Raw genomic sequence first — 144,179 nt, forward strand, 5'->3', positions numbered from 1 at the left:
CATTTCATGTTTAATGTGTACCTTTCTTATCCCTGTGATTATTCATTTTCGTTAATGTGGCACCTATATTTTTGTGTTGGTTTGACTCATGGGGATTTGAACCATGAATCTCATGATTTGTATAATACTTCATAACAGAGCAATCGCCAATTGAACTGCCACCTGTGAGCCATCTGACTATACTGGATCACAAAGCGGCCCAAATAGAGCCCAAACTAGACCAGATGATGGTTCTATCCTGAACCAACTGATGCAGATTTGGACCAGCCCTTAGCAATTCCAAATCCACATATGCACTCCCAAGAGCCACAAAGAAAGAAAGAAAGAAAAAATAGTGCACATGTGTCTATATATATATATATATATATATATATATACACTTTTTGTGCCCAAATAGAGCCCAAACTAGACCAGATGATGGCTCTATCCTGAACCAACTGATGCAGATTTGGACCAGCCCTTAGCAATTCCAAATCCACCTATACACTCCCAAGAGCCACAAAGAAAGAGAAAAAATAGTGCACGTGTCTATATATATATATATATATAGACATACATACATACTTACTTTGTGGTACAGCAGTTCTTCAACCCGGTTTTCCAGTTAGCTCCAGTCCAATATCACCTTGACCCAAACTTGGTTCATGTTCCTGTTTTAATAACTTCAACTTATTTGCTACACATCTAATTTACTAATACGCACACAACTCACATATATAGAAAAGTTTGATCATTACATCTTCCAACCCTATTCAACGAACGAATGAGTGAATACTCAAAATTGCACCTTGCACTGTACCATTATTCAAAGCCATTCAAGAAACCAGAATTGCAAATCTAAAGGTTAAATCAAAATGTCGATTTTCTAGCATGTTATTAGTAATAAAAAATACTATGCAGTGAACATGATGTAAAATGAAGCTGGATAAAGCAAAATCATCTATAAAAACAAGCAACGTGCTACATCATGAAAGAAAGTAGATTAATTAAGATTATAGTTTACCAATTCTTTCATGCCACACAAACGTCGTAAACAAGGCAGAAATGTCAAAGCATAACTTTATAAAGCTTGGATTAAATTGCCCATCCCTATTCAATGTCTAAATTTCAGAAAAATAGCATCCTAAAGCCAGCCAAGATGCCGAGAAGCAGAAGCATTGTCCCACATGTAAGAAACAGACAAAGAACACGCCTTTTCTTCCTTGGATGCAAGCGGATTAAAAGCGAGACGATGGTCTCCAGGATAAATTCACCATCGAGATAGTACACCTGCAAAAAACCAATAATATTACAAAATGTAAAAACAGAACTTTATTGACGAAACAAAAACTAGAAAAAACTGCAGAATCATTTCAAAATAGAAAAATGAAAACATGCACTAGCATATTATTGAGTATTTAAAGAAAGGAATGCATGGTCTTAAAACGTATCAGATACATTAAAATGTGTATGAACGCTATAGCTGCACACATTCTCGTGTGTGCATGAAATATGGGGGAGAGTATACCGGAGCGCTGTTCAGAAGAGCAAGTGCTGCGGACACATGGAAAGTGTATATAAGTAGCTTTTCTAACATGTGCGGGAGCCAAACTGGAGAGGAAACATTGAATAAGTTCAATATACGTGGTCTGTAACCAGTCAACTGTACAGAATAAGCAAGAGAAGTGGCAGGTCCCACAAAAAGCAAAGTCAATTGGCAAGGAGAAGTCAAATTGTTTTTTTGGATTTCTGAACGAGTCGAAAAGTTTCCGTAATTCCCTTGCGTGTGTCTTAATATGCACTCTGGATCATCTGCCCTGGAATATGTCATTTCAATCAACATTGACCCCGGGGGCAGACCTGGGTCCATACACAATTCGCTCTGCAAACGAAAACACAAGCAAATCAGTACAGTCATAGCCTAATAGATGGTCAGATGAAAAAAAATATATTAGAACAAGCTAGAAAATATATGCAAGACACAGTTCAAATAAATTTCATAGACAACAACCATCAAGCAACAGAGTAACGCATTGAAGACTCCAAGTTTTGCTTTGGTAGGATGCATATTGCCAACCTCTGAGCATGGACAGACTCCGGTCATCTGCGATTTAGACCATCCATCACCACATTTGGGAATCTGAACAACATCCTTCGCTCTCAAGCAAAAACTTTTGTGGCCTGGTATTTTAGTGAAACTTGTGTTTCCTTGTGCATCAAATTTAGTATGACTCGAGCAGGGAATCTCTCCAAAAGGTATATGGTCGTCCAAACAACTAAGAGAGTGATTAATTTCTTCAATTCGCTGGCTTTCTAGCAGCCAATGATTTGGAACGCAAAATCCCCTTCCAGAATGACTCGTGTCTATCCTCATGATGTTGGCATCACTATTGGTGGCATGAGAATCATCCACTAGATGTTGTTTTTGTAACGACTGAAGATGCAACATATTCAGTTTCTGCACCCAATTTTCAGTGTTCTGAACACGAATACCATCTACTTCCAATATAATATCCCCTGGAGACAAATATCCGGCCAAAGATGACATTGGAGGAACATTCAACACCTGAGGAAAAAAAAAATCCAGTGTCCCTAAAAATATGCTCTTCCAGCATAACTACACATAAAACAACCTAAAATTATGCAGTGCAGCAGAAGTATACACAATTTGTCTTCTGTAACCTCAGCTAAATACACAGCAACATATCATAATTTGAAATCAAATGCGCCTGAAGTAGAATGGGGAGCAATACCACTGGATTTTCACCATGATTGTACATGCAGTATAGAAGTGTAGGAAGTGATGCCAGTGTTAACCAACATACTGCACAGCACTGACAGTGATAAAGGAACAAATACCAGTATGATCAGTTTGCATGCAATTGTGTTAAACATCGATACAAAGTGATTATAAACCCTATAATTATATGACCAGAAAAGGGTGCCAAAAGCATGAATGCCAGCACGGGATCAAGATTACAATGTACCCTGGCATAATTTAGTGTTAAAAAAACCAACTGAAAACAAATTTCTGAACAAAGAATTCAACACGACATGACTTGCATATATCAATCAGGCTTCATAATGGATGCAAATATTTTTCATAAAAACGTATAAGATGTAGGAAACCCAACATTAACTTATCACAGCATTATGCCAAATGCCAGCACAGTATATGCGAAGCACCCGAATAGAAGACAAAAGTTGCAGTGTGTCATAGTCGAAAGCAACGAAAGCTCCAGGAAACAAGAGTGCTAGGAATACAGCAATATACTCAATATGCACACCTTCACTGCTTGCTTTACAATAATGCACCTACAACACCTCCGCTAAGAACCAAATATAGACATGACTAAAAACAGATGCTGCTAGAATACAAATACATTTCCCATCCCAGATCAAACAAATAAACTTGTTTTCATCATTCTAACTTTTACTAGGGGCATTCAACTACAATTAACATCCCTCACTAAACACTAGTAATGTATTGTGCACAATAAAATATAAACCAAATTGGCAACATAACCAAATATAGACATGACTGAAAACAGATGCTGCTAGAACACAAATACATGTCCCATCCCAGATCAAGCAAATAAACCTGTTTTCATCATTTTAACTTTTCCTAGACTTGGGTAATTCAGTAACAATTAACATCCCTCACTAAACACTACTATGTAAGAGTGCACAATAAAATATAAACCAAATTGGCAGCATATGTGACTCATGGATTATGTCATAGAGCAGTCAATTTTTAATTTAATTTATATATTAATGTCCACAAATGACCAACATTGACCAATACGACTGCAATATTTAAAAAGGAATAAATGAGCATAGGTAGTGCGATAGCAATTTCCATACCAAAAAGCTAAAGAGCATAAGGTGTGCAAAAGCATCTCCAGATAGAAGAGAAGAAATATCGAAATGAAAAGAAAGAAAAGATAGAAGGGAAGCAGCAAGACTAGTAGAGAAACACCAAAGACAAGCAAAGAAATATGCAAGGAACCAAAGAAACGCAGAGTTGAGCCATTGTTAAGTGGTCTCTTTTTGCGGGAATTGTCTGTAGATTGGAAAAAAGTTGGTAAATAAGGTTGAGCTCCCAGCCAGATTGGGGACCCTGAACCTGCACCATTTCACTGAACTTGTAGTGGTGTCAAAGTGGTCTCTTTCTTCTGGAATTGTCTGCAGACTGGAAATAGTAGGTAATCAGCCTAGAGCTGCTAGTTTGAAATATGAGTACACCAAAAAGCAATTTATTTTTTTTAAACTTGAAAATATTGGTCATTTGAAATCTTAGCAACTTGACTCATTTTCAACCGGGCATTAAAATTGAAATATTTTTTACACAATCACAAAAAACTTTTGGAAAAAAGAGCAATGTGACATGACGTATTTAATTCTTTTAAATAAAAATAAATAAATAAATAAATATATATATATATATTGTAAGTTTGGTAGGACCTTCCGTTCATTCATTTTGCAAAACACAGGGTACATCCATGAAAGACGTTCCGTGGCTTCAACCTGCCCAGTGGGAAACCAGGTTTGTTGGCCATCGGACCGCATTATAAGCCATCCAAAATCTGGGAATCTTAAGTCTTTCAAACAAAGCCTTTTAGGATTGTATGTCTATAAATTAGTTCACCCTTAAAATGCTAACATAAGTACTACTAACGGACATATACATCATCAAAATAAACAAAAAAAAAGTTGCTTGCTACTACTCCATCAGAGCTAGGTCCTTAGCGCTAGAACTTGGCGATTCTGATTGAGAAAGGCAAGGAATGTGCTTCTCAATACGACCAAGGAGAACATTGGGATGCTGAATTTGAAATTGAACAAGTTGAAATTCTTTCTAAATTTCCTGGAAACCAGGGTCAGATTTAATGGAACCTGTAGAATTCATAATAGCTCGGGCCACAATACTCTTCATCATCCAGTAAAGATGCATTGTCTGTTTATACTGAGTGAGCCTACCTCGAGTATGGCCAAGATCAAGAACCAGTAAACGCCAATCCTCCAGTTGCACTTCATTCTCAGCCCACTAGTTGAGGTCTGCCTCCCATGCCGCAATCAGTTGCTTTACCTGAGCAGGAGTACCTGTATTATAAGCGTGGGCCGCTGCATTGATATGTTGGGCATCATATTTTCTACCACTCCGTCTCGGTGGTTGCGATGAGGAGGATCCTCGTCCACCTCGGTTCCCAACCTTTCGACTACGACCCCAATCCCCAATTCCCGACGGACCAACACTCGGAGATGGCCGAGCCATATCTATCAACCACCACTTCACCACAGTATACTCGTCCACCCGAACCGACCAAACCACCAACCGGGAGAAGTCCAGCAGCGTGCAGGCTGAGCAGAACCCCAAACTAATTAGACCTAACACATATACAGATGAAAAGAACAGGAAGCAAATAACATTAGGCATGGGTCGTGCAAGAATATAATGTTGATTTTTTGGGTAGCATCGGATGTGCTCTAGCTCCGAAATTTTGTGGAGGGGCTAGAATACCTAAGATCTCCAAAACCCAAAATCGTTTGGAAAAATTCCACCCGAATTTTGAGTTATTAAAATAATTAATATTTTTAATGGGGTTCCTAAGTCTAAACTTAGGAAAATACAAATATTAATGGGTATTAATAGAAATATGGGTGAGAAGCTTCTAGGAGACTAGGATCAAATCTGTTTTAATCTTCGCCGTTGATTAGGGACTTAATCTCGGTCATTGATTCATCAACAGGAAAAGTATAAGAGGAAGCTTGAGGGTCAGTTGGAGATACACCAAGTTGATCAGTCAGTGCGATTTTTCTGGGGTGTGGTTTGTTGGGAAAATCGAACAAGTAATCTGAGTTGTAGTGAGAGGGGCAGAAGCAAAGATTTGGATCGGAGAGGAAGTTTTGAGACAAAGGGTACATAGTAGAGAGGCAGCTTGAGCATCAAGGAGGCAGCGCAAAGGCCTACGTAGCATAGGAGGGGCTCACGTAGAGTTGACGCAGACCAAGAGGGTCTCTTGTAGTGGCAGTGCAGAGTATTCGTCAGTAGTCCGAGATTTCGCTGAGGAGGTAAGGTTTTGAGCCGGGAGGGCTGAACGACATACTTCATTCAGCGAATTGATCCAGCAGAAGGGGTGACGCAGTTCTCTAGAGGCAAGACGTTGGACCACGCAGTAATTGCATAGGGACTTCGCAATGGTTGCCAGGAGGAGCTAGATCACTCATTGGATCAGCTGTGACTTGATAAATGAGGTAAAACCCTTGTATCTATTTCTTGTTGCCGTGATTTCTCTGTAAGGTTAGCCGGTGTGAGAGGCAACCTGTTGTACTCAGATTCTACTTGCTTAATAATACAAACCCTCTATCTGTTGCACTGGTTTTCCCGCATTGGGTTTTTCCGGAGATGTGTTGTCCAAAAATAACGGTGTCACTTGTGTGATTGTCTCATCTATTGTTTCAGTTTATGACTTGTATGTCAGTGTACTCTGCAGTTTCATTTACAATTTTGTTTACATCACTGTTTATCTAATTAAATAACTTGTTGAATGAAATAACAAGTAGGAGATGTTAAACCAATAATTGCAGTAGGACTTCTACTTGTAAAGATTCAAAAAATTTCACATGGTATCAGAGCATTGCAAATCATAGGACACTGAAGCCATCAACCGGGAGATGCAGCAAATCTGCTATAGAGACGCAGTTGTCCCAAGTGACAGCATTGTTTTAGAGCTAGAGGAGCAGCTGAAGGAGTGACGTAGTGCCAGAGGAGTGACACAGAAGCTCACACAATGCCTATGTCAGCTTTCTGAGCCAGGAGGAGGAGACGCAGTAGCTGAGAGGAGCTCATGCAGTGACTTCGTCAGCTCTCTGGGCCAGCGCAAAGTCTGAGGGGCTCAGAGCAATCAGTGGTCGGGGAAGTAGGAGCAGTGAAGATTCGATCTGTGGTGCTGGTGGGACGTTGTCGCTGTTGTTGCAGAACAATGTCTATGGAGAAGAAACCGAGGTAGAGGGAGTCACTGCCTTAACAGATTTCTTGCCAGGGAAATCTAGATCCGGGTTGCTAATCAGCAGCAAAGGAGGATCGGAGAGGGGTGATTCAACATTATTTGGCAAAAGGATTTCCGTGAAGGAAATCAGGACTTAAAAGGAGTCTAAAGGGAACTTGTTCCTTTGAGGATTTCTAGCGCCAGAAATCCCGATCCAAGTTTTGCTGAGGCAGTAGCAAAAGAGGGAGAAGAGAACCTGTTTGACACTCATTTGAGCAGAGATGGCAGTTAATGGACTAAGGGATCATGATAGATTGGATGGAGCATCCAACTTTGTCATCTGGAAGGCCAGGATCCTGGCAGTCTTGGACAAGAATCACATCAAGGATTATGCCTTGAAGGTGGTTGTTGTTTCGGTCAATGTTGATCCTCTCAAGAAATACAAGGAGGCTCAAGCAAAGGCAAAGTGCATGATCTTGGACAAGGTCAAGGATCATGTGGTCCCACATATTGTTGAAAATGACACAGCAAAGGAGATGTGGGAGGCCTTGACCACTTTGTATGAGGGAACTTTCGTTCAACAGAAAATGTTGCTTGAGAACCACCTGAGACAGTATCTAATGCAGAAGGGAGAAGAAATTGATCTCTTCCTTCTCAGGTTGCAAGGGATTCGAGACCAGCTGACTTTCGTGGGGCCTACACCAGATCTTGAGTTCATGGTCAGGACTGCCCTGAATGCAATCACTGAAGACTGTGAGACCTTTGTTCAGAGAATCTTAGGCAGGGCTTCTCTCCCCACTTGGGAGGAGATGTGGGCAGCTCCTCGACAGGAAGAGATCAGACGGTTAACCAAGGCAGGAAGTAGCGGCAAAGGAATCAGAGTCAAGGAGGAAGAGGAGGATGCATCTCTCGCATCAATGCACAACAAGGGCAGCAAAAGAGGAAAAAGAAAGACAACCAAAGTCAAATGCTTCAGATGTGGGGAACTCGAACATTTCGCCACTCAATGTCCTCGAAAGAACGGCAAGGAAGAGAAGTTTAACTCTAAGGCTGCTCCAGCGAAAGCTGACAAGGAGGACGATGACGAGGATTGCGCCATGAGTGCTCATGCACCTCTGGAGAAGAGGTGGGGCGATATTGAGTTGTAGTCGAGAGGACTACACAGGGGCAGGATCCTTGAGGTGCCCAAACTCTTAGATCACATATCGCTACAGGAGCCCTTAATGACAGTAGCAGAATGACAGGAGTCAGTGCAAGGGATGATGAAGCGACAGTGGCAAAGCTAGAGTGCCAAAGTATGAAGCAGTGCAGTAGAGTGTTGAGCAGTGCGGGAGGCACAGAGCAGATACAACAAGAGCGAGTAGCATCAGAGGATTAGCACAGATTAGTAGCAGACGTAGCTTCAGCATCACGAGGTATGCAGGATTCCAGACTGACCAGCATGTTAGCTTTTGGGTGGATTTTCAGTTGCTTACTTCTCAGCAACTGAGATGCAATGCAGCAGTTAGCAATAGCAGTGCTATTGGCAGCGTGGTGCAACATATTGAGAGGGAGTTGCAGTGCAAATTTAGCAGTGATAGTGGTAGTGTCATGGGCAACAATACAGGATGCAACAGTGCAATGGATGAAGGGCAGCAGACCAAGCATTAGCAGCACAGAGGACCGATGTCATGAATTAGCGTGATGCTTCTATTGGGAAGTATTGCTAAGCACATTCCTCGCTAAGAGGGAGTGTTGATTTTTTGGGTAGCATCGAATGTGCTCTAACTCCGAAATTTTGAGGAGGGGCTAGAATACATAAGATCTCCAAAACCCATAAATCGTTTGGAGAAATTCCACCCAGATTGTGAGTTATTAAAATAATTAATATTTTTAATGGGGTTCCTAAGTCTAAACTTAGGAAAATAAAAATATTAATGGATATTAATAAAAATATGGGTGAGAAGCTTCTAAAAGACGAGGATCAAATATGTTTTAATCTTAGCCATTGATTAGGGACTTAATCTCGGTCATTAATTCATCAACAGGGAAAGTATAAGAGGAGGCATGAGGGTCAGTTGGAGAAAAGATGATTATTTTCTGTAAGGCCTGACAAAGATGGCCTCCTAAATGTGCTAAGTTTTTGTACTTAGGATGCGTGTTTTTTTACTGTTGCCATTCACTATAGTCTTGCTTATTTTATATGAAGAAATTGATGATATTGTAAGCACTTGTTTTGGAAAAACTTGTAACAAAGTTTCATCCCAGGGTTTCGGGGGTGAGGACTTCATCATCTGTCGTTTCAAAATTGGCAAATGTAAGGCGCTTCTTATGTGCTTTCAGCTTTGCAGTTTATGAGATTATGTACATGTTTGTAAGCCACCTTTTATGTGAAAAATTGGGGACTGTTTATATTCTTTAAAGTTGCAACAATTTGGCATTATTTAGGAGTTCAGTGGAAATTGTTTCAAGCCAAGACTATCCTTTGTAGATCGAATTGGTGTATTTTCTTAAAGGTTGTTCATATCAGAGATTGTTATTGAACTAGATTGAAGTTGTTGCCAGGACAAGTTCTCTTGGATTCAAGGCTGGTACAGGAACATATCTTTTTGAGGCCTGAATTGCTTGTTGCCTTGTTGGAAGCTAAATTCTCAGGTGAATTGGAGAAAATTCATTTTTGAATGAGGAGTCTGTTTTCCGGATATCACCATTCTTTGTGTGTTGAATCTATTGCAAGCTGCCAAGATTGATTTGAAGTTGTTGCCATAAGTTTATATAAAAGAGCAATTGGTGTCCATCTTTTCCTCATTGTTTTACTATTTTTTGAGGTTAAAAATGGCTCCAATTGGTGCAATATTAGAGTTACTAGACAATCTAATACTCTCTACTATGGATAATACAGTCAAAATCGGCAAGGATTTTCTCACAGATATTCATAGTTGTTTACAAGATGTACATGAAAAGATTGACTTTTTACAGCTTGAATCTCAGCTTCAGCAAGAAGAATTAAAATAGAGGAATCATCATTCTCAACCTGTTTATGTTCAGAACATTGAGACAGCAACCCATCAGCAGCAAGTCAATAATGTTACAATTCATTCAGATTTAGTACCCAATAAAGCAACAAGATTACATGCAAATGCAGAAGTTCAGCTTGCACTTCCCAAGCCCATCGTCAAACCTGTTAGTGTCAATCTTTCCAGCCTTCCTCCAATGATCAAATATGCTCTTACAAAATGGTCTCAGAGTGTCAAGGTCAAATTTTGTCATTTCAAAGTCTTCAAGCAAAATTTGGTCATTAGGCATTAGGTCTAGGGTTTGCTTTCACTCCTTCTAAAGTTGTCCAAATGTCGGTCCATGTCATCATTCAGCTGAGTCTATCATCATTCATAGGGTTGTCATTATCATGTCAGTGTCTAATGAGTCATTTTACACCTTGTTCATGCTTCAGTTGCACCTAGGCAAGGTCATTTCCTTCTCCTAGGGTTTTGAAAGCTAATTTCTCTTGGATGGTCAAATCATTAGCAAAACTTGTATCCAGATGTTCATACACCTTCCCTATCTTTCATGTACCTTTATCAAACACTTCCCATCACTGAGATCCCCCAAATTCCTCATTTTTGCACAAATCCTAGTTTCTTGCCACAACTTGGCAATTTTCTAGGCTAAGCCTGTGTTTTGCTCTTTTGGACCCCTTCCCCTCACTCCATCTCTAAGATTCCACTTTCCCTTGCTTCCTAACATCCCTCCCTACTTCCAAAAATTTCCCCAAGAATTTAGAAGCCCCTTATCCCCTTCATTTCGCTTCATTTCGACAAAATCCCTTGTTCCACACATCGGGATAAGTTTCACTCAAATGATGTTTCAGAGCAATAAAAGATGAATTTTGGAAAACTGAGAGAGGTTTTTGTTCAAAACATGCCAAGAAAGAAAAACCTCCTTCACTTTTTACACAGGTATAATGGTTTTGGAGAAATGTCACAAATACAATCACCTCGGGAGAATTGATGCACCTCTGAAGTGACCTTGGGAAAATCAGGTTTTCTCCTAGCTTGGTTGGCCAAATAACTTTCTTGATGAGTCAAATGATAACTAGACACAAAGAGCTTTCCAATGAGCTATCATGAGCTCAATTTGGAGTTGAGGAAGGCATTCAAAAGTTGACTGCAACAGCACTCTGCCTTGAGGCAGCCTCATTTGGCACATTTTGACCAGTCTTGGGAGATTTGATTTTTGACAGGGCAAATGAACTCCAAATTGAAAAATTCCAGTTGTGTTGGAAAGTAGACTCAAAGACCTTTCCAACGAGCTATCCTGCGCCCAATTTCGACACCGGGAAGGCCTCCAAAAGCCTCCTGCAAAATGCACTATGTAGCTGGGTGCGCGCTACGCATCAGGTTGGGCGCGCTACGCACCCAGGGCCCGCTACGCATCAGCGCGATTTTCTCAGTGTAATTTTGTTCAGGCGCGCACCAGATGGGCGCTACGCGTTGGGCAAGGTGCGCTACGCGTTGGGTTTTTCGCCCAGTGACTTGCCAGCAAGCTCTCAAATTCTCTCTTAACTCAAGAAAAATACAAGTAAGCTTCTTTTCCATGGCTAGTTTCAGTTTTCCAAGATGAATGTGAAAGAAATATGATAAAGATGCCATGAAAATTAGAAGTAAAAACCCTAAATTGCTGTGTGAAATTTAAAGACCTAGTTTGTGCTAGGGTTTCAAGGTGTTATGCTGTCCAAGGTTTTCCCATTTTGATCCTTCTTTTTCCCCACATTCACCAGCATTCTCCTTAAAATTGCCCATAAAATTCTATAATATCCCTCCACAAAATCCCAAACCCTACATTATCATAATTTCCTATGCCCTTGCCCTTCCCTAAATTCCTTGTTTATTTTTATTGTCCCTAATTCCCTCATGTTTCCCTTTCCCTAACAATTCCCTTGTATTTATGTCCCCTTGGTAACAGCATTTGAAAAAGTCAAACAGCAATCAATTGTGTGCACAGTCAGCATATACATTTCAGCCATCCTGTCTTCAAAACTATGTCAGAAACCGAATCAGATTATGAGCAGAGTTATGACAGTGATTCAACACCAGAGATAGAAGTGCCAAGGAGGCATCACAAAGGCGGTAAAGGTGGTCGGCATGTCAGCGAGGAGCCCACTTCTTTGGCTCATTTGCAAGCATGTCCACTTGCAATGAACTGTTTTCAGTACCAATCATGTTTTGGATATTGTGAGCGGATCTCACAAATTCAACATCACAGAGAACTAGCTCGCTTGTTTGTCCTACATTTGCAGAATGGTCATGTGAACCTTGCAGGAGTGGACTTCACCCTATCACCCGAGATTGTTGCTCAAGCCACCGGGATACCAAATGTAGGGGAGGAATGGAATAAGCGCCAGCAGTTAGATAGATTTCACTATGAGCCATATATCAAACCCGGGTGTATGAGACACTTAACTGTTGTTTTTCCTTTCAGATTCCTAAGGGATGAGTATGCACCGTTGATGAGACTCATTATTCGCTATTTCACTTGTGAGGGCAGATTTTCACGTCTCTATTCGTACCATATTCGTTTGTTGATGCATTTCACAAGGGTACGAATGATGAACATTCATTTTTTCATGTGTTGCAATATAGAAAGGATGGTGCCCTTGGTACAAAGGAAGAGCCCAGCACAGCAGCACAAGAGTATTTATCATTATGCACTGATTAAAATCATAGTGATGCATCAGTTGGCACAGCAGGGTATTGCTTGGGAGGATTTCATTTCTCGCGACTTTTTCACGGTGCCACAGCCACCTCCCGAGATTGTCCATGATGAGGGAGGGCCTTCACATCAGTTTGACATTCCTGAGCCCGAGCATGTCAGCGCTCCTTCATATGTTACATATCAGAGAGGCCACAGGGCCTTATTTGCATCTGCACGGGGAGTATTATCTCCACCTAGAGTGGAAGGGGTCTCGCCTTCTTCATCAGCACAGCGAGTATTATCTCCACATCAGGTGGAAAGGGTCTCGCCTTCTGCAGGCACAGGTACAGGATAGAGGCAAGCAATCCATGTTGGATGAGGGACCTTCAGGAGATCCGGACACAGATATTATTGATCTTGATATCAGTTCTCCTAGCTCGGAGCTAAAGGAGGTCATTCAACAACAAAAAGCTGAGAATCACTTGTTGCAACAGAAATTGGAAATGGCCAATTGGACAATCAACTACTTGGAGCAGCGTAACAAGCAGCTAGAAGATGAACACACTCTTGATGAGTTGCGGCGAATCCGAGAAGACCGAAACTTGGCCCGAAAGGGACCCGGTGATTTGACACCTATTGAGCAAGGGTCTATGCTCATCCGGGTGAACACTCATTTAGAGAAATTGTTAGCCAAGGCAAACAGAGACAAAGATATGCTCCGCCATATGAAGAATCATTACTGGGCCTGCATGCACGTTTGCAAAGCGAAAATGAAGATCCTTAAGAGGCGATTTAGCAAGGCATTAAAACGGCGAAAAAGGCTCGATCCACTCCAAATTTTGGCCGAAGCCTCCTTGAAGGAGCATGGTACTTGATGATACACCCCCAACTCAAATCTCAAAAAATTTGGAGAAGTTTTGGTCAATTTTGAAATTTTTGTATTGAAAACAGGTTTTTGCCCTCAACGCGTAGCGCGCCACGCGCTACCCTGAAGATGGGGAGGCCCAATTCAAGAAAGGTTTGCATTTTTGGATTTGTCATGATAAAATACTCCTGTTCAGCCACTGCCAAGACATTTCATCAAGTTTTGGACCCCCAAAAGGTCAAAAAACATGCAAAAAATGACCTTCTGCCCCTTTTTGGACACACAGGAAGCAGTCTTGGGAGAATTCATTTTTGGAGGGGCAAATGGGCACCAAATTGAGAAATTCCACTTGGGTTGGAAAGTAGACATCCAGACCTTTCCAACAAGCCCACCTGAGCCTCATTTGGATGCCGGGAAGTGCCCCAAAAGTGGGCTGAAAGGCGCGCTACGCGTAGAGATTTGGCGCGCTACGCATCAGGGAAATTTTCCAGTTTTTCATCTACAGTACAGGACAACGCAGCTATTTGACCAGTTTTGACTTTTCATGGGATTTTTCACCCTCTTTGATGTAATTAATGTATTTTCATGTTGACATGACACTTTTTTACCTATTCTAGAAGATTCATTCATAAAATGGCAAAAAATTAATGAATGAATTGGTTTCCTAGCTTATAGAGGCAAGTTGTTTTGATTGCCTAGATTGTAGTGCTCAGTTTAGAATTGGTTGAAACAGCTCCTAGGATGATGAGCTCGACCCCTAGAGGCAAGGAAATGTGTTAGCTTGCCTATATTATGTATCTTCTTAGTCATTTTCAGGGTTGGACTCTGGAGGGATAAGCTTAGACTGTATTACACTTTGTATCTCTGCAATTTTGGCAAAGGAAAGACCAAGGTTTTGCAGCACTATTTGGGATTCATGTGGTTATTTGTGTTGATGGTGTGTTACTCTCATGTACTTGTAAGTTTGTTATGTGTATCATTTTCCTACTATTCTCTTTTGCAAATTAAGCAAATGAAGTGTTAAGGTAGAATTCATGGTTTTCTATGCTCTGCCTTTAAGTTTGCTTAATATCTATGTTTTCATCTGTTTAAGGAGAACTCCTGAAAGTTTCTTGCTCTCCTTAGCTCCTCACCAGTCATACCTTTCCATTCAATTCCTTTAAAGGCATCAAAACAATCACCTACCTTGCCCCAAAAAGACCTCTGCAAAAACTGTGTCTCATCCCCGCACCCAAAATTGCCTTGCCCTGTTGTCCAACAAAACCCTAAAAATTTGAAATCAAACTTTCCCTATCAATTTACTAGCCTAAAATCAGTATTCTTTATTGGTCATCTCAGCCCCTTTGAAGACCTTTTGCCGAGATAGACCCGGAGAGAGCCCTCTCCTGTCCTCGTAGGGCTAGCTACGAGGCTGAGCTTGGTTTGATGTTGCCTTGAGTTTTTGCCTTCCTCAGCCTGAGGCAGATTTCGAGCGCTAACAAAACCTTGGGAAGAGCTTGTCCACAACAAGCACAGAACTGGTCTTGGATATGACAAGGACATGTCCTTCCATATTCCAGACTACTCCAAACCAATCCAATTTCAAAGTGTTGGATTTCTTCAGGACGGTTCATCTTCACCTACTCCTCATGACAATTCACCTCCAGTTGTTCCAGATTCTGACCCTCTTCCACAACAACAGATTATGAAATGCCAACACTGTGACCGAGTTGGCCATCTGAAAGATCATTGTTTTGATCTTCGTCCATGTAAGCACTGTCATAAAACCACCCATTCTTCAAACAGATGCTTCAAAAACAGACCTCCTGCAAGAACAAAGATTCATCTTGGATGGATCGCTTCTTGGAAATGGGCATCAACAGCCAAGAAGATATTTCAGTCACATGTCAGAACTTGTTCTAGAGTATTGAACAGTCTTGCAGTTGAGTTTTCTCCATCATCTCACCTTGTATCTTATAGGGGGGGAAATGATGGTCATCTACAAGCGTCAAAGTCACATCAAGCGAGCCTGAGCCACAACCTGCCACACCAGTTCCATAGTTGTAGCCAGAGACAAAGATGCCCCTGAGCATGCCTTCAATTGGTAATCTGGGACACTTCCTCTAGTAGAAAACTTCAGCTTCTTGCCAGTTTCAGAAGAATTCCAAGAATAGAATTGGGGACACTTACTCTAGCAAAAGAGTTCAGCTTCTTGCCAGTTTTGGAAGAGTTCCAGGAATTGCATTAAGCATTCCAGAGTTGTTGGTCATCCTTAAACCATCACAGGTTGAGACCTCCCTTTTCAGGTTAAGGTTCTCCCTTTTATGCGGGGTGAGACCTCTTTTTCACGGTTGAAGGTTTCCCTCTTCAAAACATCAGGAACACTTTCTCTAGCAGAAAACTTGAGCTTCATGCCAGAATTGGAAGAGTTCCGGGAACTGCACTAAGCGTTCCAATGTTGGTGGTCATCCTTAAACCACCGCCCTTTATACCAACATTTCAGAGAGCACATTCAACCTAGTGCTACCATGCATTTTTTGCACATTTTGTATTACAGCGCTCTTCTTGGACTCATACATAACCCTTCGGAATTGGGGGGGAATGTTGGACACCTAATCCTCTAAGGGTTAGTGTGGAAGCGGAATAGATTAAGGAAGTCCAAGAGACCTTGGGATGTGGAACCCAACAGTCAAACCATGTACTATAAATGTACATGTTTGTTAATAAAAAATGTACTCTCATGTTTTATCTTTCATACTCTTTCTGCCATGTGTGTGTTTAACAGAATTAAACTAAAAATGGATTTACGCTTGCACATTTAATATTTTAATGTGGCCTATGGCCCATTAAAATTTTAATTTATTAATCCTTTGATTCATTTTACTTTCGTCACATTGAAAGAACAATTTTGATTTCTTCAGTTACCATTAAAGCAATTGCCTAACGAATAATTAAAGTGCTAATTTCAAAGTTTCTTGGTGTTATTTGGTGATTAAATGCATTTTCATGATTTCTCTATGGTCAAAGTGCGACAAATGTTTTAAATCATATTGGCTATAGGAGAAAGTTGAATGTTCTAGATCTGAATTCCTAACGAAAATCATTTTAAATTTGGAATCTCTTGCATGTTAAAGTTTTGAGAGTTTACATTGATCATACCTGATTGTCACTATTCGTCACATATTGGAAAATTGTTCTGGATAACTTGTTTTTTTACTTAATCTATGGTTAATTGAGCATAAAGGCACTAGTCTATAATTATTTCTATCTTGTGGTCGTGTCTTGGTTACATTAGCGTTTAATCTATTCATCTGAGTTAATCAAAACCCATTTACATTTGTCAAGTTGTCCATCTTTAAGTCTCCTAGAGCCTGTGTTCCACAGGCTTTTTCATTCATTCACCTTAGGGACTACCCCCCTTGACTTCTAAGAGAGAGTCTAAACGGAGTGAGTAAGGATTAGAGTGATAGCCCTTGCTCTGAGCGTTGTCGCGGTGCCTAGACACTTTGTGCGACAACATACTATCAATGTGATTATTGGTTAATGTGATCGCTATTGGAAATTGGCATTGGGCTGCTAAAAGAACATTGAAGTAATTGTGCTAAGCATAGAACATACCATTATTATCTAAATTTAACAGAATTTATTGTTTATCAATGGAGTCATTGCATACGTCACCATAAACTTGTTTTATCCATCAAGTCATAAGTTATTTAGCTACATCCTCAACTAATCCATATTCAATGTGAGTCATCGTCATCCACATTTATGGTCACCCACTAATATTAAGACTCCTAACAACACTTTATTGAATTTGACCACTCTAACAGTCATTTTATATCATTAAAGATGTCCATGCTATGATACTCTCCTAAATCAATCAAGTGTCTTCCATGAGTAGTAAACATGGGTAAACATGGGATCTATTGAAGCTTGATGAAGCTCCATGTATTGTTGATTGACTTCCAAAATGAGAAACCTAACGGATCAAAATATATATTATGGTTGGAGAATTCTATCTAGCCAATTCACCCATACCATTAAGTAATTGCTCGAGTGACTTTCATGAGCAATTACTATGGAATTTGTCAAAGCTCAATAAAACCCCATGTCTTGTTGGTTCACTTCAAAAACCATTAAGAATTCAAAATAAATATCGTGGTTGGAGCATTTAGCCAATTTTTGTATTGAAGTGAAACATAAGGATCACCTAAGGTGAAAAATCATGTGATCTTGAGCTACAAATCACAAAAGGGGGAGTTAACATTCGACAACATACTTTGACAAAATTGTTGAATTTTAAAGCTATGGTCAGTCTTCATAATTATTATTTTAGCCATTGTTGTATTTGTAAAGCATGTTCTTTATGTTATTGTCAAAAGAGAAAAATATTTGACATGTTCTTCATGTCGGTTCTTAAAAGAGAAAATTGTGAAATTTTGGCTCCAAGAAGCCAGGTCGGCCCTCCTCCTAGTCAAGTCGGCCCCAGTCTAAGAGGCACCCTTTAGGCAAGGAAGAAGATTATATAAAGCACACGTTCTCCATCATTTGGAAACCAATTCGCATCTCCTTCTATTCAAGACAATTCGGATGCTCTGAGGCTAAATCACTGTGATGAAAGAAGGCTGAAAATGACAAAATATCTGTGATGAAAGAAGGCCAAAAATCTCTATGATCTCTGTGATGAAGGAAGGATGAAATCTCTGTAAGGCTAAGTAACCAGATTCGTTAGATAGGGTCCACGAACCGGAATCCGACGTGTCAGACACGATTCGCCCGAAAATCGTGTCCAAAAAACATGACACGTCGAATCCCAAGCGTGTCACGAAATTCACCAGCGTGTCACGATTTTTCACATCGTGTCAGGCAGAATTGGGCGGCGGTTGTGTCACCGAACCTACCGTCATTGCAACAATGAAGGAAAGTCGTGCAAATTAGAAATCAAGTTTTGCGCAGACCGAAGCCGGTTGTGGAAAAAGCAGTTGCAAGAGGCCACAGGGCCGAATTTGTTGACGGTGAGTATATCGTTGAGTTTCATTTTGGTCAGCGCCCATTGTCATGAGACAAAATGTAATATTCCTAATTAGCCATGGCTAATTGGAATATTCGATTTTGTTCAATTTTTGCCTTCTATAGTCATTCGTAAATAAAAAGTGAGAAAGGGGGAAATAACTCACTTTTAGAATAAAAAGTCACTTCCTAGTAGCACAACATTGTGACTTAAAGGGGAGCAAAGGGGGCCAAAGGGGGACGCAGAAATGGAGCCCACGCAGACACATGGAGGAACTGCGCAGGAGGGAAGACACACGTGGCAAGAGGGGAATCACACAAGAGGAGGTGAGCCTTGGGATTGAGAGAGGCAAAGGCTATAAAAGAGAGAGGAGCCCCCTCATTTGGATCATCTCGGTTATGAGCATTTGTAATAGTCGTTTCGACTTAGAGCACACTGGCTGTTTAGCTAGTCTGCAGCACTGTTTAGTGCATTGAGTGTCTTCGTTCGGAGATCTCACCCTTAGCCCCGGGGGACTTCGAGTGCCTGCTCGGGCAAGGTATTTCCATTGGCATTCCAGCAGTAGTTTCATTATCATTTCCGCAACAGTTTCATCAGCGTTTTGGAGGACTGCGCAGCACTGAGAGGAGGATGCAGTTCTTTCTGGCGGGAGCCTAGGTTGAGGGTTTGCAGGAGGATTTGTGCTGAGAGGTAGAGCAAGGGATCAGCTCTTGCATGTTGGAGAGTTTTGGAAGGAGTTTCAAGCAGTTTTCTGGAGGGTTTCATTTAGTGGCACAGCGCAGAGCATTGAGGGACTGCGCAGAACCCCAAGGGGGTGATTTTCGGAGGTCAGCCATTTCAGAAAAGCTTTCTGGGTTTTTCTGGGGTTCTTGAGTAGAGTCTGATTCCAGAGTTTCATCCTTTTCCGAGGAGGGGAGCAACCCCAAATCCTCATTCGATTTCCAGCAGCAGCAGCAGCACGATAGTTTTCCAGCAGTTGGGACGCAGATCAGTGTGAGGCCAATCCTTTGTTATTCTGAGTGTATTTCTTCACTTGCCTTGTGCAAGTCAAGGTGTTGTCCTTCTTATCGCCTTTATACTCATCCTTTACTCAGTATAATAAAATGGCTTAGCATTTCTCGCTGCATTTCTTATGTATCTGTTTATATTTCATATGTACATTATTGTTGCTGCACTACTATTATATCTCTATGATTTTCTCGGCTATTATACCACTTGAGCGTTTTTCTAGTTGAGATTTTGCTAGGGTTTGAGGAATATTCCAAGTTAGGGATATTACAGTGGTATCAGAGCATAGATCTAGCTCAGCCTGTGGAGCTAGCAGTCTATGACACCAAGGGAGAAACCCTACATCTGTTACAAAGGTAGGAAATACAGAGACGGTGAGCGTAGGTTGGAGAACACCTACGGAGAGGGAGACTGTGTTCGGGTAGAGGACACAGAACAGGAGGAGCCTGTGGTGGATGCAGAGCAGAAGGATCAGATGGCAGACTAGGACGGGAAGAGATTTGCGGATATGCTCCTCAAATCAGTGCAGGATCTGTCAAGGCAGATTGAGGTGATGGGCCAGAGATTCACAGCAGTAGAGGCTAGACAGCGTGAGAGCCCACGGGTTTTCCAGGTTGGTGAGGGATCGGGTACATCCCACCATTTGCCAGAGCAGTGGGATACTACGCAACAGGTGGCCTCACATGTCCCTACACGCTCTACCATGCCCACTTTCTTAGGAGCAGACACGGGGGCCGTAGCCCAACAGGAGACAAAGCCTGGTCATATGGGCGATTATTTAGCAGAGTACCAGGCCTATGGGCAGGAGTTCAGGGAAGCCCTCTCATTCAGAGACTTTGTTCAGCTCCAGCGGGACAGTAAACGCCACGACCATCACCGAGGATACCAGCATTATCATGATGGTGACACCCACCGTGCAGCGAGTAGATTTCACTCGCCTATGTTTGATGGTTCATCAAACAGTTCGGAAAAGTCTTGGGTGGAGAAGCTGGACATTTATTTCCAGCTTAACCAGATGTCAGAGATAGAGGCCATCTAGGTGGCAACATTGCATTTGGATGGTGAGGCCCAGGATTGGTGGTTTCATAGGATGGTTACACTAGGGCACTCCACAGTGACGACATATGCCGAGTTTACCGGGAGACTGATGGAGCGATTTGATCGGAGGGATGCAGAGCAGCATTTTGTTGAGATGACGAGGCTCAAACAGACAGGGAGCCCAGAGACCTACATTGCAGATTTCTTGAGGGTCTCTGTGATGGTGCCAGACCTATCCATGGCACGGAGGGTCTATATGTATGTTGAGGGGTTAGCAGAGCCACTTCGAGGTTTAGTCCAATCCACTAGACCAGCCACACTCCAGGACGCTATCAGCAGGACCCGGGACTTACAGGATGTCTTACCCAGGACCCGGACACCTTACCCCCAGAGACAGACTTTTCAGTCTAAGGGGAAGGATGTGAGGATTCCACCTCCAAAGGGGAATGCAGGACGAGTATAGCTTGATGATGATGCCAGGAGGGAGCTGAAGAAGAAGCAGTGATGCTTCACTTGTCAGAAGCCATGGGCACCAGGGCATAGATGTGTTGCTGGCAAGGCACACTTTATTGAGGTCTTCTCTGACAGTAGTGGAGAAGAGGATGACGAGGATGATGTGGAGGCAGGAGATAGCCATGTCGTACAGGGACCTTTGCCACCTCCATCGACAGCAGCAGGTGGTGCATCTTTTGCACCCAACAGAGGGGCCCTTGCAGCATTGCGAGGAGTTCCCAAGTATCTGACGCTATGCGTACGAGGGACAATACGTGGCCAGCGAGTATCAATTTTGGTTGACAGTGGGGCGACCCACAACTTCATCGTTGCATAGATGGTTGAGCGGAGAGGTATACAGGCAGAGAGCTTCAATGGGTTATCAGTCTTGGTCCCAGGAGATCAGACCATGACATGTGCTCGTTATGTTCCAAAGCTTTCAGTGACGATGGCCACCTACACATTGACTAACCACTTTTTCGTGGTCAATATTCCAGACACCAACATGATACTAGGTGTTCAGTGGCTTATCACTCTAGGGAAGATCACGACAGATTGGAAGACCCTAGAGATGGAGTGGGATGACGAGAAGACAGGGGGGCATGAGAAGATACGGGGACAGCACACATATCTGCCTTAGACTGTTTCGGCTCATCGGATGGAGGAAGTCTTCCGAAAGGGAGACATAGAGTGGGCAGTAGAGCTGCGTGCATCAAAGGCAGGGACTACGGGGCAGCCGGTACATCCAAAGATACAGTCTATCCTTGATCGGTATGCCATAGTGTTTGGGGAGATTCCACCAGGACAGCCACTGGATCGGGGGTTTGAGCACACCATCGAGCTTGAGCAGGGCATACAGGTCGTGATTACAACCCCTATAGGCACCCCAAGGCCTATCGGGATGAGATTGAGCGGGCTATCCAGGAGTTGCTGGCTCTTGGGCATATCCGACCAAGCACGAGTCCTTTTGCTTCTTCTGTGGTGTTGGTGTAGAAGAAGGACGGTACATTAAGGATGTGCATTGACTACAGGGCCCTGAACAAGAAGACCCTGAAGAACAGGTACCCCATACCCAGGATCGATGAGTTGATGGACGAGTTGAGAGGGGCACGTTTCTTCTGCAAGATTGATTTGAGATCAGGGTACCATCAAATTCGCGTGAGTGAGCAGGACATTCCCAAGACCGCCTTCAGGTGTCACTATGGGCATTTTGAGTTCTTGGTGATGCCTTTTGGGCTAACCAACGCCCCAGCTACATTTCAGTCCTGCATGAATCACATCTTCCATAGTCACTTGAGGAAGTTTGTGTTGGTATTCTTCGATGATATTCTCAGCAGGACTTGGGAGGAGCATCTCCAGCACAATGAGACAGTATTGCATATCTTACAGGGGCAGCAGTTCTATGCCAAACTCTCCAAGTGTGAGTTTGGGTTGACGGAGATGTTGTATCTGGGACACATCATAGGAGTGGACGGAGTGAGAGTCCACAAGGAGAAGATCAGGGCCATCAGAGAATGGCCGAAGCCGAGAAACGTGACGAAACTTCGAGGATTCACCGGCATTTGTACTTACTACCAGAAGTTCGTCAAAGGTTTCTCACAGCTTGTTGTACCCCTGACAGATTTGACAAGGAAGGGGGCATTCAGTTGGTCGGATACAGCGCAGCGAGCCTTTGACAGGCTCAAGGAGGTTATGAGCAGCTGCCCCATGCTTGCGTTGCAAGATTTTACACAGCCATTTGTTTTGGAGTGTGATGCGTCAGGAGAGGGGATCGGTGCAGTATTGATGCAGGGAGGTCACCCTATAGCCTTTAAGAACCGGAAGCTCCTTCTGCACGAGAGGTTGTATTCCATATACGACAAGGAGATGCTAACCATCATGCATGCATTGGCTAAGTACCGGCAGTATTTGGTGGGTAACAGGTTCAGGGTGAGGACTGATCACAACAGCCTCAAGTTTTTTTTGGAGCAGAAGCAGCTACAGGAGAGGCAGCAAAAGTGGATCAATAAGATCCAAGCGTATGACTTTGACATTGAGTATGTCAAGGGTAAGAACAACGTGGTAGCAGATGCCCTTTCACGTTGTCTCTTATGAGCTTGGATACAGACTAGAGGGCTCGACTCTTAGTAGAGTACTCCAAGGATAGGTTTGCATGTGAGGTTCTGGATAGGCAGGTGGCAGATGACAGGTACAGACCGGATCTTCTTGACTGAGGGGTCTCAGCTCAAGAAGAAGATACTCCAGGCATCACATGATTCACCTTTGGCAAGACATCAGGGGTTTACCAAAACCTACAGGGCCATTAGAGAGAGGTTCTCATGGAAGGGCCTCAAGGAGGACGTACTCCAGAACATCCAGGAGTGCGATGTTTGCCAGAGGAACAAGGGGGAGATGAGCCATCCCACAGGTTTATTACAGCCTCTTCCCATTCCGGAGGGGAAATGGGAGAGTATTTCAATGGACTTCATCACAGGGTTGCCCATGGTACAGGGCAAGGATTGTATCTTTGTCATCGTTGATCGACTGACGAAGTACGCACATTTTTTTGCCATATTCACACACTATACAGCAGCACAGATGGTCGAGCTGTTCTTCAGGGAGATCTTCAAGCTACATGGTCTTCCTAAGACCATCGTCAGTGATAGGGACAGCCGTTTCATGGGCGGGTTTTAGTAGGAGCTTTTCCGGTTGGTGGGGGCGGAGTTGACACCGAGTACCAGTTATCACCCACAGACGGATGGGCAGACAGAGATAGTTAACAAGTGGCTGGAGGGCTACTTGCATAACTATGTCAATAGGCAGCAGCGAGCATCGCTGAAATGGCTGCATCTAGGGGAGTACTGCTACAATACTTCACATCACATGTCCACTGGTATGTCACCATTCTATGCCTTATATGGGTATCATCTTTTATCTTTTGTTGATGTGGTGTTTGGTGATAGCAGGGCTCCTAGAGCCAAGATTTGGATCCAAGAGAGTCAGGATATCCTCCGAGCTCTCAAGGATAACATAGCTACAGTGCAGAACCAGCAGAAGCTGTATGCCGACAGGGGTCGGGTGGAGAGGCAGTTCGAGGTATGGGACATGGTCTACCTACAATTACAGCCATACTGACAATCGTCACTGAAGCAAAAGGGGGCTGAGAAGCTCAAGCCCCGCTTTTATGGGCCATACAGGGTGATACGCAGGATTGGACAGGTTGCATATGAGTTGGAGCTGCCCCAAGGCAGCAAGATTCATAACATTTTTCATGTATCATGCCTGAAGAAAGCATTGGGGTAGCAGATGACCGGGACAGATGAGCTACCACCCATGGATGATGAGGGGCAATAGCAACCGGAGGCTATGATTGATACCAGGGAGAGGCAGCTGCGGAGTAGGACGATCCGGGAATTCTTGGTGAGGTGGAAGAATTTGCCGAATAAGGATGCCACTTGGGAGAGCGAGGAGATCTTACAGCATCCATCACTTCAGTTGCTTGAGGACAAACAACATTTTGCCGGGGGAGACTGTAATATTCCTAATTAGCCATGGCTAATTGGAATATTCGATTTTGTTCAATTTTTTCCTTCTATAGTCATTTGTAAATAAAAAGTGAGAAAGGGGGAAATAACTCACTTTTAGAATAAAAAGTCATTTCCTAGTAGCACAACATTGTGACTTAAAGGGGAGCCAAGGGGGCCAAAGGGGGGCGAAGAAATGGAGCCCACGCAGACACATGGAGGAACTACACAGGAGGGAATACACACGTGGCAAGAGGGGAATCACGCAGGAGGAGGTGAGCCTTGGGATTGAGAGAGGCAAAGGCTATAAAAGAGAGAGGAGCCCCCTCATTTGGATCATCCCGGCTATGAGCATTTGTGATAGTCGTTTCGACTTAGAGCACGCTGGCTGTTTAGCTAGTCTGCAACAATGTTTAGTACATTGAGTGTCTCCGTTCAGAGATCTCACCCTTAGCCCCAGGGGACTTCGAGTGCCTGCTCGGGCAAGGTATTTCCATTGGCATTCCAGCAGTAGTTTCATCAGCATTTCAGCAGCAGTTTCATCAGCGTTTTGGAGGACTGCGCAGCACTGAGAGGAGGACGCAGTTCTTTCTGGCAGGAGCCTGGGTTGAGGGTTTGTAGGAGGATTTGTGCTGAGAGGTAGAGCAGGGGATCAGCTCTTGCATATTGGAGAGTTTTGGCAGGAGTTTCAGGCAGTTTTCTAGAGGGTTTCATTCAGTGGCAGCGCAGAGCATTGAGGGACTGCGCAGAACCCCAAGGGGGTGATTTTCGGAGGTCTGCCATTTCAAAAAAGCTTTCTGGGTTTTTCTGGGTTTCTTGAGTAGAGTCCGATTCCAGAGTTTCAGCCTTTTCCGAGGAGGGGAGCAGCCCCAAATCCTCATTCGATTTCCAGCAGCACGGCAGTTTTCTAGCAATTGGGACGCAGATCAGTGTGAGGCCATTCATTTGTTATTCTGAATGTATTCCTTCACTTGCCTTGTGCAAGTCGAGGTGTCGTCCTTCTTATCACCTCTGTACTCATTCCTTTACTCAGTATAATAAAATGGCTTAGCATTTCTCGTTGCATTTCTTGTGTATCTGTTTATATTTCATATGTACATTATTGTTGTTGCACTACTATTATATCTCTGTGATTATATCTCTGTGATTTTCTCGGCTGCTATACCACTTGAGCGTTTTTCTGGTTGAGATTTTGTTGGGGTTTAAGGAATATTCCGGGTTAGGGATATTACACAAAATTTACACCAATCGACTTAACCACAAAGGGATTCGACTGGAAATGCATGTGGGGAAAGGCACAGGCCAATTTGAGCTTCTGTCAAAAGAAAAAATAAAAAAATAAACCCAAAATTTGTCTACAGCGACACTGAATTCTTTGTTCAAAAGCATTGATATGTGCGTTGGTGTGAGCAATAAGGTTAGCCGGGGCATTTGCCAAGTCTGCGGGATCATATTAGTGGTTGGACAAGATTAACACTGTCATGGACGTGAAGTATTTACTATCAACCATAAAAGAACGGTGAAGGGGTCGACTATTATTTGCAGAGGACCACATTAACAATTTGAAGTGCCCAAATTAAAGATTGCAAGGAACATGAAATCTGTCTCTTGTGACAGATTGCCATACGACTCTTTGCGGGCCAAATCTGAGACTGGTGCTAAGCGTATTCACTGTCAAGTCAAAGAAGAAACACATCACATACAAATCCAGCAAAGATTCAAGCTTGAGGTTATTATTCCTGGAAGGCATCATGATTTGAGTGTATTAATGTTGTAGCAAGACTCTTTTGATCAAAGTACACAGTGCGCTGAAGCGGGTCGATCCTTGCCACCTTTTGCTGAGTTCAGACTGCTGAAGAAGGACGGGTTTTCACATCATTAACGATAGAAACTGATATATATTTCATGCCACAAATCAGATTCCACTGTTCCTTCATTTATAAACCCAACTGAAATGTAATTCTCACAATTGTGAAAGTTCCAGAATTCTAGTTATTCCTGGTCTTGCTTAATCGTGCTTATATCATTCTACAAACTTTAACACACCCAGAATTGTTGAAATTTATGAAAACTGAAGGAAAGGGAATTTTACAGTCAGCAATATATATATAATTTTTAACAGTGTTGATAATATCGCCGAGATATCGGCGATATTCGGAAATATCGCGATATTTTCGGCGAGCCGAAATATCGCCGGCCAAATATCGCGATATTTTCGAGTTTTGAAAATCGCGTGAGATTTACGATATTTCGGCGATATCTCAGAAAATATCGCGCGACGACCGAAAATATCGCTGGTGACCCTAAAATCATTCTGCGCGGCCTATATAATTCGATTTTTGGTTTTTTTCAAGTCATTTTGTTTTTCTGAGCGCTGGAGAAGGAATGTGGTTGCTGCCAAGGAGGGTTTGAAGCCATTATTGCCAATTTGCCACCAACAACGAAGATTTCTCTAAGCTGCAAGTGCCAAGAACAGTAAGACAATCTCGATTCTCATTCTTCCGATTCCCTACAATCATTTTGCTTGGTTTTTGTTTTGATTTCAAATTGCAAGGGTTTGCATTGAGCAATACCAGACATATTTATAAAAAATAACTTCATATTGATCACTGTCAAGGTAAACCGTAATACAATATTACAAACAGAAAAGTGGTCACCTACAGCAGTGGTATCACGGTTCCAACAAAAGAGACATATTTGTTCATCTTATTGTATGCTATATGGTTTTTGTTGCCTGTCTAAACAATCTCTTCTCCACAAAGATGAACCACTTCCACCGGACAGGAGCAATCAACAGACAAATCACAAAAATATGCTGCCATTACCATATATGCACAGCATAGAGGATTTACAGATGGCAGCTGTGTAATATGCCAGGCTGCAGAAACAATCAAGCATCTAATGTGCGGCTACAAAATATTTTCACAATTACCCATTCTGCAAACAACATTCAATATACAGTTTCTCATGATCTTAACTTGATGTCCTCATGTCAGTCTTTGGAAAGAATGTAGAAGTATGAATGGGGTAAATGAGCATATATTCCTCCTCTTCTACAGCATTTATGCCCAAAATATGTAGGGAATCATCACCTACAACAGGTCTAGACTCTAAATTATAAAGTTATAAACCATTTGCAAACTACATAAACCATCAGTAATGTGATGTCAAGTTTATGAATGGAATGAAAAACACCTCTAAAACCTCTCAATAGGTATAAATTTATAATGCTGGCCCATGGGGATATTGAACCGTCAAATATTTGATTACCCTCAAAGAACAAAAATTTCAGGCCTATACACTTTAATAGAATGCCCACAATTATCTAAGTTCCTGACTTCTTCTATTTTCAACATACTTCAATAATGTCTACCTGATGGATCTTAGAAGCCAATGATAATGCTTACAAAAACTCAAATGAAGAGAAGGATGATGATATTCTCAAAGATTCGAACCTTTTCAACTGTTAAAAACATGTTGTCATGGATAAGTATCAAAGTTTGAAGAAGTACTGTTGGAATTTGGAAACCTCATCTTTTCTCTCCCATATCGATGCAATCATCAAAATCCTCCCTCCATCAGCTCAAAAGGTGTTGCCTTCTTCTTCAAAGATTGCACCCTGCCTTGCTGGTTAAAGATGTAACTTTCTCTGTGCTATGAAGTCTAATAATGCATTATGCACCTACAGCAGTGGTATAAGTTATAACAGTTATATATTTTTCCCATGCTTGGCATAATTCTTATTAGAATATATCTCTATATCTCTATTTAGTAATGCTCAGTCTTTTAGATGTTTCTATTCTTATTCTTTTAGCAGTTTCTTAGATGAAACTGTTTGTTCGATATTCTACATAGAAACCTGATGTTTCTATTCTTGTAAATATCTTTGTATTATCATTGAGCTGTTTGCTCCATGTGAATTAATTCATTGAACATTCTTTTATGGTATCAGAGCAAGGTTAAGAGATTCTTCTTGAAACAGTAATTCTCTTTGCATTGTAATCTCTTGAGTCCTTTCTAAGGTCGAGCCCTCTGTAAGCCAGGCAGCCTTCACTGAGTCTTAGCCTCGGCTTTGCTCGCTGTGATAAAAGCTTACAGTCGTCCATCTCGATACAGAATTGGATTCTTCTCTTGCATGATCATTTTACTAAGGAAATAACTTTGTGGCGGCGACTGTTTTCGTGGAAGCGGAATTTTTTTTGGCTGGCCAGTTTGCTTGGAATATTGAATCCAGCTATTTTCTTCGACCACATCGTGGAATCCCTCAGCAATCATCAGCAATCGTGATCCAGGTGTTTTCTCTCGGTTTATAACTTATTTGTTTTTTAAAAATCGGAGTCGTGGTCTGAAAATTTGATCTGCGGGCAACTGTCTATTTTTTTATTTTCAAACGTTGTGCAAACAAGTGATATACGCTTGTGATATTTTCAAACGCTGTCAAACTTGTGATATACGCTTTGAAACCCGAGGATATTTGAAACCCGTGGATGGTATTACAGTTAAAACTCGTGGATATATATATATTTCAGAACTCTTAGATATATATCTGAAAACCCGTGGATATTTGAAACGCTGTAATTCGCGTGTAACCTCAAACCCGTGGATATACGCGTGTGCTGTGAAACCCGTGGCTCTAGATCTGAAACCCGTGGTTCATTGTAACCTGTGCAAACGCCATTATATTATCTCAGTCAAACCCGTGGATCTGAAACCCGTGTTTTTAACCTGATTTACGTAATACGTAACCTGATGTAATACGTAATACGTAACCTGTCATCCGCGTGTTATAAAAAATCCGTGGTTCATTGTAATAGCTGAGACGGAATCGTAACCCGTGTTTATAAAACACATATGCGTGGTTATATTCACCTGTGGGTTTTTCGTATATAAAATAGCTGAGACGGAACGTACAGTTTTGATAACTCACGTGGTTCAAACTTCAAAACATATGACCAGTCGCTGAGCTGAGACAGAACGTGCATAGCTCACGTGGTCCTTTTTTCAAAAGCATATGACCTGTAGCTGAGATGTTTTTGTGTGGGCCATTTTGATACCTGAGACATGTATATATATATATATCTGTGGTGTTTGCTGACAGTGGGTTACCATTCAGCAGAAGTGTGAATCTGAGACAGCACATGTGGGTCCATTTTTCATCATTTATATTTGCTGTATTTGTGGTTCTGGTTGCCGGCAGTGGGTTACCAATCAGCGGAATTTTTTTTCTTGTGATCCTGGCAGTCTTCATTACAAACTCAGACCTGTGACATCTGTTTATTGCATCAGTATACTCTTATGGTAGACCGGCATTTTCTTGTGGAAAACTGTATTCTCAGAACTGTATTAGCAGCATTACTATTGTTTTAGACAGCTGAAAGTCTGTTCTTTAAATCTTCACCAGCATAAGCAGTCAGCTACATTGTTCTTGTGTGTCTTACTTTTTCTCTTTGTGAAAATGACCACACTTACCAATCTGATGTTAGAAGGAAATCAACGGTTTAATGGCAGCAACTATAACATTTGGAAACAAAGACTGCTGACCATTTTTGAGTACAGGCGTCTTGATCAACTCATTTTGGGCAAAGAGCTTCGTCCAGGTACAGCCGGGACCGATCAAGATAAATTTGATGATCGAAATCGAGAGGCTGTTATGCTTCTCAAGCTCTCTGTCGCTGATGATCAGTTACCACAGATCCCTTCTGGCAAGACAGCTGCTGAAATCTGGCAACAGTTGAAAGAATTGCATGAGACATCTGATAAAAGCAGAGCTTTTTTTCTCAAAAATCAGTTGTTCTCCATCATGATGGATGAACATATGTCTTTACAGGAACATCTCAACAAAATTAAAGACATTCGAGATCAGCTCGACGCCATTGGTCGGACCATGGAGGAAGAAGATATGGTAGTCATTACCCTGAAGAGTCTACCAAAATCTTATGAACACTTCATTGAAACACTCAACATTACAACCACAAATGTTGATCTGAAGTTTTCAGATTTATGTACCAAACTTCTGCAGCAAGATAGGTGGAAACAGCAGTTTGGTAGTGGTACTGCATCAGTGCCCTTGGAGAATGCATTTGCTGCAAAATATCAGTCTTTTCAGCAGAGAGGATCATCTCAGTCTTTTGATCCTAACAGGAAGAAAAGTGTACAGTGTAATTACTGTCACAAGTTCGGTCACATGAAGAAAGACTGCAAGCAGAGGATTGCTGCTGAACAAAAGAAACAGGGAGGGTCACATCAGACAGCGAATGTTGCAGAACATTCCGAGCAGACAGATTCGGCCTTTTACGCCTTTATGGCTAAAAGGTCTTCAGAACATGTTCCTTCCTCTGCATGGTACATTGATTCTGGTGCATCACGCCACTTCTCTCACAGGCGTGACTGGTTTATTGACTTTTCACCTTTCAGTGATTCAGTTGTATTTGGTGGAGGTGAAAAGTACACTGTTGCTGGCAGGGGTACAGTTCAAATTCAGTCTGGTGGACGCACGCTCATATTTCTAAATGTATACTATGTTCCTGGTATGGAGATTAATCTGCTCTCTGTCAGTCAGATTATGAGGAATTCTCCTCAGCTTGATGTTGTGTTCAGTGCACACAAGTGTTCCATCATTGACAGGGAGACCAGTCTGACAGTTGCTACTGGCCTCGAGGACCATGGTCTATACAGGCTACTTGACACCGGTGACTTTCCAGAAGTGGCACTAGCAGCTCGTGTCTCTCACATCAGTACTCTATGGCATCAGCGATATGGGCATCTCAATATGCAGTATCTCTCTCAGCTCTCTCGGGAGGGACTTGTGTCAGGATTACCTGATATTCAGACTCAGCAGTTGGGGGTATGCAGCGCCTGTCAAGCAGGAAAGCAACATCGGTCGTCATTCAAAAATGGCGAATCTTGGCGCGCATCCCAGGTACTTCAGTTACTTCATGCTGATATTTGTGGTCCTATGAATACAGCTTCTATAACTGCTTGCAAATACTTTTTACTTATTGTAGATGACTTCAGTCGAAAGATGTGGGTGTATTTTTTAAAAAATAAATCTGATGCTCTTAGTACCTTTCAGAAGTTTAAAACTTTAGTTGAAAACGAATCTGGTTGTAATATCATGACCCTTAGGACCGACAATGGGGGGGAATTTTGTTCCTCAGCTTTTGCCAACTTCTGTGATATTCATGGCATCAAACGTCAATTCACCACACCTTACACTCCCCAGCAGAACAGTGTTGTCGAGCGTCGCAATCGCACGGTTGTTGAAATGGCTCGTTCCATGTTACAACACCGGAGTGTTCCAAACAAATTCTAGGCTGAAGCAGTATTTACTGCTGTTTACCTTCTTAACCGATCCCCTACTCAGGCTGTTAAAGGGAAGACTCCTGAAGAAGTGTGGTCTGGTCGTAAGCCTAAGATCAGTCATCTCAAAGTTTTTGGCTCAGTTGCATATGTTTGGATTCCATCTGCTAAGCGATCTAAGTTGGATTCCAAAAGTCAGAAACTCATGATGACAGGTTACAGTGATCATCACAAGGCTTATAGGCTTATAGATATAGCCACTGGTCGACTTAGCTTCAGTCGAGATGTAGTATTTGATGAAGACAGAGGATTCTTTCAGTCTTCTTCTTCTGAGCAGCGTTCTGAGGATCCGCCTCACAGTGTTCTTCTTCCAGTCAGTCCATCTGATGGGAGGGATGATGTAGCATCAAGATTTGATACTACTCTATCTGAGCTTCCTCCAGAAGCTAATCCCCCTCTTGCTGTCCCTATTGCTCTTGAGCCTGCCTCTCTTCCTCCTGATATTGGTCCCTCTAATCCTGATATTGGTTCTTCTTCTCTTCGGCCAAAATGGTGGGCTAAAACCATAGGTGATCTCCAGGATGATGAGCTCCTTGAAGGTAGAACTTCTAGGCATAAGAACAGACAACAGTCTACAGTCAATTTTGCTCTTATGGCTAACCTTCACAGTACTTTTGAGCCTCAAACATACTCAGAAGCTAAGGGTATATCTGAGTGGGAACAGGCTATGAAAGCAGAATTTCAGAGTCTTCAGAAGAATCACACATGGACTCTTTCTGATTTTCCTGCAGACAAAAAACCCATAGGCTGCAAATGGGTGTATAAAGTCAAATACAAAGCTGATGGAACCTTAGACAAGTATAAAGCTCGGCTTGTGGCTCGAGGATTTTCACAGCAGGAAGGCATCGACTATGAGGAGACTTTTGCTCCTACAGCCAAGATGAGTACTATCAGGCTTGTGCTTGCCCTAGCAGCTCAGTTCAATTGGAAAGTTCATCAGATGGATGTCAAAAGTGCTTTCCTAAATGGTGATCTCCAAGAAGAAGTCTACATGACGCAGCCTCCAGGATTCAAGGTTGCTGGTCAAGAACAGAAAGTGTGTCGGTTAGTTAAAGCAATCTATGGATTGAAACAAGCTCCTCGGGCTTGGTACATAAAAATTGATCAGTATCTGACAGATCAGGGTTTTCAGCGGAGTCCATCTGATGCAAACCTGTATATCAAGCATACTGATGATGATATCTTGTTTGTAGTTGTCTATGTGGATGATCTTATCATTACTGGCAGCTCTGCACATTTGATCCATGGGATCAAACAAGATCTATGCAGAACTTTTGAGATGACAGACTTGGGACTTCTTCATTACTGTCTGGGGGTTGAAGTGTGGCAGTCTGAAAATCAGATCTTTCTTTCTCAGTCCAAGTATGCCAAAAATCTTGTGGAAAGGTTCAGAATGCAGGATTGCAAACCGGCCACGACTCCTATGGAACCAGGGCTCAAACTTTCAGCACAGTCATCCTCTCCTCTTATGGATGAAACTTTATTCAGGCAATTAGTGGGCAGTCTCATCTATCTTACTGCTACCAGACCTGACATCAGTTTTGCAGTAAGCTACATTTCTCGCTTTATGTCAGCTCCTAAAGCTGATCATTGGATAGCAGCAAAGCGGGTGCTACGATATCTGCGTGGTACTTCTGATTATGGCCTCTTATATACTCACAGCTCCACTCCTATTCTCAGTGGCTACACTGACTCTGACTGGGCCGGTTCGGTTGATGACCGTAAATCTACAGCTGGGTATGTGTTTAGTCTAGGATCTGGAGCTGTTACTTGGACTAGTAAGAAGCAACAGGTAGTGGCTCTCTCCTCAACAGAAGCAGAGTATCGGGGAGCAGTTAAGGCCGCCTGTGAGGCAGTTTGGCTTCGTCGTATGCTTGCAGATATGCATGTTTTTCAGACAGGGCCTACTTCTTTGTTTTGTGATAATCAAGGAGTGCTCAAACTTGCCAAGAATCCTGTCTTTCATGAACGAACAAAGCATGTGGAAACTCACTGCCACTACATTCGACAGCTGGTTGAAGACGGCTCAGTTCAGTTGCACTATGTTCCCACCACAGAGCAGCCCGCCGATATTTTTACCAAGCCTCTTGGTCCTGATAAATTTGTAAAATTTCGCGGGTCTATTGGTGTTGTAAATAGATTGAGCATTAAGGGAGGGTATTAGAATATATCTCTATATCTCTATTTAGTAATGCTCAGTCTTTTAGATGTTTCTATTCTTATTCTTTTAGCAGTTTCTTAGATGAAACTGTTTGTTCGATATTCTACATAGAAACCTGATGTTTCTATTCTTGTAAATATCTTTGTATTATCATTGAGCTGTTTGCTCCATGTGAATTAATTCATTGAACATTCTTTTAATTCTGAAAGAAATTGTTCTCATTCCGTGCCAATTTGGTATGTGTTTCATTTGCCATTTGGATACCTCACGTTACAACATGTTCATACTCTTTTGTTCAAGAGTATTCAACAGTCAACTTGTATTACACTTCTATTCAACAGTCAACTTGTATTACACTTCTATTCAACAGTCAAGTTAAAACTGTTTTGTAAAATGATGTGGTTATTTGTAATTTGAAAATTTCGTATTACTTATTAAGTTACTAATTCCAAAGTTTTTTTGGTGCTCTAGGTTTCCGTTTGAGTTAGCCCACTACAAAATACAAATATGCCAAAAGCCTTGGACCCAGTTTGGGAGTATGGGAGCCCTGATGGTGGGACAAATCGTGCATATCTTACATGCAAATTGTGTGGGGACAAGATGAAAGGTGGGATTACACGACTGAAATACCATCTTGCTAGACTCAGTGGACATGATGTTGGGCTTTGTACAGTTTCTAGTCCGGAGCTTATACAAAAAGCTCTTGAGGCAATTGAAGAAAAGGACAGAAAGAAGGAAGAGGCGGAAAGAAAAAAAGCTGAACGTGCAGGTAGATCTTTCGAGATATCTTCTCCTGATTTTGGTGTTGAGGGTAGTGGGCTTAGTGGCCCTAGTGGGAGGGGCTACACAACTGGCACACCATCACATGCTACTACTAGTGTGAGTGCGAGGTCATCATTTTTTGTTCCACGAACAGGAGCTGGAGCACAACCTGGCATAAAATCGCTTGTTAAAAAAAAGGAGAAGCAAGAAGCAGATAGGGTCACGGGGAGGTGTATTTTTTGGAGCGACTTACCTCTCAGCATCACAAAAACCAATCCATTTTGGCAGCCAATGTGTGATGCTATTGTTGTTGTGGGCCCAAGGTACAAAAGTGCCACATATGAGGAGTTGCGAGGGCCAATTCTTCAAGCAGAAAAACAGGACGTCAACTCTAGATTGGCGGAGTTGAAAAAGACATGGGAAGTCACTGGATGCACAGTGATGTCTGATGGTTGGACAGATAGGAAGGGTAGGACCCTTCTAAATTTCTTGGTACATTGTCCTAAAGGTACCATGTTTATTAAATCGTTGGATGCATCAGAACATATCAAAGATGCAGCAACGATATGTGAGTTGTTAGATGGGTTCATTCGGGAGATTGGTGTGCAGAATGTGGTGCAAGTCATAACAGACAATGCAGCTAATTATGTGTCTGCCGGCAGAATGCTTATGGAGAGGCATCCCACATTGTTCTGGACTCCATGTGCAGCGCATTGTCTTGATTTGTTGCTTGAGGATATGGGGAAACTCTCCATCAAGGAGGCAGTTGATATGGCTAGGAGCATCCCCAAGTTTATTTATAACCATGCTTTTGTTCTTAGCCTTATGAGGAGGTTCACTAGAAACAAGGAGTTGCGGCGTCCTGCCATCACACGTTTTGCCACAACCTTTATTACTCTTCAGTATTTGCTTCGATGTCAGTTCGAGTTGAAGCAAATGTTTGTGTCTGATGATTGGCGTAATTGTAGATACAACGGGAGACCTGATGGGAAAGCCATTGCAAAAATGGTGTACTCTGAGACATTTTGACGTGGAGTAGAAGAAGCATGTGCAGTTAGCGAACCTATAGTAAAGGTTCTTAGGTTGGTGGATGGAGAGAAGCCTGCAATGCCTTATTTGTATGAGGGCATGGATAGGGCCAAGGAGGCCATTCGTTCCTATTATGCAAACAAGGGTTCTGCTGGCCTTGATAGGCAGATGATGTTATGGGATGTGATCGATAGTCGGTGGACAGGGATGCTTCATCGACCTATTCATGTAGCAGCACTCTTCCTCAACCCCGCATTTTCATACAAATGCAACTTTGATTTTGATGGCGAGGTGATGGAAGGGCTCCATTCCTGTATTCAGAGGATGGTACCTGATCCTGAGCTTCGTAGCAAAATCAATCGCGAGGTACAGTGTTATCAAGATTGTGTTGGCCTATTTGGCTTTGATGATGCCATTAGGGAAAGGGCCCTCTTCATGCCATGTAAGTGACAAGTCATCACTCATTAGAAATTAGAAATTTGAATTTAATTATGTTTTAACTTTTAAGTTTTTGAATTTTTTATTTCATTATTTTGTTGTAGATATTTGGTGGCGAAGCTATGGTGCAAGGGCACCAAATTTGCAAAAATTGGCTATACGAATCTTGAGTCAAAAATGTAGCACTTCAGGGTGTGAGCGCAATTGGAGTGTATTTGAGAAAATACACGCCAAAAAGCGCAACAGGTATAACTTTGAACTCAAGCCTTCAGTTGAGCAATTACACTTATTGTAATTTTTAATTTTTAATTTATGACCTTCAAGTGTCAAGAGTCAAGAGTCAAGACTCATTACTTTTTTTGATACTCTTACAGGTTGGAGTTCGCACGCCTCAACGATTTGGTGTATGTGCATTACAACATCCGACTTCGAGTGAGGCAAATAGAATCACCAATGGACCCAGATGCCATTTCCTTAGACAATATTGATGTATTGTCTCCGTGGAGGGTGGAGTCTGAGGAGCCCATATTGGAGGAGTCACCTTCATGGTTAGAGCCAGTGGCAGATGATCCATTAGAGCAGGGGCAGCAAGAGGAGGACTCGGAGTCAGAGGAGCAGCAGCACTTAGAGGAGGAGCAGGAGGAGGGCACTGCGGGAGCATCAGCATCAACACCATCTGCTATAGATATAGGAGAGCATAGCTCCATGCCTAGCACTCATTATTTGACATTAGGTGCAGAGGCAGGGTCAGGGCCTTCTACTACTAGGGGCGGACCTGGCAAACAGCCCATCATGTTTTCCCGTAAAAGGGGGAAAGGGCAGTAGATAGATAGCTGCTAGTTTTATTTGTTATGCTACATGTAACTCATGATGATGAGATACTTTTATATATGTGATGTTATTTTGTATTGGTTCTCCACATTTGAGTCCTTGAATGGACAATTATCAAGGATCAGCAGGATTTGGTATCGCCTTTGATATATCATTTCTATTTGACATCATATATATCAATGTTTTCTTCATATTTATGTGCCAGTGTGTTTTCATGTTGTTATTGCTTTATATGTTTAAAAATCTGAAAAAAATGAATATATTATGCATTTTTTATGCTTGCCGATATTTGCCGATATTGCCGATAAGATATTTTTTGGACCCTCGCCGATATTTTCCCAATACCGATATTATCAACGCTGATTTTTAATTTTTAATTTTTAATATATATTTATAATTTTTAAAATATATATATATATATATATATATATATATATATATTTAATAAAATAATATATAATGAATTCTACGTGTCCTGTTCCGGGGGGTCGACGTGTCCGGATCCGACACCACAAATCCCGAATCCCGAATCCCTGTGTCAGGTGACTTAGTTGTAAGGAAGGCCAAAATATCTGTAATGAAGAAATCCCTGTGATGAAGGAAGGATGAAATCTCTGTGAAAAAAAAGGTCAAATCTCTGTGCTAAAGTAAGATGAATCTTTGTGCCAAAGAAGCTGACTGAACCTGATCTGAAGCAGACCGAACTGTGGCAGACCTAGATTATCACCTCTGTGGAAAAACTTGTGACTTAACTAGGATGGAGTTGGACCAGGTTTGACCTAGCTATGTTATTGGTCTGTTTGACCATATATTTCACTGACGCATCTCTGTTGAGCTTGTTAGTTTCCCGAAGGAAAAGGCTGTTGGGTTTTCCCCCATGTGGGTTTTCCTAGGGTAAACTCTTGTGTTCTTTATGTGGCTGTCTCTTCATGATTTTACTGTCAAAAATATGATATTGTTGATGTCTTTTGTGTAATTGCTTAATGATGAAATAATCGATAAGAATGTGAAAAAGAACTAAATCATTAGAAGTAATTATCAGTATAGAAGACCCTGTGAAAAATCAACAAAAACAAGGTGTAACTAGCATGTTGATGTAAACAATTTCTTCAAGAGAGGTTTCCTTTCTAATGAAACTAAGATATAAGTCAAACCCTAATAGCATGATGGAGGGTGTTGATTGCTCCTTCAGTACACATGCAACTACACCTAAACCGTTAGTCCCGTGAAGAAGCTCTAGTCTCCCTTTCCAAGGAAACCCAAATGAACCTAACCCATATGTCAAACCCTACTAGCATGATGTAGAAGATCAATTGCTCCTGAGTACACATGCAACTCCACCTAAACCTTTAGTCTCATGATGAAGCTCTAGTCTATCAACTAAGATCCAAGAATGTCCTTAAAAAGAAGGAAGTGGTGTTACATTGGTTTCATGTGTTTCCATGAAGCAAATTATGTCAAATCTATGAATTGTATCCATATATAAGATAGATAAGATAATTTTATTATTGTCCAATAAATGAGCACAAAAGTAGCCCAATGGTACTAGAAGGTACAACTACTATAGATACAATGTGGGAGTGCGACGGTAACTCCTAGATTGATAATGAAACCATAATGATAGAGAACTTAGTGTCTAGGTAAGAGCTAAATATCTAGCCAAAAGAAGTATATAAAAAAGTGCAAGTGCCCTGGTAATTCTAACCACTAAAAATATGATGTTAAACAAAAGAAAGAGAGTATGTCAAGGCCCATTGCAGTTGGCAACTCGGGACAAGTGAAGGGACCTAGGAACAAGCTCATCGCCAGTCATCAAACATTGTGAAAGGGTCAATGTACCACTAGTAGTAGATGAAATCTTCCAAGAAATAACAAGGGATAAGAGGGGCCAACTATATGATCCTAGGGAGAGCACGAGAGTGAGGGATTCTAGATCTCCTCAAGGTCATAAGGAAGAATCACCTGATAAAAAGCTAGCTACTTAGTTGAACCTGGGAAGTGGTGTGCTTGGTGGGGAAAGCCTGACTCTAAAGCCACCTAGTTTCGGCTCGTCTGCTGATCTGATGGTGGATGTCTTGTGACTTGGAATGGTAGCCTTTCATGGATCTCAGAGAGGTTGCTCAACCACCAAGAAGGAGAGGCCAAGAGGAGACAGGAGGCCTAACAAATATAGACACAGAAGTTTCAAAGATCTCTGCCATAATTACAAAAGAAAAGGGAGCCACCACAAATTCCAAATCGCAATTGAGGCAACAGACCTATGCTCCATACCAGGTTGTCAAGAAGAGGTAGTTGAAATGGGCCACGGTTTGGTTCAACCTAGAAGAGGTAAATCTCTAATCCATGTCCTGCCACTGTGGTTTACAAACTATTTGTTGTGTTTCCCTACTTTGATTCCCATGGTTAGAGAGGATTTGTCAATTGTACCAATCGTAGAAGATTCACTCGAAGAAGCACCTCATCTTTAGGTGTCCCATTTATTACAAGATCAGATTCACTCTACTTAAAACTCACAGTGTTCCCTCTCTACCTTCTTCTTCTATCCAAAGCAGAGATGCCTGGCTTTGTTTATGAGGGAGGGGTCAGGGCATAAGGCACAAATCTTACAGAGGCCTCCTAGGATAGACTGAATCACACAGATAACTTCCTTTTCCCCTTTTATCCCGTCTACTGGTGGCAGCAAGCAGCAAGGAAAATCCACAACACATGTGACACCAAATCAGTTAGACCATAACCTCCTCTCAATCTTCAACTAACAAACCCAGAAAGCCCACCCCAGCAATGATTTTGAGGAGTACCCTTTCTCAGCACAGTTCAGTTGCCCCTACCCTTTAGGGCTTTCCTCACCAGGCTCTTCCATTGAGAGTCTTGGCGGATCATTTTCAACCCCCTCCAAGAGTTACACAGTGGGTCATCTCACCCCACTTGTGCACATTGTCAAAGTTAGCTACTTCTCTTTGGTTGCTGGTACAACAGGGACTTCTTTTTCTTCCTCCTCTATTTCCACTTTTGTATTTAATGTGGCTACGAGAGATCCCTTCTTTTTCAGTATCCCCAGCATTTTAACAGAGAGCTCTATAACTGGCTTCCCTCTACCATTTACAGAAAAATCATGTTGCCAGAAATCAGCATATCAGGTTGTAATTTTATTTCACCTGGCATTTCTGGCAATAGGAAGTGAGTTCCAGGATTAATGATGCAAACATCGGCCACTGCATTGGCAAAAAAATCGCCAGGTTTCATGAACTCAAGACATCAGCAAATTCAGCAAAAAACAAAAAACTTAGAAAATGCAAAATATATTAAATTTTAAAAATCAGCAGACGACAATTTTTATTTTTGATACATCAGAAAAAGATCATGATTTTGCTGATAAATCAGCAGTTTTTGTAACAAAATATCATGTATCTCTGCTGGTCAAAGGTTGTAATATTATATCCAGGCTAATCATGTACAATTCCTACGAGTTTGCAAATATTTTACACTAAGGTGACTACCACAACTACAAGTAAATAAGATGTGACATACAAGAACATAATTGCAGACACCTTCAGCATGTATCCCTTTAAAAATTAGGAATCTGATACAAGGAGAAAGGAAATTTGTACTCAAGTATAAATGTGGCTGTATTACCAAAACATTCCCCTGTTTTCTTCACAATTTAACGCATGCCAGAATGATTGAAGAACTTCAAACAACAAAGTTACAAACCTTGCAGCTGCAAGCGCATGACCAAACTCATGAGCTCCTACAGAGAGTAAAGTTCCAATGGACATATACCCAATGTCTCTTAAGGGAACGCTTATACCAGGAACCTAGCATCCAGAAAAAATTTCGAAGAAAAAGTTCAAGGTTCAACCATCTTCCCTTCAATTTAATTGCTCTACCTGATGTATTTCTTAAACCAAAAACATTACTGCCTAGGATAAGAGTAAGTAACTGCTAAGAACATTGTATAGTTATGCCACCAACCACTGGAGTAGCTGCATATAATGACTCCTTTGACTTTCCCATCATGGAATTTCTTTCTTCATTTGAAGCTACAAGCCAGCTTGACTCCCATAAAAGAATCTGCAAACCATAAAGAACAAAAGGTAAAAACGTGCCAAGCAAATGTAAAGATATTTGCATACAGAGACTTTATTTTCTCAATTTTCTTCCCAAGCTAAAACATCAAAGGTAATGAACACATTGTTACTAGCAAAACTCTATCCAAAAGACATTTTTTAAAAGCAGCGCATTAGTGCCATCCTAAAGATGTTTCCCTCAAGCCAATGAACAGAAGTCCTAGTCTTTTGTCTGTCTAATCAAATAAGCAAAGGCTATATGTTAGAATTATCTTCACTACCATTAATGGACCTGTTTCTGCAAAATCTAACAGGCCTGGTGCAAAGCCTCATTAGGCAGGGCCACACCTTATGGAAACAAGAGAAAGTGTTGCCACTGTCACCTCAGGAATCTTTCTCTTGCTCTTTAGTGGTATTCAACCGCAAGGGAGGCTTTCCTAGATCACCTAACGGTAATGCTATTGCTTAATAAGAGGAATACTATATGGTCTAGAGTACCCACAAGGCCTAAAAAGGCCTAAATGTTCTATATTAGGGTTCTATGCTTAGACCAAAGATAAGGCTGCTATAAGTTAGGGTCTGATTGATTTGCAACAATAAGGTGCACAATGTCATATAGCAGCCAATGAAAAGGCCTTCAAATGATAATCACAAGGGAACAAAGGCCTTCCAATAGAGACTAGGGTTAGAGTAGAAAATTTAATTTTATGGCTGTTAGGTATGCATTAAACAGTAAAAGATGAATGACATCAGCCCTAAATAGGAATGTTTAAAAATGCAATATGCCAGATTTTGCCTTTAAATGATTTATAGATGCAATTCCTAATTTATAAGCCACAAACATCCACACAAAATTCACTTTATGCATAAATCTGCCCTAAAAGTCCTAGTGGCTAAACCTAGACATCTAAGAATGGGAGAAGAAAGATGACATTTAATAAAGATTATGGATGATCAACACACCAATCATTAGTGCCTTATCCTGCTAGCATTTAATGGAGTCTTTTAGGGCTAAATTTCAAAGGAAAGACGTTAATGAAGTAAGGGTGGATGGCTAGGGCATCCAATTTTAAAACCCTAACTATTATTCTTGTGAGGGGAGAAATTAAATATAGGGAATGCACATTTAGAGTTTCCCTATAGGCCTTAAGGAGAACAATTTTGCATGCAATAATGTAGTAAGATTCAACATAAATAAAATGTTTAGTCATGGCACAATAGAAACCCTACTTCATACATTCAATATGCAAAATATCAATGATAACGCAATCAACATACAAAATCCTCCAAAAAAAGCACATTTTCAATCCCATAATAACGTCTCCATGCAAAAGATCACATCTTGCCCATTGTAGCGAAAAAGACTAGCTCGCACTCTCTCAAAGAGGAAATGAATAGAATGTGTGATGATGAAAATGAAATGAGGGGAGTCTCTATTTATATGAGACTTATCCCACTCATTTCTACAATAATACAAGTAACAAGCCCTAATTACAAGTTTAGTTTGAGTGTTCTACAAGAGAGAGGTTACAAGCCAACCTCATAGCTCAAAAACATAACATAAAATGCCATAAATGCCCACATGTTTGGGAGAAAGATGTCCTCCACTATGACATCATCCTCCAAATGAGCTCTAAATGCCACAAGCAAGTGCCAACTGGGCTAATGAGTGCTCCATACTCTACGATTAGCTCCATGTCCATGGGAATGTCTCAAAATGCCTCCAAACCAAGACGTCATCACCATGGTGCCCAATGTCATCCTCTAAAGGGAAAGAGGGGTGACATGGCACTCTCCTACTCAAGCATTGGGGCTAAAAAGTGATGCCAAAGCTCTCCCCTATCATCTCAAGAATCCCATCATCATCCAAGCTTCGGAACAAGTAACATCCTTCAAAAAGTGTCAAGGCCAACCTGAGGGCATCCTAGGTCCATTGACACATCATCAATATCTCCAACACCAAGCTTCACAAGCTCGGTGTTTCATCATCTGGGGATACCTCGGAGTGTCAAGCACCATGTGGAGTCATCAAGTAGCCCAATGCTCTACTCTGGGGGGAAATTATGAGGTCATATGCTCTCTGGAGTGTAAAATGACCTCTAGTATGTTGTTGAATGGAGTGATAATCATATCTCTAAAGGCCTTTTTTGTTGTGACAATACCACCCCCTCAAGATCAAGTGAAAATCACCAATCATTAGGGACAATAACCATAAATGCATCATAGTAGATAATACCCAATGTTGGGGGCACAATAATACTTCACACAAGGCTCACCTTCAAATGTCTAACTAGATCAAGTCATCTAAACAAGTTACCTCTTTATGTAGGGGATGGTTACATCGATAAAACTATTAGGTGTTTCCAGCCCCCAAGGGGAAGTGACAAGTTTCAAGTTAGCCCATCAATTCATAGTTGTGCATAAGAATAGTGGCAGTGAAGTGGGAATGATTCCAGGGCAAGGTGTCATGGCCAATGTTTTAAAACTCCGACTCGGCCGAGGGTCGACTCCGACTCCGACTCGTTATCGACTCGGCCGGCTCAATTTCAATGACTCGGTCGTTGTAAAAAATACATTAAATATTTATTTTTTTAATAAAAAAACATAATTTTAAAGATTTTCATTCATGTTTCCAAACGCACAGCATTATAATATAGATGGAACACAACATATGACCAAAGTAGGCTCATGAATATATCCATTATATCAAAATGGCACCCAGTGCACTGTCCAATGGCAATACATGATCAAAGATTCAAAACAAAAAACACATAGCCAACGAGGCTAGAAATGGCCTCTACAACAAAAGTAAATTGTGACCAGTACTACTGCCTAGTAGCTACTGCCAGAGGAGCCAAGATCATGTGTATCAATCTCTGGATCATCATCAGAGTCAGACAGGGGGGCCCATGGCTCCTCATCATCATCATCATCTCCAACTACAACTGTAGAAGTGGTAACACTAGCAGGCTGTGCAGTAGATGCAAGCTGTGATAGAGAAGATATGCGGTTGCGCTTTTGTCGCGGCTGAGCAGAGGAAGCGCCTGCAACTAGAGTCCTTGCTAGTTGTGAGGTTGAGGCTGGTAGTACAGGCGGATCGAGATCTGCATTCAACTGAACATCATGTTCGAGTGATGCCTCCCTATCTAAATCTAAATCAAGATCCTCATCAGGATCAAACTCTGTTGGATGACTCTCCACTACCTAATCTGATGTTGGATCAATGTCTTCCAACACAATGGGATCTGAATCAGGTTTTTTGTTCAGCGATTGGTTTCATCTGAGTCGGAGGTTGTATTGGACATAGACTAGATCATTTAACCGTTTTTTATCCAAACAGTTTCTCTTCTTTGTGTGAATCCTCTCAAAGACAGACCAATTGCGCTCACACCCAGTAGCACTGCAAGATTGACTCAAAATACGAATTGCAAACTTCTGCAATTCAGGACAATGGCCACCAAAAGCCTCCCACCATTGTGCTGCAAAAAAGATAGGAGCGTAATGAGTCAACTCAACAAAATTACAAATTATATCCAACTTTCAAATTATAAACGATTTAACAAAATTTAAAAAAAGTAAAACTATTAAGAATTTGAAAATTGAAATTTTTGTTTACCTGGCTCATCTACTTCTCTTGCAATCTTTGCTAGGTTCTTCCCAAAGGTACCTGAAGCATTGCTGAAGGTCGTGACCTGTCGGTGTATCTCCAACTGATCAGACTCCAATGGGATCATGCAACCAATTCAGTGAATCAGTCCATCTCTGATCTCCCCCCTCAAAGCTCCTGACTCCTTAGCTTTATAATGATACCGTGGGTTCAAAAAATACCCAGCTGCATATACCCAGCTGCATGTATAGGGCAATGGAGTTGATTGTTCCATCTTTCATCAATGATTGCCCAAATGGGCCCATACTTAGCCACTCTATCCCTCTGTACCCTCTTTATTTGCTCCTTTGCTTGATCCATAGCCTCATAAATGAAGCCCATAGCAAATCTTTCCCCATCCACCAACCGCAACACCTTAACCAGTGGCTCAGCAAGCTTCACAATCTTTGTTGCCTTTCTCCAAAAAGTTTCTTCATTAACTTTCTTTTTCAATTATTTGCCTTCCAGTTTATGAGACCAATTGCTTTGATTCCATTCATCACTGGAAAACATCTTTTGCAAGTTTCTATTTTGGGAAAGCATAGATTGCAATGTCAAAAAATGAGTAGCAAATCTAGTGATGGCAAGCCTAATAATATCCCTGCCCCCAGTGTGTTTCCTCATGAGGCTCAAAATCCATGAATGATTGTAGATAAATTTTGTTATGCTTTTGGCATGATCTACAGTGTTTTTGACCCAATCTAATTTTCCAATATCCTCAAGCATGAGGTCTATGCAATGTGCAGCACATGGGGTCCAAAAGATGGTCTTGTGTTTTTCCTCTAACAGTTTACCAGCAAGAACATAGTTAGAGGCATTATCTGTGATGACTTGAACAACATTAGCCACCCCCACCTCCTCAACAACCTGATCCAATAGCTGAAACAACAATTGCCCATCTTTTACCTTATCAGATGCATCAACTGATTTTAAAAACATGGTTCCCCGTGGGCAGAAGATAAGAAAGTTTATGATGGTACGGTTTCTTTGATCAGTCCATCCATCTGACATGATGGTACATCCTGTTCTTGCCCACGAGTCCTTGAAATCTTTCAAATACTCATTAATGGAGGCAATTTATTTCTGCAAATGATACCCCCTTAGCTCATGCATAGTAGGGCCTTTGAAGCCTTTTCCAGCAGCATGTATGGCATCAAACATAGGCTTATAATATGGTGAACGGGAAGGCATTCAAGGGGATATTAGCATCATACCACCATCTAGTTATGTAATCACAAGCAGTCTCCCTCAATTCTTTCTTCCAATGGTCATCTAAAGTGGGCTGCATTTGACTTCTACTAGCTTGAGGACCATGTGCATCTGATGGAGAGGAGGGAGTGAAATAATTTTTGATAGTCATATCACCCTTTTTCATTCTACCCTTTCCCTTATCTTGAATAGAACCAAAAGAGGGAGGAACATATCGAAAAGGGTTGGATGCATCAGTATGAGGGATAGAGGAAGAACCCTCAAAATCATAATGGGGGTTGGTAGCCATCATTTTTTGTATCTCCCTCTTCCTCCCAATTTCAGCCTCTAACTCTTTTTGCCTAGCCTTATCTTCTTTAAACTTCTCAAAGTTGGCTAACAATTCCTTCCTAATCTCCCCAATTTCTGGTGAGGTACATGGAGTAATTTGGCCTCTAATCCCCGCCAAGTGTTGTTTCAGCCTATTAATGCCCCCAGGACCTTCCTTAATTTTCCTTTGGCAAAATTTGCAATGCATTTGACTATCAACCATTTCAACATATGCCCAAGCAGCATCTTTCACTCTAGGTGCCATTTTTTGACTATATCAATGCTGCTCCAAAAAAGCTCCTCAGCTACAATGCTTGCCCAAGACTCCTCACTGCTGGAGTTGCATGAGATGGCTGTGAGAGAATGAGAGCTGCAGTGAAGTTGTTTTTGGAGTTTACTGGCTGCATGAAGTGACCGGCCGAGTAGATACAGATCCGGCCGAGTTAAGACTGACCCGGCCGAGTCATGCCATGACTCGGGCGGGTCAGTCTTAACTCGGCTGACCGAACCGGATCTTCTGCCGAGTCGCAAATTTTTTTACCGGCTCAGACCAACTCGGCTATGTCGGTTCCGAGCCGGCCAGCTTTTAAAACGATGGTCATGGCCAAGTGACTAGCTAATGGATGTCGAATATCCTGAGTGTATAGATGTAAGGAGTGATCAATTGTGGAGACATGAGATACTTCTTTCCTCAGTCTGCTTTTTCATCCCTTTGGTGCGCTTTTACTTCTTTATGATTTGCTTTGATTTGGGTGCATAGCTCAGGAGCCCAAACTTGCTTCTTTGAGATTTTGCATTTGATACCCCTTGAAGATGAGTCATTGTATTGCTCATTAGGGTTGGGACAATATAGGAGTTCCTTTTAATAGATGAAGTATCATGTACTCGAGGGACTAGATGATGCTGAATGAGGGAGGTAAAACTCATGCTAGGCTTTTGCCCATGAGCTAACTAAATGTTCCAGCCATCTTTTGCATTTTATCTTTTTCCTTTAGTGTGACTTTCTTATGCTTTTACCTTTCTTTTAGATGCATCAACCTCCATGGAAAAAAAATTCGGCGTAGTCTCAAGGATGAGGATGAAAGGGTGTCATTTCCCCATGACCAATGACAACCAGCCCGAAGAATGGAACGAATACAGGGAAAGATGAAAAGTGGTAAGTATGGAATATCACAGACACACTACTTCCATCAAAGCCTCCTTACTAGTGTCCTCCTAAAACCCCAAGGCCCCAGAGGAGGTCCCGTTGGACTAGAGTCAAAGCTAAACTCCCAGGGGAATGGAACAAGAATACAGTCAAGATCAGTCAATCATCCAGTTTGTCCATTGATCCATATTAGATGCCCAAAACATTAAATGAAAGCACATGATTACAAAATGGTTAAAGTACCTGCTGATGGATGACCCACCTTCCTTTAAGAAGGAATGCCGGATGGGAGAGAGAAATATGACTGGAGCAAGAAGTAGAGGACCCTGGCATCATGTTATGTATTGATCATATATGGCTGTTGGCTGGCTGTCCAATGAGGAGAAAATTTCTCCCATATCTTTTTTTTTTCAAAAAGTGGGTAACAGAACCAACCATATAAATCAGCCTCTACAAAGACTTTTTTCACACTAGCTAGCTGCCATGAATAGCTATAAGAACTCAGATTACAGGTTTCTTCCAAACAGACCTGCCCAGAAGTAAATGCCAGAAACAATCCCTTCAGAAAACAAGCTGCAAAATAAATGACTATAGACATAATAGTCTGCATTCTGAGAAGCTCAAAAAATGGGAATTATCTTCACAGAGACGTTTTTGGCCGCTCCCTAAGCTGCCATGAACAGTTATAAAAGCAACAAATGACAGGTTTTCTTCCAAACAGACTTACCCAGCAGTCAATGCCAGAAACAAATCCTTCCAAATATAAGCTGAAAAAAATTGCGATTATAGAAGCAATAGTCTTCAATTCTGAACGACTGAAAGAGTGGGATTTATCTTTTCCAAGTGGAGCCCACATTGTCCAGTAGTCTTTGCGACATTCACCATTGCTTCCGTTAGGTAGACAATTGTAATTTCTTGTAGGTTATCTCTCTTCAACCTGTTTTCACTCTTAAGATGAGACCTTGGGGCCTTTTTTAGGTGTTCACAATTTTTCTTTATGGGGTGGTGAATCATTTCAGTTCTGATCCCTTCACCGACTTCCTCCTTGGTGCATTGATTTGTCCTTAGATTAAATGCACTTTCCTTTGTATCTACTGACTCTGGATGGTAGTATGTCATTTTATTAGGCTTGTCACATACCCAAATAAGGGCTAAATAAATATCAATATATTACTGTCACTGATAACATTATTAGTAATGGCCAATTAGAAGATAGTTAATCTTGAGTGTTATAACTATTGGGTATCAACCACGTTGTGATCAAATTGGAAATTAAGTGAGCATTCTTCTCACATACTGAGGTATTTATGTATGTTGGCATTAATTATCTCTTAATTCAATGTTATTTTTTTGTAAGTCAACCGATTATATTAATTCTTAAAGAGATTACATCTGGAAGAGCTTTTTTCCAAAAGAGCTAAGGCCTCACTCTTGTGAAGATTCCACAACAGGAATCCCTACTGCAGCAAACTAATGTTACTTCTCCTATTTGTTAATCTATAAAAGTTATTTATTGTGTTCTACAGTAAATATCAAAGTAAATACTACTGCAGCCTTCACTTAATTAAATTATAAGTGGAAACAAGACACTGAGCAAGAAAGAAAATACAACACAATAGACACGATTATTTTTGGACAAATGTCCCCAGAAAAACCCAATGGAGGAAAACCGATGCAGCAGTTCTGAGGGTTTATTATTAAGAAGTAGAAAATTCTAAATACATCTCTAAATACCTCTCGGGTTATTCAGTTACAGAGAGAAATACTGGAAGAAAGATTTGTGAGATTGCCTCACACAATCATTGAGAAAAATCCCGGCTTATCCGGACAATGGATGAGGTGCCTCTAGCAGGCCCTGCGGAGCCCTCACGCAGTGCTTGCGTCAACCCTTCTAGGCACTACGTCACCTAGCCAGCTGATCGATTTGTTGCCCAGAGTCTCTGCTCTCAACCTCCCGGTCTCACACCCCGGCTCCCAGCTTCTAAAACGGACTATGCCCAACAAAATTTCGGACTCTCTCTCACCCTCTACGCTGCCTCTGCGTGGCCCTTCGTGACCTTGCGTCAACCTCTGTGTGAGAGTTGTTGGATCACTCTCGGCTGATGATTCTTCAGTTGAGACAATCTCTCTCTCTCCGGATGCTATCTCTGCCCCTCAACTACAAGAAATCTACTCGATCATAATTTCCTCTTGAGAACTTCTCACTTCAAAAATTCGATCTCTTGATCTCTCTCAGTGTGTTTTCCAAATGACCCTCAAGCCCCTTCTTATATCTTTTTGTTGGACAACCAACAAACTAGATTAACTCCTAATCAAAGGCTCAGATCATTTTGGCTGGATCTCCGTCTTTTTCTAGAAGTTACACCCACGATTATATTAATACCCATTAATATTTTAATTTTCCTAAGTTTAGACTTAGGGACCCATTAAAAAATATTAATTACTTTAATAAAATCATTTCTTGGTGGAATTTCCCAAAATGCTTTCTGGGTTCTTTGGAATACATGTGCCCAAGCCTCCCTACAAAATTTGAGGCCTAGAGCACATTCGATGCCGCCCCAAATCAACACTCCCTCTTAGCAAGGAATGTGCTCTAGCAATATACTGTTGCTACATACTGCTCTAACTTTGAAACATCATCCTCTGCGCTGCTAATGTCTGATATGTTGTCCACCAACTACTGCGTTGCTGCTACAACTGTATTGTTGCTGACTCTGCCACTGTCAACACTACATCTGTACTACAGCTCCCTCTCAAGTGTTGCATCTGTGCTACTGCTAGCACTGCCACTACACTGCAAATTGTTGTTGCTACTCCATCAGCAATGGAAAAACATCCAAAATTACTGAACTAATTGTGTTCAGTATGATACCACGTGAATGTTGAAGCCTGACTGCTGCTAGTCTCTGCACTGACCCTCTGAATACAGTGTACACTGCGTTGTTGTTGACCTCTACTCTGTGCCATCTGTATTGTTGCCAACTCTGCTCTGTGTTGTTCAGTATCTGGCGCTCCTAGCCACTGCAACTGTCTCTCTGGCACTCCTCGGCACCATCTGACACTAGTCCATCCTGCTACTGCAAAACTGGGCTCCTGTAGCAAGGTATTGATCCAAGAGGTGGAATCCTCAAGGATCCTGCCCATCTGTAGCTCTTTTGAACTACAACTCCAAATCAGCCCACCTCCTTGTTGATTTGCGGTAGCATCAGATGTGCTCTAACCACGAAATTTGGTGGAAAGGATGGGGCACATGAGATCTCCAATACCAAGAAAGGGTTTGGGCAGATTCTAAACAGTTTGAGAAATATTAAAATAATTAATATTTTTAATGGAGTCCCTAAGTCTAAACTTGGGGAAATTAAAATATTAATGTGGATTAATATAAAATTGTGTTAGAATGGTCCAAAAGACATGGATCAAGCCAAATCTAATCTTAGTCATTGATTAGGGACTTAATCTCGGTCATTGATATGTCAACGAGAAAAGTATAAGAGGAGGCTTGAGGGTCACTTGGAGAGTACACCAGATGATCAGTCATTCTATTCTCTAGAGCGGGGTTTGCTAAGAGAGATAGAATCAGTGATCGGAGTTGCAGCTGAGGGGCAGTGAGTACAAAGAGACAGAGAGGCAGAGATAGTGCTAGGAGACCAACGTAGGAGCTAGAGAGAGTCACGCAGTAGTAGGCAGGGCTCACGCAGGGCCACGCAGAGGCAACCAGGAGCTGCGCAGTGCTTCAGAGAGGCGCAGAGGGCCAGAAGGCTGACGCAGGGCCTCCTGAGGCTAACACAGGCCTATTCAGGGTGACGCAAGGCCAGCGCTGGGCAGATAAAGATAAAGGCAGACGCTGGGGTTTCTGGGACAGATTGGAGTTGAGGAACTGCCGAAGGGTTTATCTGGGGTTTCAACCAAGACATTTGTCTCAGACTGAAAGGTACTATTGCCAAGGGCATTCTCTGTTGGGTAAGCCAGATTTGGCACCCAGATTGTACTCTGAAATTGCTTAATAAGAAAACCCTCAAATAGTTGCACCGATTTTCTCGCATTGGGTTTTCCGGGAACATTGGTCCAAAAATAACGGTGTCATTTTGTGTGCTTGTTTATGTTTCCTTTAGTTGATGATCTGTAATATGTTGAGCATGCACTAGTGTTTATTTTCAGTATTTACAGTGTAAACAACTTGTTAAGTAATGAAACAAGTAGGTAGGAATAAATCAGTAATGTGCATGAAGGGTTTCTAACTGTTAGACTTAGAAACTTCAACACTCCCTCCTGGAGGTATCTCGACTGTCATGGCGAACTCCTCTTCCTCAATCTTTGCGGGTGCAACCTCCGGATCGTGTTTCTCATCCTTGTTCTTCTTCCTGAGAGGACACTGGGATGTGTAGTGGCCCATCTCACCACATCTAAAACACTTCACCTTCGAGATGTCCTTATGTCTCTGCTGCTCCTGTTGTCCCTTCGGTGCAAGGGCTGCATTATCCTCCTCCTCCTTGGGCTTCGACCCACTGTTGTTGCTGCTTTCATCAAGTTTGACCTTGACCAGGTCTCTCCTCGACTCCTCTTGTTTTATAGCTACCCACATCTCATCCCAATTCGGCAATGCTACTCTTCCCAGGATACCCCTCTGAATCCTGAGGTGTATGCCCCGCAGCAAACAACTCATCACAGGTTTCCTTCAGCTTCGTGAGGAATGGATCCACACGCTCTAAGTACATCTTCCGTTGCTCGGAAGATCCCTAATATAATGTGGCCAAAGCATCCCACATCTCCTTAGCAGTTGCTCTGCTAGCACTGTGACACACCACGTGATCTTTGACTCCATTCAGGATCATCCTCTTGGCCTTCGCCATCTCAGCGCTGTACTTCTTCAGTGGATCTGCATCCGCAGGCACAGCCACCACGTTGTCGACGTATGTCTTGAGGGCATGCTCATCTAGAAGGAAAGACATTCTAGCCTTCCAGATGACGTAGTTGGAGGCTCCGGCCAACTTATCCTGATCCCTCAAGCCACTGGTTGCCATATCTGCCAAAATGTCGAAAATCCCCTTTGCTTCTCACTGTTGCTGCTCAGTCAATGAGAAAACAGACTTCTCGGCGAGATGTCTGCTCAGGAAAAGTTCCCTCAAGGTGCTTCTCTTCTCTCTTCTAACGTTTTTCAGCTTAGCAAACGGACTGCTGAAAAACTACGTCCCACCAGCGCTCTCACGCTGAAGCTTCAGCGCTGCTCCCTCTGCCCTGGCAAAAAGTCGAACTGGAAGCCTTTCTCTCTGTCGACTCACTCGTAGAGACACTGCCTCAAAAATCTGCCCTCTCGGCTTGGAACTGCGTCAACCCTCTAGGGTTTCGAACTGCTGCCTCCTGTAGCGTTTTCGAACTCCCTTCTTCTACTCAACGCTGGATCTACCAACTCTGCTCTTCTTGCTTCACCTGCAGCTCTAATACCATGTGAAAATTCCACAACAGGAATCCCTACTGCAGCAAACTAATGTTACTTCTCATACTTGTTAATCCATATAAATTATTTACTGTGTTCTACGGTAAATATTGAAGTAAATAATACTGCAGCATTCACTTAATTAAATTATAAGCAGAAACAAGATACTGAGCAAGAAAGAAAATACAACACAATAGACACCGTTATTTTTGGACAAATGTCCCCGAAAAAACCCAATGTGGGAAAACCGAAGCAACAATTCTGAGGGTTTATTATTATTAAGCAGTAGCAAATTCTGAATACATCTTTGAATACCTCTCGGGTTATTTAGTTACAGAGAGAAATACTGGCATAAAGATTTGTGAGATTACCTCACACAATCACAGAAAAATCCTAGTTGGTCCGGACACTGGATGAGGTGCCTCTAGCAGGCCCTGTGCCGCCTCTGTGCATTCCTCACGCAGTCCCTACGTCAACCCTTCTAGGCACTGCGTCACCCAACCAGATGATCGATTTGTTGCCCGGAGTATCTGCTCTCAGCCTCTCGGTCTCACACCCCAGCTCCCGACTTCTAAAACTGACTCTGCCCAGCAAAATTTCGAACTCTCTCTCACCCTCTACGCTGCATCTGCGAGTCACTGAGAAAAATCCCTGCTAATCCAGACACTGGATGAGGTGCCTTTGGCAGGCCCTGTGCTGCTCTGTGCAATCCTCACGCAGTCCCTGCGTCAACCCTTCTAGGCACTGCATCACCCTGCCGCTGATCGATTTGTTGCCCGAAGTCTCTGCTCTCAGCCTCCTGGTCTCACACCCCAGCTCCTCACTTCTGAAACCGACTCTGCCCAACAAAATTTAGGACACTCTCTCACCCTCTACGCTGCCTCTGTGTGGCCCAACGTCAGCCTCTGCGTGAGAGCTGGTGGATCACTCTTTGTCTCTCTCTGCTGATGATTCTTCGGCTGAGACAATCTCTCTCTCTGGATGTTATCCCTGACCCTCAACTGCAAGAAATCTACTCAATCATAATTTCCTCCTGAGAACTTCTCACTTTAGAAATTCGATCTCTTGATCTCTCTCAGTGTGTTTCTCAAATGACCCTCAAGCCCCTTCTTATATCTTTGTGTTGGACAACCAACGGCCTGGATTAACTACTAATCAAAGGCTCGGATCGTTTTGGCTTGATCTTCATCTTCTTCTAGAAGTAACACCCACGATTAGATTAATGCCCATTAACATTTTAAGTTTCCTAAGTTTAGACTTAGGAACCCATTAAAAAATATTAATTATTTTAATAAAATTGTTTCTAGGTGGAATTTCCCAAAACGCTTTCTAGGTTCTTTGGAATACATGTGCCCAAGCCTCCCTGCAAAATTTGAGGCCTAGAGCACATCCAATGCTACCCCAAATCAACAACTCTAACTAGATTTGTTGGCCATCAAATACAAAAAAAAGACATTGATAAGAACAGAGTTCATTCTTTAGATCCTGGGTTGCATGGTGAAGCGAACAGAGTTCGTTCTTCAAGTTAAATACTCCAGAAGACTTGGAATATAAAGATCTCCATTGAGATACAATATTATATATTAAAATGTATAAGTAAGAATGATGTTCAATGTTACAAATGAGGCCTGCTTATATACCTAAGCAGGGGCCTCTTCACGAAAGGTCATATCCCATTTAGACATGCCTCTTCAGTACTAATTACTAATTAACTAATCATTATTACAATTATCCTCATTATATATATATATATATATATATATATATATATATTATTCGTAACCTTGCCTTCCTCCTCAAAAAAGCTTTGTCCTCAAAGCTTGTTGATGCAAAAGGCTTGATCTCTTTTTCGGTTTTGAATGTCTTCTCATCTCGGCACTGCCATCTTCGTTGATTCAAGTTGATATGGTCTTCTAATTGACAAACAAAATTGTCACATTAATTAGGGATCAGACCAACCTAGATTAATTTTCTATGGAAGATTCTGATCACTGGAATTTTGTAATGAATTGTCATCATAGGACTAGATTGAAGTTACATCAATATTCTTTGGAACATCAGTTTGTTGTTTCTGAATGGTCCGCTTGATCGAGCAAAGCTACGTACAGGGAACAACGTGCTAAGCAGTAGCAAAGGGTGATTTGATCACAACGGAATCGAACGACAACACAGAGGTGACGCACTGTGGTGCAGTGCGAGCTATAGGCAGGACGACGGTTGCTTGCAGTTCAGCCTATGGCAATGTCGAATTGCTAGAGCTCGTAATAGCGTCTCCCATTGAGTAGTGGTTGTGCATCGACAATGACTAGTTATCGAGTCAGGAAAACAAGTGACTATGCAGCCCAGGACGATCTGTCAGTCAGGTAAGTGTGTTTTTTTTCTAATATATATATTTTTTTAAATTTTGTTTTGAATTTTCTTTTTTTAGCAATAATTTCTTTTCTTTTCTTTTTAAATTGACTCTATATTTTCTTTTTTTTCTTTTTTAACTTCCTCTTGTTTTTTTTTATGAAATGGCCAAGGGCTTATTAGTAGAAAAATGGAGAAACTCCAACTTGTGTAACGAATGCTTCAGTCATGACGGCAACAAGTTGACAATTTTTACGGTAAAAGACCCGAATCGGAGAACGGGGCTCTTGTGCAACATTTAAGTGGCCAAAGGATCGAACAGCCCTGATACCAAATGAAGCGAACAAAATTCGTTCTTCAAGTTAAATACTCCAAAAGACTTGGAATATGAAGATCTCCATTGAGATACAATAATATATATTAAAATGTATGAATAAGAATGATGTTCAATGTTACAAATGAGGCCCGCTTATATACCTAAGCAGGTGCCTCTTCACGGAAGGTCATGTCTCATTTAGACATGCCTCTTCAATACTAATTACTAATTAACAAATCATTATTACAATTATCCTCATTATTTATATATATATATATATATATATAACACATGGCCACCCTTGCTTAGACAGTGGAAGGCTTCATGGACATGAGATTCCATGTGCGTCATACGTCCCTCAAAGCTGTCCATCTGGAGCCTTTTCTGTCCTCTATGATGGGAGTCCTGGTTATCAAGGATATGCCATTGGTTATGTTGTATATCATTCAGAAAGCTTATAACATCATTTCTGTCATTGTGCCTATCCCTCACTAGTTGGTCTACCATCACTTGCAGTTGACGAATATGGGCTTCTAGGGAGTCAAATGGGGGTGGTAAATCCACCCATCCTGGGGATACATCATGCGGCTGATCTACTTCTCCCATTTCCTCCAGCTGAACATTTTGGGGCCAAGCCGCCTACCCCTATGCCCCCCACCACGCCAAGGTCGACCTCATCACTTAATTCAATGTTTTTAGACATGTGATTCTCTATTTCATGAGACGACATTTGTATCTCATTTTCATGTGGAAGAATATCAAGTTTGACAAAAAATGCCATGAACAATGTTTTCTAATGTTTAATATTGAACAAAAACTCTCATTCAATATAGAACAATCACACTTAATAGAAAAACAGTAAAATTAATTCCCTAATAGCATTTCCAAAATGAAATAGAAAAAAATAACATCACTGAGTCCTCAAGGCAAGTCTGCTAGGTTTGTTGCATCCTGATCATCATCAACATCGCTAAGGTTCTCAGTCAACAGGTCTCCAAGTAATTGGCACTCTCAGGCATAGGCTCCTCTTTAACAACAATAACTGGAGGAATCTCAACAAGGTTGTATGCTACTGATCCTCATCCACACATATAGCAGCATCATTAGATGGCATTTCATCCTTCTCAGATTCTCATTGAGCTAAGCTGCAACTGAAATGGATACAGGAAATTATATGAATGCAAAGGTAGGGGGAACTGATACAGGAAATTATCTGAAAAGCTGGGTAAGATATAGCAGGGAAATGACAAATATACATTATATATGTGCAAAGAGGCCATACACCTAAATAATTCAAATTACCATTTATCAATTAGATTCAGAAGCATTCATGTCATTCATAACAACTGAAATGGCGAACTCAAATACTGTCATAGGCAACATTCCTCTATCCTAAGTGCCTTAAATAAGCCAACCCATGGTAAGCATTTAATCAAGAACATACCGGATACTTATAAACATGTCCAAATTGGCAATGTAATGATTGGCACAATCATAAATATGTCCAACTTTGTTGTAGGAACAACTTCGTCGATCACCATGAGTGCTCTCTTCCACTCATCTTCCCTTCTACCTTTCCATCAAAACAATGTTCAAAAAAGTTTAAAATGGCAGACAACAAGACAAAAGAAACTTCTAGTAAATATTTCTTGCCTTTGGCCTTCCACTTGTTTCTTCATCACCAAATTGTGGAGGTTCTTCCTCCTTCAAACCTTAGGCCTACACCCCACTAGTATACCATCTGCCACTTTCTTGAATCATTTCCATCATCTCTTGCATGATGTGCAACTCATACATCACCACCTAATAATTTCCCAATACCCTACACCCATTCTTCTTGCAGTTTAGTTAACATTGTCGAAATTTCCAAAATAGTGCAATTAAAGCAAATTCAAAAATTTCACCTCAATCTTGAGGTTTCCCAGATTTATTCCCTGCAAACCTACACCTTTAGGGCTGATCTGAAAGGTTCAACGGCAGCAGCAAATACTTCTCGAAACCAAATCACACTGCAGCCAAAGAGGATAGATACTAAACAAGTGTACTTCAACACCAACAATGTACAGCCCTTGCGGAACACTAAATAAGCACATAACAAATCTGCAATAATTTTATTGTAACAGAATTTTATGGCAGAAAATCTGATTTTTTATCCTCAAGGTGTGTGTTAAATCACTTAACAATGTACTTCAAATCAGAATAAACAACAATTGCTAAAATACACCCACCCAAGAAGATAACACAAACTGAAAATCAAATCTGCAAATACACAATACTACTACAGCTGGAATCTTCACATATACATATGAATAAAGTATAAGTGCATACCACAGCTTACTCACAACATTGGTACAAGTCACACTCTCCAAAGCCTAGCTAGGGAAACCATAAAAACCATAGCCACTAACTCCACCTAGTTAGGAATCACTCTTAACCAAAGCTGGTTGCTCCACCAAGGATCCTCAACAAGATAAAATCAACATCAACAAGTCCTCTTTGGCACATGCATTATGTCTCATTCTCTTCGCCTCTTCGAAAAGCATAACAAGTAGCAATAGGGTTTCTAAATGCCTCAAAACACTAGTCTTTTTCCCTCACAAGAGCTACAACATACAATGCTATCCTTGTCCCTCTAGGGTTTATCACAAACTCGAGCTTCTTTGCCACCTTAGGGTAAAATCCTAACCTTAGAGTTTCCCTTGAACTTGCTCCAAGACAAAGATAATACAATGAAAAGTACACAAGAGAGAGAGAGAGACTAGTGCACTCCACCCCCCACATCTCTAATACAAGTGTGTGAAAGAATAAATGAAAAGACTCTCTCCTCCCATTCTTCTAGTCCACCACAAGCAACCTATCTAATCACAAGGTGGGCTAACATGTGGAGCGCTTAAACTCCAAATGACATGTGTCAAGGTCCAAGGTGAATACATCCAGCAAAGCTCCAACACATGAGTGCTCCATGATACATGTCCATTGTTACTCTCCAAAGGCCTCCCACTATGCCAACACTCCTCTTAAACCATGTGTTCCTCCAAGTTCACACAACCTACATGATCACTCCTCAACCCAAGCATCATCAAGTCAAATACAAGCCTCCATACAAGAAACCTAGTTTTCCCATGGTATCTAGGGCTCAACACCCTCCTTGAAGATGCCCAAAACTCCTCCTCAAAAGCAAGTCGTCGTCCAAGCAACCAACCAACCTCCATGTGCTCCATGATACATGCCCAACATTACTCTTCCAAAGGCCTCCTAATGTTCCAACACTCCTCTTAAGCCATGTGTTCCTCATAATCCACAACACCTACATGGTCACTCCTCAACCCAAGCATCCTCTAGTCAAATACAAGCCTCCATGCAAGCAATCAAGTGTGCCCATGCTATTTAGGGCTAAATACCCTCCTTGAAGATGCCCACATCTCCTCCCCAAGAGCAAGTCAACCTCTAAGCAACAAACCAACCTCCATGTACTACAACGTGGTATATTATGAAGCATTGCTCCTTAGGCTACAAACAGCAAAGAATATGAAAATCGAATGCTTAATGGTGCATGGAGACTTCGAGCTGATTGTAAAACAAGTCCGAAATCAATGCCAGACCAAACACCCCAGATTAAGGAGTTACCGGAATGAAGTATGGGATTTGAATGATAACTTCTTCTGGGCCTTTGATATCTAATTTCTGCCCAGAGAAGGAAACAGAATGGTTGATTCTCAAACTCCACTCCTCAAGTATGAGTTGGAGGTCAAATACAGACCCTTTATATCTGATAATGTCAAGCACTGGCAGGTAATCGAGGACAATGAGCAGGTCAAACGATTTATAGAAGTCGTTGGGGAGTTCGCTAACTCAACCATCGATCAAGAAGAGGAAGAAGAGGCAGATCAAGAAAACACTCTGTGGGAAGACACAGTGGTTGGACGCGGAATTCTACAACTCAAAGGGAATGCCATTCCTCGCAGACTACTCCCACTGGAAAGATTATTTAATTAAGATGAAGTAGCCTCCAAACCAATGGCTCCGAAGAAGGACGAACAACTAGAAGATTGCAATATCGACTCAGAGGATGAACCCCAGATGGTCAGACTATCAAAAGGAATCCCCTTGCAATGTAAAAAAAGGTATTTAAATCTCTTCAAAATCTACAAGGATGTTTTTGCTTGGTCTTATGAGGATTTAAAAGCATTTGATACTAACATCATACAGCATAAGATTCCTTTAAAGAGTGGAATAAAACCATGCAAGCAGAAGCTCAGGGAAATTAATCCACTCTTACTCCACTCCATTGAAAAAGAAGTGAGGAAGCTTCTGTAGGCAAAAATCATAGTGCCTTTGAAGTACTCGGAGTAGGTGGCCAACTTGGTCCCAGTCCAAAAAAAGAATGGAGAAATAAGGCTATGTGTAGATTTTCAAATTCTAAACAGGGCGTCGTTGAAAGACAACTACCCGCTGCCTAAGATGGATTATATATTGCAGAAGGTAGTTGGCTCAGTAAGAAAGTCCATGATGGATGGGTTCTCTGGTTACAACCAAGTGGCAGTCCACCCTAATGATCAGAAAAAGATTGCTTTCACCACCCAGTGGGGAACATTCATGTATGCTCGCATCCCTTTCGGTCTTATTAATGTAGGGGCCACGTTTCAGAGAGCTATGGATATAGCAAGACAAGTTTGTGGTGGTTTATTTGGACGATATCACAGTCTTCTCTAAGACCGATGAAGAGCACATCCTCCACTTGAAGATCACCTTCGAGAAATGCAGGGGGTATGGTCTTTCTTTGAATCCCAAGAAATCTCAATTTGCCCTGAGTGAGAGGAAGCTACTAGCACACATAGTAGCGCAAGGAGTGAAGATCGATCCTAAACGAGTCGAAGTCATCAGTCATATTCCTCTACCCAGAAATAGGACAGAGGTCCAAACCTTTTTGGGGATAATCAATTTCTTGAGGAGGTTCATACCCAACTATGCAGAAATAGTCAAGGGTATTACAGATATGCTTAAAAAGGAAAATGAAGTCAAGTGGAGCCCTGCCCCCGAGATTCTTTCACAAGAATTAAAGAAGCTTTGGTTGAAGCCCCGGCATTAGTCAACCCTAACTACTCAGCGTCTTTCTATATCTTTTCTTTTGCTTCTCCACATACCATTGCCGCAGTTCTGCTACAGAAGAATAAAGATGGTTATGAACAGCCCATCGCCTTCTTTCGCCAAGTCCCGAGGGATGTTGAGCTGAAATATAACATCTGGGAGAAACAAGCCTATGCACTAGTCAAGGCTTTGAAGGCATTTCGTATGTATGTGCTACAATCGGAAATCACAGCATTAGTCCCAACGCCAGCGGTCAAGGACATCCTAGTGCAAGGAGACAGTGAAGGAAAAAGTGGTAGGTGGATAGCAAAGATACAAGAATATGAGTTAGACATAAAGCCTACTAAGCTCATTAAAGGCCAGGGGTTGGCCAAGGTTTTATCAGAATCTAATTGCCAAGCTTTAGAGATAAGCCTGTTAACAGAGAAACGCAGACCAAAGGTGCAACAGAACAATTTTTAAAACATCAAAGCAAAAGATCTATGATAAATATGAGGGATCACCTTGGTATAAGAATATCATCCATTATCTCTTATTCCTGAGGTGCCCAATAGGCCTAGATAAATCCAAATACAGAACTCTGAGATTGCAAGCTCAAAAGTATATCATATACAATGGTCCACTCTACTGGAAGGACCCAACGAGAGTTTTTTTGTTATATTTGGTAGAAAGTGAAACTCATAAAGTGATTGAGGAATTTCATGGAGGAGTTTGTGGAGGTCATTACAACTGGAATACCACAGCTCACAAAATCCTCAAGGCAGGATTCTACTGGCCTACACTGTTTGGAAATGTTCATTCCCAAGTCAGGTCGTGCCAGAAGTGCCAAGTGTTTGCTGAGAGACAAAAGCTTTTTCCTCTCCCCCTGATTCTAGTGCATGTGGAAGAACCTTTCAAACAATGGGGACTAGACTTCATAAGAGAAATAAACCCACCGTCCAGTGGCCAACACAAGTGGATATTAACAGCCACAGATTATTTCACCAAGTGGGTAGAGGCCATCCCAGCCAGAAACGCTACAGACTCAATGGTAATCAAGTTTATGGAGGAGAACATATTATCTCACTTTGGTTGTCCTATCAAAATTATCACTGACAATGCTCAAGTCTTCAAATTTACAAAATTCACCAACATCAGTCAGAAATTCAATATCATCATCAGGCACTCCACTACCTACTATCCTCAAGGTAATGGCTTGGCTGAGTCCTCAAACAAAACTGTGGTGAGAGTGCTGAAGAAGACCATCACCGAGAATCAGAGGAACTAGGACTCCCAACTGAAGTTTTCCCTTTGGGCTAACCGAGTAACCCCTAAACGATCCACTGGAAAATCGCCTTTCGAGCTAGTGTATGGTAAAGCTGCAGTCTTCCCAATCCAAATAGCAATGCCAGTGGCGAAGTTACTACAAGAATCTAAGGAAAATCCAAGTGCCTTGACACGAAGGATAAACTAGCTAGTCGAACTTCATGAAAACAGAGAACAGGTGGGGGCCAAATTGTCAAATTACCAACAGAAGATGAAATCCCTGTTTGACAAGAAGGCCAAGGATCAACCTCTTCAACCAGGAGATTTAGTTCTCTGATGGGACGTCCGATGGGAAGAAAAAGGCAAACACAGAAAGTTCGATCCACTATTGTTCAACGCTTTCAAGATTACATAAGAGAGAGGAAATAACACACACCTGCTCGAAAATTTGGACGGTGAATTGTTGGAACTGCCATTAAATGGTCGGTTCCTCAAACTCTATTTCCAAAACTAGAGGTACATGTCTTGCACTCATTGTAAATACCAGTGTGTGTATTGTAATTATTATATGAAATTTCCAGTTTCTGTTGAAAATTCCACTTTCACAAAATTATTGTTTGTTTAGAAAAGACTACATGCCCAAAGCAGAAGTTCACAATTTGCAGGTTCTCAGCACCTTGCTACCAAGGCATTGTCCCCAAGTGGAGCCAATGTTGTCACCTTCTGAAAACAAAGTTCCTGTTGTACAAAGAGTACCAAAGAACAAAGAAGTTTCCAAACATCCTCCAAGCCACAGAAGCTCTCAAAGCTAAATTGGACCCTCTCCACTACATAGTGCTCGGAATAAGCTTTCCAACGGTAGGTAGAAGTCCAAAAAGGGGCTCTTAGATCAGAAGTTAGGGCAGATTGAAGGGACACTTTGAAAACCAAAAAAAAAATGACTAAGGGTCAGGCTCATCGCAAATCACAATTGGAGCTTTTATCAAGCAGCAACAGGGGAAGGCAGCGTAATCTGCGATCGAACGATCGCCAATTTCGCAAATTGGCTATCAGCAGGTCCAAGGCACAACATATCGGCTTATTAGCGATTGCACAAATGAAAGCCCTCCTCCACCGAAGTCCCTTCCAACTTGCGAATGCGATATGCGACGTCCCAGTTCAAGATGCAATATTTTATGTATCCTGCTTTCTTGAAGTTTCGCATTCGGACAATCGGCAGGCTCTATGAAATATGGTAGGAAGGCCCTCTCCTATACTCTGATTGTGATATCCCGGGTGGGCCCAATCCCGCAGATCAACGATCGCAAGTGTCAAGGGGAGATACCAAAGGCAAGCATTATAAACCACCAATATGCGGGATTCTATGCAACAAAGGAAAAAGACCCCCAGAGGGGAGTCCAAAGGCCCTAGCGCCCGAGGACTAAGAACCTGGTCATAGCCCCCAGTCACATGAAGCAAAAGGGGCTAAAGTGGATCGGAATGCCCCGTCCTGTAAAGACTATTCAATGGAAAACCCCGATGTGATAACTCCGCGACCAAGTAGTGCAGAACTTTCAAGGGGTGGTGGGTCGGCAGCTATGGCATTTAAGAAAGGAGATGGAGCATTCAAACTCGACATGGGTTGACCCAGAAAGGCCCCCTTGTGACACGAAACCAAGGTCGATGGATACAAAGTAAATGAAGACATGGAAGATCAGGAGGACTTGATGATCCAGCATGGTGCTCCACACAAAGGGAAAACGAAGCACTGCCCAGGTGACCTCTGCTACCGTATTGTGGCATTAAACTGAAAGATGATCGCTCCTAGTTTTCAAGAACGAACGATCCGAGCAGTAAAGGCAGAAGCGATGGGAACTCGCTAAGTGAGACAGGTGACCAGATCGTGGACAAGAACCAACCTGAAGAAAAGGTGATCACTAGGATGGGCATAGAGATATTTTGTTGGCATGTTCATCTGATCGATTGACTTGTTTTATTTTCCTGTGATGTGTCGCCATTTATTGAAGCAATTAATGTTTGTAGTCACTTTTGGGCCACAGAGCCATCCCTGACCGAGACAGCTAGTCGATCTGACAGCTCAGACTCGGCTAAAGATATTTTGTTGTAATCAATTATTCAACGTTCCCCTCTCCAGATAAATAGGGGGAAGCAACAATTTACAAAGGTTCAAAAACCCTAAAGAAAAAGCTACATGTTATTTTCAGACAATAGACTTCATAATATAAATCTTTCAGAATATCAAGGAAATGGTGGCGATTCCCCCTTCGAGTACTACAGTATGTTATCCCTCAGTTAACTTCCATTATGTTCATGTTTCCTCTCTGAATTCATGTAATCATAGATGCTAGAAATATTTCATACTTTCTTAAAGATTCATTTGTATTAACTTGTTAATGCACGTGCCTGTATGGACTTCTAAGAATATATCTTTAAAATTGCGCTCCATGAATCATAGCACCCAGTCTCTGTTTTGTCCACTATATCTACCTGTAACTCAGATAAGTGTAGAAATTCTTGATGCGTCAAGCTCTATGTGTTAAGTGTAGAATTCTTGATGCTTTAAGCTCTATGTGATGAGTTACTCCTCCTTATCCTCTCTCATTGCTCTGTCAAAGCTTATTAAACTGTATATCCTTGAACTACTCGGCCTTCACTATTTTATGCATATATTTCTGTGAGATGTATATGTGAAGAAGTATCAGAAATACATGGCTTACGCCTTTAGATGAATGAACCAACCTATGTCGTTTATTATTATTATTATCATTATATGTGTGTGTGTGTGTGTGTGTTTGTGTGTGATGTGTCCAGTTTCCTAAGAATCATATGAGACACACAGAATCTAGATGTACCCAGGCACTGGTCTTGTAAACAATCCAAGGTTGTCTCTGGGAGCAACATCTTCTGGCATCATTGCCGAGGAACGTATTGAAGGACTTTTTCCCCTGGGATACGACAAGTTAAGCACTCTTTGTGTAGGTGAGCAAAGACGTACTGATTGCATCCCCATCACCTTGGCGACTCCACAAACCCCATTATCATCATCGTGGCTTTTAGAAAGCCTCACACTCACTCAGATACCTCCCAACAGAAAACCCCATTTATATCTGACCCAGAGAAAATTTTCAGGAGAGTCTGGAAGGAGAAAACTCCTACTACCTATGCTATTGTCGCATCATTCTTAGAAGCTTCCTCATCCAGCTCCCAACCGGATGCCATCTGCTGCTCAAAATTTACTCCTAAAGCCCTTACATACCCTGATCTTAGTCTAGCCACTCCAACCACTGTGGTTTTGGCCCAAGTTCCTCCGGCAAATCTTATCGCCCCTCCATTAATTCAAATGGTTGTTCCGAGTTTCTTACTAAATAAATATGCCCCTCTTGATTTACCTCAACCCCCAAGTGCTATGCCCCAAGACTACCTAAAGCTTTTGCCTAGGTTCAATGGGGAAGATGAAAACACTGCACAGAGACACATTGAAACCTTCTATGCTTTTGCTGAGCTTCTAAATGTAGAACCACTGGACGTGGTCCTAAACCTCTTTGTACAATCCCTTGATGGAGAAGCCAGAAAATGGTTTAAAGCCCTGCCTAATGCCTCCATCACTACCTGGGAGGAACTCAAAAACTCTTTCACACAAAAGTGGGGTGAAAAGAGAAATCATGAGTACATCCTCACAAAGTTTAATGCTATAAGGAAGAAGCCAGAAGTTTCAGAATTCATAAAAAGGTTCAATAAGCAGTATAATAACCTGCCTGTTGAGATAAAGTCTCCTTAGGCCGTTGCTCGTGTAATATTCATGGGATCCTTTGAGTCAGAATTTGGCTTTACCCTAACGGAGAGGAAGTCTCGTACTTTGGATCAACTCCAAGTTGATGCTCTTGAGGTGGAACCAAATTTCACCTCAACAGGGAAGTCAAGAGGAAAGAATGAACCTACTGAGAATAAAAGGGGAAAAGAAGAAGCATCCTCCTATGGTCAAGCTAAAGAATCACCAGATCTGGAATGGGATGAATTGGATAAACTCATCAAGAGTTTATCACATAAGGTTGTAAAGCTTGAGCTTGAGAACAAGAGTCTCTCGAAACAGAATGCTCAAGGCAACAACCAATGTTATAACCCACAGTATAGAAGGCCACCATTGGAGATACTTCCAAGGCAAAGAAAGTAACAACTTGATTAGATCCCTCATCCCCTATATTTAGAAGATGATCCCGATGAACAATCGTCGAATACACATGAGATGCAGGGAAACTTGTATTCTACTTTCTTTGAAGAAGAACATGAAAATATGGCTCACCAGGAGACCAGTCATGATAGAGAAGCAGTAGAAAATGAGGAGGACATAGATTACTATTGTAAACAGTTTGTGGATTTCATGCAAGCACAGCTACACCGAAAGTATGATCTAAGATCTTCAAGAAAGAGGTCGACAGAACCGGAACAACAACAAGAGGGAACTGCTCCCCAAGATATTCCCCCAGTGCCAGATAAAGGGAAAGGTAAGTCGAATCCTGACTCATCCAAGGTAAAAGTCTCCTCAAATAAGGAAAGCAATAATTCTGAGGAACACTTAGAAAATAAGGCACCTATTCTGCTAAAAATTGTCGGTGATAAGGAAGGAGAAGTAGAGCCAGGAGGTATAGAAAAAGGCCAACCTATATTCAATCTTCAGAAGGAGCTCAAAAAGGTAAAGATTCATGTTCCTTTGATTGAACTTCTAAAGCAGCCTACTTATAAAGCTCAAGTCTCTCAGTCCATGCTTCCATCCACCTAAGCACTGGCCCATGATTGTTTAAACCTTCAAGAAGAAAGGCCAATGGTTGTTTTGGGCCTCATGTTATAGAACTTGATCCTTCCACTGCACCCTTCTATGTGACCCTGGTAATCCACAACTTCTTATTGCACAATTGCATGTTGGACTCCAAGAGCCTCACACAACCTCATGCCCTTAGTCGTGATGGAACAACATGTCTTGCAGATCACCAGGCCCTACAAGGACCTATACTCCTTTGACTCTGAGAGGGTCAAATGCTTGGGAATGATAAAGGATCTGGTGGTAAACCTGGCTCAAATCACTGTGAAGAGTATGGTAATGGACATAGTAGTGGCAGATATTCCCCCTTGGTTCGGCATGCTCCTATCTAGGTCTTAGGGTTCCAAGGTGGGGGGCTTTATCAAGTTAGATCTAACTTACGCCACTATTCCCACTTTTGGGGGCGAAGAAAGGAGGTTGTACAGAGAATCCATATTTGTGAAAATTGTGACCCCAGTTGAAGGTTCTAAAAATTATCCAGTGTACGGAAAAGAAAGCAACCACTCTTGCTTGTTCCTAGAGGAAGATGAGACCATCTTAGAAGAAACACCAATACATCTAACGATGCAGTTAGAACACCAACACACAGATGAAAACAAAGTGTGGAAATTATACTTTGACGGAGCAAATTCCAAAGAGGGAAATGGTGCAGGAGTTTTGTTGGTATCTCCTGAGGGCAATCTGATACCCCTCTCATTCAAGCTGGAGTTTGAAGCTATCAACAACGTGGCAAAGTATGAAGCATTGCTCCTTGGGAAACAAACAGCAAAGAATATGAATATTGAATGCTTAACGGTGCATGGAGACTCCGAGTTGATTGTCAAATAGGTACATAATCAGTGCCAACCCAAACACCCCAGATTAAGGACTTACCAAAATGAAGTATGGGATTTGATTGATAAATTCTTCCTGACCTTTAATATCTAATTTATCCCCAGAGGAGGAAACAGAATGGTTGATTCCCTTCTTGTAGCAGCAAGCAGTTTCAAGCCCCCTCAAAATCCACTCCTCAAGTATGAGGTGGAGGTCAAATACAAACCCTCTATACCTGATAATGTCAAGCATTGGCAGGTATTCGAGGACGATGAGCAGGTCAAATGATTTATAGCAGTTGTTGGGGAGTTCGCTAACTCAACCATCGATCAAGAAGAGGAAGAAGAGGTAGATCAAGAAACCACTCTGTGGGAAGACAAAGTGGTTGGATGCAAAATTCTACAACTGAAAGAAAATGCCATTCCTCGCAGACTAGTCCCACTAGAAAGATTATTTAATAAGGATGATGTAGCCTCCAAACCAATGGCTCCGGAGATGGACGAACAAGTAGAAGATTGCAATATCGGCTCAAAGGATGAACCCCAGATGGTCAGAATATCAAAAGGAATCCCCTTGCAATATAAACAAAGGTATTTAAATCTCTTCAAAATATACAAGGGTGTTTTTGCTTGGTCTTATGAGGATTTAAAAGCATTTGATACTAACATCATACAGCATAAAATTCCTTTAAAGAGTGGAATAAAACCATGCAAGCAGAAGCTCAGGCAGATTAATCCACTCTTACTCCCCTCCATTGAAAAAGAAGTGAGGAAGCTTCTGCAAGCAAATATCACAGTGCCTTTGAGGTACTCGGAGTGGGTGGCCAACTTGGTCCCGATCCAGAAAAAGAATGGAGAAATAAGGCTATGTGTAGGTTTTCGGAATCTAAACAGGCGTCGTTGAAAGACAACTACCCGCTGCCTAAAATGGATTATATATTGCAAAAGGTGGTTGGCTCAGTCAGAATGTCCATGATGGATGGGTTCTCTAGTTAAAACCAAGTGGCAGTCCACCATGATGATCAGAAGAAGACTGCTTTCACCACCCTGTGGGGAACATTCATGTATGCTCGCATGCCTTTCGGTCTTATTAATGTAGGGGCCACGTTTCCGAGAGCTATGGATATAGCCTTACTAGGGGAGCAAGATAAGTTCGTGGTGGTTTATTTGGACGATATCACAATCTTCTCTAAGACCAATGAAGAGCACATCCTCCACTTGAAGATCACCTTCGAGAAATGCAAGAGGTATGGTCTTTGTTTGAATCCCAAAAAATCTCAGTTCGCCCTAAGTGAGGGGCAGCTACTAGGACACATAGTACCGCATGAAGGAGTGAAGATCGATCCTAAACGAGTCAAAGCCAACGGTCATATTCCTCTACCCAAAAATAAGAAAGCAGTCCAAACCTTTTCTGGGAGAATCAATTTCTTGAGGAGGTTCATACCCAACTATGCAGAAATAGTCAAGGGTATTACAGATATGCTTAAAAAGGAAAATGAAGTCAGGTGGAGCCTTGCCCCCGAGATTTTTTCACTAGAATTAAAGAAGCTTTGGCTAAAGCCTCGCACTAGTCAGCCCTGACTACTCAGCGCCTTTCTATATCTTTTCTTTTTCTTTTCTGCATACTATTGCTGCAGTTCTGCTACAGAAGAATAAAGATGGTTATGAACAACCCATCACCTTCTTCAGCCAAGTCCTGAGGGATGTTGAGCTGAAATATAACATCTTGGAGAAACAAGCCTATGCACTAGTCAAGGCTTTGAAGGCATTTCGTATGTATGTGCTACAATTGGAAATCACAGCATTTGTCCCAATGACAACGGTCAAGGACATCCTAGTGCAAGGAGACAATGAAGGAAAAAGGGGTAGGTGGATAGCAAAGATACAAGAATATGAGTTAGACATAAAGCCTACTAAGCTCATAAAAGGCCAGGGGTTGGCCAAGGTTTTATCAGAATCTAATTGCCAAGCTTTAGGGATAAACTTGATAACAGAGGAAGGTAGACCAGAGGTATAGCAAAACGAGATTAAAACATCAGAGCAAAAAATCTATGCTAAATATGAGGGATCACCCTGATATAAGAATAACATCAATTATCTCTTATTCCTAAGGTGCCCACTAGGGCTAGATAAATCCAAATACAAAACTCTAAGATTGTAAGCTCAAAAGTATATCATATCCAATGGTCAACTCTACTAGAAGGACCCAGTGGGAGTTTTGTTGTTATGTTTGGTAGAAAGCTAAACTCATAAAGTGATTGAGGAATTTCATGGAGGAGTTTGTGGAGGTCATTACAACTAGAAGACCACAGCTCACAAAATCCTCAAGGCAGGATTCTACTGGCCTACACTGTTTGAAAATGTTCATTCCCAAGTCAGGTCATGCCAGAAGTGCCAAGTGTTTGCTGAGAGAAAAAAGCTTTCTCCTCTCCCCCTGATTCCAGTGCATGTGGAAGAAAATTTGAGACAATGGGGACTAGACTTCATAAGAGAAATAAACCCATCGTCCAATGGCCAACAGAAGTGAATATTAACAGCCACGGATTATTTCACCAAGTGGGTAGTGGCCATCCTAGCTAGAAACGTTACAGACTCAGTGATAATCAAGTTTATGGAGGAGAACATATTACCTCGCTTTGGTTGTCCTATCAAAATTATCACTAACAATGCTCAAGTCTTCAAATCTACAAAATTCACCAACTTCTGCCAGAAATTCAATATCATCGTCAGGCCTTCCACTACCTACTATCCTCAAGGTAATTGATTGGCCGAGTCCTCAAACAAAACTGTGGTGAGAGTGTTGAAAAAGACCATCACCGAGAATCAGAGGAACTGGGACTCCCAACTGAAGTTTGCCCTCGGGGCTAACGGAGTATCCCCTAAATGATCCACTGGAAAATCACCTTTCAAGCTAGTGTATGGTAAGGTTGCAGTCTTCCCAATCCAATTAGCAATGCCAGTGGCGAAGTTACTACAAGAAGCTGAGGAAAAGCCTTGACACGAAGGATAAACCAGCTGGTCAAACTTCATGAAAACAGAGAACAGGTAGGGGTCAAATTGTCAAATTACCAACAGAAGATGAAATCCCTGTTTGACAAGAAGGCCAAGGATCGACCTCTTCAACCAGGAGATTTAGTTCTCCGATGGGACGCGATGGGAAGAAAAAGGAAAACACGGAAAGTTCAATCCACTATGGTTTGGCCCTTTCAAGATTATAGAAGAGAGAGGAAATAACACGTACTTGCTCGAAAATCTGGATGGTGAATCGTTGGAACTGCCAGTAAATGGTCAGTTCCTCAAACTCTATTTCCAAAACTAGAGGTACATGTCTTGCACTCATTGTAAATACCGGTGTGTGTATTGTAATTATTATATGAAATTTCCAGTTTCTGTTGAAAATTCCACTTTCACAAAATTATCGTTTGTTTAGAAAAGACTCCATGCCCAAAGGAGAAGTTCACAATTTGCAGGTTCTCAGCACCTTGCTAGCAAGGCACTGTCCCCAAGTGGAGCCAATGTTGTCACCTTCTGAAAATAGAGTTCTAGTTGTACAAAGAGTACCAAAGAACAAAGAAGTTTGCAGCCATCCTCCAAGCCACAGAAGCTCTCGTAGCAAAATCGGACCCTCTCCACTGGATAGTGCTCGGAATAAGCTTTCCAACGGTAGGTGGAAGTTGAAAAATGGGCTCCTAGATCAAAAGTTACGGTAGATTGAAGGGACCCTTTGAAAACCAGAAAACAAAGAGAAAATGACTAAGGGTCGAGCTCATCGCAAATCGCAATCGGGGCTTTTCTGAAGCGACAGTAGAGGAAGACAACGAAATCTGCGATCGTCCGATTGCTAATATCGCAAATCGGCTATCGGCGGGTCCAAGGCACAGCATATCGACAATTGCACAAATGAAAGCCCTCCTCCGCCGAAGTCCCTTCCAACTTGCGATTGCGATATGCCATGTCTCAATTCGAAATGCGATATTTTATGTATCCTGCTTTCTTGAAGTTTCGAGTCTAGACAATTGGCAGGCTCTATGAAATATGGCAGGAAGGCCCTCTCCTATACTCTAATTGTGATATCCCATGTGGGCCCAATCCCGCATATCGGCAATCGCAAGTGTCAAGGGGAGATACCAAAGGCAAGCATTATAAACCACCAATACGCGGGATTCTATGCAACAAAGGAAAAAGACCCCAAAAGGTGAATCCAAAGGCCCTAGCACCCGAGGACTAAGCACTTGGTCATAGCCCCCAGTCACATGAAGCAAAAGGGGCTAAAGTGGATCGGAATGCCTCGTCTTGTAAATATTGTTTAATGAAAAACCCCAATGTGATAACTCCACGACTAGGCAGTGCAGATTTTTAAAGGCGTGGTGGGTCGGCAATTGTGGCATTTAAGAAAGGAGATGGAGCATTCAAACTCGGCATGGGTTGGCCCAGAAAGGCCCCCTTGTGACACGAAACTGGGGTCGACGAATACAGAGTAAATGAAGACATGGAAGGTCAAGAGGACTTGATGATCTAGCATGGTGCTCCACGCAGAGGGAAGACAAAGTACTACCCAGGTGACCTCTACTTTTGTACTGTGGCATTAAACTGATAAATGACCACTCCCAGTTTTCAAGAACGAACGATCCAAGCAGTAAAGGTAGAAGCGATGGGAACCCCCGGAGTGACACAGGTGACCAGACCATGGGCAAGCAACAACCTGAAGCAAAGGCGATCATAGGGATGGGCAGGGAGATATTTTGTTGGCGTGTTTCATCCGATCAATTGACTTGTTTTGTTTTCCTGTGATGTGTCACCATTTATTGAAGCAATTAATGTTTGTAGTCGATTCTAAGCCACAAAGCCATCCCTGACTAAGACAGCTAGTCAATCTGACAGCTAAGACTCGGTTGAAGATATTTTGTTGTAATCAATGATTCAACGCTCCCCTCTCCAGATAAATAGGGGGAGCAACACTTTACAAAGGTTCAAAAATCCTAAAGAAAAAGCTACATGTTATTTTCAGATGGTAGGACTTCATAATATAAATCTTTCAGAATATCAAGGAAATAGTGGTGCTTCCCCCTTCGAGTACTACAGTATGTTATCCCTCAGTTAAATTCCATTATGTTCATTTTTTCCTCTCTGAATTCATGTAATCGTAGCTACTAGAAATATTTCATACTTTCTTACAGATTCATTTGGATTGACTTGTTAATGCACGTGCCTATATGGGTTGCTGAGAATATATCTTTAAAATTGTGCTCCATGAATCATAGCACCCAGTCTCTCTTTTGTCCACTATATCTACCTGTAACTCAGATAAGTGTAGAAATTCTTGATGTGTCAAGCTCTATGTGTTAAGTGTAGAATTCTTGATGCTTTAAGCTCTATGTGATGAGTTACTCCTCCTTATCCTCTCTCATTGCTCTGTCAAAGCTTATTAAACTGTAAGTCCTTGAACTACTCGGTCTTCACTATTTTATGCATATATTTCTGTGAGTTGTATATGTGAAGAAGTACCAGAAATAGATGGCTTATGCCTTATATGTGTGTGTGTGTGTATGTGTGTGATGTCTCCAGTTTCCTAAGAATCATATGAGACACACAACATCTAGATGTGCCCAGGCACTGGTCTTGTGAGCAATTTGAGGCTGTCTCTAGGAGCGACAACAGCGACTACAAAAAAAAGGAGATAATGGAGTTATCCTCAATACTTACCTACTCCCCCTTATGTTGATCACTATAATCGAAGAGGAGGTGTTGATGCTTCACTACATGTGTAGAAGCCTTAAAATCTACTATCCATTCTTGAGTGGAGGTGGTCAACCATAAAGCAATGTGCATAGCCAAGCATGTGGGCTCACCAGCCTTGTCTTCAAAGAGATAAATCATTTCTAGCTATTTGTTGGGCAATAACATCAATATTTTGAAATCAAAAGCACTAGTATTTGAATAGATGTCCCTCTATATGGCAATATGAGCATGTTGGTCTCTTCTTTTTGGAAAGCCTAGAAGTGTTCCCTATAGATGCATGCATAAATGAGGCAGGGATAACCTTAGTGTGTTCATGGTCCCAAGCAGATAATTCACCCAAGTTTCTGAAGGTGAGTTGATGTTGGATAAGATTAGCACATACATCTTCCAAAGTAAGAGAAGCCAGATTTGGAAGGAGAATAGGAATGTTATAAAACAAGATACAAATATTTTTGAATGCAAGAGAGAGGTTATTGAGACAATATTGATATATTCAAGATCTGCTTTACCTATACCACCACTTGTGAGAATATATTCTTTTGAAGTCGTGAACCTGGAAATGTATTCGTCGACAGTAGTGAAATCAACGATTTTGAGGTTGGGGGGCTCTTTCTCAAGTTTCTTTATTTGAGTGGTGTTCACTAAACAAAATAGGCTGTGGAAAGCATCTCAGCCCTGCTTTGCACTATTGTTTTTGTGTGATGGACAAGATCAGGTTCCATGTACCAAGTGATCAATCTAAGAGCTTCATCCTTCTTTAAACATACAAGATCATCATTGTCATCAGTTGTAGGGAAGTGGTTTCTCCATACACATCCATACCTATTTATTATGGAATATAGCCACTAGCTGAAGCCCATGCATAATAGTTAACCCAATTAAGTGAAAAAAAAAGTCATTTTCCATCAGCAAATGTCACAATACCAGTGCAGATCAGAGGCAGTTGTTGCTTAATTGAAAGGACAAAGAGTGTGCTACTCTTGAGGGATCAAATCATAGCAAAGTTCCTTAAATTTGCCAAAAACCCAAGAAAATCTGGCAGGTAGGGGTGTGTTGGTGAAGATGAGAGTGAAAAACCCTAAAAAAACTGGTTGTTGTCCAAAAGAGAGTGCTAAAAAACCTTAATTTCAGATTTGTACAACCCTTGAAATAAAGTTGAAACCCTAATTTCAGATCTGAAAAAATTTCAAGGTTGCTGGATAAAGCAAGGAAAACCCACACTAGCTTTGGTATTATGTTAAAAATCATAAGGTAGAGGATCTACAGCGAATTCCCTAAAAAACCATAATCCAATAAACAAGCTAAAAATAGCAATGCCAAAAAAAACTTCAAGAGAGCGCAACACAAATAGAGCAAATTGAAATAGGTGCCATTAGGCAAGGAATGATTAAACACACTTGAATGTGAAAATAGTACAAATCAGGGATGTGTATTTTTACCATTCCTACAAACGTTAAGGCACTAGCATCGAGGAGGGGCCTGGGCGAACCTTACTCCAATTACAATAAAGTGTAATAACAAATTACAATGTAACTACCCACTACTACCTACAGGTTGGTTCATTGAGAACCTCAACTGCCCACAAAGTAGGCTGCAATTTGGCCACAACTGAAGATTAATTCTCACAAACATTAAAGCAAAGGATATCAAGCATAACATTTAAACTACTGCAAGCTGCTTATTTAAACTAATGCAAGCTGGGAAATATTTCAGGAACACAAGAAATTGTTTAATAATCCTAAAAGTGCTTCCAGCTATAACATGCCATTTGAAAAGCTTATATGATATTGAACAACAAAAGTTTTCCTGCAATGTTATGGGTCGAGAATGATTTTTAATTTTAGTAAATATAAAGAATTGACAAACAGGGGAACAATAGTTAGATGTAGCCTAGAAAAGGTTCTAACCATGATAGCTCCAACCATTGCAAAAATGCCAAATCCAATGCCAATTGTGAACCAAAATTGTAGAAACCTGTCAAGAGTTCAAGCAATTCAAAGCTATTGATTTAAGAAAATATATCTGCACAAAACATTATTTATTAAACTAAAATTAAGGAGATAATATTTCTAAAATAAAATTGAAGAGCTACGCAAATGGGCAAAATTCTTAAATCCTAATATTGGTATACACTTGAGAGCTAACAAGTATATGATTTACAAAATATGCGAAGCACAACTCAATTTTGTAAAAGGTTACGCTCAAGACATACTTTGAGTGCCTTCTTCCCAAGGAGTGCAATCTGTCATTAAGAATGTTTGTCTTGAAATCACAATACCTACAAATCAAATAAAACATTAAGCAATATGTTAAATAACTCATTAATGGAGAAAAATAATTAAAATGTATGTAATGAAGCACCTAAACAAGACAGAAGTTACATATTTCCAAAATTAAGAATTTAAAGAAAGTTGTAATGACCAAATATCTTCTCTAAAACCAGTTCTACCCTAAATGTAAAAAATCAAAGTGATCCATAATATTTCTACCATGAAGTCGATTGGCTAGAAGTTGTTATGCTCCCCCACCCATGCTCAAATTCCACTTTCTGACATGCTTGCACTCTTCATGAGCCAATTGTCTGTTGACCTGGCCATGAGCCATAAATAATCCAGTTTACCATAGGTACAATCCTCAGAATGAAGGGAAGTACTAGATGAGTTTCCCCATGAAATGCATCACCAGAGAAGATATATATTGGTTACAAATTACAATATCTTATTTCAGGGAAATCTATCTCCACCAAGTCAGCCTTCCAAGATGATTATGCAAACTTCAGTAGTCTCTTCTTGTCAACCAGCTACAACACATAATTTTGGCCCCTAACTTCCAAAATTTCAGCCCTACAGCAGATCTGAAATTTCAGCCCTCCATCAACAACCCAGAAACTCGTGCATGTGGAAGAAGAGAGAGAAATTCGACTTTCTTTTGCTTGACAAGTGTCTCCTTCTTCGCTTGGGTTTTCTCCTTCCTTTTAGATATTTCTCTTTTTCTTCTCCAGTTACTGCAAATCGAACTTGCTTGTGTTATCTTGCAAATGAGGTTGAGTTGCTACCTTTATATAGTGGATTTTGGCTCCTAATTAGGCCGACTTGGTGGAGGAGGCCTCAATGACTCATTTTTCATTAAAATATTTTTTCTTTTTTGATAAACAAAGCCCTAGAAGGGCTTATTACATGATGAAAATGATTAGGATTCATGACACAAACTCTAGAAGCCTACAATGGAGGCTTTGACCAATTAACCATTGACCCAAGCATGAAACCCATGCTTTAATAAGTTAATTTCTTTTACAATAAAATTTATTTTTCTTTCTTTTGACAAATACATTACATTATGACTCAAATACAATTATGAAGACCGACACTAGTTACATTTTTCAACACTCCCTCTTAACTAGGGAGGTATTCATAATTACATATATATAGGTACATGGAAGATCTCAAAATGATGTGCTCTATGAAGAGTCACAGCACACGCAGTGCTACATATTAGATACTTGACCAAGGTATCTAATCGGGTGGGACTAAATTGTGGTCCAAGATTTAGCCACTCTAGATACCATCAAGCCATAGCTCTAACACCAACCCAGGGATCTAGGTGCATATCCAAGGTCGGATCTCCAAGACCTACGCCACCCTCCCTACTTCAAGATCTAGACATCATCACAGGTCGGCTAGATGTCCTCCCAAGCGTCTTGTCGCCCCAAGAAGCTTCATCTCTCCCTATAATCTAAATCAGATATGTCCATCAATTCCAGGATGCTTCAAAATGGTCAACCCTTTTATGGAGAGATCAAACTATACAAACACAATCCCAATTAGCAACAAACTTTCAAATATATATACAAGTTAATATAAACCTTTGGGATCTTCAAATATACTGATGTTGCTTAGGTCATCATCATATTATCCAAACACGTTTTTGTCGGAAGCTTTCTCCTTTCACTTTTTCAGCGACACCCAACTCAACCTCAGCACTTCTTCCAAAAATACCCAAGTCTTGTTCACAACATTATCAATCACGAATAACCATCAATAGTGCTTCAACTATTCTCCAATCTCAAGCATCCTCATGGCCTTTTCATCAAGTCATTCACTTCTCTTCAAGCTCCCTCTCAACTAGAGAGATATACATTTTCCTTTATCCAAGTAACTAGGGGACAAGTCCATCAACTATCTTATTCTTCCTATCACACAAGCTCTTTCTTTTGCATCAACAATTCATCGGAGACTTCATCATTCCTTAAAAAGCTCATCTATGGAACTTTAATGCTCCCTCTTTCCATCATACTCAACATCATCCTCAAATTATCAACAAATATGAGGTAAGCATCTTCATCAAATTGAAGACTATGTACTTGCAAGCCCTCAACAAGTACAACCAAGCACAAGCATACAAAAAAATGAATTTAACTATATTAAAATCATGTCATTACAAAGGAAGCATCAAACAAACAAGCTTTAGACATCAAATACCTTAACCTAGTTAGGTTCATAGTCAACAAGGGTACATCTTTTACATACTAGATTTCAAATTTTCAACAATTTGTTAGGGTTTTGTTACAAACCTTAGATTCCATCAATGAGACTTCTAAATTCTTAAATATCAAGAACTAAATCAAGTCAGCAATCATTACATCTAGGGATTCAATATTATGCCCTAGAATTTTATGTCACTCTACTAGGGTCTTGTCACAAACCCTAGATTTCATTAATAAAACTAAATCATGAATATCAATAATCAAGATAGCATACTAGCATTGCATATCTAGGGTTGTTGAGAAATCTATAGGGCAGTGGTTAGGATGATTTTTCTTTCTATGATAACTGCTTGTGATATCTTTTAACTTTTTCTTACTTATTAACTTTTTCTCTTATTATTATGTTCGTTTATCATCAAACAGCTACCAAGAACAAGAAGAACAATAGTACACAAGATATAGGTTGCAAGCCAGGGCCAAAACCTCTCCACTTGAGAGGAAAACCCATAAATCTCCTCTTCTTATAGATTCTTCAATTGACGTATTCCAAGACCTCCAGACCAAGACCCATACCCTTCTAAGACCAAGTCCGACCTCTCTGGATGATGTGCTTCCTTTATCCAAGTCAAACCCAGTCAAATCTCTTCTAGCAGCACAACTTCGACCAGCAGCTTCAGAATTTCGGCCTCTACTGCAGATCTAAATTTTTGGCCCCCAGCTATTGCTACTGCGTCCACACGTGTGAGGGCATTTTAGCCTTCCAAGGCCTCCTGGCAACTTTGTTTGCTTTACTTCCTTGCTTAGGGCTAGAAGGTGACTTAGTAGGCTCTTCTTCCAACAACTTCGATCCTCTTTCAGCAAATAGAGAACTTTGACCTTGAAGCAACAAACCCTAGCCTTCCTTCTTTGCACATGTGAGATAGAATTAGCCCAGAAACTTCTTTCTTCATCCTCTTCCTTCGCCAACCTTTTTCTGCTCCTCCTTTGCTTGAATGAGATATGAAGTGAATGTGTCTCTGGAGATCGAGTTCCCTCCTTTATATAGGCTTCCTACGGTGGACGTGGCTCCACAAAATAGGTCGAATTATCAGTTGCCAAGCCAACTTGGTCCTGAAGGGTATTTTGACACTTAATTACAAAAATAATTTTCTTTACAAGTTACAATGTGCCCGAAGGGGTCTTCAACTTATGACAATGACTCTTTTGACTTCTTGACCTAGGACAAACCCTAGAAGCACTCAATGGGTGCTTGACCTCTAGAATAAAAGAACTTGAGCATGAAACCCATCCTCCAAAAATAACAATAATAATTTTTCTTTCATTTTACAATACAAGAATCAAAAGTACATTTCATATTTATGAAGATCGAGCCTAGTTACACATTCAACACTCCCTCTTAACTAGGGAGGTATTCATAAATGGTAGATGGACATTCTCAATCTGAAGAGATCTCATCAGAAGAGTCAGATTGGTAACCCATCTGTTTAGAATCATAACAACCAACATTGTCAAATACCAAGGCCTTGACTAGCAGCTCTATCTCTCCACAAGATCAGAGCGCAATGTTGGTGAGACCAATGATTTATAGACACCATCATCACTGTCTCCCAAGGCACATACCCCACCCGGGTGTTCACAGAGTATGTCCTTCTTGGACTATTCTTATCTTGGATAGCTAGTCCTCAAAGAATATCAGTCCTTGACTACTCTTATCTTAGATGCCCTACCTCATCCTCAAAGAGTATCGAATGCCAAATATTTACCCAATCCTCCATTTTGTCTTCCCAAGTGGAGACAAGAATGATGTGTCTATCTCTCCCTCTCAACTATGGAGGACATATCAACCAAACCGAGCTTGTGTCTCAAATATATAGGCTTCTTATTAGGAAGAGATTTTGCCAATATGTCAGCTACCTGCTCCTCAGTGGAGATATATTATAGCTACAACACACCATCTTGTACTAGCTTCTAAATAGAGTGATACTTGTTGTTTATATGCTTTGTCTTTCCATGAAACACTGGGTCTTCAGACAATCTTATATAACTGGTGTTATCACAATGTATCACTGTAGGGTCCATTGATCCTTCAAATAAATCAATCAGCAACTTCTTCAACCAGGCCACTTCTCTACTTATGATCTGGATTGGATCATTATATTGTTTTTCATCCATCCCGATGCATTTAGAGTGGAAAAATTGGAGGAATCGACTCATGGGATCGTTTTTACCAGCGGGACCCAGTTTGGCAAAACGGGGTCTGAAACCTTTCAGGAGCGTTTTGAGGCATCAAACGACGTTTTTTGGGGGTAAAACTTTGTCGCTTTGGCGCAACTCCATACCATGTTGTTCTACACACAGATCTTTCCAATGGCGCAAGAAGTGCATCAATCAGAGTCCGCATGCAAAAGTTATGTCACTCAAAAGTTGACCTTCTTGTTTTCATACATATAGTTTGAGAGGATGCCGCGTCAGCCCCCATTATTCATGGAAAAGGGACCAGCCATGTGTTTGTGATGTAAAAGACTCTAGAAGAGTTTATATTGTAACTCTAGTTAAGAGTTGTTGTAGTCAAAATTAACCACTAGTAGGCTATCGAGTTGTGTTATAACCAGGCCACTAGAAGGAAGAGGCATTCCATTCTTTCGAGAGCATTTGCTTCCATAGTTGAACATATATAGACATGAGAGATAGGAGGTAGAGCACAAAGGGAGGATCTGTGCATTGTCGCAGCCCACGAGCCATAGGCATTACTTCATTGTACTTGCAGCCTTATTTTCCAAATAGAGAAAGAGAGCAAAGCGGCCTCACCTTCCAACTAGGTTTTCTCCCAAAAGGGTTTCCTAGAGCATATTTTGTGTCTTATGTGTGTGTGTGTGAGCTTATTTTTGTCATTCTCTACTTTTCTGCATAATTTCCATTCGCATGCATGCACTAATTACAATTAATCCTACAGATCTTAAAGTTTAGTAAAAACTGTAATAGTGTAGGAAATTATGCATTTTAATATTTTATTATCAAATCTATTGTGACAAACTGTCCAGTGGAATATCCTCGGTAGTTTACGAATCAACTTACTTCACAGGTTGCAATATATTCAGCCTCAGCGCTACTTAAAGCAATTGATTCTTGCTTTCTACTCATCCATGAGATCATGGAGGATCCCAAACTTAAACATCCTCTTGTAATGCTCCTTCCATCCTGCTCACTGCCTCCCTAGTCGGAATTTGTATATACAATCAAGTGGACATCATTCCTCCTTTCATATTTTAGGCAGTAGTGGATTGTAACTTGCAGATATCTCAGAATGTGCTTGGCAGTTATCCAATGATCATGGTTCGGCTCAACTTGGAACTAACTAGGAAAATTTACTGCAAAACATATGTCTAGTTGAGTATTCACCAAGTACATCAATAAGCCAATCAATTGTCTATACCTGGTCGGATCCACTAGCCTTGATTCGGAACTCCTTAGTCTTTTTAAGTTTGTGATCATCGGCACTGTCATTAGTTTGCAATCCATCATGTCAAACCTCTTCAACATCTCAATCACATAATTCCCTTGACTTAGATAGATCTCATTAGGTCCCTGCCAGACTTCTAGTGCCAAATAGTAGTGCATCAGCCCAAGATCCTTCATATCGAATTTTGCTACTAGTTGCTTCTTGCATTCTTGGATTCGACCTTCCACACCTATCAAGAGAATATCATCCACATACAGAAGAATAATCACAGGCTCACCTTTTACAAACTTGATGTAGAGATTTGGATCAGCAGAACTATTTGTGAAGCCCAATCTTTGTAGGTATATACCATCCCCTTGGTGCTTGCTTAAGACCATATAATGCCTTCTTCAACCTGCAAACATAAGCCTCTTTATCTTTGACTTCAAATCCCAAGGGTTGCTCTATATAGACTTCTTCATCAATTGTGCCATTCAGGAATGTAGTCTTGACATCCATTTGATGTATATTCCATCCCATCAATGTTGCCAAAGAGACCAGTGAGCATATAGTTGTATACCTTGTTGTTGGAGCAAATGTCTCTTCATAATTGATGCCTTCTTGTTGAGAGAAGCCCCTAGCCACAAATCTTGCCTTATACTTGTCAATACTTCCATTTGTCACATGTTTAATCTTGTAAAGCCACTTGGAAGTTACCACATACTTGTCTTCAGGCCTAGGTACGATCTCCCATACCCCATTCTTCATTATCGATTCATATTCTTCATTCATGGCATCTTTCCATTCTTGATGATTGACAGCTTCTTCAAAAGTGTATGGCTCTACTTCTATTAACTTTGTCATATATGTTGCATACCCTAAATATCTTTTAAGCTTCTTACTTCCTCTAAATGTGCCTTTAGTTGCTCCATGACCCTTTGCATCTAATAGAGTAGATTTCAACCAATTAGGTCTCTTTCAAGTCTCGAGGATTACCACAGGTTGTGTAGGTTCACTAGGATCATAATCCTTTGATTCTTCTTTCGCCCTAGTAACTTCCTCTTCAAATATCGGAAGTTCTTCATCATCAGAGTCCATAGGGAGATCCTTTGATTTCTTGAATGCAATACTTTAGTCAAATATCTTTTTTTTTGTAAGCTACGGCATTTCTATTATCTACATCAAATTTAAAAGTACAAACTTAGGAACCTCAATCCGCCCAACTGGGAAACCGGATCTGTTGGCTCCTATTCATCAGACAGTCAATAAAGTTTTCATGCTGAAAAATGTCAAAAAACTTTACAGGACATTAAGCCCTATCTCGCCAGGTTTTTCCAAAAAAAAAAAAAAACAACTATTCTTTCCCAGTACTACTAACAGACCCAGTTTTACTACTGCTGCTATGGCATACAAACTAATATTCAAAAACCAGAGCAGTATCATTCTAAATTCAAAAAGAAGACAGTTAACAGGCCTCTCAATTCGCCGCATTTCCTCTTCCGGATTTGTTGTTGTCGTTGGTCTTCCCCAGCTCCTTCAGCATCTCTTGGATTTCCTTGAGTTGCTCGTTCTGTTGACGAAGCAGCCCTTCCACGTTCGCCACCTCCTTTTTCGCTGTCGTCGTTTCCTGTGCCATTTCCACCATCTCAGCCGCGACTTGCTCCATGGCCTTTGCCAAGAGGTGCTTCAGCACCCAGTAAGTGTGAAGAGCGCGGCGGTAAAGGGTTAATCTGCCTCGCGTGTTGCCTGGGTCCGGCAGCTGCGAGGTCCATTCATCCATCTCCGGGTCGGACGGTTCCTCTAATACTCTGTCCTCCATGACATCAATAATTTTCCTTATGTCTACATTTGTCTCCAAATTAATACTTTAGTCAAATATCACATCTCGACTGACTTCTATTTGGTGTCCTTCTTTTATGTGAATCCTATAGGGATTAGAAGAATTAATGTAGCAAACAAATTTTCCCTTCATGCCTGATGGATCCAACTTCTTTCTCTTGTCCTTTGGTATATGAATATAAACATGACAACCAAAAATTCAGAGATGATCCACGCTTGGTTTCTCCCCATTGAGATGAAGGTTGCAGTAGTATTTACTTCGATATTTACCGTAGAACACAGTAAATAACTTGTATGGATTAACAAGTAGGAGAAGTAACATTAGTTTGCTGCAGTAGGGATTCCTGTTGTGGAATTTTCACAAGAGTGAGGCCTTAGCTTTTTTGGAAAAAAACTCTTCCAGATGTAATCTCTTTAAGAATTAATAGAATCAGTTGACTTACAAAAAAGAACATTGAATTAAGAGATAATTAATGCCAACATACATAAACACCTTAGTATGTGAGAATAATGCTCACTTTATTTACAATTTGATCACAAGGTGGTTGATACCCAATAGTTATAACACTCAAGATTAACTATTTTATAATTGGCCATTACTAATAATGTTATCACTAACAGTAATATATTGATATTTATTTAGCCCTTATTTGGGTATGTGACAAGCCTAATAAAATGACATACTACCATCCAAAGTCAGTAGGTACAAAGGAAAGTGCACTTAATCCAAAGACAAATCAATGCACCAAGGAGGAAGTCGATAAGGGATCAGAAGTGAAATGATTCACCACCCCATAAAGAACAATTGTGAGCACCTAAAAAAGGCCCCAAGGTCTCATATTGAGTTTCATGATTCATCAATCTCAAAGTTTCAAGCTTTCAAAATTCAATATATAACATTTATCATAATTGATCACCAAAGTTGTACTTGTAAGTTAAGTGTAACCATTACAACAAAGAACATCTAACATGAAATGAAACAACTTTCACGAAGCATCATATTCATAAATCATTACCAATGAGTTATAATTGCCAACTTCAAACTTCAAACTTAAATTGTCATAATCATATATTGTTTACAAAAAATATCATAATAAATATGAAAGAGTCAACAGTTATTAAAAGTACTAAAAACTAGAAAATTCAAAAGACAAGTAAATCTATTATCTACAGCTTCCTCTTGCCCCCACGAGAAATGTCTAATTTCTAAGCAGGTCGTGGTGTTCTTCTAGGAGTCTCCTCCTGCACAGTCCCACAACCAGAACCAGAAGCCACGTGCCCTCCACGTGAGGATGTAGATGGAGGAGGCGAAAACAGCAAAGGAACAATACTTGGAACTCGAGCACTGGCACTGCTACTAGATGGTGGGGGTGGCATGGTTGTTGTTCTTTCATCTTCATCTCTCATAAGATCTTCTTCCAATTCTTCAAGATGTATAGTGCTATCCTCCAAATTATCATCCTCTGGGTGGTTGTCCCAAATTTTATAAGTTGGATCCTCATAAGCCCGATCACAGTAATGACTCAATAACCTCAAGTTGTAGTGCACATAAACCAAGCCTTTTGCTCTATTTTAATTGAGACTGTTTCTTCTCACAATATGTATGAAGTTGTAGGTGCTCCAACACCTGTCTACAAAAGAAGTATTTACAACCTGTGAGAACTTTTTTTGCCAATTTTGGCAAAAGTCCCATGCCCCCATATGCTTCCCACCATGTGAGAGCATCAAATCTGTCTCTATCTTCCATTGCATGCAAAGAACCAAACAAACCAATGCAACTGAAGTATCTACCTAATTCAAGAGGCACATTTCCACACTCCACCCTGTCAAGTACCAACTTGTCTAATGCTTCCAAAAATTTTGTATATACCTCTTCATCTATATGGGGTTTGACCCTAATCCCACCCCCAGGTGCAAGTTGGCCCAACCAAGATGGAGAGTAGTATTTTGGCATAAGGATATACGCCAAAGCATGTAGTGGAACATTAAGTTTATTCCTCCGTGAACACACACAATCATGAATCAGTGTATACAAGTTAGGATCATCTTTCTAAAGAATATCTTTTATTTGCCCCAACATGGTATCCATCTACTCATACACCTCCCTAATCATTGGTTTATCTGTATCTGCAAAATCAATCATGTCATAAATGGGCTTGGTGAATTCGAATACTTGCCTCACACATGCCCAAAACACACCATCAAGAGCGGAAACACACCATCAAGAGCGGTCTCCTCCACCTGTTCAAAACCTTGCTTGTCACCTGCATTTGGAGCCATGTCCTTTAATACTTGCCAGTGTGGACTTGATACCATGCTAGCCAATGACTCTCTTACCTTCAAAAGGCGACTAAAGGTGAGGTAATAGCTAGCAAATCTAGTCTTCGCAATCTTCAACAGCTCGAATCTTGAGTGACTGCAAAAAATCCCATGGGTATTGCTATGATTTGTAATAAATTTTATCATTTGTTTGCCTCTCTTGTATAAATCACTAATCCATTTGTATTGTTGCTTTGTGTTCTTAATAATATCATGCAGCGAAAGGTTCATTTTCTGAACCAAACACCCAGATCAAAATATGTTGGGGGATTTATCCTCAATAATTGCTCTCACTGCCTTACAATTAGCAGCATTATCAGAGATGATTTGGATGACATTGTATGGCCCAATACATTCAATTGTTTCAAGTAATGGTTCTGCAATGTTGATGGCAGTCTTGAACTTATCTAAATAATCATATGTTGAAAGAAAGATGGCACCACTAATAGACACGACAAGAACACTTATCAATGGCTTGCCTTTTACATGGTTCTGCAATGTTGATGGCGGTCTTGAACTTATCTGAATAATCATATGTTAAAAGAAAGATGGCACCACTAACAGACACGGCAAGAACACTTATCAATGGCTTGCCTTTTACATTATTCCATCCATCAGATACAATGGAAACCCCATGCTCAGTCCAAGAATTTGTCATTCTACCCAAAGTATGTGATATTTTTGCCTTTTCATGATCAAGTCCAACTGCTCTAGCCTTGTCATACCCGGGGCTCTTGTATCCTTTAGGGGCATCATTTATGGCAGAAACCATTTCATGCCAATAAGGTGATCGAAGAACATTGAATGGTATCCCACATGCATAGAGAAACCAATAAACGTTTGAATCCACATCATTCCTACACCCTTCATCAAGGAAATCTGATATGGTTCAAAGCCTTAAAGAGATGTTTGGTGACCCTGTGCCTCCATATCCACTGCCATGGGAGGATGCTGAAGGAGTTCTTCATGCATGTTGATGTGATTGTGAGCTATGTTCAAAGAAACCTTTTGATTTGTTAGATTTGTATTAGGCTTCATCCTCTTCCCTTATGTATTCGGCTCTATCTGCTACTGACACACTTGCACAAGTTTTGATTCCTATTTGTTTATCTCTATCCCATGGCCTTTTTGTTGAATTGGGGTAGCATTGGATGTGCTCTAAGCCTCAAATTTTGCAGGGAGGCTTGGGCACATGGATTTTAAAGAACCGAGAAACCATTTTGGGAAATTCCACCCAGAGACGATTATATTAAAATAATTAAAAATTTTAATGGGGTTCCTAAGTCTAAACTTAGGAAAATTAAAATATTAATGGGTATTAATCTAATTGTGGGTGAATCTTCTAGATAAAGACGGACATCAAGTCAAAACGATCTGAGCCTTTAATTAGGAGTTAATCTAGGCCTTTGGTTATCCAACCAGAAGATATAAGAAGGGGCTTGAGGGTCATTTGGAAAACACACCAGGCAGATACTTCGTTGCCCGAGTAAAATCGATTTTCTCACTGGTCGAAGTTCGGCAAAAGAAAACTGATTCAGAGGGAGAGTCGCAGGTGGAGGAGAGACAAAGAGGGTCCAGCATCAGTCAGAGAGAGTGCAACTGAAGTATTTGCCTAATTCAAAACACGCATTAGCACACTCCACCCTGTCAGGCACCAACTTGTCTAATGCTTCCAAATATCCTGTAGATACCTCTTCATCTGTATGGGGTTTGACCCTAATCCCACACCCAGGTGCAGGTTAGCCCAACCAAGATGGAGAGTAGTATTTTTGCATAAGGATATACGCCAAAGCATGTAGTGGAACATTAAGTTTATTCCACCGTGTACACACAAAATCATGAATCAATGTCTACAAGTTAGGATCATCTTTCTAAAGAATATCTTTTCTTTGCCCCAACATAGTATCCATTTGCTCATATACCTCCCCAATCATTGGTTTATCTGTATCTGCAAAACGAATCATGTGATAAAGGGGCTTGGTGAATTCGAATACTTGCCTCACACATGCCCAAAACACACCATCAAGAGCGGTCTCCTCCACCTGTTCAAAACCTTGCTTGTCAGCTGCATTTGTAGCCCTGTCCTTTAATACCTGCCAGTGTGGACTTGATACCATGCTAGCCAATGACTCTCTTACCTTCAAAAGGCGCCTAAAGGTGAGGTAATAGCTACCAAATCTAGTCTTCGCAATCTTCAACAGCTCCAATCTTGAGTAGTCGCAGAAAATCCCATGGGTATTGCTATGATTTGTAATAAATTTTATCATTTGTTTGTCTCTCGTGTACAAATCACCAATCCATTTGTATTATTGGTTTTTGTTCTTAATAATATCATGCAACAAAAGGTTCATTGTGTCAACCAAACACCCAGACCAAAATATGTTGGGGTATTCATCCTAATAATTGCTCCATCTGCCTTACAATTAGCAGCTTTATCAGTGATGACTTGGATGACATTGTATGGCCCAATACGTTCAATTGTTTCAAGTAATGGTTCGACAATGCTGATGGCAGTCTTGAACTTATCTAAATAATCATAAGTTGAAAAAAAGATGGCACCACTAACAGACATAGCAAGAACACTTATCAAAGGCTTGCCTTTTACATTTGTCCATCCATCAAATACAATGGACACCCCATGCTCAGTCCAAGAATTTGTCATTCTACCCAAAGTATGTGATATTTTTTCTTTTTCATGATCAAGTCCAATGGCTCTAGCCTTGTCATACCTAGGGCTATTGTATCCTTTAGGGGCATCATTTATGTCAGAAACCATTTCATGCCAATAAGGTGATCGAAGAACATTGAATGGTATCCCACATGCATAGAGAAATCAATAAACTTTTGAATCCACTTCATTCCTACATCCTTCATCAAGGAAATCGGATATGGTTCTACACCTTAAAGAGATGTTTGGTGACCCTGTGCCTCCATATCCACTGCCATGGGAGGATGTTGAAGGAGTTCTTCGTGCATGTTGATGTGATTGTGAACTATGTTCAAAGAAACCCTTTGATTTGTTAGATCTGTATTGGGCTTCCTCCTCTTCCCTTATGTATTTGGCTCTATCTGTTGCTGACACACTTGCACAAGTTTTGATTCCTATTTGTTTATCTCCATCCCATGGCCGTTTTGTTGATTTGGGGTAGCATCGTATGTTCTCTAAGCCTCAAATTTTGCAGAGAGGCTTGAGCATATGCATTCCAAAGAACCCAAAAACCGTTCTAGGAAATTCCACCCAAAGGCGATTATATTAAAATAATTAATATTTTTAATGGGGTTCCTAAGTCTGAACTTAAGAAAATTAAAATATTAATGGGTATTAATCTAATTGTGGGTGAATCTTCTAGATAAAGACGGAGATCAAATCAAAACGATCTGAGCCTTTGATTAGGAATTAATCTAGGCCGTTGGTTATCCAACAAGAAGATATAAGAAGGGGCTTGAGGGTCATTTGGAAAACACACCAAGCAGATACTCAATTGCTCGAGTAAAATCGATTTTCTCACTGGTCGAAGTTTGGGAAGAGAAAATTGATTCAAAGGGAGAGTTGCAGGTGGAGGAGAGACAAAAAGGGTCCAACTTCAGTCAGAGAGACAGGGACGAAGACGTAGTGTAGTAAAATGTCAGCACTAGGCAGATTGACGCTGGGAGAGGCAGCACTAGCTTGCGCAACGCAGGCATTGCGCAGGCCAATCTAGAGGCCAGAGAAAACAACGTTGGGAAAGCCAAAGAGACACGGAGGGTGGAGGAACTTCTCTCTCGGGTCAGATACCTGTTCAGGAACGTCTGTAATTTTTTCTCAAAAAGCCTTATTATACACTGTTGGGTGTAATTTGTACATGAATATTTTTGCTCAAGAATAATAAAACCCTCATTTGTTGCACCAGTTTTCCCGCATTGGGTTTTTCCGGGGACAATTGTCCAAAAATAACTGTCATTGTGATTGTATTTGTATCGGCATTTTACTTACATTTACTTTCTGCAATGTTTTAATTGTGAAGGCTGTAGTAAAATATATTTCGATATTTGTCGTAATATACAGTAGATAACTTATTTCTGAGGTAGCACTCTCTTTTTTTTTGCGCCCCTGTTGCTGTGTTGCTATGAGATTTGTGTGACCTAGCCTGGGCTCATGCTGCCCGCAGCCGCCTCCTGCTACTGCGCCCCTGGAGCAAATGGACTCTCCAAAAGATGGAGAGCCTCCACCAGATCACCATCAGGAACCTGAAGATTCTGCAAATGTGTTTGCTTCTCTCATCTCTGCAATGGGACCTCCAAAAAACAGGCCATCGGTAACTAAGTTCGTCAAAAGATTGGATGACATTCCTGAAATCTCCCTTCCACCGGCCCTTCCTCGTAGAGCAGCGTTGTCCCTTGCAGAACGCGGCCTGGTTGGGCAGTTTACTAGACTATGGCCATCACCCAAGTCTGTTCAGAAATGGGTTGAAAGAAACTAGACCTCGTCAATCAATGGAAAATTTTCCATAAGGTTCTGTGGAAGAGGGTATTATACCTTCCATTTCGAAACAAAAGAAGACCAAGACTTAATCTTCAGGAATGGCCCATACTTCATGGATATGAGAGGATTGTATCTAAATCGATGGACTCCTGACTTTGACCCTGAAATGGATGTACCCAGCGTTATGCCAGTGTGGGTCAGGTTGCCACACCTCCCTCTCCACTGCTGGGGAGACGAATCAGTAAAATCCATTGGGAACACAGTAGGGAAATACATAGACAGATGTGAACCAAAGGAGAACATGCATGCATGCGCCAGGATCTGCGTAGAAGTGGACTTAGGGAAAGGCCTTCCAGAAGCAATAAAGATTAAAGTGGATCAATGGATGCATATACAGCAGCTGGATTACGAACAAATCCCCTTCAAGTGCAAGGTATGTCATGAATATGGTCATTTTGCAAATAGATGCTCAAAAAAGAAAAAAGAAAAATGAAAATGTAGAAGAACCAAAAAACAAATGGGAACAAGTAAAATGGAAGAAATCATCCAATAAACAGCCCCTCCCTTCTTCATTGCAGCCCCAGACTTCCAATGAAACCTCTCCCTCACCCAACGCAAAAATCCCTTCAACTCTCATATATTTGAATCCCTTCAAACCCTTGGAAGAGTCTTCTGCTCCTCCCTCACCTCGATCCCCTCCACACCCCCAAAGCTCCCCCATCTTGTCTCCTCTTCCTATAAACCCCCGCTCTCCCCCACCCCCATTAGTGGATCGAATATTAACTAGAAACCAATCCAAGGAGTCCCTTCAAACCTTTGAACATCAAAAAAAAGCAGGAAGGAAATCAAATAAGGAGTTGAGAGATGAAGCAGTAGCTAAGGAGATAGCTCTAGGCACATAGCAACCAATGGACTCTTCCTTTGGGAAAGTTATGGAAACAATGACAACAATCAGCATAGAGGGAAAGGTCCCACATCCCACCAAACAAATAAGTAATGATAGTGGTCTCCTGGAATTGTCGTGGACTGAAAACAACCTTCAAAGTGAATGCAGCAAGAGACATTCTAGCAAAAGAATCCCCAGATATATTTATGATTCAGGAGACCAAAACAAACAGTCAAGAATCAGTAAAAAATGATAAAAAAAAAATTAAAAAATTATGAAGGAACAACAATTCAAGCTATAGGGGCCTCAAGAGGAATTTGCACACTCTGGAGAAAAGGAAAATGGGAAATGATGCAACAAAAAAAGGAGCAACATTGGATCAGAACAGACCTCAAGGAAATAAACACCAAGGAGCACTACAGCTTCATCAACATTTATGCCCCAAATCATTACAGGGAAAAAGAGCAATGCTGGAGTACAGTAAAAGAAACTCTAATTGAAGTCCAAAATAGGAAAGTGATCCTAGGAAGCGACCTAAATCTGGTACGAAATATTAAGGAGAAATTTGGAGGGTCCTACCATGTCAACCCATCTAGGGACGCTCTGGAAATAATAACGGAACAGAATAAGTTAATTGACATACCGCCAAGCAATGGGAAATATACATGGAGTAATAAGAGAGTGGGAAAGAGCAATATAAAGGAGAGGCTGGATCATATATTGGTCCAAGAAAATATTGCATCAAGCTTCAATTCGGCAAGATCCAAAATACTCCACACCACGGCATCTGACCACAAGCCAGTAGCAATCATTTTGGGCAAAATGGATAACCAAGGGCCTCTACCATTTAAGTACAGCCCAATATGGGACAGCAACGAAGACTTCAGAAATCTAATTTCAGATGCATGGGCACAAAAGATCACAGGATCACCTCATTATGTGTGGGAAACAAAATTAAAAAATTTGAGAATTAAGTTAAAGACTTGGGCAAGAGAGAATGAAATACAAAATAAAAAAAGGAAAACAGAGCTGCAAATAAAAATGGACAGCATGCAAGAGGCAAAGGAAAATAAAGAGAAGGATAAACAAGACTACCTAAAAGAAAAGGAACTTTTTTGGGAAATTTATAGAGAGAATAGAAAAGATAAGGAAGAGATGAGACTAAAACCTAGAAGTCTTTGGTTGCATGCAGAGGACAAACACACAGTGTTTTTTCACAATTCTATGCAAATAAGAAGAGGAAAAAATCAAATAGATAAATCCAAGTGGATGGGCAAGAAATAAAGGGAGCAGAGGAGCTGAAAAAAGCAGCATATAATCAGTTTAAAAACCTCCTGACAACTAATGAAGAAACAACAAAATATGAAAACTTCCTTCAGCACACTCAAAAAAAAATAAGAGAAGAACAGAATGAAGAAATGAATAAAGAAATCTCAAAAGAGGAAGTAGTGGCAGCAATTTGGAGCCTCCACCCAGACAAGGCTCCAGGGCCAGATAGATTCACAATAGCCTTTTACAGGCAACATTGGAAAACCATAAAAAAGGATTTCTTAAGAATGGTAAGAAATGTTTCCAAAAAAAAAATGGGAGGCAATACAAAATCTTCTTATCTGGCATTAATCCCAAAGGAATCCAATCCCTCCACTTTCAATAGATTCCGACCAATCTCCCTTTGCAACTCCTCCTACAAGATTGTAACAAAAATCATAGCTAACAGAATCAAGAAAGTGCTCCCGGAAATAATATCTGAAAATCAGGGAGGCTTTGTTCCTAACAGGCAGATTATTGACAATGTAATTGTCGTTCAGGAAGCCATCCACTCAAGCATGCAAAGAAAAGAAAAAGGAATCATCATAAAATTAGATATGGCTAACGCCTTTGACAGGGTCAGTCTACCATATCTAATGGCTGCACTAAAAAATATTGGGTTCTCCAAAGATATAATAGAGGTTATCCAGGCATGCATCTCAGACCCATGGATAGCACCTCTTATAAACGGAAGACCAAGTGACTTCTTCCAGAGCACGAGAGGTTTGAGACAAGGGTGCCCTCTCTCCCCTTTTCTCTATATCATTATGGCAAAAACTCTAAGAAGAGCCCTAGAAAAACAAAGGAGAGAAAGAAACATCACAGGTCTCCAAATCGCAAGAGGTGTTAAAAGCATTAATCACTCTCTTTTTGCGGATGACACTCTCTTGTTGGGAGGTGCTTCAAGTATAATTGCTAGAAGATTTTAAAAAGTCCTGGAAGATTTTCTACAGGCCTCTGGGGGGCTCTTAAATAATACAAAGTGCAGAATATATGGCTGGAACACCTCTCCCAGAATCATGCAAAGGATCTCACAAATTCTTGAGATCCCTATTCAAGAAAGATGGACCCACTTCTTCTATCTAGGACTTCCCATCTCAAAAGAGAATCTGAAAGCAGAACTATGGATCAAGCAGGTTGAAAAAATGAAAGATAAAATCCAAAAATGGGGTATGATGTGGCTCAACATGGCAGGTAGGGTAATCTTGATTAAGGCCTTACTCATGGCGCTCCCAATTTATCAGTATGCTATAATTTTGGCACCGGCAAGTGCTCATAAGCAAATGGAACTAATAATAAGAGGTTTCCTATGGCAGGGAGGGAAACAAGAGAACAAAAAGTTTAGCCTGGTAAAGTGGGAGCAAGTCACATTACCATATGAACAGGGAGGTTTATCCATAAGACTTCCTGGCCTAATGAATGTTGCAATAGGAATGAAAATCATATGGAGAATGATAACAGGCAAGGAGAGCTGGTGGAAAAAAAACTCTAGCCATAAAATACATGAACCAACCGAGAACAAAGCTAATAACTAAAAATATTCCCATAAGGTCGTGCACACAAGTGTGGAAGCTCGTGAAGAAGATAACTCCTCTAATCAGAAATTATATTTCCAAAATTCCAGGCAATGAGAAAACGGTCTCAATATGAGAAGACAGAAATATGGGGAAGGAGCGCCTAAACCTCCAGCCGAGACTTGAAGACATCCAAATCTGGATGAATGAAAGAGGCTTGAATACACTACATTCAATCTCCAAATGGGAAAAGCGAAATTGGCAAGAATGGAACACTATAAGAATTCCCCCAAATCTGAAATGTTAATGGGACAGTCTAAGGGAGCACCTCCCACAAGCATCGAGGAAGAAGATGCCTTTGCTTGGGATCCAAGCGGAGGATGCTACACTGTCAAGACAGGATACAAAGCTCTCCAAGATCAACAGAACCAACAGGATTGGGCCCCTTGGAAGTCAGTGTGGAAGATTGAAAGCCTTCCTAAAATCAAAATTTTTATATGGACCCTTTTAAAAGGAAAAATTCTAACCTCTGAAAACCTCAAAAAAAAGGTTTTTATGGTCCATCTAGGTGTTCTATGTGCCTGAAGGAAGAAGAGACTATTCAGCACCTCTTTCAGGATTGCATGATAGCAAAAGAATGCTGGAAACAACTCTCAAGCCCCTTGGAAACCAATTTAAATTTTTCCAACTCTTTTTTGGATTTCTTTCGAGCATGGGAAAAGGCATATCCCTACTCAACAAAGAAAAAGGCAACAATTAATAGATTCTGGAAATGCCTACCAGCATTTCTGTGCTGGCAAATATGGCTCACAAGGAACAAGAGCATTTTCAAAGATCAGACCCCAAGAATAGGGAAAATCTTATCAAAAACATGGGGTCTGACATCTGAAATCCTAAACACAAAAGGGACTACAGCAATGGATTACAATACCTTACAGCAAGAAGAAAGAGATTGGATCAGTAAAGCAACAATAAAAAACAATGGGAAAAAAAGTCTTATGAAAATACCTACAGCACAGAATTGGAAAATCCAACTAAATGAAGGAGAATTCACAAACTGGAAAGAAAATCAAAAAAGATACAGCCTCTCCTTTGATGGGGCATCTAAAAACAACCCTGGGAAAGCAGGGGTGGGAGGTATTGGAAAGTGATAGTCTCCTATGAATGGGGACTGGCAGAAACAACAAACAATAAAGTAGAAGTGTACAGCTTGTTACTAGGATCAAGGATAATTAAAAAAAGAGCCATCCAAGATCCAATAATAATGGGAGACTCAGCAATCATCATAGAGGCAATGGCCAGGAACAAAAACCCCACCAATTCAGCCATGAATAGAATATATAAACAGATAAGAGCCAATCTGGACAATGCAGGAAATGTTACATTCAAGCATATTCTGAGAGAGCATAATAAAATAGCAGACAATTATGCAAACAAGGCAACTGAAAGAAGTGAATGAATCATCAGGGAAAACGAGGATTTATATTACAATTCAGTTCCTTAGAACAATTTAGTCTCCATGAGAAAAAATACTCTCATTAAAAAAAAGAATGAAAACCACCAAAATATCGGCAAAAGGACATTAGCAAATCAATGGAGAGATATTTCAGCAGTTAAACTCAAAAGGAAATCATGGGCTTCTCAACAAAAAATTTGGAGAGTAGTCTGAAGACCAAGGTGGATCATGATCTTATGCATAGGAACGGTGATGTGATCTATCTTATCCTTAACAGCCATCACTACAGATCTCCCTCATTAAATCGTGAGCACTCCCACATTCCTCTTCACTGTATCATTGTCCAAGAATATTCAGAAATCTCTCAGTTTCATTCTTCGCTCAATTCTCTTGAAATCCCTTCCGCACCCTCTCTTCACTTGACCCACCCTCTAAGTTCTTCATCCAGCACTTCCTACCCTTTTAGTCTTTACTCTGAGCCTCCCCTCAATAGCACATTCGCTCGACTCATTCCTCTGTGTGCAAAGGACCACAAAAAGCGCCCATCCTCTACTCACCTCCATCGCACTCCCTCACTTAATCTCAACCTCTCCCCTCCATTTTCTGTCTGCATCAAGAAGCTCACTGTTGTCTCTTCTTCCAAGTTGTCCCACCGCTTCTCTTGTTCCTCTGCTCGTGCATCCTCAAGTTCTTCTCACATCAGCTATTCTTCAAACTCCCACCACAACTGCTCTGTTTCTCTTTATAAGAAAGAATCAAAGGAAGAGCATCTCATTTCAAAACCAACAATCCATCTAAATCCTAAAATCAACAGATCAGTCCATTACAAAGCTAGCAAAGTGAACAATACAGGCAGTAGGAATCACAGGAACAGCATCCGCAAGAGGCACAACAAGCACTTCAAAAGCACAGAGAAGGCGTTGACAAAGATGGACTTCAATCCAATTGAGAAAGCAGCAAGAAATGATGGTTGTGCCACATGTAAGGCTAACAAGTTTATGATCAGCAGGTTTCAAGAAGCACTTCAAGATCTCAAATCAGAAATGAAAATGGAATTCAGCTACCAAAAGAAGACTATTGAAAGCCAGAAAGCGGAGTTAATCGCACTAAAAAATAAATGTGTGCATTTGGAAGAAGCGGTGGCCTACATCAAATCCTCCACTCTAAGCTAGGAGGGAGAAAATTCAGTACACCAAGGCAAGAAGCAGCACTCCTATCAGGAACATTCAGTAAATCAATACTGAACATCTTCAAACACTACAATAGACACCAAGCATTATGTTTTGTAAATTTATCTTTTTATTAGGCCAATATGTAAGGCAATATGCCAGAATAGTTATAGGAATCAATAGAATTTTGGAATTCAAGCACAGAATCAGGGACTGCGTTCCTATTTTCCTTCTACAGCTTGATACCAATCTCCATCGAATGTAACAGGAGCTTACTCCTCTTCACTTTTTTGGTAATAAAATCAATACCCGATCTTGTTAAAAAAAAACTTATTTCTGAGGTAATAAGTAAAAGAATTAATATTAATCACTGCAGTAGGATTTCTATGTAGAAATTTTCACATGGTATCATAGCTACAGGGAAGCAGAAGAGAGAAGCCAGAGGATCCAGCGCTGAGAAGAGAAGGGAATTCGAAATTCCTGCAAGGGAAGAAATTTGAACCTCCCAGAGGATTGCGCAGTTCAAACCAAAGATATTGGATTTCATGAGAAAATTCTCTCTGAGTGAGCTAACAGAGAGTAAGTCTTTTCCAATCGAAATTTATCAATTGTAAACGGGACAGCGCAGTAGAAGATTCAGCAAGGATGATTATCTCAGGTGGGACACAGTTTTTCCTACAACAGTTGTTGGGATAGGTTAGCGTCAGAAATTGGCACAATATGGATACTCAAAGTGTCTCAAATTTATCTACCAGATTAGATGAAGAATTTGCATGCCTAGCTAATTCAGTATTAGCGGATGTTTGGTACATTGATAGCGGGGCTTCAGCTCATATGACTGGAGTACGAGAACATTTCTCGAGCTATCAAGAAGAACAAATGGACTTCCAAATAACTATGGGAAACAGAACGAAATGTACTCCAGTAGGGAGAGGCACCATAGCTTTTCAAACGGAAGCAGGGACCAACATCCGAGCCACCAATGTTCTGCATGTGCCAGGATTAGGAATGAATTTAATTTCAATGTCCCAGTTACAGGACAAGGGATATGATGTATACTTCATCAGCAAGAAAGTATACGTTGAGCATCCAAGTTGGATCGAGTTGCAACCTATACAACATTAAGCATCCAAGAAGGAGTGAAATGAATTATGGCATAGGCGAATGAGGAACTTACACCATGGAGCACTGAGGATGCTCAGAGAGAACGTTATAGGGGTACCAATCCTTACTAGTGAACATGATGACTTGTGCAGGGGATGTGTGCTAGGAAAGTATGCTAAAGCAGCGTTTTCCATAAGTAACAATAGAGCAAATGTTAAATTGGCAACTAGGGCCAAACTCCATGTGGGTTAGCTTATTTCTGGCAGCTGATATTTTTATTGGATCCCTCTCGTCGAGAGGTGTAGGATTGATCCAAAGATCATCCGATTCCGATAAGTATTTATGGAGATATGAATTTATTTTGTTTATGTAATTATTATCAAGCCGACCAGCTCTTATGTAGGCTCTAGAAGCCCAAACGTCATGTCTATTCACTTATACGTTTTTAGTATAAATAGAAGGAGACTTTAAGTCATTCTTCACACTCACTCTCTTGTGATCTCTCTTCATCCTGTTTTGGGTTTGATGGAGAAAAGATCCAAAATATGATGCTCTAATTAAGCCACGTGATACGTTGTTCTTTGAGGAGGTTATGCGCTAGTCATATAACACATGCAGAGCACTCATACGTTGAAGCTGCACACACAATCAAGGGATAAACGTCAGCAATGGAATACGGTCACACGGTTATATACGCAGCAACATCATGAATACATATACGCACAACACAGGTGGATACGCAGCAAAATATACATGCACAGTAAAACAGGCAGGTGGACACGCAACAAATTCATGAATTATTATACTATTGGCATACATGCTGTTATGAATAACGCAGACATGGCATTATGGTGAATGTCGACATTAACACAGTCATGCTGCTATGAGTAGCCATGCATATATATGCTTTTGAATAAATGCATCTATGGAAATGAATACATGCTGGGCAGTCAAGGTTATATACACGCTAGGCATATACGTTGTTATATATATACACGCTGTTCACATGAAGCATAACTCGAGTATTTGCCTGAGGGTTAGCCGCAGCAATATGATGAAACCCTATACGCTGGTCTAGGATGCCACAGTCACGCAGGAAGTAGATACGCACTACATGATACGGTCACGCAGGTGGATTCTGGATATACAGTCACGCAGGTGGAATCATACGCAGCAAAATTCATGAATATATATAAGCACAGGATTCATGGATATACACGCAGGAGAAGAACCACACACGCTATTCATTACGCTGGTTAAATGAATCTATAAGATACGCTGTTCACTACACTGTTCATTACGCTGGTTAATGAATCGATTGTTGTTCATTATGCTGGTAAATGGAAACATGTATACGGTTAAAAGAAGAACAGAACTCGGGTTTCACCTCTGGAATCCACGTGAATCTTGGGTGCAAGCATATGCCATAATTGAAGGAAAGAACTCGCATAAAGGGAGGAACTGATCTCATATTTCATATGAAGATGGGTGCAGGGATCTGCTAGTATAAGAAGCAGATCTGCATTGTGGGCATCACTTTGTCTGTCCTCAGTCTCACAGAAAATGTCTGGTCCTGGGTATCGAGGGTTTATGAGGGATAGAAGAGTCCTAAGGTACAGATGTGGAACCCAGCAAGCAAGGCTGTAGAAGACCTTGAAGAGCAATATCATCTTCAAGTTGTCTGAGCAGTCCATTCTAGTAAGCAGATCTCTTTGTCTCAAGATAGCGTTGAGAAGATACCCTAGACAATGTATGAATTCTGATTGCTATGATTCTGGAACTATAGCCTAGCTACTTTGCTAGGCTGCAAGCCATAGCAAGCAGCTAAGGCTGATATGCATATGGTTGTATAATAAAACAATAGAAGGACTATGTTGCAGCATGATGAAGCAATAGAAGGACAGCTGCATTATGGACACACTAGCAAGCGCAGCATGATGATGCATGATGCAGCATGATGGTACCTCACGGTAAGGTGCGGAAAATGAACGAGATGCAGCACTATGATAGGTGGAGGAGTCACCTTAGAGAATCAGTTGAAGCAATATGTCTTCAACTGATCTCTACCGATATCCAAAGTCAAAGTGTTGACTTCTATTGTAAATGTACTCTCTCTCTTTCTCTGCTGAACTTTGAAGATAAAAGAAGATTTGATCAAAGGGTTTCCCCACACATTGTGGGGTTTGTCCCTGGCTCGCGCCATATCTTGTGTCCTCTTGCCTTGGCTTGTCTTTTGCGTTTTATATTCATGTTCTATCTGCAGTTTATCATAATGCTGATGTGATTGCTAACTGTGAAAATTTAAATAAATTTCTCTAGCATAGAACATACCTAATCTTAACAGCAAAGTGTGTATTAGGATCAATGTTACAGTAAACGTTATCGGGATATTATCGGCAAGGGGAAAAAAATTGGAAAAAGATCGGTAAAAATCGGGAAAAAAACGTAAAATACAAAAATATTCATTTTTTTCAATTTTTTTAATATCTAAAGCATCTACAACATAAAATAAATACATTGACACATAAATATGATAAAAGAACTAATATATAAGATGTGTAATATCATTTCTAGTGCTACATCACACATAACAGTGAATCATGTCTTGAATAGTAAGTCCTGACTCCTGAGTCCCAACTCAGCCTCAAAATATCAACAAAAAATATAATAATGTATCTCATACCATGAATCATAATGTCATATACAATGAAATGAACCAAACAACTAAAGTCTAATACTATTGGTTTCCTCTGCCCCTCTTGCGAGAAAATGCAATAACTTTCCCTTTCCCTCTAGATGTAGATGCCGGTGGAGTTGGCAGTGGATTCACCTATGCTCTAGAAGCTGAATGTTGAAATTTGGTACCGGAGGACAAGTGGTTCCCTTAGGCTTTGATCTTTGGCCTAGGGAAAAGTGTCCAAAAGAATTTAATTTTTCTCCTAAAGTGACTTTATAATTTTATAAAGTTAAATCTAATTTAAAAGTGACTTTAAGTGATAAAGTTACTAAGTCTAATTTTAAAGTAACTTTTATAAAGTCAATGAAAAATTAGAAAGGAAAAGTGACTTTGGAAATAAATGACTAAGTGAGTCTTTATTAAAGTGGGGTGAATTAAAAAATAGAAAGTGAGATTTAAATGAGCATTTAATCTCAGCCATTGATCTAAATCTATTTCAGCCATTGGATTTAGAGATCACCCAAAAGTCACTTGGATCACCCAAAAGTTACTTGGAGTTATATTAAAGGAGGAAAAGGTCATTCATTCTTTCATGAGCAGATTGGGAGAAGGAGAGCAAGAGAGATTTCTGAGCAAGGAGGAGAAGGAGACAGCAGCTTGGTACACATTCCAAGGCAGCAGTTGAGCAGATTTGTACAGCTGATTCAGCACATAGTGAAAGGCAGATTTTTGCACAAAAATCGAGGAGCAGTTTGCTGATTTTTCTGCACACAAAACGAAGGCCGTACAACATTTATTGCTGTCCTGTTTGCTGTAATTTCCAGATTGCTGTGAGGCACGGGAAAGGAGATAAGTTGTAAATTTGCTTGCTGATTTTTTGCTGAATAATTCTCACTGTAAAAAGGCAATTTTCAGAAATAAAGAAGAGCTCTCAAACTGGTTTTCCCCAAGAGTTGTAGGGGGTTTTTCCAGGGTCAAGTTGACCAAAAATATCAGTGTTTTAATGTGTTTTAATGGCTGTTTTTGATTGCTGATTTTTAATTCTGCAATTTCCAGCATTCTGAAAAATTTCCAGAATTTGTGTTTTCAGCAATATTTATTTTTTTTTTCAGTCTGTTAAATGTATGGTTATGGGAATGGGCATTTAACTACATGGGAGAAATAAGGAGAAACTGAAAATCGGGGTGGGAAAACAGAAATTTCTACACTGAAGAACTAGGAACTATAGGAGGTAGACCACGTCCTCTACTGGTGGCAGGGGTAGCCCGAGTAGGTGGTGTCACCTCCTCCTCCTATTGCTCCTCCTCCTCCTCCTTATCCTCCTCCCCCTCCACTACCTCCTGCTCTAACCAATCATTGGCAGACTCCATGAGAGGCCTCTCGGCCTCAACCCTCCATGCAGCAGTCGTGTCAATCCCATCCAATGAGATGGCCTCCATATCAGGTATCCTCTCAAGTCGCCTCACCCACAATCGAAGATTGTAGTAGACGTAGACCATGTCATTAAGTCGTTGGGACTCCAACCTGTACAAAGATCATGAAATAATTATTATTATTAAAATATTGTTTAATTTGGAAATTTGCAATATTTTAAGTTTTAAATTTAACCTGTTACACTTTTTGTTGTGTATTTTTTCAAATACACTCCAGTTGTGCTCATATCCTGAGGAGCTACATGTTTGGCTGAGGATTCGAATGGCAAGCTTTTGCAGAAGGGGTACCCTGGCACCATACATTCTCCACCATGCATCTACAACAAAATTACAAATAAAATTTTAACATAAGAAAAAAAAATGAAATTTGAAAGTTGAAGCAAACTATGAAATTATGAACTTGAAGAGATAATGAAATTTGAAACAAACTAAAAAATACCTTGCATTTTAGTCGTCCTATCAATCATAGCCATGTCAAAGCCAAATGTGCCAACTGCCATCCTATATGTCTCAATTTCTTTGGAGATTTTTGTACGTTCTGCTAGAGATCGCACCATCCTCTGAACACAGGTTAAGAATCCATCCATGATCTCAGCATCAAATACGAACCCACATGGGTAAGAAAATGTGGGGATAAGGTAGATCCCTGCAGCATGAATGGAACGATGGAGTGTGTTGTTCCATCGTTCATCAATCATTTCCCATAGGAGGAGTTGTCTTTGAAACCCCTCATCTCCCTTATCATCATAGTAGGCCCGAATGGATTCTTTGGCCCTGTCCATGGCCTCATACAAATAGCCCATTGCGGGCTTCTCACCATTAACTAATCGAAGAACCTTTACCAAAGGTTCAGTAACGGTGTACACCTCCTGCACTCCCGCCTAGAAGTCTTCCTAGTATGAAACTAATCAGCATATGGTCTGTCCCTCTGGTTTGCGGCTCATTGTCAAAGCACGCCACTCCTCTAAAAGAAACATTCTCTTCACATCCCACATAGAATTCAAGAGGGATTGAAGAGATATGAAACTGGTGGCAAACCGTGTAATGGCGGGGCGCACCAACTCTTTGTTGTTGGTGAATTTTCTCATCAAGATAAGCATAGATGTATGATTATACATAAATTTTGTAATGCTTTTTGATGACTCTACAATATCTTTGACAAAGGAAATTTTCCCTATGTCCTCCAACATCAAATCAATACAATTTGCAGCACAAGGTGTCCAAAATAAAGTAGGATGCCTCTCCATAAGCATCCTGCCAGCAGCAACATAAATTGCAGCATTGTCCGTTATAACTTGAACAACATGTTCTGCACCCACCTCCAAAATAAACACATTTAGCAAATCACATAAAGTTTTTGCATCTTTGATATGTGAAAATGCATCAACAAATTTCATAAACATTGTCCCCTTGGGACAACTAACAAAGAAGTTTATAAGGGTTCTCCCCTTTTGGTCGGTCCAACCATCTGACATCACAGTGCATCCTGTTTGTGCCCATGATGCCCTAAACTCCTCTAATCTTTTGGTGCAGTCAACCTTTTCATTTTGAAGAATCCGGCCTCTAAAGTCATCATAAGAAGGGATTTTGTACCCTGTGCCAATAGTTACAATAGCATCAACAACCGGCTGGAAAAAAGGATTATTCCTTGCAACGCTGAAAGGAATATCACTCCAAACGAAAAATTTGGCCAACAACTTGTCAGCTTGTTCTTTCTCAGTTTTTTTAAGCATTGAAGTGATAGATGGTTGTGAACCGGCGTGGTTCTAGGAACAAAAAATGATGAGGCAGCTACCGGGTTGGTTCTAGATATCGATGCTAAAGTAGAACCAGTGCCACTTCCTTGTTCACCTGAGCCTAACACAATCTTTGCTAGTTGCTTCTTCATTTCTGCTTTGGCCTCTCTATTGTGCTCTAAATTTTCCAATGATCTCATGGCTTTTCGGATGATTTCCAGATTTGCATTTTTGCAAGGCCCTACATCAAATCCAGGGATTTGTGCAAGGTGATACTTCAATCTATAAACCCCCCTCTGACATACGTTTCCCACACAACTTGCAAGACAAGTTTATTCTATCAAACCCTCTATCAAGTTCACCAAATTCCCACAGAAGGTCCAATTTCCTTGGCATGTTTGTAACTTGATTGAACTCTTGACTCTTGAGTTTTAAATTTGTAAGGTGAAGTTTGAACTTTGAAATTGAATGGTGAACCTATGGTAAAATAAGGATTGCAAGTTACAAAAATTAAAAAAAAATTACATACATGAGTAACATGACAAAACACATTGGCATGTCTAGATTTGGTGGAGGGCTGACATAATAGTTTGAGCCAACTTGGCCCCTCTTCCTAATATTGGAATATATCGCGATTCGAGAGAAAACGACGGCAGCGATGTCCCGATACCAAACGCGAACAGGGCTTTCTCATGGCGGCGTCGTCAACAGTTGCAGAGGAAGGGGGCACAGTGAGGTATGCGGTCCAAGAGGCACGATCACGAGTGCCGAGGACGCAGATCTGGTCACGAGCCCGCGGCGGAGGTTGGAGAAGAGCGACTGCTTGGTGGAAGCCTGCAGGGTTTTCAACCAAAAGCCCAAACGCGAGGGGTTTCTTAGCACATTGATGAATGGATCTTCTGCAGGGTGTAAGCTCCATGAGGCTGTGGCGAATGCCCTTCAGGATTTTTATATAAAACGTGGAAGGGTAAAGATCGCACGCGAACTGTTTGACGAAATGTCGGAACGAGATGTCAAGAAAATTCTCAACAAACAGATCGGCCAAGATCTTGCAGGGCCGACGCCCCGGATGGGAAATAGCCACGGCAGATCTGCTCTAGGAAGCACAAGAAGCCCTGGCATGGGGTCAAGGCTAATCTCTGATCCCTTTCAGATCCAAATTTCTCAGCCTACAGGCAGAACCATCATGCAATGGGTCAGGCCTTCAGATCTGGTGCAAGAACTCAAACTGAATCTAGAGCGCCGGATGGGGATCCCATCAAGCTTTCAACGAATTCTCTTTCAAGGTAAACAACTTGAAGACCCTCTTCCCCTCTCTTCTTACAGCATTTCCAGGAATAGCTCTGTGGTGGTAACCCTTCGTCTGAGAGGAGGTGCAGCGGGACAGTCATCCTCTGCTCGGCCCTTCTCATACAAAGATGCAGTACACTCTGAGAACCCCAAACCCCCGGAAGCCCCTAAATCTAAGGCCTTCTTGGTTGACAAGATTGAAGAAGTTCCCTTTGTTGAACTCACCCATGAAGATCTGGCAACCCAACTTCAAGACTTCGCAGAAAGAGCCATCATTTGCAGATTTAATGGACTGTGGCCGCGATCTCAGGATCTTTATGCATGGATCCATGCAAACTGGACACATCACTGTAAGATCTTTTTTTGTTCAAAAGGTTACTTCATTGTTTTATTTGATAACAGTAAGCATTATGAAAAGGCCTTAGAAGAGGGCCCTTGGTTCATGGGAACTGCAGGGCTCTTCTTGACTCCTTGGTTCCCAGATTTTGATCCAGCTACTGCAGTCATTACCAAGACCCCCGTATGGATCAGGCTTCCAAACTTCCCAGCCCACCTATGGAATACTCGTGTCTTCAGAGCTATAGGCGATACCTTGGGCAGCTACATTAAGGGAGATTTTTGGCGGGAATCCAAAGGTCTCTACTCATATGCAAGAGTATGTGTGGAGTTAGACTTGAGCAAAGGACTTCCAGAACAGATCAATCTCAAGATAAACGACTTTGTCTGGACCCAGACACTGGATTACGAGAATACTGCATTTCGTTGCCGCCACTGCCACCAATCTGGGCATTTGCAGAACTCCTGCCCATCTCGTCCGGCAAAAAAGAATAAGGCCAACGTCTCCAAGCCTAAATCCAAACGATGGGCGCCTTGCTCTCCACCTCCAGTAGTGGATTCGGATTCCTCCAGCTCTGAAGATGACGATAGCGATGAAGAACAGAATCAGGCCCCTAATTTCATGGCCCCTTCCAACGATGGTCTGGCGCCTTCCTCCGATACAGCCACTATTCAGAAACGCGCCCATTTGTCCTCCTCCTCTGATTCAGAAAAGGAGGGCTCCCCTGTGGAGAGCCCCAATCTTCAAATTGTTATGGCTCATCCACCCCAAAATGGTTGGGTCGAAGTCAAAAAAAGGAAAGGGAAAAAGATTCGTGTTGAGGCCTCTACCCTTTCAGGGTAGAAGTCAATGTTTCTTCTGGCTCCCAGCCTCGTGTTGTAGCTCCTTGTTTGTTTTTCTCCTTCTCCGGAACCGAGGTTGATAGTCCTATCATTTCCGGTTGCCAGTTTTCTGTCTCTCTTGAATGTACCCTCTTGTACCATATTTTTGCTTAATAGAATTAGTCCAATTCAGATAACAAAAAAAAAAAAACCATGACAAAACACATTGAATTTTTGACAATTTAACAAACAAAAACACCATCAAATCAACTCAAAAATATTTGATAAACCAATGGGTTATCCAAACCCAACCAAAATAAAAAAAAATAAAAAAAATAAAAAATAAAAAAACAAACAAACAAAACAAAACAAAACACAGAAATTTGGTGCCCATACCGGTTTGCCGGAGAAAATTGATCCTCTCCTCCTCAGCTCTCAATCCACCGGGGGTTTTGAGTCATTTTCTCCTCCAATCAGCGCCCAATCGACCAAGGTTTTTCTCCAAGGGGACTCCCAATCCACTGCTGCCGCTATATGAACAAATGAATAAAAAAATCGATTTTTGGGTGTTTATAACTCGTTGTCTGTCGGCCCCATGATTAATTCAAATCGAATTGCAATTTTATCGTACTTATCGCAATTTTTTTTTTTAAATCGCGATTTTTTCAGAAGCGAAAAAGAACAAAAAAAAAGTTTAAAAATCGTGCGATTTTATCGGCATTTTGAAAAAATCGCAATTTTATCGCGAGTTTCGTATCACTAATTAGGATTAATACACTCAGATATTTGCAGCCCTATGTCCACAAGGGCTCTTAGTGGTGGCGAATACTTCGTCACTTTTATCGATGATCACTCCAAAAAAACCTGGATCTATTTCTTAAAGACTCAGGATGAGGTCTTTGATCGTTTCCGAGAATTTAAAGCTCTTGTTGAAAATATGACAAGGAAAAAAATAAAGCTATTACATTCAGATAATGGTGGAGAATATACAGACAGAGATTTCACAGATTTCTGCGCAAAGGAGGGCATCAAAAGAGAGTGGACAACTCCATATAATCCAGAGCAAAATGGAGTGGCAAACGGAAGAACCGAACTATTGTTGGGGCAACCAAAGCCATGTTGTATGATCAGGATCTACCTAAGTATCTACGGGAAGAAGCTGACAACACAGCAGTATATATCTAGAACAGAACTCCTCATAGAGCATTGGGGAAGAGAATGCCCGAAGGAGTGTTCACCGAGAAGAAATCGAAAGTCAGTCATCTCAGTATATTCGGAAGCGTGGCTTATTGCCACATTCCAAATGAGAAGTGCGGCAAACTGGATCAGACTGTAGAGAAGGGGGGTATCTCGTAGGATACAGCGAGACCTCAAAGGCATATAGAATCTACATTCCTGGCAGTAGGAAGATTGTAGTAAGACGGGATGCAAAGTTCATGGAAGATAGAGCTTTCAATCTCGTGAAATGTCTACAAAAAAGCAGCAGGGGCAGCAATAAGGACAGGCATGAGAGCATACACCTGGGTCAAGTATAGTGACTAGCACCAGTATCTCCTCAGAGAGAGGAAATGCAGATGCTTCTCAACAAACGAAACAACAAGATCAGGAAGAAGAGTTGGTTGAGCCTCCCACCACCAGTGGTAGAATGAGCAAATAAGTGTGGCAGACACTGAGGGACGCAAAGGAATTTGTTGGAGCTCCTAGAGCCGAGAAGAGGCAGCATAGACAACCAGATAGATACCAAGCATTGGTAGCTCAGGTTGAAGAACCCTCTAGCTTTCAAGAAGTTGTTCAACACCAAGTATGGGTGGATGCCATGGTGGAAGAGTACAACTCCATCATGACGAATGATGTCTGGGAAGTAGTACCTAGACCAGAAAATAGATCAATTGTAGGATCACGATGGATCTACAAGATTAAGTATGTTGCAGATGGCAGCATAGAGAAGTACAAGGCAAGGTTCGTAGAAAAGGGATATGCTCAAAAAGAAGGAATAAATTATGAAGAGACCTTTGCCGCAGTTGCTCGATACACCTCTATCAGAATTGTTATATCGCTAGCAGCTCAAATGGGATGGGAGATTCACCAGATGGATGTCAAGACAGCATTCTTAAACGGAGTGATAGAAGATGAGGTGTATATAGAACAGCCTGAAGGCTTCAAAACTCATGGGAAGAAATCTCATGTTTGCAAGTTAAAGAAAGCCCTATACGGGCTCAAACAGGCACCTAAAGCATGGTATGGTCGGATTGATAGTTACTTGCAACAGTTGGGATTTGTCAAGAATGATGTTGATCCCAATCTCTACTATTTACTGGTAGATGGGATTTGTCAAGAATGACGTTGATCCCAATCTCTACTATTTACTGGTAGAGAATGAGCCACTTATTCTGGGACTATATGTAGATGACATGTTCCTAACTGGGTCATCTAGGCTCATCCAGGACTGCAAGAAGAATCTTGAAGCCGAATTCGACATGAAGGACTCGAGATTGATTCATTATTTTGTGGGGTTGGAAGTTTGGCAGAAGAATGGGGAGATCTTCCTTGGACAAGGAAGGTATGCTACAAAAATTCTGAAGAGATTCATAATGCAGGATTGCCGACCCATGGCTACTCCCATGATCACCAACTGGAAGAAAAGAGATGCATAAGAGGACAAAGAAGTAGATCCCACCTTGAACAAACAACTCATTGGGTCACTTATGTATCTGGTCAACACTAGGCCAGACATTTGTTTTGTTATCAACGCTGTTAGTCAATTCACGGTGGAACCAAAAAGGGTGCATTAGGCAGCAGCAAGAAACATACTTAGGTATGTACGTGGAACAGTCGGATATGGGAAGTACTCTAGAGGGGAGGACATTAGTTTGAATAGGTTCACCGATGCAAATTGGGCAAGTAATGCAATAGAACGAAAAAGTACCTCAGGGTATTGCTTCAGTGTTGGATCAGGGATGATATCTTGGTGCAACAGGAAGCAGAAATCGATAGCACTGAGTTCAGCAAAAGCAGAATATATGGCAGCCAGCACAGCTACGTGCGAAGCCATATGGCTCAGAAAATTGCTTGTGGGCCTATTCAGAAAAATAATGGAAGGAACCAAGTTTTACTGCGATAATCAAAGTTGTATCAAACTCTTTGAGAATCCAGTATTTCATGATCAGCCGAACCATATAGATATTCGTTGTAACTTTATCAGAGAAGGTGTTCAGTGTGGGGCAATATAGCTACAATATGTTCCCACAGGAGAGCGGGTGGTCGATATACTCACAAAGGCTCTCGGAAGAGCTAAGTTCACTTAATTCAGAGAGCATTTGGGTATGGTTGAAAATTCGTTTCAGTAGCAGCAGCAATTTGCAGTGAAGGGACAGTTGGCAGTGGCAGTGCCCACAGTAGCACAGATGTGGAAATTGAGAGGGAGTTGTAATACAAATATAGCATTGGCAGTGGCAGTGTCAAAGGCAGCAAAACAGTTGCAGCAACAGCGAGTAGTTGGTGGACAACATGTCAGACATCAATAGCGTAGAGGACGATGCTTCAGAGGCAGAGCAGTGTGCAGCAGCAGTATATTGCTAGAGCACATTCCTCGCTAAGAGTGAGCGTTGATTTGGGGTAGCATCGGATATGCTCTAAGCCTCAAAATTTGCAGGGAGGCTTGGCACATGCATTCCAAAGAACCCAGAAACCGTTTTGGAAAATTCCACCCAGAGACGATTATATTAAAATAATTAATATTTTTAATGGGGTTCCTAAGTCTAAACCTAAGAAAACTAAAATATTAATGGGTATTAATCTAATTGTGGGGGAATCTTCTAGATAAAGATGGAGCTCAAGTCAAAACGATCTGAGCCTTTGATTAGGAGATAATCTAGGTCGTTGGTTATCCAACAGGAAGATATAAGAAGGGGGTTGAGGGTCATTTGGAAAACACACCAAGCAGATACTCAGTTGCCCGAGTTAAATCGATTTTCTCACTAATCGAAGTTCTGCAAGAGAAAATCGATTCAGAGGGAGAGTTGTAGGTGGAGGAGAGGCAGAGAGGGTCCAGTATCAGTCAGAGAGACAGGGATGAAGACGTAGAGCAGTAAAAGGACAGCGTTAGGCAGATTGATGCTGGGAGAGGCAGCGCTAGCTTGAGTGACGCAAGCATTGCGCATGCCAGTCCAAAGGCTAGAGAAAGTGATGTTGGGCAAGCCATAGAGACGAAGAGGGTGGAGGAACTTCTCTCTCGGGTCAGATATTTGTTCAGGAACGTCTGTAATTTTTTCTCGAAAAGCCTTGTTCTATAATGTTGGGTGTAATTTGTACATGAAGATTTTTGTTGAAAAATAATAAAACCCTCATCTGCTGCACTGGTTTTCCCGCATTGGGTTTTCCCGGGGACAATTGTCCAAAAATAACTGTCATTATGATTGTATTTGTGCCAGCATTTTACTTACATTTACTTTTTGCAATGTTTTAATTGTGAAGGATGCAGTAGAATATATTTCGATATTTACCGTAAGAATACAATAGGTAACTTATTTCTGAGGTAATAAGTAGAAGAAATAATATTAATCACTGCATTAGGATTTCTATTTAGAAATTTTCACACTTTTCCCTCATAGGTGCCTTTTGGCACGGGTGTATAAACCTGTGTAAGTATTGTTGCAATGGGGGCAGTGAAATTTAGTGGTTCCACCCCCTTTCCCTGTTTCAGGCCTAGAAACATATTTCCACAATGGGGTTTGGTCTTGTTTATATTTTTAGGTTGAATCATATTCACTCTCTTCCTCCTCACCAAAGTACTCCTCTCCGGGGGTTTAATAAAATCCACTATAACCCACTTCTTCATCCTCTTCTTCATGTTCAACACTCTTTTTTCTACTCTCCAACACCATAATAACCAACAAAGGAACCAAGAAGAAGAAAATGCCAATCCATATAACCACGATGTTTGAAATTTGCAGTTTTGAATCTCCAAAAAATGGATGAATGGGAATGGGAAATAGAGAAAAAAAAAATATTATTTATTTAGCAATGAACATAGAATAATAATAATAATAATTAAAAAAAAAATTGCTCAATTAGAGTGTAGATCCTACCTCTTCGGCCTTCAATCTCAAACTCCAATCTCCCCTTGCAAGCTCCTCAAACTCCTCCAAGCTCCTCTCTCCAAGCTTCAAACTCTCTCTTGCTCCAAACTCTCTTGCTCTCTCAATGGATGAAGTGAATAATGGGAGGGGAGAGGGTCTATTTATTTTTCCCCCTCCCCTTCCCTCTCTCTTCTCCCCTTTTCCCTCCCTTTCCCCCTCTCTTTAAGTCGTCGTCGCCTTCCCTCTCAGCCGCGCAAGCTTCCTTTCCGCCGGATGGGAGCGATTTTCTCAATGGGGGAGCGATCGCTCCCCGACCACTAACCCATTGAAAAAATCGATCCCGAAGCAGCGGGAGCGACGCTCCCGAAAAAACCAGGGAGTGAATCTTTTTTGTTGAGAGCAATTTTGGGAGCGCGCTTCCACCTGAAGCACGAATTGGGAGCGGGATCGTGGGGGGGGGGGGGCACTCCCCCGCAACCCTGGAAAAACCTTCAATGATCTTCAATTACAGTGAATTTTTGTCAGAAGCAATACATGATCAGTTCTTGAAGTTTTCTACAAAAGGATCTTTTAAGTATCAGTCAGTTTTTGTATACATGTTCTTGTTTCATCAAAGAGATAAATTTCAGTTTCAATTACAGAAGTTAGATGAGCAGGGTAATCCTAAATCTGTAATTCATTGGACTTCCTTGGTAAGGAAGAATACCAATGACTTTTCCTTTAGCGATTACACCAATTAGTTCTTACCAATGAATTTTCCTTCAGCGATTACACCAATTAGTTCTTATATATGGTTTCATGCTTGCTCAATAGTGATGTTGTTCCTAGGATTTCCCCTGAAATCAAGAGAATTCTCCACCTCAACGAGCAGACAAAGACTAGATATTGGTACTTGTATCAAAACTACATAGAGATCAGAGTATATGGATGTGAGCTTCCTCCATATAAATTGCCTAAGTTTGTACCAATTAGGATTTTTGCATTAGAGTATATAAGGCAGATGATGAATATGGATGAGCTGCACTTTGTGTCAGCTAAGAAGAAGTCTCAGTTTAAGTTAAAAGCTCAGATTGGACCCTTTATTTGCAATACCAGAGCAGCAGCAAAGGAAGCAGATCTCCTTCTGAAACAAATGAAATTCAAATTAAGTTTTACCTAGTCTTATGATCCCTTGGGGATTATTTCTAAGCTAAGGGTAGAACAGAAAACTACTCCTTATGCACACACTCCCAGACCAGAGATTGAACAGTACATGAATCAAGAGGAGTGGCAAGAAAATACATTGCAAGAAGCAAAAGAGTAGGTTTTCATTTCGACAACTTCACAAAATCCAGTTCCACAGGAAAAACATGCTAAGAGGACAAGGGAAAGTGTTTCCCCTTCAGTTTCAGAAGTTCCAGAGACAGAATTCATAATGTATAAAAGAAGAAAAAGAATCCTCTTGAAGGGCCATTTCAAGAAGAAATCTCACAAGAACAGACCACGTTCGTTTTAGCAGGTCCTCATGTTGCAACATTTCCAAGGATTGAGGAAATTTTCTCAAGCTCTCATGTATCTTCAGTCACTCAAGACCCATTAGAAATAGCTCAGACAGGAGAGCTAACTCATACTACAACAAAACCAAATATTTTTGTTAGATACAGGGAAATCAAGAAGAAAAATGAAGCACTAAAGGCCACCACTTATTCTGAGTTCTAGAAGCAAACTTCAGCTTCCCAACACAGGGTTCTTTCTGCATTGGATATTGAGAAAGGACAGTTTCAGATGGCCCTCTTGGAGCCTAAGGCTCCTTTTCCTAGGACTGCAGAACACTACAAAAAATCTAATTTTACATTTGATACTAAACAAATACATTCTATTGACCAGATTCATCTACACAAGCAAGCTAGGGAAATTATTTACTCCACCTTAACTAGCTCAGCAATGGCAACATCTAAGTTGCAAGTTTCAATGAACAATATTAAGTCTCGGCTAAAGCTAGAAAAGATATCATCCCTAGTCAAATGTACCAAGATAAAATCCTTAGAAGATCTGGTAATCAAATTGGGATATGATCCCAATAATGTTATAGCTGCCAAAGAAATGATTAAGAGGAAAAATGTTGATATTTTGGCATTAAGAAAACAATTAAAGCTCCCTACCACAAAAGACCCACAAACCAAAGAATTTGGTGAATTGGAGAAGGAGAAAGAAGAGCATGTTTAAAATTATTGTTGAACAAAATTTGCAGATACAAAGGATGGAGACTAAACTAGAAAGTCTACTAAAGGAAAAAGAACAGCAAGTTGATGTGGCAGCAGCTATTCCTATAGCAACAGCTTCTATTGCAGGTACTTCAACAACTTCTATTGTAGCAGCTATAGCAGTGGAAACACAGTCCACAGATTCAGCAGTGGATCTAGCTAAAGCTATGGGAGATTAATCCTTAAAGGATCAAGAAATTGAAAAACTAAAGGCTCAACTCAACAATCTCCAGGAGCAGAAGCTAAAAACTGATAATGCTTACTTGGCAGAGCTTCAGAAAACTCATAGACTAACTTAGAGAATAGAGACTCTAGAAAATGAGTCTGCTATTGCTCAAACCATTGCACAGGCCAAAGAAAATATTTGGTTGGATATTAATGAGTCTATGACTAATTTATGGCCTTCCATTGAATTATTTTTGAACAGGAAGAATTATTGGAAAGGTCAAAGGAGATAATTGCAGAAGTAAAGAAAGACCTGGGTCAAAAACCAGGAGATGCAACAACATTGATCAGGATTTTGAATTCAAAGACAAGAGAAGAGCTGGAAGAATATGATATTGAGGACAAAACTGAAACCATTTTGGAAGTAAGAAGGATACTCACTAAAAGGAATTTAATGTTGCAATTAGAAAATAAATGCCATAATCTAGAAGCTAGCATTCAGAAGTTCCATAAAAAGTTTAATGTGCTTCATCAAAAAGGACTTCCAGGTTTAAGAGGAATGGCAGACAGTCTGGTTCCCCTTGAAGAATACCAGCATAGGCTGCATTCTATAGCTATAGACAAATCCAGATTTGCTAAGATTAAGGGAACTATTACAGGAAAGGTCTTTATTGAAGGTTTGAGTTTTGATTTATTAATAAAACATGAAATCAAACATTTGTTCATAGTCAAACCCACCTTTCAGAACTACACTGAAGTGGATGAGACTTACAGAAAACTAATCAAATATTCCATTCCTAATGAAGAAAGATGGGAAAAGGTATGCCAGCTCATTGACTAAACAGAAAACAGATTTCCAACAGCAGACAATAGGTTTTCAGCAACAAGATACAGATTTTTAGGAGCAAAAGTATAGAGGATTATACAGAGCAATAGAACAGTAGCTTTTCCAACTCAGTCATCACTAGAAGCCTCGAATTTTGTGCAAAGATTTCCAAGTAGTTTAGTTTTCCTATTCTATAGTTCTATTTTTGTAAACCAATTTTGAGATATTTGTAAATAAATCTTGATATTGCAATCAAGATATTTTCAAGAATGTTGTATAAATACTTTGTAGATCAAAGTATAAAGGGTTGAACCCTTGTGATAAACTCTTAAAGCAGATTTGTAATCCTCTGAAGTTATTTTCTGAGATTAATAGAAGGATTTTGGATTCATTTTGAAACAACTTGTGTTCCTGTGAGTACTTCTATGTTATTTATATTTTCATTTTGTTAAGTCTGCATATGTTTAAAATAAATGGGAAATATGGGTAAGATAGCATTGAATATCAGTCTATCTGAAAACCCCTATGGAGTTATAATCAATTACAGAGACTAGTTAATTAGAACTTTATGTTTTAATTAATTCCTCTATATCTTTAAATTGTCACTTCCTATTTAGCTTTAAATGTATTTTGTTTCGCTGTAAAAGGATTTTACACACATCACCTATATATGATTAGTTAAATGCTCTTTTTGAATGTTTAATAGATCATATACCTTCTTAAGTTCAACCTTACACATCTTTCAAAGCTAAATTTTGTTAAAGGTGAAGAATCAACCCTTCTAATATATCACAAATAATTAAGAGTTTGCACCTGTTTAACAGTTTAGAGCATTGGTCATCCAAAAATCCAAAACAAACAAAACATTTAAGATGCTTTGGCATAATTCCTTAACCTAGAATCATCTACAGAGGTACAACAGACTGATCAAAGGAACCGTACCATCATAAACTTTCTTATCTTTTGCCCACAGGGAACCATGTTTCTAAAATCAGTTGATGCATTTGATAGGGTGAAAGATGCACACTTGTTGTTTCAGCGTTTGGTTGAGGTTGTTGAAGAGGTGGGGGTGGCTAATGTTGTTCAAATCATCACAGATAATGCCTCTAACCATGTTTTTGTTGGTAAAATGTTAGGAAAAACACAAAACCATCTTTTGGACCCCATGTGTGGCACATTGCATAGACTTCATGCTTGAGAATATTGGCAAAATAGATTGGGTCAAGAACAATGTAGAGCATGCCAAAAGCATCACAAAATATATCTACAGCCACTCATGGATTTTGAACCTGATGAGGAAACACACAGGGGGCAAGGATATTATTAGGATGTCCATCACTAGATTTGCAACTCATTTTTTGACATTGCAATCTATGCCTTCCCAACATAGAAACTTGCAAAGGGTGTTTTCCAATGATGAAAGGAATGAATGTCAATGGTCTCGCAAACAGGATGGCAAAGATGTGAGAAAGAAAGTTAATGAAGAAATATTTTGGAAAAAGGCAACAAAGATTATGAAGGTTATTCAGCCACTAGTGAAGGTGTTGCGGTTGGTGGATGGGGAAAGATTGGCTATGGGATTCATTTATGAGGCTATGGATCAAGCAAAGGAGCAAATAAAGGCAACATACAAGGATAGAGTGGCTAAGTATGGGCCCATTTGGGAAATCATTGATCAAAGATGGAACAATCAACTCCATCACCCTATACATGCAGCTAGGTTTTTTCTGAACCCAAGGTATCATTATAAAGCTTTAGAGGCAAAAGCTTTGACTGGGGAGGTTAGAGATGGATTGATTGACTGCATTGACCGCATGGTCCCTAAGGAGAGTGATCAGCTGGAGATACATCGACAGATCACTTGTTTCAGCAAAGCCACAGGTACCTTTGGCAAGAACCTAGCAAGGATTGCAAGGGAAGCAGATGAGCCAGGTAACAAACAATTTCAATTTTCAAATTCTTATTTTGTTAAATTGTTTATAATTTGAAAGTTGGATATAATTTGTTGAGCTAACTCATTACACAACTATGTTTTTTGCAGCACAATGGTGGGAGGCATTTGGTAGCCATTGTCCTCAATTGCAAAAGTTTGCAATCCGTATTTTGAGTCAAACTTGCAGTGCTACTGGGTGTGAGCGCAATTGGTCTGTCTTTGAGAGGATTCACACGAAGAAGAGAAATTGTTTGGAACAAAAACGATTAAATGATCTAGTCTATGTCCAATACAACCTCTAGCTAAGATGCAACCAATTGTTGAACAAAAGACCTGATACAGATCCCATTGTGTTGGAAGATATTGATCCAACATCAGATTGGGTAGTGGAGAGTCATCCAACAAAGTTTGATTATGATGAGGATATTGGTCTTGATTTGGATTTACAGATGGAGGCATTAGTTGAACATAATGTTCAGTTGAACGTAGATCCACTTATACCAGGCCCAGCCCCAAGTCCTCCAATTGCAGGCACTTACTCTATTCAACCACAACGGAAGCGCATACTATCTCAATGTGTAGTTGTTGCGCCTGCTAGTGCTACTACTTCTACAGTTGCAATTGGAGATGGTGATGAGGAGGAGGAGCCATGGGTTTCCCTGTCTAACTCTGATTCAGAGTTTGAGCCAGATGATGTTGGCTTCTCTAGCAGTAGCCAGTAGTACTAGTGACTAGTGATGTTTTACTTTTGTTGTAGAGGCCATTTAGAGCCTCCTTGGTTATGTGTTTTTGTTTTGATCTCTATATCATGTATGTATTGGACAGTGCATTGGGTGCCATTTTGATATAATGGATATATTCATGAGCCTACTTTGATCATATGTTGTCTTCTCTCTATATTCTAATGCTTTGTGTTTGGAAACATGAATGAAAATCTTTAAAATTATGTTTTTTCATTAAAAAATTAATATTTAATGTATTTTTTACAACGACCGAGTCATTGAAATCAAATCGGTCGAGTCGATACCGAGTCAGAGTCGGAGTCGACCCTCGGCCGGTTCCGAACCCGAGTCGGAGTTTTAAAACATTGGTTACAACCTACAGGAGCTCGGTCTATCTCCAAGAGACACAAAGCTATTACGGCCTGTTCTGAAGAGAATATGCCCACTAATCCTACACTAAAAAACTTCCAAACTTCAACCTTGTCATAGAACCACCACCTACCCAATCCCGGTTGCCCTGAAACACACGAAGAAACACCATCTCGACCTTCTTTCACTTCAAACCAACATCTAAGGGACTCGACTACCACAGACCTCCTTTTCCTTGTGTGATGCACTTGTGATGATCTTAAATTTGTTCCAAGAGCTCTGATACCATGTAGAATTTCCACAAAAATTTGATATGTTGATAAGAACAATCTCAAAAAACACTTTCTTTTCTTACAAACACAAAATTTCTCTACTCAATTTGCAGCGGAATTAGGAACAAAAATAAAAGCACAATCACACAATTGAGCAGCACAATTTTTAGAGGGAACACAATTGGGAAAACCCTCTTCCTGATTACTGAGAATTTATTGAAGAAAATTGAGCATTAGATCTCTTATAATACAACTATTTCAATATGAAAGATGCACTTGTCTTTCCAGCTTAATCTAAGCTTGAAACCTACGCAAGAATTATGATCTCTGCTTCCTTACCCAAGGAATTCATCCTTCTCCAATTCCAACAAATTTTTCCTAGGCTTGTTCATCTTCTCTTAATTTTTAGGCACTCCTAATTTTTAGGGAACTCCTAAATTTTAGGAACTTGACCATGCACAAAAAAGAACTCGACTTTGACTCCTTGAATATAGCACAAATCAAGGAATGACTTTTTTCGCTAATTTTCAACAGAAATCACAAATTCAACCTCTATTAGGGGCAGAAACGACTAAAGAGATTTTTCCCCTTGATGATCAAAGAAGCAAAATTGCAAAAAAGATAGTTCACCTAGTTTTCTATATTAATGTGTGTAACAAGTAGCTATCTTTCTCACAATTCTCGTTATCCTAAAGATAAAATCAACTTAAGTTTGAAACATCAATATGGAATTTTCAAAAGTGGCTAATCCCAAAACATCAATAATACATTATCAAACAATTGTTATGGCAGAAATTGGAAGTCAAAATTTCAATCTCTCTGTATGGGGCAGAAATAATTGAAGAGATTCATCTCATTGATATCTAAGAAGCAAATTTGCGAGAAAGATAGCTCACCTGGCTTTCTATATTGAAGATGAACTTATTAGAGAAATGAAACAAAGCAATGCAGGAAGAGTGTGATACCAGACAGAAAAATCAAACAAGGGAACTCATTAAATTGCCGGAGTGGCATTGGATGCAAACAGGTCTACAGGACAAAAAATGAAGGAACAATAACCGCTACATGTGAAGTAAAATTGCTACGAAGAGTTTTAGGAAGCATAGATCTTCAGCGAATCAGTGACAGAGTGTGACTCAGCTCGCAAAGAAACTAGTGTTTCATGCAAGAAGCAAGCGTATTGAGATCCAACAACACTTATCAGCACGCAAAGGCAAAACAAAGAAGTTAAGGTTGTATACAACAGAAATGAAGACAGGTTTGCTAACACATTCACAAAGGTGTAAAACAAAGAAAAGAGGAGAGGTGCTTGGCATTAATGAAATAAAGTGGTTCTTGAAGATATAATGCCCACTTAGGAGCACGCTTAGAATACTCTGTTAAAATTGGAAGTCACGATAAGATTAAATAGGACAGGTAGTTTAGGGATAAGATTATTCTATTCTAAGGTAAGTAACATTTTGGCTGGACGTTTATTGTCATCCTCGGCACCTCGACAACCAATTTTTAAACAAATTTTGTACTATAAATACGTTCTCCTATGTCATACGATAAGATCAGAGTTTGGTGTAAAATTTAGCTTACTCTCTTAAACGTATGTTGTTTAAAAAACCAACCAGAACATATTTTCAAAAAATGAAGTTGTGAACTTAACTGGATTATCACATTCTAGGCCAAAGATCCAATGTGTCCCACTTAGCAAACGAGCCTCAATCTTAAGCTAGCCTATCTTCAAAGGGCAAGTCTTTACACTATTTTCATTTTCATTGGGTTGGTCCGCCGCTGAACAAATTTTTCTATTGAACAATTTCGTAATCTAGTTTACTTTAATAAGCTGGGAATATTGATTTGGATGTTTTCTTATCATAACATATTCTTGACAACCGTTTGTTTTGATCTGGTGCAAGAGATCTCTCCTCGATTCTCGATATGGTCTGCCTCACCCGTACAGCCTAAGTATCAAGAGAATGAGACTGAGTGCAAGTTGTACCCCTCGGATTGCCAAAGTGACAAAGGAAGTCCACTCTTTGTGCAGCTCGTCAGGGTATATTCTGGGAAATTTTTCAAATAAATAAATAAACTGAGATGCCGAAATGAACTTTTTTTTTGGTAACCTAACTTTTCTAAGAAGCACAATACAGAATTCTGAGAAATAAGTAAAAAATAGCACAAACTGCCGCCTTCTAATTAGGTTAAATCGAAAAAAGAAAAAATTGAATCACACGGCTTGAACAGGTCCATACAGAAATGTTATTCTACCGAACAATTTGTGCCCTCGAGAGTTTGAAATGCTTGTGCTACAACTTAAATACTAAACCCTGGTCTCCTTGCACTTAATTTTTATTAACTATGGAAATCTTCGTTGAATTAAACTTAAATATACTGACAATATACAATATTAAACTGGCGTGCTCATCTTCATAGTGAGGATGGAATGGGAAGAGATTATCTACCAGCAGGATACTGCATGGATCAGGGATGGTCTCCTGTGGAGAGGCAGCAGTCCCTGTATACCAGTGCCATCCCTTCTACGCCTTCGGGGCATTTTCAGTCTTCTATTCAAATTTCATGCCAACCGAACAGCTTCGCAGATTTTGCGTACAAAATTTACGGGTGCATTTTAACAGGCCATGAGGGCTTTAGAAGGAGACATCACTAAACCTTCTTGGCGCACACATACACATATATGTAGGGTCTTTGACACCGCTGTGAATATCGGTGTTAAAGTCGGTTAAGACGGTGGAACGAAAACTACAACGTAGAGAAGTGTTCACAAACAAAATTAATTATAACCACATCTACATGGCTGGGTACATCAAACTTACGTGCCCGGGAGCGTTTAAAACAACATGTCATTATTAAAAAAAAAACATGTCAAATAGGTTAATGGTAAATTGGTGGAAAATTTACATTACAAATTAATGAGGGAGTATAGTGTAGTCTTGCATTTTAAATGGGATCTTTGAAGCAACATGTCTTATGATTAATAGTCTTTTGAACGGTGACCTCAAAACCCATTTTTATAAATACAAATAAATTATGGTGGAGGATTAAGGAATTGGGAAATAAATCTTAAATATAAATATATATATATATATATAATAAAATTATAAATTAAAATTTTTAACATGGAATACAATCATTACGATATAATCAATAATGTTGATTAAACATTAAGTTGTAGGGTTATGTTGAATTAATATGATATTTGTTGATTTAATTTTAACAAAATGAAAATATGTTAAATTTCATTTTTATGGAAGTGTTTGATATTCAATTTTTGTAATCCTGGACAAATTTATAAGTACATATTTTGTTAATCAAAGTAAATAGTTGATCTAGTTATGTTTATAATTATATTGTTATTAATCATGGTGAATAGGTAACTCTTTGGTGAATAGGTAATTTTTTGGAGTAATCTAAACGAGGCTACCACTATAACACCAAGAGTATATTCAATAGCTCGTAAGCCAAATATACAAAGAAAAGAAATTACCACTATAACACCAAGAGTATATTCAATCCGCTCCTTAAGCCTTATCACAACCACCCAAAGATGTCCCAGGTGAGATTTGAAACCTAGTGGAGGGGATAACATCCCATAATACCAACCATTTGGTTGTCTCAAGAGGGGACAACTATGTTTATAATTTATAAAAATATATATTGGACTTTTAAAGTGGTTGATTGTGGACCTAAAGATGTAATGGACTTCCCATTTTTCCCTTTTAATTTCAATTATGTTTTTATTCAATCGAGATATCTACACATGATGTTAGAGAAGTTGATTTAAGACACCTTGTTGTTGTTAATTTTTGCAACTGCTGTCAAATTCCACCTTGGACAACTTAAATGACTGAGATAATGATTGCATTGGATTCCTCTTTTCGAGAGGACCAAAATCAACCTAATGAGCACCCAATTTGGTCAAGCGGGAGTTGAGTTATGAATTATTTTATTCATACATGTATTATGGAATGGGTCGGCCTAACCACATGTGTAACTGCTTGCGTCAGCCTTAACCCCAAGTAAACCCTCAAGAAAGCCTATAAATAGAAGAGACCTCAAACTCATTTGGACACATTCGATCAAGTTATCTTCTCTTCTCTTTTGTCTTTGTTCGCATAGGTTCGATGGATGGAGTTCGTGCAAGGGTCTGAAATCACAAGCATGAGGTTCTATCTGAGTTAGGGTTTTCTGGTTTCTGGATGTTGGCACATAATAGGGCATTTTAGTCCCTAGACACTAGCACACAATGGTCATGACAGCGTCTAGAGATCCTTGTACACTAGTACATAGGCTTATGGGAGCATCCAGGGCCTTAGCGGAAGATCTGGAGGTGTCGGTCCCCGAATGCTCACACAGAGTGGTCCTAAAAGTGTCCAAGTTGTCTCAGATGCATGCACAATAACTGCATGGGAGTGTCTAAGGGTTTTTGGGCAGATCTGGTAAGTTGGTCCTTGGACGCATGCACAGAATGACTTGGGAGTGTTTGGGCTGCCATAAACGCTCGCACAACTCCTCCTCCTTGTGTCTAAGACTCAAAGATGAGATTTCTTTATTTTGAAGTTTCCGCTTAGTGATAGAAATGTTGGGCACATTGACAACAATTGACTTCAGTCTATGACAGCACATTACAGCCATCAATATGAGGGTTTTGATTTCAAGCACGATTAGATATGTTTCATGGATATCATAGTTGTTTTGTTACAAAGATAAAGTTATGGATCATTGTACTCTCTTGTGTTGTATCATTTGAGGATGATCTAATAAGAAGAAGTTTTGTAAGGATTTTCCCCATAATGGGTTTTGCACTAGTATCGGACCAATCCTAGTGTCTCTATGTGTGTGTACACTTTTCTTCTATTGTTCCTTTATATTCCGCTGCATTGATGACGATGATGTTGTTCTTTCTACGTAATTGCATATGTTGATAAATAATGGTTGTATATATGAATAATGTAATGATGATATGGGATTAACTTAATGTATTAATGAAGAAATGCAATTATAAAAGCAAAGAACAATGTAGCCCTATGAAAAATTAGCACAGTATCAAAGGTGGGTTGAAGAAAAGCCATGGTGATCACCCCGATGATGACACCTTTGATGGCAAAAAGAAGACAATGGTGGAGACCTAAAAGAATTCTAGGGGTTGAGGAAAACCCTAGGTAACTTGATTATTAGGGTTTGATGGATTCTATGAGGTTAGGGTTGGAGAGAAAACCCTAGTCTATGGAAACTATATAAGATATGGAACCTAGCTAGTCAATGTGAAGATGCTCAAGCACTTGTGGGAGATTTGATGAAACCCTAGATGGGATAATCCCTAGCAGACCTGGTTGGATACTTGATGGCAACATTGGTATATGGATTATGAACATTGATGGCTCTTGAATATTGGTTCAAGAGGGAGAGAATCACCTTTCATTGAAGATTGGTTCAAGAGGGAGAGGATCACCTTTCATTGAAGATAAGTATTTCTTGACTTATGATGCCTCTTACTTTTGTTTAGATTCATGGATCTGATTATTATGATTATTGTTTGTACTTCTTGCATATGTATTTGAGTATATGGATGTGACTAACCTCCTTGATGAGCTATGATGAGTAGATATTTCTTGAGGATCATTTGAAATGAAGGAAGGATGGCTAGAGCTGGAAAAGCTTAAGAGGCACTATGAGAAGACAAAGTGCTTCTAGTTGCCCATGTCTAATGAAGATGCACAAGTATTTGAATACCACAAGGTATGCATGGTATGTTGTATCTCAGTTATTGAATTGGTAAGCCCTAAGGTATGATAAGAATGTCTCTTTCTTTAATGGCTCATACATGCATATGAAAGCAACTTAGATCTATGTTTTCTATGATGAAATGATGCACCTATGTTGGACATTTTTGAATTATATGAGGCTATCTAAGGTTGATATATTGATGTACTTGATGTGTGGCTAACATCTATCTGTTGGATATCTTGATCCTATAAAAGGCTAGCACCTTAACTCTAGTAAATGATACTCTTGATACTTTTCATGATGGATTTCATAAAGAAGGATAGCTCATTGACTCTTATACATGATACTACTGGTAATTCTTGTGATAAGCATGAAGAAAGCATATGGAAAGAGAGATTGACACTCTTGCTGCTTTGGTAAAGTTTTATTGAATGACCTAATTGATCATGAAGAGCATGGTAACCTTGATGTTAGAAGTATAAGTGTAAGATTGATATCTAGATCTCTTACTAACTATGGACATGTCTTGATGAGATGAGTAATTATGGTTGCCCTAACTTAATAGAGTGACTTAATAGAAAGTGTTAATGTGTTCATAATATCTTAGATATGATGTTGCATCTATATGCGGTTTTGAATCTAACCTTCAATGAAATATTGATGTCATGATGTTGATAGCCATGACAAATATATATTTATGATCTAACAGATTTTTTGTTGCTTGACTCTAGTAGAGATAGGTTGATTGCATGGATGAATATGAATGAAGTAGATTCTCAGTCAAAGGGAGAATCTCTTCAAGATTCCTTCTCATATTTGCATTTTGTGTTGTTGAAGTATGATTTATGTGCATCTGACATTATTGATCAGTAGCAAAGTCTTATATCTAAAACCTATACAAAAATAAGGGTTTTTGCTCCAAATGCAGGCATACAATTAAGAGATTTCATCCCTGGACGCATGCATGCTAAGGCCCAAGTAGCGTCCAAGTAGCTAAAGACACTCCCATGCTAACTTGAAGGGAGCATCCAGAGGTTTCACTACAATTGACCAACATTTGAAGCTTTCTAAAGTTGTCTGAACTCTGAATCAAGATGTTTTTGACATATCTTGCGACTGTAATCTGATTTTTGAATTTTTTTTATCACTGTACTTGAAATCAACATATGTTCACCTAAGAGATGCCAATCCTACAAATGTGTGGCAAATAACAACAAGATCTGCTAGCAAGAAAAGGTTGATTGTTTTCCATAATATGAACATGTAGATTGAACTTGTGTTTGCAGGTGACTGAGACGTACATATAGATATGTCACTATGTTTGTGCTACAAGAGGTTGACATGATTTGGCTGGTTGATATAGATGAACAATGTTTTGTCATGATGATTGATAATAACTTTGAATTGATGATTGAGATAGGTTTTGAGTATAGATCTCTCTGTGATAGCAAATTTGGACTTGACCTGATGTTTAATGATCGGATTTGACGATTGTTGATTTCCCTGATGTTTATGCTAGGTGGGTATAATGACTTATGTGAATATTTAGAAAAATGATTTTGTATTGGCCTCCTTGTTCCTAGCACAATGGTTGAGGTAATGATAGTTGTGATTCAGCATGAAAATGGAACCTGCATGACTCATCCTTGTTGTATGCATTTGCACCTAGTGACATAAATGACTTGTATTATGATTATGAGAATGACTTGATCAAGTTCGGATTGATAATTCATGGTTGATGATAACTTGTTGGCATATATGAGCTCCACCTGTCTCATGGTTGAAAGAATTAATATTGTTATATTGATGACTTTGATCATGGTTGTGATCTGACTTCCAAACTTTGATAAGTTGACTCTATTGATGTGATGGTACAACATTGTTTTATGTAAGGTTGATTATGCTTGGCTTAGTAAAAGCATTATGGTTGCAAAGAGCATTTGCATGAAGCAAGATCCCCGATCCTAATATGTCTATATTTGATAGTTACCTGATGAAGTCAAGATGATGAGTTCCAAGGCATGGTATTGATTTTGATCATGGTTTTGGTTTTGTAACCTAATGGTCTACTCTTGACAAGTGACGAGCAGATAGCTTATGAAGTTTGAAATGATGTTTCCTGGCCTGATGGATCGATTTTTGGAATTTGGAAAAGAAATTATATATTGCATAGCTATTGAAAATGTTTTTGAATAATGAAAGTGCAAGTCCTTAGGTACTCTGATTTGAAGTTCTAAATGTTGTTGAACTTGACATGGCATCTTATTATTGATTAAAGCATTGATGCTCCATTTTGAACATCCATTTGTATATATATGATGTGCATAGAACCTGAATGAATTCATGAGTGAGTTGCTTCACTCACATAGAGTTGCCGCCAAGCATCCTTTGAAATATCTACATGAGGTGTTCTATTTTTTAGAATGAGATATTTCTCCTATGATATGTGACTGCATAAATGTATTGCTGACATTTGAGATTATTGTTGATAAGCACATTTGGATGTTGCTTTAGTATGAGATCTGCCATGATATCTTGGATGAGAGGTCCATAGCATGACCGAGGTTGACCATGATCTTGCTAGCATGACTAGCTGTGAGGTAGGATACAAAAGCTCCTTAGAGATTTTTTTGAGCATGATCTGGATATGCCATGGGTACATTGCAATGACAAAGAATCCCATATATATGTAGTTGGGACCAAGATACTCTCAAATATTGAGACAGTGCAGTTGTTTGAAACAAGCTCAGGCTTATGGTTGGAACCTCCTTGAGAAGGAGGACGCTTATGGTGTCCTTTTGTGATTTATATGATTATTTATGTTTTGACATGATATTTGATTTGATGTTCTGATTGAACATGAAACAACTGCTATTAAGACAAGATGATAAGCAAGAATAAGTAAAGGATAGATTGAGATGTACAATGATGATTTGTGATGATGAGACATTTGAGATGAACATGACATGATGACTACATGACAAAGATGATCAGTGATGATACATGATGACACTTGAAGATTCCGGAATGGCATATTGATCAATGGACATATATTGGTAGGTGGAATTCTCCCTACTTGAGAGGGAGTGTCAATTTTTGCAACTGCGGTCAAATTCCACCTTGGATAGCTTATGAATGAGATAATGATTGCATTAGATTCCTATTTTCGAGAGGACGAAAATCGACCTAATGATCACCCAATTTGGTCAAGTGGAAGTTGAGTTATGAATTATTTTATTCATACATGTATTATGGAATGGGTTGGCCCTAACCACATGTGTAACTGCTTGGGTCAGCCTTAACCCCAAGTGAACCCTCAGGAAAGCCTATAAATAGAAGATACCTCAAGCTCATTTGGACAAATTCGATCAATCTATCTTCTCTTCTCATTTGTCTTGGTTCACACAGGTTCAACAGAAGGAGTTCACGCAAGGGTCCAAAATCACTGGCGTGAGGTTCGCTTTGAGTTATGGTTTTCTGGTTTCTGGACGCTGGCACAGAATAGGGCATTTTGGTCCCTAGACGTTGGAAAATAGTGGTCATGACAACATCCAGAGAGCCTTGGATGCTGGCACAAAGGCTTATGGGTGCGTAAAGGGCTTCAAAGGTAGATATGGAGTCGGTCCTCGGAAGTTCCCATAGGGTGGTCCTGAGAGCATCCAGGTTGTCTTGGATGCATGCACAGTAACTACATGGGAGCGTCCAATGGTTTTTGGGAATATCTGGTAAGTTGGTCCTGAGACGCATGCACAGAATGGCCTGGGAGCGTCTGGGTTGTCATAGATGCTCGCACAACTCCTCTTCCCTGCGCCCGAGACTCAAAGATGAGATTTATTTATTCCGAAGTTTCCGCTCAATGATAGAAATATTCAACAATGTTCGACATAGTGATATTAGTATACAACAATTGACTTTAGTCTATGACAACACATTACAACCATCAGTATGAGGGTTTTGATTTCAAGCATGATTAGATCTGTTTCATGGATATCATAGTTGTTTTTTTACTTAGATAAAGTTATGGATCATTGTACTCTCTTTTGATGTATCATTTGATGACGATTTAAGAAGAAGAATATTTGCAAGGGTTTTCCCCATAGTGGGTTTTGCCCTGGTCTCGGACCAATCCTGATGTCTCTATGTGTGCATGCTTTTCTTCTATTGTTCCTTTATATTTCGCTGCATTGATGATGATGATGTTGTTCTTTCTATATAATTGCATATGCTGATAAATAATGGTGTAGATCTGAATAATTTAATGATGATATGGGGTGAACTTAATATATTAATGAATAAATGCAATTATAAAATCAAAGAACAATGTAGCCCTATGAAAAATTAACAGTTGTGTCTATACTAGATGGGGACATAGATTCCTTATTCATATCTAAATTATCGAGATCACATTATGTCTTCATCACATGACCTTTGATTGACACTATCTCCATAAAAGGGGAAGGCATTGAGTTTATATCCACATCACAATTTTCAGAGTGAGTGTTGGGCACTTAAGTCAACATTGTTGGTTTCAATCATCCAACATGTTGTTTTGGAATGCCTCTATAGGTTTCTTCTCTGATGATTGTCATCCTCTACTCTTTTAACCTTTTCCCTAGAGGCATGAGGGCTACTACAAAAGATTCCTTCTAATGGGATGTCCATTGGTAAGTCTTACAATCAAAAGTTTAATTCTCATAATCCAATACTTGGATCCATTAAGGATTTTTTACCATTCTTGAATTATCAATATATTTAGTTATTGATAACCCAAAAAATCCAGCTACTGACAAAGGGAAAACTACTTGATCAAGGTCCCAATTAAACATATACTTGTTTGATATGGTAACTTCAGACCAATACGTAGGCTCGATTAGCCTCTAAACTATATTAAAAAACTTAATGATGAAAAGAATTATACTCTTATTGATAAAACTATTTGTTAAATTTTATAGTAACTATAAGCTAATTCTACCTACCCGACCCAATTGGGAGCACAAGTAGAAAAAATGAAATATGAGACAGAGTGATAAATCATTAAGTTATCAAGAGAATTCTTAAACTTAATCATTGTTAAAACATGATGTACATGCATTGTTCACAAATAAAGAATTATTTGTATAACAAAATATACATTCTCACATCTAATATAAGATTAATTGATTAATTCAAGTAAATCATGGAAAGGAATTTCACATGTAAATAAACAAAAAAAAATAACATAAACTTACAAAAATGCAAGCCTATGTAAATCCACTCCTTGTTCAAACCAAAATGATCAATGGATACAAGTCTCTAATTTTATATTCAAAGCTAATAGAAATACACAATCTTAATTACAAAGTTTTCTAACCCCTTTCCTATTAAAAGGAGTCGGTCTTTATACTAGCCTTTTACTCAATATACTCGTTCAAAATCCTAAAATATTTTTGTTACAACAGACTCAATAATTTAGCAAAAATTATTAGGAAAACTTTTTAATTGTTTTTTTTAATCAATAATAATACTAATACAAGTTTCCTCTACTTCTATTAAAATAGTTTATATTGCATTTGATTCAAAATATTGAATGTGTCCTTTCTTTGATTGGTTCATGAGAAAGAGTCTTCTTCCTTTACTTGTATTCCTTATCTTTAAGATTATTCCATTCTCTATAAATAAAACAATTAATATATTATTAAAGAATCAATCCAAACATCTGCAATTAAAATGATTATCGGTTAATGATTTTCCTTTTTAAAATTGGTTTATCTCAATTTAATCTCTAAACAATAAGATGCACACTTATTAAGTTGAGTGAATAATGCTATGTTGGTTTGATAGGTGACTTGTTATTTTACTTGATGCAGTTGAAATGGTTATATACCGCATCGGTCAAGTGAAGAAAAAATAGGCATTTTAAATTCATTTTCCAAACACAATGTATTTTGTGTGCAATGATAGCATATAATGTAGCAAATTAGCATGTTTAGTATTATTTTGGCCTTAATCACATATGTAACCCATAAATAAAACCTATGAATTTGACCTCCACTTTAGTATATAGTGAGTATATACAGGTCATTAATAACACATAATGCATCTATTTCCCACATACCCCTAAACCTATGACATGGAAAACAACCATACAATTGACCTGTCATCATAACATAGGTATTTGAATCATTCAAAATTGTCCAAAGACCCAAGTATCTGGGTATTCAAGACTTTCAAATGACCCATCTAGTGTGTGACCCCTAATGTCAATATGAATTAGTCTTGAAATGACCCATCTAGTGTGTGACCCCTAATGTCATTATGAATTGATCTGAAATGATCAAGGAGTGATCTCAAGGATCCAAAATATGCTCAAAGTTTAAAAAAATGCTCGAAAATCAAAGTTGTCATTCTGGTCAAATGAGGATGCAACCTAACTCATCCCTGACATGTTGCTTCTTCAGATGACAACAATTAGATAGTTTTAACTAGTGGCATGTGGACCAATAGATTAATGTCATGTGGCCCAATCCGTGAAGGCCATATGGCCTTATTTGCAAAAATTTTGAACCAAGGACAAAGTAGGATTCAATCCCAAGATCTCGCAGTAACAAATTCCACAACTTACCATTACACCACACATTATCCTTGTTGAACGTATCGACACCACATTTATTTAAAGGGTATACAAATTGGATATAGCATATAAAAAAAGGTGGAGCCCACAATATACTAAAGCAAAATACAAGATCTACTTCTACAACAAACTTTGTGGAAGCTTAATCGAATATGAGCAAGATCAATTAGAACACATATAACTGAGAATGAGAAATCAATCACACATGAACACATAAGAATAACCCGGGGAAAGCCTCAGCTAAAAACCCCGCTATCTGTATTATCATACAAGTGGAAATATGTCTGGATTACACAAAGCTTTAGCTCACAAGCTATCCAGCTCTTAGTACAATCCCTCTGTTGCTCATAGACAATCAAAGGCTTCTCACAAACCTTCTCCTCTGCCCTACAAGCCTCCTATTTCCTTGCGCAGTTTTTCCTGGGATCCAGTGCTTCCACTTGTGTGAATTCCCTCCTCACACTACTCACTTGGCTCAGAATTAACTGCACAAACCTGAGGGAGATAATTCCTTCTGCATGGATGAGTTTCCTTTATAAGAAAAATCCTCCAACTGATAGTACATTGTTCCATCCTCTGATCTCAACTGGGTCTCTAACTGAACTGACATGTATGAGTTATTTATGAGAGAATATTCAGTTATCTAAAGTGTAGCAGTTACATGCATGCATGCATTACCTAGTTGAACTCACAATTAGTTCAACAAACTATTCGAACTAATCTAACTGGACTTGACTCAGTTAACTGAGCCAACTAATTACAACTCATCCTTATCTCTTTAACTGATGGATAATTTCCTCAATCAATGGAGAAACTGTTGCATGTCTTCACATAGACTTCATGTTTGATTTTCTCCAATTAATTAACTCATGGTGAATTAATTAATTATTTTACAAACAATTGCTAAGATCAAATTCAATTTTTTACTTCTATATTTTAGTTCAGGGACTAACTAAAATAGGAAGGTATCCCGAAATGCTATTTATAGCAATGCTATTTTTAGCACTTCCATTTTTCATTCCTTGTTGCTATGTCCAACACTGGTACCCGAACTGCTATTTATAGCAATGCTATTTTTAGCATTTCTTGGTGTCATTTTCAACACTCCCTCTCAACAAGAAAGACATTAAACTCGAACCCGATCCTGAACCTTTGAATGTTCTGAATGCAACACTTCTCCCAAGTGTTATTGCTCTAGCAACTCTAGAAACAAAAAACTCCCAACTGACCTCCCTGTTGGGCTAGAAACATCCTCTGATGCCGAAGCTTCATCTGCCGCTGACAAGTGCTCCCTCTCTGACCTTTGAGCTGCTGCAACACTCAATGCATCTCGCACTGTTGCACACCTCTATGTGTCATCCTGCACTGGTGCAACACTCCTGTGCCTCTCACATTGTTGCAGCTTGCTAGCTCTACACTGTCTTGGGACTCCTGCATTATAGCTCTCTCTGCTGCTCCATCCGCATTCGTCTCTACCCACTTAGCTAGTCCTGCTACTCCTCATCGGGGCTCCCGTAGCAAGGTCTAATCAAATAGGTTGGGTACCTCAATGATCCTGCCCCTATTCCAACCTTCTTTGGATTATCACTCCACATCGCCCCACCTACCTCGAGGTATGGATGCACGTGCTCCCTCTGCCCACTTGGCTCGAAATTTCCCCCTACTGGAGGTCTCTGCATGAGTAGATGCCTCCACTCGATCTCCTCTCAGCTTCTCTAGTTGTGGCTACTCCACAACCTCCTGAAGTTGCTTCACCAATTGTGGCTCCTCCACAATTATCTGAGACTTCTTTTGTGGTTGTATGTTGAGAGGTAATTTACTATCCCTCACAACCACCAAGTCTCCAACAGTTGTCTTGCTCCTCAAGGCTTTGCATGCATCTTGAACCTCAAGAGCATACAGGTTCTTGACTCGTGAACCAATCTGCTTCACCTATCTAGTGGTGATGTGTCGAAGGAAAACCTTTCCCTTACCGAAGACTACATCATAGCCTTTATCTTCCAGCATTGCGATTGACACCAAATTTTTCTTCAGTCCTGGTACATACTTGACATCGGTCAAGGTAATGCACGCTCCATGCTCCCTCTTAAAAACAACCGTGCCTACACCTGAGACACTATACTTTTCATCATTACCCATCGCTATGAGTATCTGGAGATCTTTCTCCTCCAAGGTACTGAACAAACTCTTGTCGTCGGTTATGTGGAAAGAAGATCCACTGTCAAGAAACCAACCACATCCCACCATGGATGAAACCATGCATGCGAAGAGGGTGAAATCCAACTCAAACTGTGAGGCCAATGCCTCACCTTCAGATCCATCCTTGGATCCCATCTTGGATTTCTTCAGTGGACAGTTTGTAGCAAAATGGCCCACCCCATGACAACGAAAGCATCGCACTTTCAATTTGTCAAACTTCTTCCCACCATAGGAACAACTCGATTTGGGATGAGAATCCTTCTCCTTCCCCTTCTTCGCCTTACTCGCTAAGGCGCAATTTTCTTCATCCTCCTTGGATGAAGAACCATCTCTGGTGCTTCTTCTTATCTCCTCCTGCATCAGATCTGACCAAAGTCGTTCCCTATATGGCAGTTTTTCTCTTCCATTAACCAAGTCTTGGTAGCTATGCCAACTCTTAGGAAGACCGAGGAGTGAAAGACTCATCATGTCATCGTCGGCTGTTGTTATCCCTACACTTCCAACCTCATCCCTGTAGGTGGTGAGCTTGTTCAAATATGTAGAGATCTTGTCGCCCTTTTCACACTTGATTTTTCGAAGCTTGTCTTTCAGCGCCAACTTCCTCTCATCGTTGTTGTTCTGATATAGATCTTTCAATGTTTTCCACATTGAAAACGGTGTCTCCTTCCCATGGAGACTCGAGACTATGTGGTCTCGAACTCCCTCCATAAGGATTCTCCTTGCTCTAGCCACACATTTCTTCCATTCTGCCAATTCAGTAGCATTAGCCGCTGCGGACTTGGGGACTTCTTGATCAATGAAGTCCTTTAGACCGTTATCCTCTAATACTGCTTCCATGCGATCCTTCCAGGCTATATAATTTGAGCTGCCACCAAGGGCATACTCGAGTCTTAAACCGTTGAATGTCCATTGGTGAAATTGAGATGTGATAAGAACTCGATTTCTATATTCAGGAACCTCAAACTTCGAACTTCTCTCTTCTTGTATAATGTTCTCTCCTTTGATCACCTTTGCTCTGATACCATGTAGAAATTCCCATTGTAGATCAACAAATTATGCAATATACTAAAGCAAAATACAAGATCTACTTCTACAACAAATTTTGTGGAAGCTTAATCTAATATGAGCAAGATCAATTAGAACACATATAATTGAGAATGAGAAATCAATCACACATGAACACAGGAGAATAACCCGGGGAAAGCCTCAGCTAAAAACCTCGTTATCTGTATTATCATACAAGTGGCAATATGTTCGGATTACACAAAGCTTTAACTCACAAGCTATCCAACTCTCAGTACAATCCCTTTGTTGTTCATAGATAGTCAAAGGCTTCTCACAAACCTTCTCCTCTGCTCTCCAAGCCTCCTATTTCCTTGCACAGTTTTTCCTGGGGTCCAGTGCTTCCACTTGTGTGAATTCCCACCTCACATTGCTCACTTGGCTCAGAATTAACTGCACAAAATTGAAGGAGATAATTCCTTCTGCATGGATGAGTTTCCTTTATAGGAAAAATCCTCCAACTGATAGTACACTGTCCCACCCTCTGATCTCACTGGGTCTCTGACTGAACTGACATGCATGAGTTATTTATGAGAGAATATTCAATTATCTGAAGTGCAGCAGTTACATGCATGCATGCATTAACTAACTGAACTCACAATTAGTTCAACAAATGATTTGAACTAATCTAACTGGACTTGACTCAGTTAATTGAGCCAACTAATTACAACTCATCTATCTCTTTAACTGATGGATAAATTCCTCAATCAATGGAGAAACTGTTGCATGTCTTCACATAGACTTCATGTTTGATTTTCCAACTAATTAACTCATGGTGAATTAATTAATTATTTTACAAACAGCGGCTAAGATCAAATTCGAATTTTTACTTCTTTATTTTAGTTCTGACTAACTAAAATAGGAAGGTAACCCGAAATGCTATTTACAAAAATGTTATTTTTAGCACTTCCATTTTTCATTCCTTGTTGCTATGTCCAACCCTAGTACCCGAACTGCTATTTATAGCATTTCTTGTTGCCATTTTCAATAGTCTCAAGCTAATCTAATTTATGAGGAAGTGGTTAAGCAGTTGGGATTAAAAACTAAAAAGCATCGTAGACCTTACACACTAAATGGGATGAGCAAAAACCATAAATTTCCAGTAACTAAGCAATGTATCTTACAATTTGCAATCACGTCTCAATTTGTGGATAAGGTCATATGTGATGTAGTGCCGCTAGATGCATGTGGAATGGTCTTAGGTAGCCCTTATTTATATGATCGAAAGGCAATTTTCTACAAGGAACATAATCAATATCATTTGTTTAAAAGAGGAATTGAATATATTGTGCATTCTAATCTTATTAAGGCAACACAATCTTTTCAAACAATGGAATAGTTGAAGAGGGCAACTTATGCAAGTGTAAATATGTTGTACCATCAACTACACTTAAGCATAAAACAACTAAAACAAATCAGAAAAATGTGTGCAAGGAATATGAAATTGTACAAGAAGTATCATTGCATGATAACTTGATTTGTGTTCCAGTTATGAATAGTCAACATTGTACAATTTCTTTTATGTCAATATGTTTAGTGTTGTTATTCAACTTTCTTTTTTTCAATAGTATGTGGGTTATAACAACAAACATGGATGTAGATATCGATGTAAAATGGAACAATGCATTTTGCAATTTTTATGTTGTACTGATGATTGTGTGGATGAGTAATATGTACAGATTCAGGATGGGTTGGCCCAAAGACACTAGGTAGGTGGAGCGACATTGTCCTCACCTTAAAACAATGTAGACAACCTTTTGGTGGTCCAAAAGGTCTTAACGGGGAGGAATGGTACGAAATGATCAAGGAGTGATCTCGAGGATCCAAAATATGCTCAAAGTTCTCTAAAATGCTCAAAAATAAAAGTTGTCAAATGCTTTTGAAACCAGCTTCATTGCATAGATCCAATGCAACTTAAATAGTGGAAATCCGACTTTGTATGAAGAATTTACTCAAGGTCAAAGGATGTTAAACAATCAAAGTCAAGGACGATCAAGAGTCAATTGATAGCACATGGACCAGTGGAAATCCGACTTTGTATGAAGAATTTATTCAAGGTCAAAGGATGTTAAACAATCAAAGTCAAGGACAATCAAGAGTCAATTGATAACACATGGACCAGTGGAAATCCGACTTTGTATAAAGAATTTTCAATTGATAGCACATGGACCAGTGGAAATCCGACTTTGTATGAAAAATTTATTCAAGATGAAAGGATGTTAAACAATCAAATCAAGGACAATCAATTGATAGCACATGGAAATGGACCAATGGAATTGATAGCACATGGAAATGGACCAATACGTGAAGGCCATATGGCTTTATGTTATCGGGCAAATTTATGACTCAAGGACTGGATGAAATTTGATCCCAAGATTTCACGGCAGCAAACGCCATATCTCACCGTTATACCACACATGATCCTTGTTGAATGTATCGGTGTCACATTTATTTATAGGGTATACAAATTGGATATGGCATTAAAAAAGGGGGAGCTCGCCATTATTGGCGCCTCCGTCATAACTATGCCCCACCATACCATACGTCCGCCATTAACGCTCCAAAACAAACTCCACCGAGTTAAACCGCTCCACATTCCACGAGATATTGGTTTGTAAAAATGTGGCATGGTGAATATTTAAAGCCATCGGATATCGCTGATTAAAAACCATGATTTTAATTTTACGTGGAGGTTTGTTATGATATGGTGGAGTATTTAATAAATGGCGGTGGAGAATATTACGTGGATGATACGTGGGGTTTGAGATACGGTTTCAAAACAAAAAATTGATAGATTTGTTATGTACTAAATATTGTATCACATTACCACGGCGGGGCCGTCAAGATTTGACCCCACGTTCTCTCGCATCCTGTTATAAGAAGATTTCCATTATGCCACAAGAGAGACAATTGAATTTTGTGTAGCAGAAGGAGATTTTATGCAGTGACAGATCAGTGGGACAAGATAACTTTGGAGAGACATTCCTGGCAAACCAGGAAGCCATTTTCAAATCCAAAAGTTGCTATAGGATCCAGAGATAGAGCAGAATACAACATAGTCGGTTTGGGTTGTAGTTGAAGCATTTTTATATGTACTTTTGATGATTTTTGAAAAAATTAATAAAAAGATCCTCCCCATTAAACACTAGGCTCGGAGAGGTAGGTTTGAAGATAGTCTAACTCTGTTATCAACGTATTGCTGTCATTTTTCTCTTGTATACTTCATTATTGATGTTTATTTTGTTGCAATTTTCCTTTCAAGTTTCCTATAACAATTAAATTGAGCTCTTTTTAATGGTGATTTTAAATACATGCAAACTTTTTAAGAAAATTAATAAGCCAATATCAATTTTGATCGGGATTTCAGATCATGAATGCTCATGAAAAGTCATCTAGGATTTGAGCATCTGGTTATTCGTTAGAGCATTCCTTATAAAACTCCCCAGATCCAGATATGTTTGAATATGAAAGTGATGAGGTAACCGAGTACCCATGAGTTTGTGTATAACTTGCAATCGTTAACTCACAAATCTAGATATGTTTGCTCAATAAAATGAAATATGGGCTCTAAGTGTTTGAGACTTTTAATAAGTGTCATTTATGAGTTGTTCCAAATATATATTTGATCCTTCTATTAACACATCATCCATCCATGTTAACTACCATGGTAGTATGACTGCCATGTGGAATAACATGTTAGTAGTGACACCTCACTATCAATCAAACATTAAAACTTGAAAGTTCAAGTCACAAAATGCCAAGTATAAATAATAAGACTATAAAATAAAAAGGAAAAGTTAAAACATAGACATCTGGTATTTGGACATTCAAAGGGTTTACTATAAAACTTGATTATTTCATTTGGATTTGAATACAAATCTTCATGAAAAAGCTATTCCGGATTCGCCTCGAAAGAACCATAAAGGTTTAGAAAGTATCTAAATATCCATTTATAACTAATAACATCTAGCCTCCTTGGAAAAGCAATAGGCTTAGATTGATCTAGATTCAGATTACACATAACTAAGCATATGATATCTCGCTTTATTTATCTAATAAACCATAAATGAGGTCTAGATTTGAACAAAAAACATTTTTTCCTCAAATTTCATGGCATTACACACAATCAATAAGAGATCAAATGAGTAATTATGCTTAAGGTAAAATTATGCAACAAAATAAAACAAATTAAGAAAATTTTTAATGACACTATAAAATAAGTAGAAAATAAAGAAAAATTGGAAGGGTCCTAAACATTCTTTTATCTAAAGATAAGGGTAGCCTTTCATTTATGAATTTGAAAGATTATAGGAGCCTATTGTATTTAATACTTGGAAAAGTTAAGTTTAAATCATTTTAAATACACAAAAACTTAACAATTATGTCACAGATATCACTGTATTAGTTTAATTTTGTTTTTTATTACAATCAATTATGAAGTAAGTCATTAGACCAAAGCTTTCGCACCATCAATGTTTACTCACTTATGTTTCTTATTTCTTTTTACCCAACGTCACTTCATTGATCATGAGCATCCATTGCCCTGATAAAGTTGCCTTGGTACTATACAAGCATCACCCCAATGCTAGTGAGCATCCATAACCTCAACATATTCGCTTGTGCTTTCCACACTACTTTGAGTGTTTTTCAACTTCCTATTTAATAATAATTTATTTTACCCTTTTGGTTTGGTTATAAATATATGGGTGATAAGAAGTGGGTTGCCACAAGAGTTATTTTAATTGGTAAACAATTGAGGCATACAAATTTAGTCTACATATTTTCTTCCACTTCTAATTATTCTTTATATTATTTTGATTGTTTACGTTCTAAAACTCTTAGAAAAACAGTTTAGAAGTGATTTTCTTCGTAAAATAAACTTTTGAAAGATAAGTATCGCTTAAATATAAAGATTCAATGCAATATTTCATTTGTTTGAAATTTCATATTGTAGAAATAACATTCCAAATAAAGCATTCTTGTTTATTTGTGATAGAGCTCCATTATGAGTTGTACAAAATAAATCATTTATGTTACAACAACTTGTAATTAGCATAAGTATGTGCAAGTGGTTAGAAAAAAATTAATTGTTAAGCAACAAAATCAAAATAAATTTAAAGATATTATAATAAAGATCAAACAACTACAGTATTCGTACGCACAAAAGTAAATAAAATTGTTAGAAATGAAAATTGATGCAATAAATCTATTTGATATTTGGCCATTCATGAGGAGGCTTTCTAACTCCCTTGCGATGATTGCAAAATGTAAGTAGAAGGACTAGACTTTTAGGAGATTGTAAACGAGCCTAATAAGTGGTGTTGGAATTTTTTGTGTTTTCATTTAACCTCATGGGCTTTGTTCCATTTCATAACTAAATGGCTAATATTACAATCCTTGTTATCAACTAGAGTTTTGTCAAAACAAGTTTTAATAATATGTTGATGTAAGTTGTTATTATTATTATTATTATTGGCTTTCTCTTGCTCTTCTTTTAATTTTAATAAACTTTCAAGTTGTTTTGCAACATTGAACAAGAATCTTCTCTCATAGTTGAGAAAGCTACAAAGTTAGTAGAAAAATGTTAGGGGGAAAATGACATCCTTGTCATAGACAAGAAAGAATGGTGAGTTATGTAACATTGCTTTGGGAGCAATATGATTTTCCCATAAATCATTGGAAAGAGCTTTATGCCATTTTTGTTGATTTTCATCAATAGACTTTTTGATTATTCTAATGAGATTCTTATTAGTTGATTATGCTAAACTATTTCCTTTTGGGCAATAGTTGGCAGAATATTTTATCTTAATTCCTTTCTCAATAGCAAACTTAGTGAATTTCAAAGATTAAAAGTAATATGCATTAGCAAAGACAGAAGAATCAAGATTTCCAAACATGTAATGGTTTCATGTTCTAAAAATGGATCACTTGAATTTGATTTGTGGTTTAGAGAGGAATATGCTTTATCCATCTTGTAAAATAACCTATGGCAGTGAGCATGTACTTCAAAATTAGGAAGAATTTGGAGTAATCTCTTTAATAATGTCTAGTCCCCGTTGTTGAAATGAATTATCAATGACCACTAGTTATAAAGGGAATGTAGGTTTTTTTTTCTCTACTTCAAATGTTTGACTAATCTCATGGGTTTTAAAAAAACATGAGCATCTTTCAACAAAATAGGTCAACGGTATCCAACACATAAGACTTTGTGGGAAGTGGTATCACTGATGAAATGTCCCCCTATTGCACCATTTTGCAACTCTGCCAAAAATTTCTCAACATCACTTGTCTTCAGGAATTGGAGCAATACATCATCATAGTTTTTATGAAACAATAACCCCTCAATTAGTTGGTATTAAGAAACTTTAATTTCAAATCTCTCTTCTTTTTTATAATCTGCATAATATGGAGCAGTACCATGACTCAAATAGTATTTTCAATCATTGTACTAGGAATTAGTTGAAATTCCATTTTTCCATCTTAATGTTTCTTTTATGTGTGACCCTTCATATTCCATTACTAGCTTACAAAGACCATGTCCTCAGACAATCTTTAGAGGTTTGATTTCTAGATCATATTCTTGGAGTATAGTCATCGAGTTTGTTCATCTATCTCTTAGTTCCTTTTGAACTGACAAGTGATAGATGGAGGGGTGTGGAACAATTACCTCGGTATGAGACTTTATGAACAAGGTAATGGAATATTTCACTACCCTTAAGATAACAAATGCTTGTTTGTTTTTTCCTTAAGGGAAAAAAAAACAAATGCTTGTTTGTCCACCTCTGAATGTTTCAATTATGATCCTTGCATAATTGAGCTCATAGATGAAATAGGTACTTCATTGCCCTGTAAATTCTTTTGAGTTAGTACGATGACAAAAGATTAATTAATAGCGAATGTATATAAAATAAATTCCTTATTAAAATATGGACTCATTAATGCAAGAGATGTTTCAATAGTTTGTTTAATTGAATGAAAATATTCCTTTTATTTATTATTCCATTTAAATAAATCATTCTTTTTAATCACATCCTAAAGATATTAAAGTATTTCTACAAAATTGGAAATGAATCTTCTCACGAAAATTATTCTTTTCCCAAAAAAGATTGCATAACTTTTTTACTATGCAGGAAATAAAGTGTTTGTGAAATAGTTTTACTTCTATTAGGCTCAATCATTATTCCAAATTTAGACACAACAAAGCCAAAGGGCTTCCGCTATGTTATTGCAATTTTTTTAAGTGATATCTTATAGCTTCCCCAATGCTAAAAAATCTATTTGATGTGATATAGATGACCTTTCCTAATTTTAGAAAAGACAGTTACGTCAAATACCAACTTGTTTACTAGACTTATGAAATCAATGTCCATATCCCTTTGAAATGTTGCATTTTCAAGTACGTAGATGTGTCCCATTTCATCATGAAAGTTGTCTTCAATTAATCTACATGGGCTACTAATATCTGGTTATAACCAAGAAACCATCCAGCAAGAACAATATTTCTGCACCTGAGGCACACTGAAGAATATACTTCATGGGTGGAATGGGATAGTTATCCTTATCTAAGGCCTTACTAAGATTTCAAAAACCAACACAAATATTGATTTCTCCATTCATTTTCTTAGCAGATACCATGTTGGACACCCATTAGAATTCCAAACTAGAACTTGCTTCCAACAATTTGTTCATTTCTTTTATGATTTGTTGCTCTATCATTAGATGCATTTTTCTTAATTTTTGTCAAACTAGTTTTGCATCTTTTTTCAAAGGTACAACATGCTGGATTGTTTTTCAATAATGTGTTTTAAGGTCACTATGTGTCCATGTAAATATATCTTTATATTCTTTGAAGATACGAATGAATGCAACTTTTTATGTAGGTGTACATACAATACCTAATTAATGTTATGAGTGTTTTTTAGTACTAAGATTAACTACTTGAAACTACGTAAAGGAATTTTTCGTCGTATAATCCATAACTCCCTTCAATTTGTTTTTGAGATAATAAAATTTCTCCTCATGAACTACAAACTTTGGAATAGAATTTTTAGTTTTGGGTTTTGTTTTTGGAGTTAAAATGTTAATATCTTCATCATGTTGATCTACCTCAATGAATGATTTCTTAAAAGTATCTTCTCGATACAAAAAATTAAGAATATAGTCACCATCATCAAATATTCATTAATTTGTAATATTATCTGGTATTTATGACTTGTAAATGACTTGAATAGGAAACTTATCACCATAAAATTTTTCTAATGGAATTAATTTAGAAACTACATTGGAAAGTGAATCAACATCTACATTTTGTGCTCGAGGTATGGAAATTACGGCAAACGCATCAAAATAAGAAATTAGATTCCATACTTCATCTTACTATTTCCTTAAATTATTTGAAACACAATGTATCAAAATTTTGCATGTTTAATTATCATTTTTGAATTACCAGAAACTTTTAATCAGATTACTTTGAAATCAATCTGATGCAGGAGCATTCAACCCAACAATATTATTGTATTTTAGTAGACATAGGGGGTCTTGTGTTTCAAGGAAGTTGGTTTCCTAAGTATTTAATTAATGTAAATATTTAGGCCTTTGAGTGATTTTAATGATAATAGGAATTAATTAGATATTGTGAGACATATTTGTAAATGTTCTTGAATGTAGGAGAACATGAGAGGGTTAGGATTAGTTAGGAATTAGTTTGAAGAAACTGTTGAACAACTGAAAAGTAACTGAGGAACAGTTCCTCAACTGTAAAGAAACTGCTAATAATGTATTCAAAAGGAAAAAATTGAGAGGTTGGAGAGGTTAGACAGAGAGAGAGAGAGAGAGAGTTAGATTTTTAGTTGTGTTTGTAAGCCTACGGGCAGATGATGATTAGAGGCCATTGTAATCAGAAGATCAGGCCAAGATAGAGGAATTGTATTGCTGTGTGCTTATATATTCAGAGATTAATTCAAGACTGTGTGAAATGTGTGTTTTGAGTATCGAATCATAAATTGTGTGTTAATCAAAGATTTGTGTAATAAATATATGTAGGCGGTACTTGGCAGAACACACACAGAGGAGAAGAGGAATGATTCAATGGAATCATAAATGGATCGTGAATCCATTCGAAGGATCAAATAATGCTCTGTAATGACATTGATCAAAGGAGCATGCAGAGTTAAGCTCAGGAGGGAGCGCGCAACAGAATAGCTGAAGACCCAGAACTTTGAAGGAACTCGAACCTGCAGAGAAAACATTGGAGAAATGTTATAAATCATAAGTGAAGAGAAGAATGTGAAGTGAAGTATCGGTGCACAGGATCCGTTGGATCTGGAAGATCAACGACCAAGATTAAGTCGCATTGGCAAAACCCTTTGGGTGTTATCAGACCCCGACCATAGAGACAGAGTGATTACGATAATGCGATGAAGAGACAACCGTCAGATCAAGTGCCAGATCGATGGTCGCGATTTAATCGCAAATCGGAAATCGTAGAGGCCAAGTGACAATGGATAACTGCGATGGGCTGATACACCGATAATTGATGATGCGTTGATCGGGGATCAGAGGAGTATGGCGAAAAGGAATGTGACAAGCGATATGAGGCGGACCCGATAACGAATTAAACATGGGTTATATAATATTTGAAGTCCAATTGCGTTATCGCACATCGGGTGTGGAGGAGCCCTGTGTTAATGTGACCCGCGAAGGATTGGGTTTGCGATTAGCGATAAAGTTAAACATTGGGAGCTGTGCAGAGGCCATGTTAAAAGCGGAAAAGGTATGGTTCTCGTGTGCTTTGTGAATATTTCTATTATAAAAGGATTTATAATAGAAATAAAGTGATAGCGCCGATAAGGGTTATGTGGGTTAAGTCCAGTGTAACCATAGTTATAAAGAGCGGGGTTTTGGTTATACATGCGGCTTAAGGTTATAACCTAAGGTTAAATGAGGGCTTAGAGGGATTGAATAAGTCCCGATATTAAAGGAATGGAAGGTTTATAAGGGTTAATGAATCCCGATAGGAAGGGTTTGAATAAAAGACTTTAATAAAGTCTTATGTGAAGTCTTGAGGGTTAATTGAAGTCCCGATAAGTGGATATTACCTAAGGGTTAGACTATGTGGGTTAGTCTATGAATTATGACCATTGATGGTAAATGGTAATGAAGATTTGACTCCTTAGTGAGTTAAAATTCCTGGGACAGATAAGATATATACATAAGACATGCATATTGTGGGTAAAGCAGGGGTGACCCTACATCACAATCGCTTTTTTGAGACTTTGGATCAATGGATCATAGTCAACAATAATGTTCATGCATTCAAACTCCAATCTACAAGCTATCACATATTTGTTTCCATTGGGATCCTCGAGAATGCATCTTATGCCTACACCCTCAATTGTTTGGAGCCATAAAAATATAATTACCACAAATATTTATTCACAATTAAATATACATTATTAAAACTAAATTTATACAATTTATGTGTGAATTTTTACAATTATTTATAACATTATGAGTAATATGAAGAATATTAGATTGATTACTCACATTTTCAAAATGTGTAGAATTTGTAATAAAGTTCCCAAAATTTGAAACACAACAACAACTACCCAGCATAGAGTTTGAGACCATAATAACCTCATTAGTGTCATTTAAATCTCTTATTGTGTGCCGCATGTGTCTCTTTGATTTTAATGGGTCGACCGTTATATGGTAGCCACAAATGCGACCGTTTTTTATAAAATATCCATTTAGTTTCTCAAACCAATCCCTACTTAGTAACAAATCATAAGATTCAAGGATATCAACAACAATTATATTTGTGATCTTACAGCTCTAAAATCAAAAGAAAGTCTAATCAGCAATTTATTTAATTCTCCTAGGACTTTAACATCAAGCAATTTAATTATACAATTTTTATAGTTTTTTTTTTCATTCAATATTTAATTTTCTACAAACTAAATAAGGCTTGATATTTGAAGATACCCTATAATCAACACTCCTTGTGTGCATTTCAGTTAAAAACTTCAAATGTTAATGAAAATGGTGGAGTACTTGAACTATATATTTCTCCTAGATACATTACATTTACTTTAGCTTTAGTTAATTCATACAAAGAAATATTATCTTTATTTTTCTTCATGTCCTCTCTCAGCTAATTTTTCATGTTTTCGAAATTTATAGTAGATTTACATATATTTGAATTGGTTTTGGTATTTGAAAAAGTTTTCCTTGAAGGGTAAGAAGTAGAAGAGGATCTAGAGTTGGATTGAATACCTTTCATTCTTGTTTGCATAATCCAAGCATTCTTAATTTCATCATTGTCTTCATCATTCACTCCTCTGAAAGTATCCCAAATTACATTAATTAATGGTTTAGGGCTCTTTTCCTCCTCATATTCCT

The 144,179-nt window shown here is 39.8% G+C and overlaps 1 protein-coding gene across 7 annotated transcripts; it reads right to left on the reverse strand.

The window, feature by feature from the left end:
- Positions 1–916: 916 nt before the first annotated feature.
- On the reverse strand, positions 917–119,908 carry LOC149205187 (Peptidase M50 family protein). 7 transcript variants are annotated; one of them, XM_089394939.1, is made up of 11 exons: positions 119,626–119,908; positions 75,504–75,569; positions 75,199–75,265; positions 41,087–41,185; positions 40,826–40,929; positions 40,643–40,694; positions 3,124–3,294; positions 2,733–2,813; positions 1,991–2,545; positions 1,508–1,861; positions 917–1,269 (listed from the first exon to the last, which is right to left on the reverse strand). In XM_089394939.1, exons 1-11 carry the CDS (start codon positions 119,715–119,717, stop codon positions 1,108–1,110), a joined length of 1,803 nt encoding a protein of 600 aa, XP_089251065.1. In that variant the 5' UTR covers positions 119,718–119,908; the 3' UTR covers positions 917–1,107. The 7 variants fall into 7 exon arrangements, with proteins under 7 accessions (XP_089251065.1, XP_089251066.1, XP_089251067.1 ...); XM_089394940.1 differs by having other exon boundaries at positions 2,057–2,545; positions 119,626–119,904; XM_089394941.1 differs by lacking the exon at positions 40,643–40,694 and having other exon boundaries at positions 3,124–3,271; positions 119,626–119,906.
- Between the last annotated feature and the right edge of the window lie 24,271 nt (positions 119,909–144,179).

Source organism: Pinus tabuliformis, chromosome 1_2 (assembly GCF_031772625.1).
Source record: "Pinus tabuliformis cultivar Carrire ecotype Pingquan chromosome 1_2, CPIR1, whole genome shotgun sequence".
Classification (NCBI taxonomy): Eukaryota; Viridiplantae; Streptophyta; class Pinopsida; order Pinales; family Pinaceae; genus Pinus; species Pinus tabuliformis.

Bases quoted from the DNA above. Each gene is read 5' to 3' on its own strand.
- LOC149205187 (XM_089394939.1), bottom strand. From the start codon at position 119,717: ATGCCCCGAAGGCGTAGAAGGGATGGCACTGGTATACAGGGACTGCTG. The intron at 2,814-3,123 runs ATAAGTTAATGT...TATCACTGTCAG, and splicing joins GCATTTGGCATAATGCTGTG to TGCTGTGCAGTATGTTGGTT. The intron at 1,862-1,990 runs GTTGTTGTCTAT...TTTCGTTTGCAG, and splicing joins CGTTACTCTGTTGCTTGATG to AGCGAATTGTGTATGGACCC.